Consider the following 123,156-nt stretch of genomic DNA (forward strand, 5'->3'; position numbering starts at 1 on the left):
TCACTGAGGTTAAAAGCCAAGGAATAAAAGTGGGTTTTAAGACGTGATTTAAAACTGGACAGTGAAGGGGCCTCTCTAACGTGCATGGGCAAATTATTCCATAATTTTGGAGCCACAATAGAGAAGGCCCTGTCCCCTCTGAGCTTCCTCCTGGATCTCGGTACCTCCAGGAGCAGCTGGTCAGCTGACCTGAGAGACCGACAGGGTATGTGGGGATGAAGAAGCTCAGAGAGGTAAGGCGGAGCAAGACTGTGAAGGCATTTAAAAACAAACATAAGAATTTTAAAATTAACTCTAAAAGACACAGGCAGCCAGTGCAGGGAGGCTAGCACGGGGGTTATATGCTCTCTTTTTCGAGTTCCTGTTAGGAGTCGTGCAGCTGCATTTTGAACCAGCTGCAGACGTGAGAGCAATGACTGACTGACCCCCACATAAAGTGAGTTACAGTAGTCCAGGCGGGAAGAAATAAAAGCATGGATCACTGTTTCAAGGTGCTGCCTCGAAAGAAAAGATTTTACTCTTGCCAGTCGCCTTAAATGATAAAAACTGGACTTCACCACTGCTCTGATTTGGTTGTCCAATTTAAAATCACTGTCCAACTTAAAACCAAGGTCAGTAACAACAGATTTAAAATAGACTTCCAGGGATCCTAAAACAACAGAGGAGGACTCACAGGGACCACTGGGTCCAAACACCAACACTTCTGTTTTCTTTTCATTAAAATTTAAAAAGTTTACTTTGAAAGGAGAAAGTCCTACATTAGCACTCTTCTCCACTAAGCAATGACCTCAGGATTTATTCTCTAAATGGAAGCCACTGTGTTGTGGAAGATGGGGAGGGGGGGGACATAAAGCCTAGATATCCCCTTGTGCTGTAAATAATCATGTCTGGCCCACAGCCCTGTAGTCTTAGATGCTGTACTGTGGTCTGTAGTCTGCAGTACTCAGTCATCCATATAGAGGGTTAACTCTCTGGAGTGTGAGGCGCACACATTTAACAAACCTTTGATTTATTTCCAGACTTTTATGGCTGAGATGAGCTATTGAAGCTATTCTGAATGATAGTACAAATCTGCATCTTTTTATCATCTCATATTAATTTCTCTGAAGAAGAAAAAAAACACATGCTACTGCAGTGCGGCAGTTACTTGCACATCCTTGTTATTGTTTATCAGATGCTGTGAAAATCAGAGTAAGCGAGAGCTCCTGACTCGCTATCAGCTGCTATCTTTCTTTGCCACTCTGTCAGCCATTAGCTTGTAATTTATGCTTTCACACTCTCGGGGCCGTATGCTCAAAGCGATGGCATTGGCATACGCGAGAAAGTTTTCGCTTTCACTATGTTGACGGCTGTACATTGATAAACAGAAACGCAGCCAAATTGAGTGCTCCTCCACGCCCACCACAGGTGTTCGAACAAAAAAAAGAGGGAATAAAAGGCTCCCATTGGGGTGGAGGTGTGAATTAAACTCCGGCACAGTTTAGCTTGAAACGTGATACATTTTTAAAGGTTGGAGAAAAAGAAAGAATGAAAGCAAGAAAGAGAGAGCCAGACAGGCTCTGAATGTGCTCCCGTGACAGACAGCTCAGACACCTATATCTGACCATGTAAGTGCAAAAACTAAAGCTAGAGAATGAATATAACAGTAATATATGATCAAACACTAAAGCCGGAGCTGCTGCTTTGACACATTTAAAGATTTTAAGCGTAGCAGAAATTCCTCAGCATTGTCAGAGCAGAAGCATGGGCTTCTAAAGTAAGATATGAATGGCTTTTGCAGGCCCGGAGGGTCATAAAACTGGCTCAGCATATAGGAAATTGAATAAGAGAACAAGTAAAAACTCACATGAAGTTGTTCACTATACTGAAACTCCCAGAGAGTGGAGAGACCGGCAACAAATTGAACTCGAGGTCAGCGCAGGGAACTTCATACTTGACTGCCTCTTCACATAATACATCTGAAGTCTATTTAATCCAACTTTGGGTCCAAATAATCCGTGCAAATTCATTTTCATCACAGTCCCTTTTTTCATTTTGAAGTGTTATTGACTGGCGGAGGCGTTAAAAATACAGTGGAAGGTCAAGGTCTGCTTGGGATTGCTTGTTTGCGAGTGTCTTCTCTTTTCATTTAAATTCTTTGAAGGCCACGCTCGCCATCCCAAGAACAACTTCCCTGCACAAAACCCACATTTTTTTTCTTTTCCAAGAGTCTCTTGATGTGGCCTGAGGCCGTGCTACTTCTCCTTTTCATCAGCGTGCTGTTTTTAACACACTTGCCGTACGAGAGTCTGACTCCAAATTAGTGTCCTAAATCCAAACTCATTAACTCTCAAGCCAAACAAATGTGTGCCAGATCGTCTGCAACCTGATGTGTGTTTGAGATTACGAGCACTATAATTCAGCCCTGTTTATTTGGTAATCTGTCTGCGCAAGGATTTGGGCAAAACGGTGCAGGACGTGGAACCATCTGTAGAAGTTGCAGAGGGGTTAGCATCGGGCAGGGCCGAGAGGTTTACAGGTTTTACAGTAAGGCAAATATATTCCTGCAGTAATGGAAAGATGGTTTTCTAGCAGCCTAGTCTTTGTTTACTTATTTATGCTGGGGTCAAAAGGACCCATGGTGTCTTGAACAGGTAGGAAAAACACAGAGATAAAAAATAATATGCAATAATTTCTGTGCTAATCCTCAGAGATTATCGTTCTAATATTTGCCTTTTAATCTCCTTTTAAGTCTTTTTTTAGACTATTGTCCAGTCTTGTGTGTTTGTTCATGCTGCTCAGGATCATTTTCCTAATATCAGATATTTTATATCTTAAAAAGCGTGGCTGAAATTAGCAGCCTACGTGTATTTGTACCAGAACATCTGGATTTAGGCATAAAGGGGAACCTGCAGGACACAGGTCTCATTGGCTGTGATTCTGCACGGTTACTGGTGTTTGCATGCTCTGCATCACAACTGTTTCTCTGATCTAAGTGCTGCTTGTTTTATGCATTCAGTTCAGTCTGCAATAATGTGATTTTCTATCAACAAATTTGCAATAGGCGGCAAGAGATTGGCATTTTCCACTGATTTACCGCAGTTAATGGCTGTATTATTACCAACAATTTCCACAAAAGTGACAGTTTGACCTCACTCAGTTGCAGACCGATTGCAGACTCACTTTCTTATCTTCACCTTGATGCATCATAGGTGCTTGGAACTTGCAACTTCAAAGCAGTCTTTTCAGAGGCAACGAGATCGCAAGTTCACAATTGGAGTAGGTAAGTTATTTCATAGTAATTATATTAATCAACATGCTAAAATTCATCAGTCTGCTTAAAAAATACAATGAATGCAACAGAAGGGTAAAGCCTTTATCCGAAAACAGTGATTATTAAAAAAAAAAAAAAAAAAAGAACAGACAGGAAGAAAGGAAATGTCAGCATGCTCAACTAGATGAAATATTTGTAGCAGTATTTCCCAATGGCTTTGACTCATTCAGAGTAATTTCTTCTTATCAGTCCACTTGTTAAGTGATGATCAACACTGTTTCTGGGTCCTGAGTTGGCAGAGGCTCTTATTTTTCGATGTGCTGCAGTGCTGTATTTCTTGTTTTTGGATTAGGCTTCAGACCTAAAAGAAGCTTAAAAACTATTCAATTGTCATTCTACTTTTGTACAGCTTTTTATTAATGCTATTCGCATAAACTTAAATTCATAGTACAGTGATTTATGCTTTTAAATTTCGCTAATCTTACCAATACAACAAACCCTAAAAATCTGATTAGAGTAGCAGCCAACACAACAGACCAAAGCCAACCAAGTGCACAACATCACATATTGGATATAGCTCAGAAAAATGTGCAATTCGTCTGTAGTCTCACATTTATGAACAGAAATGTCATGAAAACTTGCACAAAACAGGGTCAAGTAGATGCGACAACAAAAACCAAACCAGCATCCAAAAACACATAACCAAAAAAAAAAAAATGATGGGAAAATATCAAGAAATAGTTTTTCTCCCAATCTGAAGGAAACTCTGCATTTCCCCTGTTGTCAAACAAAATGGCCCCAGCTTCAGCTCCAGTATGATGATAGATAGATAGATGTACATGAGTGCAAGTCCTCTCAGTCCTTTGTCAGTCATCGTACTCCTGAGATATGCATTCAAGCATCAAACAAGGGAAGAGTGCTCAGCACCGGCAGTAGATATGGGCAGATGTCACTAATGACAGCCCCCATGGCTCAAGCTACACATCCTGACACTAGCAGCCCTGCAACTTTTGCAGACTCTCAGCAGAATCTTAACCGCTCAGTGATGGCTGTCATTTCTTTAAAAAGCCTGAAAAACTAAAATAAATCAAAAAGTGTCATCTTTCTACCGTATGATGAGACGTGTCCCAAAAACTCATTGTACTGTCAAATAAAAGAATTCAATTTGTTGAATATGTCACCTGTGCTGCTGTCTTCATATTAGCCTAAAGCTAAAATACCTATCTAGCTAGCTGCAACGTCACATAAAGTACTTCAACTAGCCTAACTTCACGATCCCTCCAAAAACCTACGATTACATAGCTTTTTATCTTTATGTCTGAAATTACAGCCAAAGTGTATTTTTTTGTTTTTTAGAGATACTTCAGCACAGTGGTTAGCACTGTTGCCTCACAGTGCTAACTGTGTGGAGTTTGCATATTCTCCCCGTGTTTGCGTGGGTTCTCTCCAGGTACTCCGGCTTCCTCCTACAGTCCAAAAACATGAATTTAGTGGTTTTAGGTTAATTGGGAACTCTAAATTGCCCAAAGGTGTGAATGTGAGTGTGAATGTTTGTCTGTCTCTGTGTTAGCCTGCGACAGACTGACCTGTCGCCCTAAGATAGCTGGGATAGGATAGGTTCCAGCCCACCCGCAAACCTGACAGGGATAAGCAGAAGAGGATGGATGGATGGATAGAAATGCTTCAGCCAGAATATCACATCATTTTCAGATGTCAGCTAGCTAGCATGCTTACTGCTAACTTCTACCTCTGCCCATTCTCATAAATCCTGTTTCCCATAGCTGATCTTGATTGTAAGACCTGTGAGAACAAAAGCATGATGATTACTTTAGTATTGTTGCAAAAAATCTGGACTATTTTTAAGCCTAAGTGTATGTTTCCGTTTAGAAATTAAAGATTATTTCTGCCCTAAAATCACCAATTACATCAACAGATACTATTTGATAGAACCTCCTTTGTTGACATGGCTTCAGATTTTCATTACAAAAAATGTAGGATTCTGTTTTGGGAGCGCCACTCACACAGCAGAGACTGCTGCTTTGATTAAAGTGATTCAGAGTAGTTTTGTTTTTCAAGAGCTGTACGGTGGAGCGTGCTGGCACTTTTGCCCCACATATAGCACATGCACCTCGTGGTCGGCTTTCTGTGTAGAGTTTTGATTGTTCTCCCGTGGGTTTCTTCTATAACTCTGGCTTTCACCCACACTGAAAGGACATGCTTGTTAAAGGGCATCCACACATGAAGAGATTTGCTCATCATATATTGCTTTCTAGCTGGCTGTCAGAACATTCAAGGTTCTGGTTGCCTAGGTAACCCTCTTCTGTATTTTCTACATTGCCACATGTCAATCAAGAGCATTATTCACTCTTGTTTGTAGTTACTTCAATGGCTCGCTTCAAAGTTGAGAAAAGTTTATCTTGGGACCTGTTTGTTTCACATCGCCAAGTGATTATTTCGCTTTGTTGTTTGAAATTGCTAATTTATTACAGCTACTGCGGACGCCACTTTAGAACACCTGTTGATTGCAAATTGCTCATAGGTATGGATGTGAGAGTGTGTGGTCGCTAGCCTCGCTGTGATAATCAGCACAGTGACACCAGATTTACCAGTACGTCACAGGACAGCAATGGACTTGTGACCTTAGCAGTCCACCAAATGGACTACCAACCTAAACCTAAATTGCCCATAGGTGTGAATGTGAGTGTGAATGGTTGCCTGTCTCTCTGTGTTAGCCCTGCGACAGACTGGCGATCTGTCCAAGGTGTACCCCACATCTCACCCAATGGCACCTGGGATAGGTTCCAGCCCCCAGTGACCCTAAACTGGGTAAGTGAGGGTAAGGCTTTCAAATTAGCTAAACATGAATGACGAAGGACTTTAACTCATATCGGAGGGAATAATGTTGCGTTTACTAGTAAAAGAATCCAAGACTTACCCCACTTAATATCATACTTAATATATCTGTCTTCTTCTGCTGAGACCGAGCATTTATTATAACGGCAGCAGATGAGCAGCATTTTGAGTTTTGAGAGCAATCAATAAGCGCATCATTAAAATGTGCAGAGGAGATGCAGACTACAAAATCTTAGAAAACTAAGATTAATGTTTCTTTATTTTCATGAGACGATTAGAGAATGAATACAAAAAAATAAACATTTGTTACAGACTTCATCCGACAACAAGTTTAGTAACTTTATTAAAGGAAATACTAATTATAATGGCGCATTAACATCTGCTTAAGAGATGTTAAACAGTGCTGTGCGATACTGCAAATTTTGGTTGATTTAGGATTCATCAACAATTTGCAAATTCTGGAAAAAAAAAATTTAATGACCATAGTTTAATAACTATGATTTTTACTTTCCGCAATACTTAGTTAACACAACAAAACAAACCTTTCAGCTTTTCATGTTTTGAAACTGGGATTTTTTTGAGACCTGGAATGTTTCTAAAACACTTTGGGTTGTTTTCATTTGTGCTGCTCACTTTTAATAAAGTAGATGTGACAGTCAACACAAAAAGGTTCAGACCTTTTTCATTGTTTATTATTGAGATGTATTTTTTAATTCCTGGAAAGTAATAATTAACACAACTGAGTAAGCTACATACTGCACAACGTATCCTAGTACCAGTCCGATTCCAAGACCAGTGTTGATAGCACTGCTATCATATTTGGATCCCACCTCTTATGCTAAGCTTGGTGGTCAGTGGCGTAGCACCACCCAAGTCCTGGGTGTCAGATGTATGGGGTCGGGGGTATAAAGGGACTTTGACCTCAGGTTGGGGCGCACTTATTTTAAAAAGAAAGAAAGAAAGAAAGAAAGAAAGAAAGAAAGAAAGAAAGAAAGAAAGAAACGTGCATGTTCTACAGTAAATCTAATGACTGCCGGGGGGGTCCTCTGCTGTTGACCCTTGTTCTGAGGGGCTAATGGGCGGAGACCTGTTTGTGTGCTTCTTTGGGTTTTTTTGTTTTGTTTTTTTTAACTCCTCTCAGGTCCCTGCTGTGATGCGTACTGCAGAAGTAGGCTGGGGGCGCACACACGCCGCAGCGCCACGCACCCCTCACACACACTCCCATATACATCATTTCCATTGGACATTGGCACAGAGACGCAGCGCGACGACCACTCTGACATATCTGCTTGGTACGGACTGCCGAAACTTCTGAGACAGGGAGGCGGGTAGATCCTTTTAGCTGGTCCCAGATAGTGGATTCAATCCACGCTCTCGTTTCTTTCTTTGCTTTTTTCCCCTCTCCTCCTCATTTTCTCCTCCTCCTCCTCCTCCTCGTCTTCGCCTGGTTTCGCCTTACAAAGCCCAGGGAGGGAGTTGCGCGGAGAGCCAGTTCTGTGTGAAAAACTGAATGACAGGATCATATGGCTTGATTTGCCTTATAGTCCAAACATTTTTAGGAGGAAAAAAAGCCATAGGGGACACGAGAGGAACTGCGAGAGAGAGCATCAGAAATTGATGAGGATGTGGAATAATTTATAACTCAAATTCAAAAACAAACGTGAGATAACGGAGAAAGCAGAGAAAGAGAGACAGAGAGGCAGAAACGGATACTGGCTCCAGTCGTCAGAGAAGGACGGAGAGCGGGGAGGAAAAGCGCAGGACTCATTGCCCGTGATCATCAGCACCATCGCCGTAATAATAAGGTAAGTGTGCGCTCGTTATTTCTCGGCAACATTGCTTCCAGCGCTGTGAGGCGGCTGGATTTTAACACACTAACGAAGCAAGCAGAGGCAGAAAACATCCCAAACCCCGGAGCGTCCGAATCTCCAACTGTTGCCAAGAAGCCCACGTTTTTTTAAATTTCTTCCTAAAACAGCACCATCTAAGGTGCAGTGCGTTTTTATAGACAGATGATTTGGGGTGTTTTGGGTTGCCAGTTTTGGGGCTCAATGCGATGCAACTTTATCTCCTTTTCGCGCTGCGCTGTGTAAACACAGCGCACTGCGGTCAGGGGCAGTTGGAAGGGAATCAACTCCGGGCTTTTTTCTACTGTATTTCTGTGCATCTACTGTAATGTGCTGCCGCTGCACCTCCACAATCACAGCCCGGCAATGCTACCGTGCAGCAAAAACGCACAACGTGAAGCTGACCTCTCGGTGTACTGGTGCAGCAGTCTGAGAATGATCTCTTTTGTGTCTGCCTGTATTTCAGGCTCTTAAGTTCTGAGCGAGTCTGGTGCCTGACAAGACAAACTTTTAGGCACCTTCTTTTGCTTGGTAGTGCTTTTTTCCGCCTCTAATAACATCAATACAGATCCCCCTCGTAATCCTCACTCACTGTGGCCGCTGTCGTCTTCCTGCGAAGGGAAACTGCTTTGTAGATTTCAAAGTTTTCTGCACTTGTGCACATGTGTGGATTTTAGATTTGTGAAGAGGTTTTAAGTTTCAGATGCCAAGAAAGAAAGAAAGAACTGAGTCCCTTCAACTGCTGCCTGTATCCCTCAGTTAATACTCAAAAATGAAGCTCTTATGGTGACAATAATCCACTGGTTTGAGATATTACTTTGGAGTGGTTTCCTCCTTGTTCTTCTTTCCCTCTCTTTCTTTTTTCCTTTGCCTTAATGAAGTAAGTATTAGCTTCACTTGAGTGATTATTGTAATTACTGAGGAGGAGGAGGGTTGGAAGGTGGAAGGAGGGGCGTGTGTCCACACTGGACAGTGAGGAAGTGAGGGTTGGTGTAAGGAGGTGATAGTTTAGAAGAAGGAAGGAAGGGTGTTGGGTTGGGGGTCCCTGCAAAGGGCTGTTGCCATGTGGGACAGAGGAGATAGGTTTTTAGTAGTGATATCATACTTGAGGATCTGTTTTCTGACTGTGATATTTGTGTAACTGTCACAGGAGACTCCCTTTCTCTGTACCACAGGTGGGCGGGTGGCTTCTGCAGGTCTCTGTGCGTCCGCTTGTGTCACTGTGTCATTTGCAAAGATTAATGGAAGCAATAAGCGAGTAGAAATCAGAGTTAGCAAGTTGACATTTGCCGTGCAGAGGGATGTAGCAGTGGATAAGCCTGCCAAAATTCAATTCACCCACCTTTTAATTTGGTATAGATCAAGTTCACAGACTTTGAGGGGGAAAAAAGAAAAGTAGACACATAATCCTCACTAAAGGCACGCGCAGTATTGCACAGATTATTCGGCAGTGAAGCGGGTTACAAGGAGAGATCTTTCAAAACCAATTTAGTTGTTGAAGGATTCCTCCTGACATCTGCATTATTCCCAGGCTAAAAAAAACCAAACTTAAAAATCCACTTTTATCCAGGGTGTTCGCAACAATGACACACACTCTGTCGCTCTCTCTCTCTCTCTCTCTCTCTCTCTCTCTCTCTCACACACACACACACACACTGTAGCCCTCTCGCCCCAGATGTTAATGCCTCTATTGAGAGAGCCACAGGACTCCTGCCGACTCAATCTCTTCATTGTTGGACAGACAATGGACTCCACATCCTGACAGCCAGCCTCCTTCCTATATCCCCCTCATGCACTCCTAAAGCTGCTCCTCATACACATGCAGTGAAATGGCACACAGTCATCCAGGCTGATAGCGCACACATGTAAATGGCAATGCCTCTACAGGCACGTGCACAGCTTCATTTGATGTTTTCATAAAAGCTTGACTGATGTGGAAAGTCTCCTACTGTATGTGTGTGTGTTCCCGTCTTGTCTGGGTTTCATGCCATCCATGCTGGTCCCCTCTATTCCAAGGTTTTGCAGCTGATTCGCTTTGACTGATGTGAGTGTTTTGTTTACAGAATGAAAAAAATGCTTGTTAAAGTTTCTTAAGAGGCGCATTGCAGCATTAGCCCCAAAGTTCCTAAATGTCCCATCGGAAAACTGCAACAAAGAACGAATCACAGGCAGTTTCCACACGTGGGGGTCAACACTGCGTCATAGACCATACGTCGTGACAGAGGCAGATGCCTCCTGTCTGCTCTGTGCCCGCCCGTTTGCGTGCGTTTAATCGTCACCCCAGTGTCACATGCATCACGTCAGCGCGACGTGTACTGCAGCCCACAACCAAGCAGCTGAACACAGTAAAATGCAACAATGATGATTGCTGATTATGTAACTCATTTTGCATACGGGAACACACAGAGCCTGTGTTCACGCCGGCTGTGTTGTATCACGAAGGTATGGCTCTGAATCCGCTCATCATAATTTCCTTGGAGGCTCTGTGTCTTTTGCAGAGCAACAGTTGATGTGCCAGCTTCCCACAGTAGGCTTTTTTCTTTTTTTTTTTCAAAACGTCCTTTCATCCCAGGACTGATTTAGTCTATCTGCTTTTCTTTGCTTAAAAAAAAAGGATCTCACAGAAACAGATTTTGTTTTGTTTCTGCTGTTTCACACTGGTCTGTATTTCCTGCTGAGGTGCAAAGAGTTCACATTTCGAGCTATGCCCTCTGTGTTCTAATGCAGCTCAAACATAATCGCACTGATTCTGTGGGGGGTTTTTAGAGCTCCTCGGTGTATGTGTGTGTGTGTTAAACAGAGATATGGTTCATGGGAGGCCAGATGCAAGGTCCGGAGAGCTGAAGCAGATGGGTCGTGTGTGTGTGTGAGGGGAACAACGTGTTGCAAGTATGGACTGGAAAGGCTGATGTTTAGAGAAGGTGTTTAAAGGAACACTGTGGCAAATGTGTCAGGGTTCAGGTTCAAAGTGATATAAACCTTATGCTGTATGGATAAGACCGTGTGTGTGTGTGTGTGTGTGTGCACGCGAGATGTGCCTTCATGTTCCTAAGAGTAACATCACACACATGAAACTCAAACATTAACATAGTGTTACACATTAGCATGTCATTAGCACATTAATCACAAACGCTGAGCGCCTTTAATTAAACACAGTCACATTTTATGCATTTAAACTTTTTTGTTGTTGTTGTCTAATGCATATGTCTAAAATTATTTACTTCTGCTCTTACACCCTGCCTTTCCCCTGTTTTGAGTCTATAAGTACTGCTAGATGAAGTGCACTACAAGTGTCCAGCTGGTGCACTCATTACAACTAAAAAACTGAAAGAACAACGCTATGTTCTTCTTTGGCATCCATTCTGGACATTTGGAGGAAGGGAGGGGACCACTATAAAATGTTAAACCAGTAGGAGGATGTATCTTCAGCGCCTATGGTGATGTCAGTGCTAACTGCCTTGCTAATATTGCTAATTGTTGCCTTGCTAATATTGGAAAATCTCTATGTGTTAATGACACATGCTCTGTTGTATTGTTTGGTATACAAGTGCATTATTGTCGTCTTTGCTGTAGAGGAATTTTGTAGGATAGGTGGTCAGAAGCTCGAGTGGTTTGGATAATGGTTGGTAACATCTTGCAACTGCTGCTGGAGGTTGCTAGCAGTCGCTAGTTGCAAAGTGGTTGCAAGTGCGTCACTGAAAACTCTCTTTTTAATTGCTTTGGTTGCTAGTAGGTTGCCTGAGTCGCTAGTAGTTTGCATGGAAGATGCCAACTCGTCTGCAAACACTTGCAAGCTCCTCCAAGCGCTAGTGAAACTATGAAAAGTCAGGACAAACCGGTAAACAGAAGCTGTTTTCCTCAAGGTTAAAGTTGTGTTTTTTGAAATGTGTTGGTTGCAGCAGTAAAAAACAACTTTTAATCAAAGGCTTTTACAGTTTTCATAGTTTCACTATCGTTTGGCTTGTACAATGGCGAGTAATATTAAAAACAACTCATTTCAAGTGTAATTAGCTTAAGTAAGGTAATGAATTGCCTATATAATAAATTGAATGTGTTGCAAAAACGTGTTTTGTTGTTCCATTTCTAAACTAAATACTAGATTAAATATTCAAATCCCATAAAGCACCTCATTGGTTTTTGCAGTTAAGCATGCCATGTGAAAATGCGACAGATCTTTGGATTTCTTTACTTTGCACATTTGCATTTCTTCCTAATGTGAATGCATTACCGTTGAAAGACACTAAGAAAACACACAAGCATGTTAGTTGTCTCAGCAAATTCTGACGTTTCTTAAAACTGACATGGTTGTCATTTATTGTCCAAGTACTACAGATGGCACTCTTTCTGTAACGCAGAACACAAATTGTGCTCATGCTGAATGGTACACACGCCACTGCACAACCTCCAGCCTCCATCTCTGTTGCTTTGAGGCCTGCTGAGAAGTTTCCGTTAGGCAGCAAGGACGGATCCGGGGGGGTTTTGGCTGCAGCTGTGATTGCAGTTGTTCCGAGAGGAGAAGCTTTTTCTGTTCTGCAACTTACCCTTCCCCTTGAGCTTTTTCTTTTTCTTTTTCTCTCTCACTCTCATCCTCTATCTCTCTTGCCCATTTACGCTCACATACACCCCCTCCACTCGTTTCGGCTCAACTCGAGTAGCATGATAAGGTCATTTTTGCATTGCCAAAGTGTAAACCCTTACCACTTATATAGCTCGACTTTAATTGAACAGACAAGTGCACATTCAGTCTACTGTGAATGAAAACTATGCTAGGCTACTAGGGTAATCCTTTTTTGTGGCTCTAATAGTTGTGCCAGTACCTTGAATGCCCCGGGAGCAGCTGTTATAGATGTTCCTTTCATCTCTCCAAATCAATTCAGGTAAATTAAATGAAGTCTTACTGACATTTTTGTCAAAAAATTAACAATATTGCCAAAAATTCACTACGCTCAGAATGCAGAGTACAAAGGAGTAATAAATACATTTCACCCTCTGTGAATGATGCAGCCAGCCCCCCTCCCCCCATCATCCTTTGGGGCAATCAATAAATAAATAAGCCCTAAGGGACGAAAAGTGTTTCCAGGAAAGTCAGACTGGTGGAAAATCCAATATGGAGCAGAATGTTGGTCCTGGAGGCAAATATGTGCAGCTAGTATAGCTGTCTGCACCAGATTTTCATTATCTTTACAATATAGAAGTTTTGTTTATCAAAGCTTTTCATCCTGACCTGAAATCCCCCCCCCCCGTGGCTTTGATCAATGCAGTTTTAAAGATGTCAGAATGCAGTGCAGTCATCACGCAGATCTAATTACTGTTGTCTGACACACATGAATGAACAGAACCTTTGTGTCGTAGCTCCCCACTGTGACACAAAGGTTTGCCCCTTCTTTTTTTCTTTCACCACAAGTAAACACGCCTTTTCAGGACTTGCTCGGAGAGTTACTCGAGGCTTTTAGAGGAGTTCGGTGGAGTTTCTCTTGGTAGCTCGAGTCCTCTGCATTATTTATGCTGGGCAGAATGGAGGTGGAGGAGAGCCCTGACCTGCTTGTTTGTTACCAGCTGACCACTATTGGCCATCTGGTGCCTGCTAGCTACGCTATTTGTGTTTGTATCTAACGATAACTGGGTCCGAGTTTTTATGTAAAACAGGACACTTGGAGTTAGAAGGTTAAATTGAGTTTTGCTTACTTGAGATACAGAACAAATACATATATATAACATAGTACATTTGGCGGACAGCAACAGAGGAGTGTGCATCTCTCTTTTAAAGATTATTTAAAAGAATAGTGTGAAAGTTGTTAGGCTGAATTCAGCAGATATTTCTGCAAGTTCAATCACTTTCTTGCTGAGATTTGATAGGATGCAGACCTAAAAGATCATATAGTGATGACAAGGTGGTACACATTTGAAAAGAATAAAACAAAATCTACTGTAGCTCAATAGAGTCGCCAAACGTTTCACAAATCCATTTTTACGGTGAAACTTGTCGTAATATATCAGCGCACTTTTCCCCCGCTTCCTTAATGAGGGGCTACAGGAACAACAGCCCGGAGTTCACAGATAAAAACTGAACAGCTGATATTTTTTATGACAGCTTGAAGCTACAGTTGTTGATGCAGTGCCGCAACGTGCCACACAAACACATTTAATCAACAGCCGCAATCCCGAGAACAGCTGTATTTCTCAGATGGTCACAGGAAATAGTCGAGCCATGGCCAAGAGTGGCACCACTGAATGTGGAAACGTCTTACTCCTGTCTTTCGTTGGGAACGTCTTCAAATCAGGTTGTTTTGCTACGTCACATTTGAAGAGGAAGATTATTCAACTAATGGCAAATTCCTCTCCTGTTACTTATCTAATCATATAGCGTGCACACATTCATTTTACCCTCAGCTTTACTGATAAAACAAGAACATTTGGAGATTAAATGTTGAGAATAATCTCAGCCTAATGACTTATATCACAGAAATAAAGACAAATATGTTATTGTGTGTGTTGCACTAGAATATTTAAGGACAGTGAATAAAAAGGTACCATGAGCTCCTGTAGCGGGGTTATCTGTTCCCTGTCTTCATCCATCTCTTCATCCCTTCTTCCCTCTCCGATTTTGTCCTTTCTCTTTTTGATTTATGCTCGTCTTCCTCCCTCACACTTTCTTTTTCTTCTCATTCTCTCAGGCCTCATTTCTAGCCTCTGTGGTTTTGTCCTGCTTGGTCTCTCCTGCCTACTCTCTTTTCCATATCTCTTCAGTCCTCTCCATATCTTCGGCCTGTCAAGACTCAGGATTCGCTTGCTGAAAAAGCTGGAAATATCACAACTGTTGAAATTCCTTTTCATCTTTGGTTTGCAGTGCAGGCCACTCAGTATAAATGTGAAAGCATCTGATTTACAAACATAGCTGGGGCACAGTTTAACTATGATCAGAGAAGAATGAACACTTGCTATTTAGACTTAAACTCATCATGGCTGATATACAATCACAGACACTTTATTAGGTACGCCTTGCTAGTATTGAGTTAGACCCATTTAACTGCTGTAACTGTTCGTAGCATTGATTCAACAAGGCTCTGGAAACATTCCTCAGAGATTGTGATCCGCATTGACGTGATAGCATCACACAGTTGCTGCAGATTTGTTGGCTGCACATCCTTGATGCGAATCATGCATTCCACCACATTCCAAAGTATTTGATACTAAGGGGCCCAAAGTAGGCCAAGAAAATATTCCCCACACCATTACACCATCACCAGTAGCCTGAATCATTGATACAAGGCGGGATGGATCCACACTTTAATGGTGTTTACACCAAATTCTGACCTCTTTTTTTGGACCATTCTCTGTAATCCCTACAGATGGTTTTATGGAAAAAACAGATTAATCAGCAGTTTCTGAAATACTTTGGCACCAACACACATGCTACTTAAAGCACTTAAATCAACCTTTCTTCCCTATTCTGATGCTAAGCTTGAACTCATCAGGTGGCTTGGACCATAGCCACATGACGTGCTGGTTGTGATTGGATAGTAAGATATTTGCATCAGCAAGCAGATGAACGTGTGTACCGAATTTCACTCTACAAGCAACTGTACAATGACAATAAAAGTTCTAAGTTCTAAAAGTTCTAAGTTCTAATGAAGTGGCCTGTGAATGTATATTTATCGGTACATTAGTAAAGTGTGTAGCCTAAATTGCATAAAGAAAAATCTGAAATATACAATTTTCACTAGTCAGTCAATTTCACACAGTTTTATAAAGCCATAGATTGTGAGCAGAATCACTTGCTAAAGTGCTGTGGAGCAGTAAAACTACAGCTGTTGATGTTTGACCTGAGTAAATAACAAAAACCACAGAGTCCACCCCTCTAATCCTGAACTGAACTCTTAGCTTAGATTAGATGAAAATCTAGAAACTAACGCAATTAGCCTGGTCTTGTCCAAAAGTTAAACAACGCTTTGTTTTACCTTTATAGCTTTGTTATAATTTATATATTAGCTTTTTGTTCAGAGCAAAACACAGAAAGCTGATGGGATTTGGAGGCTTCTGACTAAGCTAGGCTAACTGTTTCCTGCTAAGCTAAGTTTACGGACTTCTTGACTCTTTTACTACTTTCTATAAAATATACAGTGAAGATTAAAGTGAGAAACCACAAATCAGCTTGATAGAATAATTTAGCTAATAATTTATCATCATTTTCACAACTATTAAAGTGCCCTATAGCAAGTTTCAAACCGGACACAACAGATACCATCTTGGCAGCCATTTTGTTTGTGTTTGAGTGCCGAACTTCCTTTTCCTGTTCTGTAGCGTATCTAGCAATGTAGACTATATTTTCGAAACAGCAACGCTTGTTGTTTAGGACAAAACTACAGCAAGTCCAGCTGAAGTAAGAAATGTTATGACGCTTTGTTGTTATAGCAGTTGGCAAAGACGATAACCACTGGGTCAAGAACTGTGATTCTGACATGAGAGTGGAGTGGTTGGTTCTGATCTTCTCAGCTAACTCTTGGCATGAAAGCAAACACTTCTTTTGCCACATGTTGATGTATTTCTTTAATTGCTGTTCGCATCTATAATTATAGTAAGCTACATAAATCAATACCAATCCATTTGCACTGCTTCTGGGTTTCCTATTTGTTTTTTTCATCTCCCGAGTCGAAGAGTGGCTCAGGGTAAGAAATCTCCATTATATTTGATACTTATTTAGTAATTTCCTTTTCAGATAGCAGATGGACCCATCTATCCTATCTGATGCTGCTTATTGGGTCTGTCCATGCTTGGCTGAGGCTGAAATTGTAAAGTTGGATTGGGGGAGAGATAGTAATATGCTCAGCCAAAACAAAAACCTTGTCCGTAAGCCAACTGTGTTTTGGGGGCACCGTGTAGATTGTTTAGTATGTTTCCTGAGGCCCCTGACTTGCACGTTAGTCAGCCGTTTGTTATTTTGCTTGTTCCAAGTCAGCAAATGTATTCTGGCTCAGTTGACTGGGCAATGTGTTGTGCAGAGAGGACCACTGGAGTTGTTCCCTTCTTTTGTTATTCAGGTCTCGGTGATACGTCAGTCCTGCTCTGAGCCATTGTGTATATGGAGGTTCCCATTGTTTACTGTCAGTTGCAGCATTGCTATGTGTGTGTGCATGGAGTATGCATATTCAGCTGCTTCTTGCTGTTTTCATTCATTATTTTGTCCTGGATAGTCTATGTAAATGTGTCCAGGCTAGCAGCAGAAGATAACAGTTAAAGTACTGGCTCAAACCCTGCATAACTAAGACTGTGTGTATGGGAATAATGATCCAGATGCAGTGCAGTAGGGGGTGTGTAAAGGAAAGTAGGCCCCTACCCTCCTCTTCCCCCGTGCTAACCAGAGCATGGCAGTTTGTTTTTATGACAGCCTTTTTTTGGCATTGTTCTGGTCGGATAGAGCTTGCCTTTCCTACCGTGGGACCGGCCGTTAGTGCAGGAAGTGCTGGGAGGGCACAACTTGAACGCACACACAGACATGCTGGATTGCAGGCTACAGCACTTGCAACCCCTCCCAAGCTATCGCCCCACACTCACGCATAAAGTTTTGAAAGGACAATAAAAAAAGTTGCCCTGCGGCTCGTCGGCTGGTAAGCTGCAGCTTATCCAGGAAGGAGCTGCAACCAGGCTAATGGCCTCTCTCCAGGGTAGGCTCTACAGAAGGGCCAGTGGAGGCTTATCGGCAGCAGGAGGGCCCCTACATGACTGCTCTCTGAGATCTCCACTGAGCTTGTGTGTGGGAGTAGCTTAGCTTTCGTAGCTAGAAGGAGGGTGAGAGCTATTCTGCTTTATTTCCTCCTGTGATTGTCTTGGGTTAGCTTGGCCTGTAGGAAAATTAGTTACTTATTACCATTCTCAGGTGAAAATACAGGTGTTTACCCAGTGTAGCACTTCTAAATTCAAAGTTAACTATCCAACCTTATTGAAAAGTCAAGGTAGACTTCTACTAACCAAGCATTTCTTTCACATACTACAGGAAACTTTTGGTCAGTGCAAAGAGGATGGAAGGCAGTGTGTGCGCCATACTGTTCAAATGCCTACACATCTGTGGTTTATATCTTTGCCTTAATTGGAGACGTCTCAGTAAGGAGTCAGCGTGATTTGTAGAAAACAATGTAATGTGCGATGAAGAGGAGTGAGATGACTTGCCCCCTGTCTGACTAATCACATTTTGCCTCATGGATCTCAGCGTGACGTATCTACCTTGATCCACGTCCATGAATCACCGATCTCTTTCTTCATCTGTTGTGACTGAAATTAGACAATGGCACAGTCTTCATACCAGCTGCTAATACTGCAACAGAGAGGTATCATGTCACAAGTACCATCTAAAAGATTTATTAAACAAGAGCCTTGAAGAAAGAGGCAATGCAGGGAGTGAATCATTCATGCATATGCTAAACTCACTGTTTAACCAGTAAATGCAATGATATCTAACACTGTTCCACATGCAGTTAGCCTAAAAACCGGGACACATCCTCATAACGTTTGCTGATCATGAAGACGGCTTCAGTCTTCTCCTCTTAAGACTCCTGTTGAGCTTCTTTCATTCACTTTTTCCACACTTAGCTTATCTCAGGCCATGCTATGGTTCTTGTTAGCACCTTAATGGTCTCACCTGAAATCTAGCACTAAATCCTCCTTTGAGTCTGTCTGTATGAGCAGCTGCAGGCACAATAGTCCCTATTCTTGAGGAGCGGGTTTGAAAAAGAGAAAGCAATTCTGGACTGGCCCCTCTCACCTACCCCCTGTCCTGCTGCAGACTCACCTCTGACCCGCAGGCTGGTTGCGCTCTCACCCATCTCCCGCTGCTCTTTTCCAGTCCAATGCTCTCTGCATGAAGCCTGACTCGTTTGAAGAAAGAGATAGAAAGAAAGGAAGATGCTCAGTGGGACGAGGCCTCAATAATACGACAGAAAGAAGATAAGAGGAGAGGGATTTCGACTGGGATGAATACAAGAGGATAGGTTGGCAAGAGGTAAAAAAAATAGAGAAATGTGTTAAGGTTGCCAGGTTTGGTCAACTGTTAGAGAGAGACGGCAATTGGAAAAGCAAGAAGGAAGCCGGCTTGCCCAGACAACGGCCCTGAGAAACCAAGATAAGAGCTGACCAGCAGTCAACAATTACACCATCAATTTCCAGTCTGGCTTTTGCCTTCTCACTCTCTTTTTCAAGCTTACTCATCTTTTTGCTTCTCGGTACTGTCTCCTATTCTCTTCCCGCCCCTGTTGTCTCCACTCTTTGTGTGTTTTTCAACGATCTCTCTATGAGGATCCATTCATTATCATAGAGATAAACTCTTTTATCTTGTGTTTGGAGAAATAAAATAAAAAATCAACTACTGAAGTTATGGATAGTTTTGAGGCATTTATAGCACATATCAAGTAGTTCAGCATGTGAAGCTATATAAGTTTAGCTGAACAATTAGCTACAGTTTAGAAAAACAGTGGTTGGAGACCGTGGCCCGGCCAAAATTATTGCGACTGTGTGAAATCTTACTGCCTCTGAAATAGCTGCTTTGAAAGCGGACGCCAGGTCTGTGATGACTCGCAGTCAATTACCGTCTTCAAACTGACGTTAGTGTGTCAGAGATAACGGTAAAATGGCGATAAGATGGAGTCGGTCTCCAATCAGTCTGTGATTAATTGGGGTCGGGCGGGCAATTACATGCTATCTGTTTATGATAATACGCTAGTTAACTGTGGTAAATTAGCAAAAGTCTCAAATCTGTTGTGTCTGCAGATTTGTCATTGTCTACATACACAGAAATTCACATTAAAGAGACTTTCATATTAACTACTGACAGACAAACAGAAACTCATCCACAGATATCGCGCTGTAGTTGCTGCAGGATTGAAATTCAACTTCCAACTGACATAGGCGCTCAGCAGCCTGACTTTATACAATTAAACAACCAGTTTGCAACCACTTTATTTTATTTCTGCAACTGCTTGCAATCAGTCGCAGAAAAATTCAGTGCAATCACTGGGGAACTACTTATTTTTCCCAGACAAGAGGAGTTTGCTGTCTTATTGTTATTCTAGTGTGACTGACTCTAAAATTTGAGAGGTGCTACTTTACATAAAACATGACTTTTACTTTTGGTAATTAACATAAATTGCGTCTCTTCAAATGTTAAGTTGGAACAATCACAGCTTTGTGACTCTGTAATTTCTTAATAATCCCTGACTGTATAAAACACTATTCAGAGCTAATACAACACTAAATTTTCACCCACCAGAACCTCTTGACTTCTTGACTTCTCGGATCAGCTTCACCTCAAAACAGACCATTTTATTTTTCAGAGGCTCAAAAATGCACCAACATCCCAAATAGGGTCCAAAAGTCCAGTTAAATTAATTAAATTAGCAGAAATAAGCCCTAGTGACAGTAATCAACTACAGCTACCCCTGTCAGCACAGCCATCAATCATGTCTAACTTAAGCTTTAACAAAATCCAAAAGGGTAACTTATAAATAGGTTATACCCTGTTCAGCCTTTATCAAGGCAGAATTAAGCTACAAATATCAAAGTAGTTTTTTTGGACTAGACTGTAACACATGTTCTGACTATGGCCATTTTAACATGGGAGCCCAGAGGGAGTGACAGCCTCCTGTGGCTGTTTGCGGAACTGATTTTTTTGCCACTTATGTTTGATCGACTTTTCAGAGGTTGCTGCCTGATAAAAAATGTTGTTTTTTAATTGTTGTTGTTAAATAAGTGTTTGATGTTGTGGAAAATTAGAAGCAGTACACGAGGCTTCAACAGTAACATTATCAAAATCAAGCAAGCCTCTTCCTAATTTTGTGTTTCCTCCTTGAGGCGCATTGCAGAGACACATCCTGGTAGTCTTGCATACGATGTTTACCAAGATAAACCTTAAAGGAAATCTATTCTGATAGTTATTACTTGCTACTTTTATTTGAGGGAAGAAGGTGAATACTTCCTCCACTACTTATGTTTTCAGCGCTCCTTCAAACAGTCCGTCGAGTACCGAAGGCCAGGTGTTTTCTCTCACTTGCTCACAATCTCACCTTCGGCAGCACATTCACACGTTAACTGCCAAATGTGCACATTTGCTCGCACACTTTTGCATGCTCAGTTTATCTTCCAGTGTTATTTTCTTTTCTTTCCCGTACCTATTAGGCAAAGTCTTTTTTAGGAACGCCAGGGAGGAGAGAACGGCTAACTCTTTATTATGATTTTTTTGCCTGAGGTTAGACCAGCCAGGGTGCACACGCACCCTCTCACGCACACACAAATCATGCAGAGGCGCACACACAGATAAACGCGGCAGCCCTCTGATTCAACACTTCAAAAAATCAGTGATGTCTGTTTCGAAAAAGCCTTAAAGCTAATGCAAAGAGACAGCGAGGGAGTGAAGGGGGGTGCTGATGAACCCCAACAACAGGCACTTACAGCAGGCTTACTCTGCCTCTGTCTTGCTTGCTTTCTCTGCTGATTCTCGATAGATAGATAGATAGATAGATAGATAGATAGATAGATAGATAGATAGATAGATAGATAGATAGATAGATAGATAGATAGATGTGACCATTTTAAATGGGCTTCCCTTCTTAAAATTCATTGACAGTCCATCCCTCTATCCATCCTGTCCTCTCATATCTCTGTGGCCAAACAGCTCTGATTTGTGTACCAGGATTAAAATCCTCAAATTTGTCTTTCACTCCCTGTGGGAGAGGACTGTTCTTTTTAATTAATTGATTTTGAAATGAAGTTAGCTGCTGTGTCTGTCTGTGTGTGCGTGCACTGACGTGTCTGTCTGCGCGGCGGGTCTCTGTGTGGTTTCGGCTGAGTGTGTCAGAGTGTGTCCCCGATGCTTAGCTGGGTAAAGGAGGGGTGGGGTTGTGGGTTTTGCTGAGCGTGTGTCTGTATTTTTCTCGGTGCCTTTGTTGGAGAAGCTGCCGTAATAGATATCTAAATCTCCATCCGAAAGTGCAAAAACTATAATTTGTGTTTCTGTAGGCCTCATGTGTGTGTTTAGTTTAGTTTCTTTACAATTTGTTTTTCAAATTAATTGACAGCATGTGTGAATTGCTGTGGTTTGGCCGTTTGGTAAGGCAGATTCTCCTTGTCTTTCACATGTGTTTATGCTATCCTCAGGTGCTGGCTATAGCCTATGAATTATATATAAGAGCTTCAGTTGTACTCTTGGTTCTCAATCATACATTGAGGACCTTACCATAAAAGCCCAGTGGTTCCCATTGCTTATTGGTCTGACTGCATCCATATGAGCACAAGCTCAAGTACTGAAAAGCGTCTTTCCTGCTGCAGTAGGTGTCATCGGGACCGCACTATGGCATGACACATGACAGACTCACAAGGCTGGTAAACAGCCTCATCGCAGTGACTCAGAAAAGTCTACTTCTGATCAATCTGTTCTGCAGATTCTTCACCAAAACCAGATTCAGAATTAATGCTACACCCATTTTACTCATGGCTGCGGCCCTCTGGTTACTCATGAGCAGGAACTGCTTATGAGCCCCTTTTAACGTGAGCGCCTTTGCATTTGTTCACACTTTTTCATGAACGACAACCTGTGTGAGGGCCGTCACGGTGCTCTGTGTGTTTCTGACTTTTGTCATGCGCAGCTGGGCGGACGCGCTCGAATGCTTTGTCCATGAGCTGCTGCAGCGTTGTACGCCTGCCGTATTATGCGGCGCACACAAAGGTGCGTTCACCGTCGCAGCGTGTTGCCACTGCGCTGGCAGTGCATGGGGATTGTGCCGCTGATCAGTGGGGTTGCTTTGTGCATCACAGTGGCAGTGGTGGATCTGCTGCTTGCTGTCAAACCCACACCGTCTGTCGCAGTGTGTGCGTGTCTGTGTGTATTTCTGGTAATGTTTTTGTCAGCTTGTCTGCGTGTGGGTCTTTGTGTCTGAATATATGTGAGTGTGCATCTTTGTCTCTTTGTGAGCGGATGTGTGGATGTTTGTCTCTGATCCTGTGTATGTGCGTAAAGGCTGTAATTTTAGTGTTACTATTTATTATTATTATTATTATTATTAGTTATACTAGCGCTATTTCCATATCATGTGTCTGTATTTGTGTATGTGTTAGCACAGTTACATGATAGACAGATCTCCTGCTAGACTTTATTAACAACATTTACTACAATCTCTGCTGGGTTTGTCTGAGTGAGATTAAGATGTGGGCACATGCTCACACACGCACACGGGGGGCTGGGGGCATCCATTGTAAAATCTTTGAAAACATGGGTTGCAGCATTCCAACACATTCACACGCACTCATCACACTAATTTCACATATTCTTGTTCTGTCATAATGTGCCACACTTCCCACACTTTAAAAAACCCATCACAAACAGGCAGTTTGTAATTAGTATGAAGGCTTTTTGAAGCATTCTGTGTGCGTCTCTTTTGTGGGCTGTTTCATTCACTATGAAATACCTTTGACTCAGAAACTCAAACACCTGGGAAAGTGCGCCTTAGTGTTGATACCAGACTACAAAGACATCAGGGTGTATCGCTGTCACTGTGAGTGGGTGAGTGTGTTTTCTGCATTTTGCAGTACCAGCAGCTGGAACCAATCGATTCGTCTTGCAGAAGGAATTGTTTGATTCATTATCATTTATTTTATGTGAATAGTCTGCATTCAGTCATGAAACAAGCACTTCACTAGTAAATGATAAAATTAGCTTTTGATAGTTAAAAGATTATTTTTATATACTTAAACTAACAGAAAAATCATGATGCAAAAGGAATCACCACAACAGCTGCCAGCACCAGGTGTCAATAGACCAAATAGGCAATATTAAAGTTCAGTGCAACAGCTCAGAAGCTTAATTAAAAAGACAAACTCAGGTTAAATTACTAGCTTCTGGAATGGCCTCAGGCACACAGGCCTAGACACCAATCAGCAATCACCTGGCAAACTCAGGCAACCAAAGGAAACCCATTCAAAAACCAACCCGCCAACCAAACGCCAATCCAAGTGGTTGGTGAGATGTTGCTGGAGGTTGCTGGCTGCTGCTGGGTGAAACGTGGGTGCTGCACCAAAAACCTAGTTAACAGTGGACACCAGCAGATTGACTTGTCTGCAATAATCAATATTTACTCTCCAAGCTTTAGTGCAACTGGGAAAAAAACTGGAGACAAACTGGAAACAAAGAAATTTCACCTTCAAAGTAAAAGTCGTGGCTTTTGAAATGTGTTGGCTTCTGTGGTAAGATACTACTTTTACTTTGAAGGTAGACATTCTTTGTTTCCAGTTTGTGATGCACTTGTTACAGTTTTAGTATTTATTGGCAAGTAGTTTCCAAATTTTTACAAAGAATCCAGCATCTGCCATACAATCTACTGTAAACTGTGGCAACCTGCTAGGGTCCAAAGCAATAGCAAGATGGTTTTCAGTACAGGACTGTGCAGATCTATGCAACCAGTTACATGCTAGCAACTGTAACCTCCAGAAATCACTCACACTCAGTTGGGGAATACCATTTTCCCCTCATGACTGATCATTATGTCATAGCCATATGTTAGCCTAGTTTTGTTAGTGTCATTTAACTGGGCATTTCTTTAAATTCTTCTTACTCAGAGCACATTTGTGTTGGTGTGAGCAACATGTGTGCAAACATGAGGTGAATAATAGCGGTTAAGAACCTTTATGTGCAGTGTGTATTGATATGCTAAGTATGTACTCGTGTTGCTTAATGCAAGTTAATGCTGAGTTTCTTTGTTGAAAGATGAACATTCAAATAAAGAGTGAACTGAACATAAATCATTTTAATAAAGCTTTTCATTCAATCATTAAATAATGCTATTCATCAGTTCTTTAAAAAATTACAGGAATTAAATCCTTTCCTGTAAGGTCAATATAGAGACATTACTGTGGCTTTAGAAACACACCCTAACTAAATAAATAATCCAACTCAAGTACAAGCATATGCAAAGGTTGCCATTCTTATGATAACTAAGAATGTGTTGGAAGTCAGAGGTGTGATCTTTTCTGAAGCTTGTAAAACTGAAGCGTATTGTTTTTTTAGTAAGATACAAACTAATATATATTACCAGCATATCTTTACTCTAAAATCTTTTTCTCTTGGTGGATAAAAAATGATCAAGAAGTACTTCTCGGTTTGTAAAATAACTGCTAGCTAAAACTAGCTAATTTTTCAGCCATTGTAGATGTTTTTTTTTTATTCAGTATGCTAAGCTAGGCTAAAGGCTACATGCTAAACAAATTTGTACTTTTTAGTTTGGGAAAACAATAAACAAAAATGTTGAACCATTTTTACTTTGACATGGCTCATCATTTTTTCATTACGACTCTTACTCTTCACAAAATAAAAACATCCATCTAAAAGAAATGTCAGGCACGCAACCTGTGGTTTAATTGCACAAACATGAACACTGATAATTACAGATATTTAGAGGTAGGTGGACTGATCAACCAGTATATGTGTTTTGTCTTTTGTTTTTTCACCTTTAAAGCAGAGCCAAGTGTTTCCTTATTTTCTATCTTTATGTTAAGTTTACGTAGCTTGTCGTCTGGCTTTAGCTTCGTATTTAGCATGCAGACATGAGAGCGGTATCAATCTCAAGATTCTGGCAAGAATGCAAATAACTGTGTTTCCCAGAGTGTGGAATTATGACTTCAAAGAAAAGTGGCCCAACAGAGACAGAGATGCAGTGGCAGGCAGCTAAATAGATTGGAAAAGAGGAGGCTGAGAGAAAGTCAGAATATGGGAGAGGGAGGAAAAAAAGACAATGGAGGTTGAAATGAAGAAAGGTTATAGAGGGAGAACAGGAGCCTGAGAAGTGTCTGAGATGATGAAAGACAGTCAGAAAAAGTGTGATAGAGTGATGGAGACAAAAATAGGAAAGCAACGAATATGGCAGATAAAAAATGGAGTGGCAGAATGTGTGATTGTTGTGGCCAGAAAGTCTCTGACTTCTGCTCGGTGACCACAGTCCTCGTCTGCACTTCATTTATTGTTAGTCTTTATTTGATTTTTTTTATACTGCTGTCATTTTCCCCACTCCCTGTTTGCCACCCAGACACCCTGCCGCTTTTGTTTTTCCATTGCAGCAATAAAATGGCCTAGTTCTCATCTCTTGCCTTGACTTGAAGCACCAGTGAATGCTTTTTTTCGGGGGCTTGCTGAACTGTACTTTCTAGTAATTTTGTAATCTGTGTTTATTTTGTAAGAACAGTTGATTGAAGTGCTGTGGTTTGTTGTTTAGATTTTAATGTTGCAACTATTTACCTCAGTGGCTTTCATGTTTTAAATGAGGAGAATGCAGACAGTGCTTTTGAATTTCTCAGCATGGGCCTCAATTATCATAAAAAAAGAATGACAGATTTCTCTTAAATTTGACGCATCCTTTTAAGCAGGCCAGTTTGTATTTACATGCTGCCAGTCTGTCTCAACATGCTGCCCGACACTGGCGTTGGTTGTATGGAGATGTGGCTTCCATTGCAGACTGAGAACATTTTTTCCCCCCATCTTAAATTGACTGCTGAGCCTTTGATTCGAGGGCTGACAGCATGTTTCAGGCTACCAATGAGCTTCACATTTCTCCGCATAAAGGTTTGTTTATGTTGATATTATTCAAAATGGTCTGCAATTTGTGACAGTTGATGGAAAGTTGAAAAAGCTTCCCAGTGACAAAGCCGCATGAGATGACAGTTTGCATGAATAAATTACAGGTTCCAGATCCTGAACTTTATGTCTGGGTTAGAATTAGATGAAGACGATTTTATTGAGCCTCATCTGTTATTGTGATGTAGGTGAAGTAATGATCCATTTTCTCCAGCTTCTAGGCTGTCAGCCTGTTAAACCCAAGCTGCAGCCTCCACTGTTGCCCAAAACTGCAGTTCCTTAAGTGGCCACATGAAGCTGGCTCCAAAGCGAGTCAGTTTCTATAAATTCCCAACTATACAGCAAAAGCAAACAGTCTCTGGGATTGTGTTACACTTTTCAACAGTTTCACTCTTAAATAGAGAGTGTTTGGTAAGTGTTTGCAGAGTGTTTGACTCAGTTTCCAGGGTATTCCGTTAGGTTGTAGTATCTGGTACCAGGTACTTTTTTGGTACCTACTTCAGTGTGTGAATGTTAGTGTGAAAATGTGGATGGATGACTGAATGTAGTGTAAAGCGCTTTTGGGTCCATAGGGACTAAGTAAAGCGCTATACAAATGTGTCGTCAGCAGACTTCATGCTACCAATTGGTTAGTCAGTGGTTGCAAGCTAAAAACTGACCAGGCTTTTAGGCTTTTGTGACCGAGGCCTGAGATTTAAAGTTAAGTGCAAAGCCGCTTTGATTGCTAGGCTAGGTAAGAAGCACTAGCCAGTTGCTATTAGTAGGCCTTACTTGGTGCTAATTCATATCACTGAACCAGCCTGAATGTCTTTACATGTTGGTAGTTGATGAATTAGCACTAATTAACAAATATGTTTGTCTGCACCTTGCACTCAAACTGTAAGGTTTGCTAACCAAATTAGCTAGCTCCACCCTCGCATCCCAAAACAGCCATTCCTGACTCCAGAAAAATGAATGCAGCAACAGCCAGAATATGTTGAGCCTCCAAAACGTGGTGTTGTGCTGTATGCAGTAAAACCCTATAGTCAAACTTCCCATAAGGCATTGCAAACCCACCTTAAAAAATGTGGTTTGTATGATCTTTCCTTATCACACATCTGAAGGCCACGTCTCAAAGTTGATGAGAACAAATTGAATCCTGGTTGTTCTTTTGTAGTCTAACTCAGAAATCCATGAACCACAATTATCTGGCAAAAGTACCGACTAACACAATAAATATCCAAATTTACGAATTCAAATCAAATGTTGTCTTCCTTTCCCTTACCCTACTCAACTGAAGAGATTTAATCTTACAGTGTTACAGGCAATGCATTCAGCATTCAGCATCGAACGGCAAGCATTTAACAGGTTGCATTACATTTTAACACAGTTTCTCGCTCTCCATTACCGCACCATTGATTCCGGTTAGGTTCGCATTCGAAATGGATCAAATGTGAGTGAGTCAAGGGTTTGGGTGGAGAGTTTCATCTCGACTCCCCCTGCTCCTGACAGTTTAAAGCACATCGAGCAATCGGCTCCGGGCTCTGTGATCTCATGACGAGGTCATATAATCCTCGTTGGTCACGGTGTCTGGGCCTGCAGTTGTTTACTGTTTAGCGACTGTGAATGTGAATGTTGTTTAGCATGATACACCTACAAGCCTCCCTCAACAACATCAACTACTTTATCCTGTGAGAACGCACCAGAAAGTGAGCCCTCGTTGTAGAAACGCGGACGTCTCTCTGCTTTTAAAAGGGTTGAGTGATGTAACTCATACCAACAGCTCAGCTTGCTTTGGACCAGCTGGCAGCATTCGTGTTTGTACCCTCCCTGTCTTTGCCATGTCTCCACTCCGTTGCATCCAAAAGAAGCACAAATACCATAAAACAGCTTTGCTGAGGTGGAAAAAGAAATTGCTTTTGAACCGAACGTTAAATGCAGCCTAACCAGCGCGAATGGTGAAATTTGCCAGCTGTTCTGAATTTACAGAGCAAGACGATCTGCTGAGGTTGAAATGTGTCACATGCTCCGTTCCCAAGCTCCCTTGACGATCTAGTGTGACTTATAATTTATCTTGTCACAGAGTGTACATCTTGTAACGTTTTTTTCACTCTTGCAAAATGATACAGCTCACCAGTGAATAAACATATACCCAGTTCATAAAGCTTTCATGCGTTTATTTTTCCTGAGCTTGGCTGTAGTAAACACGCTGTTATGTAAGTCACTCCTTGTGAAAGATGTTCTGGAACGAGCACAGTCATTATGTTAGTGGAGGGGTGGGGGGGCTTTTTACCACAGGCATGATCACTTGTTCATAATTGCATCGTGGACAACAAAAAAAACATTATTTGTTTGTATATACAGTTCACATTTACAGAGTAAAGCTGTCACTAGACTACCAAGCATTACAACCAGTCATTTACCTCACAGAACACATCCACGTCCCTATTAGTTGAAACTGATTACATGGCTAATTAACATGTTATTACAGGTGCACAAACACACACACATATATATACACACAAGCTGTTTACACCAACATAAAATCTGCTTTTATTTTGACAAAAATGGGCAAAACAGACAGTTTTCCCACAAAGCAAACATATCATTAGCATTCCTGCACTTAGCTACAGTGCTGGAACAGATTGCACATAAATTGTACTCGGGTTAAACTAGTAAGGCTGCATTTAGATGCAGCTGACATCTTCATATGCTGTCAGTTTAATGGAACGCAGTGCATGTCTTAAAGGGGCTTTGCTAATGCCGAGAGCTCAATAACATTTCCTAGTGTGTTGTACACGGAGAAGACAGAACCACGACCTGATCTCAGAACCGTCACACCCCAAATTGTGACCACAACTGTGGATAGAAAGCCATCAAACAAGCATCCATGTGCGCTATGTTTAGAGTGGCCTCAGCACTCCATGCCAAACAAGATCCCTGCTGTTGCAGAGTAGGCCTCTACATGACGTATAAATGATGGATGCATCTACCATCACATAGTGTTTTGGTTAATGAAGGCCATTGTGAAGCTCAGACAGACTTTGTCTTAGCAAATCATCATAATCTTTATAATGATGATTCACAAAATAACATGAATTACGTCAAAAAAGTAGAGAATGAAACCATCAACGTATCAGGAAGTGCACAGACATTTACCCAAGATTTCTGTGTAATTAGACATTTTTTAAAGCATCTTTTGTATACAGTCTATAACCCAGGGTCACAGAGCGCTCCAGTAAATTGAGTAAAATCTCAAGGTGAGTGAATAAATGTTTCAGACATCACCTATGCTCACCGGCATTCTGCAAATATAGACAACCGAAAGTTATTGAATATGAATTTCTAAGGGAAGTGAGCTTGATTCTGTTTATATAAAAGTTACAAATTTTGATCTGCAGTTGGATAGTTCAAAAAATTTGGGCCCAACTAATTGAACTACTGCTTGTTTGGATTTAAAGCTTCTAGATGAGCCGGCTCAGGGATGTGATTATGAGCTGCAATGGTTGCCACCCTTCAAGAAGTATCCTGTGCAAGGTGTGGTCCTGCCTGCTGAGACCACAGAGCCGATACCAGGAACTGACATCCCTCGTGGCCTTGTAACAACTAAGAATGGGAAACCTGTCTTGACTGTATTTTGTGCTTTCACGTGTTCCTGCAGCAGCACGCTTGCTCCTGCTTTGAATTCTTGCTAACAAACAAAAGATATACACCTGCTTTGATGCTATTACCCAGGATTTTTATGCTCAGAGTTGCAGCCTTTATTCTCCCATCAAGAGCCCCGCAGAGCACAGGACTCTCACAGAGCAACATTACACACAAAGACGGGGAAAAGCAGATACATACACGTAGAAAACATATTCTTGGCTTTGTTCACCTGCTTCCCTCATTCCCTCCAAGCTACGTGAAATATCGCAGTTTTATCAGAGTCCATGGCTCGTTGGCATCAGGATAGGAGTTTTAGGGAACAAAAGCACTTGGTCAGGGTTAGGAAAAGTTAAGGGTATGGTCTAGAATACACCTTTTCCACAATTTTAACCCTACATGTGGAAGTAGAATGCTAAAAGGGTACCATTGTGGTGTCAAGGAAATTCTCAACAAGCACCCAAATGCAAGACTGGAGTGACACTGGGCTGCTCCTCCTCCCTCAGGCACGTCTTGCAGAGAACCGTCCCTCTCCTGTCAGGGGGAACAAATGAGCCGGGGCATGTTTCTTATGTGTGTGTGTGTGTGTGTGTGTAAGGCTAAACTTCCTGTCTGTTTGGTCTTCCTCTCTGTAGTTGCTTCCTCCCCAAAACATATACACACAAACACACACACACCTGCTCCGCACTGTTACCCCCTGACAGATCACTGACATGCTGCCTCTAGGCCATCCTGCAGTGTGTATGCGTGTGTGTGTGTGTGCATACGTGTGTGTGCATGCGTGTGTGGTTACAGACACCCTCCCACTGAGCCAGTCTGGCAATTGCCATTTCTCAAGGAGCTAAGGAAGGGAGGGAGCATGGAGTAAGGATGGAGGGAGGGTGAAGGCCTTGATGTGAGTGTGTTTGTTGTCAGAGGGTTTATTAATAAAGATGACCTCAGCCTGTGCTGCACAGAGGGTGTGTGTGTGTTTTTTTTTCTTTTCTTTCCGTCTTTCGTTCCTCTTTCTTTGTGACTCTTAAAATAATTATTATTTTGAGGGGGAAAAAAAGGATTCATGTGTTTATGTATGTGTTTCTGCACCTTCTCGTGCCAGCTTTCTCCCTCCTCTTTGTGATCCCGCGGTGGTTGCACTCTGCTTATTTGGACTCATAATGCGTCTTTGCCATCTTTTGCGTGCATGCTAGCTCATCTGTGTACGTCTGTGTGTGGGTGGGCGTAACAGGGATAATCCTTCTTGATATGACTCCTTTGTGTCTCAGCGTCCGTGGATGTGATTACGTGCTTCATTATGTCGGGCTAACAGGTTGAGTTCTCTGCGTGTGCGCGCGCGTGTGCAGACGTCAGTCACCTGCTGTGTGTGCAAGGAAGAACAGATGTCCTCGAAAGAATAGAAGGATGAGTAACTTCCTTCAAAGTGCAGGGCATTCCTGGCTGAAATCACTCTGTAAATCGAGCTCTGTAAGTCAGTTAAGGTTCAGTTCACTCAAATTGCAAAAGCACGTCTCTCCTGGTTGCAACAGACCATTCTGACTAGAGTCATTGTGCCTGTTATTTTGGATATTTCTTAGTCCTAACTACTTTCTAGCAATGAAATAGTCTCTATGTAAAGCCTGTTGGCTTTTGACAGTGTTTCTGTTGCGTTCTGTTGAACACTGTATTTCGGTGGGGGGGGGGTGCAGAGTTTTATCTGTCAGCTAAACCTGTCTCCATTCCTATCTTTAGCTTTCTTGATGTTTTCTGACAGTCCCCTCTAGGTTTAGCTCCAGCATCCACACAGTGATACAGAAGTGTGTACAACTGCTGCCGTCTGACCTAATTGGCTCCAACAAGCACTCAAAAACTTTTAAACAGAGACCACTGCAGAAAGTGCGAAACATCCTCTGCACGTCTTTTAGTTTTATGATATCTTTTTAAGGTAACAGAATGACTCCCACTGAGCATTCCCAGGCATGCGTTCAACACATTTATTTTAGTTTGTCTGCAAGGCCTGCCAAGCTGAGCAAAACTTGGAATTGCAGCATGGAAGAAGGAAGAACTTTGTAAATGTTAGTCTGGATCTCTATCTTTAAAATTGCAAAATTGGGCACTGGCCTTGCAGGGGGATGCACCGTTCTAGTTGATTGTGTCTTCCTGTGTTGATGTGTTGTGGCTGCTTCGTTTGGACAGGATTCAAACCAAGTCTGGCGTGGACTAACATACAGCTGCACTGCAGGAGGAGTTGTAAACGTGGTTCAAAAGAAACTTTTACTCAAGGTAAATGACAAAATTGGTTCCTTTATGATCAGTTTAAGATACCATTAAAGATTAATACAGAACTCTAAGAAATGTATGAAGTCAGGTTAGGTTGAGTTGGTGTTTTCAGTGGTTGAGGGTGATCTAATTTGTTTAGCTGTCGAGCCAGCCCATGTGTCTCTCCCAGAGGGCTGAAGCCGGCGCTTGAGTGGGACAGCCTGGCAAGCAGTGGGTCCTTTGGGGCAATGCGGTTACCAAGGAGGGAAATGGCGGAGCTCATTTTGCCCTCTGTCTGCCCTGCCACAATGAACACTGGGGCCATTAGGGACGGCGTTGTCCTGCAGCCCGGGAGAGCCACCAAATGAGATAATGCTCTGAGCTCACGCTTTTACTACCACCTACACACTACACATGCAGGTATGCACATGTGCACAAATTAGGCAAGCACAAACAAATAAGATCCAGTGGGAAGCACTGCACGTAGGACCATATAGACACACACACACATATGAGTAGATGCATGAATTGATCCTCGCTCACATATATTACTCTTTGACCTCCCTCTCTGTCAATAATCCTCCACCCATGTAGGCAGCCCCGGCTATTTGGTATTTCAGCTGCAGCAGCCAGTTACATTTTGTTGGACAGACGGCGGCAGAAGCAGTGAGAGTAAAGCTAATGAAACAGGATATCCCTACCTCTGGTTATTCCACAGGAGAAGAATAAGGAAAATCACACATGCTTTGACCTTGAATGAGTCTATAAAATCACAGAGTGTGCTGAAGACCACTGCGTGTTTACCCAGTTTACTTATTCAGTGCCAGGCGCCGTTTTTCTGCCCTGTACTCCCCCGTAATAGGTCCCCGTCAGTAATTCAGGCATTGAGACATAACACTAAGTCATCCAGCGAGGTTTCAAGCGCACATAAACTCAGTGAAATTACATAGGGGGGATAAAACTTTGCTTTTAATGGATGCCTCTCTTCTTATCGACACCCATGCATGTCTGATTATAAAGACGCTTTTCTCGAAATGTTGACGTAAAAGGTTGTGAAACTTTGCATAAATGAGCCACAGCTGAGGAGGCAGTGTGTGTGTAGGTATCTAATGATTGCAGAGGACTACAAAGGGAAATGATGGGATCAAAGCGAGAACAAGAAAAAAAGAGTCTCTATATTTTTTCTGTTTTCTCTTTCTAACCCCTATTTTTATTTATTCATTAATTATCCAAACTACTTTGCATTAATCTTGGTAAATTGGGCTCATTCAAACAAACATAGGTTTTCAAACCAGAAATTAACACATTTTAGGACGAGGCACCCTTAGATCCCCTTGGAGAACATGTTTTTCCAAAATGTGGCCGTTTTATTACACAGTGATCCAGTGAATGCAAAAGCCGGAGCATATGATTGAAATCATTTTTATACTCATCAGGCTACTCAGTGACCCCCCTCTCTCACTAAGGAGGCAAGTGGAACAAAACCAAGCCAGCAAAAAGCTCCATAGAGTGGAGGCCATCACTGAACTGATAATTCTCCTCCACATTCCTGAGAGCTGCAACACAAAAGGGGGAATCTGATTACTCTAAACACTAAAATATGTCTAAAACTGAAAGTTAGTTTTGATTTAAAGGTCATGAATATCTTTTAAACTATATATCACCATATATACTGTCAGCAAATGATCACGTTTCTGCACAGCTATAACAACAACAGCTGGTTAGAAGCTCACTTCATGACAGCTAACGTTAGACTCGAGTGCTCTTAAAATCCCAGCTTCCTTGCGCTAAACAGTTTGATGACATTCTTACATGAGATTTTATTTACTAATTGCCCAAGTTTGACAATGTCAAACAATGACATTTTAAAGAAAGTTTCAGTGAAAGCAGCATAAATATCACCTAACTGAGGCTAACAGCAGTTTACAGAGGTTAACAGTAACTAATTGGGGCTAACAACCACTAACAAAGGCTAACAGAGGCAGCAGGAAAAACAGCAGAGTTTGCTGCCAGAAAGTTCAGGATAGCCTCTAAAAGTCACCTCAGTGTGGATGCTTTACACCGGGCATGCTGAGGTAAACAATGGACTCACAGGCTTCACTTGTTAAGTTACATACAGGCATGTAACATGTGGAATTGTCGTGTTTATTAACTTACAGATGGTAAAAATCGCTCTATGTGTGACAATGTTCGCACTATGTTACATAAGCTACAACTATCATAATAAGATTTTCAACTACCTTAAATTGTAGTACATATAAAAATGTTCTCACACAGATTGTTGCAGCAGTTTGTAGGCTGGCCACGATAGGGTACACATACTGTCATGGTCCTGGGTCGTGTGACTCAGTGTTTTGAGTTTCAGTGTATTTGGTTTTTCATTGTTTATGTTCTGGTTCATTTAGTCATTGTGAGCTCCTAGGTTGCTCAGTTATAGCTCCTTGTTCGTGTGTCTACCTGTCATGTTTCATGTCTGTGTGGTTCAGTTATCAAGTTCGTGTCATGTCTGCGTCTTGTCATGTTTATATGTTACATTTTTGGGTTGGTATTATTAGTTAGGATTCAGTTGAGTTTCATTCTAGTTTCGTTTCTACTATAACTTCTAATTTAGAAGTCTCTCTTTGTGCTCCATGTTTCATCTCCAATTCCCTTTTCCCTCTATATGTTCTACAGTGTTCGCGCTCCTCGTGAGTTCACCGTGTTAGTCTGTCATATGTTTCATGTTGTCAAGCCGGTGTTGTCAGGTCTGCGCCTCTCCATATTTCCCGTTTTATTTTGAAAGGCTTGTTTCCGTGTTCCTTGTGCTTAGTATTACTTTTCCCTGTCGTGGCATGATGTTCATTTGTGTCAGCTGTTTCCCCATGTGTTCCCACTTTCCCTAATCTCCTCTGTGTGTATTTAGTTTGTGTGCTTTCTTGCAGTCTTCGTCAGGTCGTCTGTGTTACCTCCCTCCACGTCTTGTCATAGTAGTCATAGTCATCTTAGTCATCATAATCATCATAGTTATCACGGTGTTCATAGCTGATTCATAGTTTTTTGTAGTTCCCACAGTTTTCATAGTTTTTTAATTTTCCCAGTTTAGGTTTTCCAGTTAGCTCTCGCCCCTATCAGCCAGAATAAACGGCTCGCTTTTTGTTTAACCCCAGTTTCATCTCCTTCTATGTCCACACTTGGTTTCTCCGTTTCACGCTCTCACACAGTCAGCTCCCGCTAACCGTGACACATACTGAGTAGTACTTAAATGAAAGTATTAATGTACTCATGGTACCGTAACTATTCAAAACACCTGACTTGTTACTGTCACTGAGTGACTGCCATGACTTCTTATCATTATATAATGTAGTTGTTTCCAAACCTTCAGAAGACATGTAGGAACAACATTGGACTGATGTTGTTCCTACATGATTTAGCAGCTAAAAACCATGGTTTTTAGCTGCTAAATGCTCCACAATGTCCCCCCATTAGTTGCTAAGTGTCTAGATACCTGCTGTGCTGAAAAGGCACATTTGGATTTATTAAAGCTCTTTCATTTTTTCCTAAAATCTTACTAATGTATGAATGAATCAAAACAGTGACATTACAGGCTGTCAAACCAAAGCAAATGGCTGAATGATGCTATAACGTTATAACTCTCTAAAATATGAATTAATGCAGCGTAGCATTTAAGACAAGTTAGGGATATTTAAAAAAAACGTGACTTTTAAGAGGCAGTATTCAGGAAAGATTGGTCTTGGCATCAAGGTAACCTTTTTACTTGCTGTTTTTTCTATTATGGCTCTTTTTTTAGCATTTCCATTCAGATAGAGCATTTAATGAGATGGAAAAGTTGACTTGCGACTTGACACCCGTAAACTGTGCGCAGTGAGGAAAGCAGAGATCTTGGAGTCAGAGTGGTCCAGGGAAAAGCTGTGCATGGAACGTTGCAAGTTTTATCAGAGGGCGCCTTAGCAGGACGGATTTGTTTGGCTTTACTCCTTAGTGAGACAAATATTGGGATGAATCTCCTCTCTGCTCTGGGCCCTGTTGTGAAAAGGCCAGGGCCCAAGCCAGGGCTTTACCATCACATCCTCCCACTTATGTAAACAGATGTCTCATACACACACACACACATGCATGCTCGCACTCAGAAACCTCTCACCCAACACACTCACCCCAGTCATTTTAAAGGGCTTTCCCAGAAATACAGTTATACTAATTCCAGTGAATGAAATCCTTTGCCTAAAAGGATGAGTTCATCCCTTTTATTTGTGTGGGAATACGAAGCGCTGCGTTGTGGAATACATCGACAAATGGGGGCATTTTTCTCTCTCAGTGTGTCTCTTCTTCGGTTTTGCTCGCACACCAGGTGCTGCTCAGTATTTTGTGTCCACTGTGGCTCTTGTGGGTTCTGGCACAGTGAGAATAACAATCACAGCTCCTCGGTTCAAACCGATATCAGTTGCCAAAAGCACCGACGCAGACGCCGCTCTTCACACAGGAAATGAGAGGATGATAGTGGAAGGGTCCCACTTCACTGGAAAAAGAAAATCACAATTACCATCACTTTATCTGTCAACACCAACAAATGTGGGGAGGGGGTGTCACAATGCAGAGACAACAGGAGGTGGAGCCGCTCGTTTGGGCACCGGGCTGATGCGTTCTGGTCGACTGCAGAGCGAAAGCCTTTGATAGCATCTGCGCTGTGGGCTGCAGTTACAAAGTTCAGAGCTGGCAGAGCTTTATTTTTTCCAAAAAGTTAGAGCAGTCATGAAATATAAATAGCAGAAATATGGTTTGGTTTCCACAACAATGGGCACGGTCGTTTTCCATTTCTTATCTCTGAGACTGTAGAGAAATGAGATGCTTTAAATTTCAATTATTGTTGCTTTCTAGTGCTTAGCGATCTGTTGCATGTTTTTTAACCGGTATGTGTGGAATGCTGAACGCTTCTCACCCTGCATCCTGAGCTTGATTCTGCCAGAAGTTTCTTCATGTTAAAAGGGAGTTTTTCCTTCCCACTGTCACCACATGCTTGCTCACAGGAGGTCATTTCATTGTTTTCTTGGTCTGTACCTTAAAATATTTGGCACTGTCATTGTCATTTGCAGCTATATAAATGAACTATAATTGAATTACATGGTAGCCAACTTACAGAAACGGTGTGAAGCAGTGTGTAGGGACTGTACTTTGCTGAGGGGTACCTCAGGGTAGGTGTTCAGTGGATTCAAACCCCCGACCCTCCGATCATGGGGCCACCATTCTACCTACTGAGCTATCCCTGCCCCTAAAATAAGCCTGTGCTCCAGGTGAGGCGCGAACTCACAACCTCAGCATCTCTCTGCAGGTTACTGTCTTATAAGTACCGCGCGCTGGCCGATTGCGCCACTGGAGCTTACATACATACCCACTAATCAGTGCTAAGAGCAGAAATATATTTCAACATCTTGGATATCCGCTGTACCACAAAGCAATTCCCCCAAAAGGCACCAACAACACAGTCAAATACAGTCAAAAAGTCCAGATCAGTAAGTCAAAGTACAGGAAGTGAGGCCTTGGTAGTCCTATCAGTCAAAGCGACCATGACCCTAATTTTTAAACCTCAGCAAATGGGCGAGTTATTATATACTAAAATTACTCACCGAAGAGTTGTTGTGACCATGGAGACAAGGCTTTAAATGTGCCTTTTGTTGCTGTAAAATCGAGCATTTTAATAAGGGAATCTGTGGGGACTGACTCGTTTTTGGCACCAGCCTTAAGTGGAGCTGCAGCTCCACATAGGCTTAATTTTTTAGCCCTCCAGGTCGTCGCTTCATTGAGACACTATGATTACCTGGTATTTTGAAAGCATTAGGAATCCATTAAGTATTCGTCTCTGATGACCTTTACCTAAATGTAAGTGGCATTGTGATCCAGCTAAAGGGATTTTTCACACTTTATGAACCCACAAAATGTTTCTAATAATTGCTTATAACCAATCTCTATAGCCATAAGATACATCTTACAAAACTGATATCAAATTCGAAATGCTACATTAGCCACCTATTCAAAGATGCCATTATTACTCTTTAAAGCCACGTGTCTGTTAAACCTTGTAACGGGAATAGTAAGACAGAGCAGACGCAATATTTCACATAAAGGATGAAGCACAGGGAAGATAAATGCAGTGTCTGCTGTATCAGTCATTTCTATGGTACTCTGAATAATCAATGCTTCAGTTGAGTATGGAGGAATGACTCTCACGAGAGATCTCTGTATGAATTGACCGCCGTGTAGTGACGCTGATAATGGCTTCGGCGAATTGCGTCCATCTTTAATTTTAGCTTGTAAATCACAACCCGCAAGTAATGGGCTGCACTTAGAGAGGTCAGAGTTTATGTGTAAATCATTCTGGAGGACAAAGCTTGCGGTGTGAAGCTTTGCAGCTCTTTTTTCCCCCCGAAGGATATTTTTTTCTGATAGAGGGGGTTGGCAGTAGGCGTTCACAGCTCAGATCTAGCTCTGACCTTGGCCAGATGTCCACCAACACCGATATGTATGTGCGTGCACGTGTTTGTGTGTACGCCCTTCGTCTGCCAGGTTTTCGGAGAGTGCTTGCATCTAATAGGGAATGGCAGGCATTTTGTTGGGCTTTATTGCCACATGCCTCTTCCAATCCTGCCACTGATTAGAGCTGCCATTACTGGCACACCAACGTGAACGCGCGCTCTTACAAGGCAGACGTTGGCACACGCTCAAAGCGCTGGCCTTTGCATGTGATTAGCATCCCATTGCGTTGTCTTGTGAGGCGATCAAACGGAGCACGGAGTTGTGCTCTTGTCGAGGCCGATCGGGGGAAGTGACGGGTACGACGTCGCTCCACTTTTATTCAACTCATCAGGGTGCTGCCAGCTTAGACAATGTCAAATTTGCAGCTAAGCAATTAGAGGCCCAGGCTGTCACAATTGAGCCTGATGGGGAAAACTCATTGTGGTGGCATGCAGGCAAACACGTGAACACAGATACAGGTGCTGGCACACACACAGGCGCGGTACATCCACCCACATGCGCACAAGTACATAGTGTATGTATATTTACAATAAGCATGCAGGCGATTAGCTCAGAAAGTGCAGGTGTAAACTGTTAGTCATTGCTGATTCACAAGCAGCTGGCTGGCTTCCACACAGCCACTCACTGTGCTGCCTGTCAAATACACAGGCAGCCAGCGGCTTGAGGTGTGTGTCCATGTGTATGCGTGTGCAGATGTTCTTGAAATCCTGCTATTTAGCCAGACCTCCTCCTCCACTCCTCTTCCTCCTAGTTTTTGGCCTCACGTGTGCATGTGTGTGTATGTGTGTGTGTGCTTTAGTTAATGTGTAGATGTTTTTGCACATTTATGTCTGTGTGGACTTGCAGGGATTTGGCTGCTGCTTTCTCCTGGATGAAGCCAGTGGAAAGCTGAGGTCTGGATGACTTACTTATTTAGGAAAAATACACCAGAGATGGACAGCGTGCTGCTGTGCTGTCACATAATCACATGTGCATGGGTTTGAATTCATCCTGCTCTGTAGGTAACAGAGCCAGTGACCTTAGTAGCAATGCTATATTTCATTTTGGAGATTTTTCTCCCCCCAATAACAGCTAAAGTGATTCTGCTGCTGTTACGGTTTCAACAGACATGCTGTCGGTTCAGTCCCAGGTGGAGGCGGTCACCAGAGGGTTAAATGCTCTACCAGAAGCAGTCGACACACATATACACACAGAAATGCTCATATGGCGGATTACTCAGTGGCGTGAGGTTTCCGATTAAGTCTAAATTTGCTTTCCAGCACATTCAATCAACCTAACTTGATTTTAAAGGACCTGCCATCAAACAGAGTTTCAGACTTTTACCTAACTTGCTTCTTTACTTCCTTGAAACCAACAGAAGAGTTTCATCCTGTCTTTGGGTGTTCTCCTCCTTTACAAAGTCATGTCAGTAGCAGGTTTCATATCTTCACCGGCCAATAAAAAAACATGAAGGATTCCATTCATCTTTATGGTTTAAGAAGATTCTCCTACTTATTATCCGTATAATAATCAACTGGGTAGCTTTAAAAATGTCTTTGAACGAAGATTACAACATGGTTGATTTTTTGGTCATGAAAGGTTTTAGAGTTCTGCTTTTACATAAGAGAATTCACAGTCTCAAGGTTGTCACAATATTCCCATAAATTTGCCAAAAAGTTTAAATTTTTGGCAACCAGAAGCCTTGGATGAACCGGGATGTTCGTCTCCTCCTGAAGGCCCGCAACACCGCCTTTAGGTCAGGAGATGCACACGCCTACAGCACAGCCAGGGCTAATCTAAAGAAGGGCATCAAAAAAGCCAAACACCATTACAAAAAGAAGGTAGAAGAACACTTCTCCAACTCCAACCCCTGACGCATGTGGCAAGGACTCCAGACCATCACAGACTACAGGACCACCAAACCCTCCCCCGCATCCTCTGATGTCTCCTTCCTCAACGAGCTCAACAACTTTTATGCTCGTTTTGAGCGAGGGAACCCCGAAACCAAAGCAGACGTGACGCCAGACCACCAACCTCTGACTCTCTCCCCCACCGATGTAGGAGCGGTGCTGAGCAGGATCAATGTCCACAAGGCTGCAGGCCCTGATGGCATACCCGGGCGTGTTCTCAGAGCGTGTTCTGGGGAGCTTGCAGGAGTGCTGACAGACATATTCAACCTGTCCTTGGCCCACGCTGTGGTACCGGCCTGCTTCAAATCCACCTCCATCGTCCCGATACCCAAAAACTCCAACCCATCTTGCCTCAATGACTACCGCCCAGTAGCACTCACCCCCATCATCACTAAGTGCTTAGAGCAGCTGGTCCTAGCACACTTCAAATCCTGTCTCCCCCCCACCCTGGACCCCCACCAATTCGCATACCGCCAGAACAGGAGCACAGAGGATGCAGTCTCCATCGCACTGCACTCTGTCTTCTCACACCTGGACAACAACAACACCTACACCAGAATGCTGTTTATAGACTTCAGTTCAGCGTTCAATACAATCCACCCCTCACAACTCATCAGGAAACTGACAGACCTGGGCATCAGTTCCCTCATCTGCAAATGGTTACTGGACTTCCTGACCAACCGCCCCCAACATGTCCGGCTGGATAACCACTGCTCATCTACCATCACAATGAACACCGGTGTACCACAAGGCTGTGTGATGAGCCCTTTCCTCTACTCCCTCTTCACCCACGACTGCAGACCTGCGGATGGTTCCAACACCATCATTAAGTTTGCAGATGACACCACGGTGATTGGCTTCATCAGTGACAACGATGAGGCCGCCTACAGGGAGGAGGTGGATCGTCTGGCTGAGTGGTGCGACACAAACAACCTGCTGCTTAACACCGAGAAGACCAAGGAGCTCATCGTGGACTACAGGAGGAATGCTGACCCACATCCACCCATCCACATTAAGGGGACGGCTGTGGAGCGTGTGAGCAGCTTCAAGTTCCTGGGAGTCCACATCTCCGAGGATCTCACCTGGACGACCAACTGCTCCAAGCTGGTCAAGAAGGCTCACCAGCGCCTCTTCTTCTTGAGGACTCTGAGGAAGAACCACCTGTCCTCAGACATCCTGGTGAACTTCTATCGTTGCACCATCGAGAGCATCCTGACCAACTGTATAACAGTCTGGCACGGGAACTGCTCTGCCTCGGACCGGAAGGCGTTGCAGAGGGTCGTGAAAACTGCCCAGCGCATCGCCGGAGCACCGCTTCCTGCCATAAAAGACATCTACAGGAAGCGGTGTCTGAAAAGGGCTGGGAAAATCATCAGAGACCCCAGTCACCCATCACATGGACTCTTCACCCTCCTGCCCTCTGGGAGGCGCTACAGGAGCCTCCGGACTAAGACCACCAGGTACCGGAACAGCTTCTTCCCCACAGCTGTCAGACTCCTGAACTCTGCCTCCTGACATCTGACCCACGTTAACACATGGACTGAACATACACACACCCACAATGGACAACTGTACCCTCAAACACACAATAATAACATGGACTGAACCACCACTCACAACCACTAGCACTTTATATAGATACTGTAGAAATTATCCACATATCTAATTTATCTTAACTGCACTACTGTATAGCTCTGTAAATAATCATTCTGTACATACGATAATTTTTTAACCCTACAACTGTTTACAACTTGCATAGTTCCCATTTCTGTATAACTGTATATCTCAGATTTCTGTAAAGTTATTTATTTCATATTCTGTATAGTTTTTCATATTTATATCCTGTTCATAGCCTGCACATAGCTTGTACTCACTACAGCCTGTACATACCTATAGTTATAGAATATTCACAACATACTTCATACCGTGTACATTATAACATACCATAATAGACCCATTTCTGTAATATACTTACATATCTATATTATTGCTAATATATATTGTAATATATCTATATCACTAAAGCACTTCTGGATGGATGCAAACAGCATTTCGTTGCCCTGTACCTGTGCATGTGCAATGACAATAAAGTTGAATTCTATTCTATTCTATTCTATTCTAAATTTGAGAAGTTTCTCGAAGATTGACTTTTTCCTTTTTGGGGGAGTTATGCCAAGGTTCTGTGCACAGTTTAATTTTTGTATGTGTGCGTGTGTTTGGTTCAATAAAGTTTGATGAACATCACAACTTTTCCAGTCGATACAGTGGAGCACAGTGTTCATCGAGTGTAGCAGAGTTTTCAGTTTCTAGTTTATTGGCAGTAGGGAATGAAGTATGATGGTGTCAGAGGTTTGGGCCTTGGCTTTGTGTGCTCCCTCTTTGTAACACTAGCCGGCCCATACGCTACTGACAGCATCTGCTTGGCCCTTGGCGCCCTCATTGTGATTAGTGAGCCATTGATGTTGACATGAATCTCAGCTTCTGCTCACACACACACACAAATCCCGGCACGCACTGGCGAAGGCGCTGTAGTCAGTTATGTGATCTGCACTATGAACTATGGGAACCTGTGAATGTGAGCCTCGAGGGATCAGGGGCGTGTGTGTGTGTGTGTGTGTGTGTGTGTGTGTGTGTGTGTGTGTGTGTGTGTGTGTGGCTTTATTTTTCATGTCTAAGATCTTGTGATCAAAACCAGAAAAACCTTGCAGTAAAATTGAGTCAAGCAATTATCTCTGTGCATGGAACTTAGCTCCAAGCCTAATCTTCACACTCACTTCATACTGTTCATATGAAGGAGCATTCAGTGGTACAGTGTAAAGCAGACTGCTCAAATTTATTCTGTTTCTTGCAAAGCTAGCTGTCTTGAGCTCACGTCTGGGCTCAGCTTCTGTTAAGTCATTTATTACTCTGTATCTCTTTCAGCATTTTTTATTTGTGTATGTGAAACCTGTAGGTATGTTTGTGATAATGACTGCTTAGCACACCCCAGGTAAAGTTAGAGATGGTTAGCATTTGCCTCTTTTTGTAGCACATTTGCTTGTTTGGAACATTCATTTGTAAAATCTTTTAATAGAAAACTGCAAGAGACTTTATTTTGTTTGAGTATCCTTTTTGTTTTGGAAAATTTACCTATTTAGGATGTGGCCAGTGGAGCCCAACCAATTTACCAGTCGACTGATATTATCGGCTCATTTTAGTTATTTGCTGATCTGTCAGTATCATCACTTGTAAGTGCCAAATAATTAAACATTTAAAAAGTACAGAAGAGATCAAAGAAACACCCTTCAACTATGTTGTGAGTTTCAACGTTGCCTATTTTGTCCACCAGGGTGCAGTCTGCAACTTCCCTGGTGGCAACATATGCCACACAACAATGAATAAATAAGTAACTATACACATGTCAGAAAAATCTGTTAGTGTTGTGTATGTCTGAAAGAAAAAGAAATATTGGATATTATATCCTAAGATTGAATATTTTGAATATTAATGTTATCACATTATTGTCACTATCAGTCTTAAAAATCCTATATTTGAAGCCTAAATCTGGTGATTAAAACAAAACTCTTACAGGAAGTTACAGAGTAAGTTACGGTTATGAAGGATAGTGTGTAAAATGTACTACATTGTCATGCTGGCTCTCTGTTGTGGTTTACTAGCATGTTTCCGCTTGTGTTAGCTTGTCTTCAAGAGTAGGTAACTAACTAGGCCTAAACTTCAGTTTCCAAAACCACAAATTTCACACACAAAAACCACCAAGTGGCACATATTTGTTTGATCAGGATTTTCATGTTTCATGTACGTGGATGTGCAGGTAGGAAGTATATTTACAGTTTTCAATGTGTGTGTGTGTGGAGACCTCTAATTATGTGCAGTAGCAGGTCTTGTCTGACAGAGACATTAAAATGATTAAAGCTGACCTGTCAGTCTCACATATCCACCCCCAACATCCAGCACTGCCACTCATTACATCTCTCCTCTTCTTCTCCTTTAGCCCAATGTGACCTTCATGTGCGACGTCTGTCTCTAGTCAACATTCACAACGAAGACAAGACAGAGCGAAAAAACATCTGAAGGAGAGATTACGACGAGAGCACACGGACGCGCGAGGGAGGAGAAGAAAAACAAGTAAGAAAGTAAAAACAGAACAAAGGGGGGAGAAGAAAAACACAGCGGCATCTTTTTCTATCTCTCACTGACAGCATGAATCAGAGAATAGAACAGGAGGAGGAATGGGGGGCATGTAAAATGAGCGAGGAATCAAAAGAAATAAGAAAGTGAATATAAGCAGAAAAAGAAAAACCATGCGGGGGGGTGGGGGGGGGGGGTAGCAGTTGTCAAAACAGGACGTGGAAATTACAACCATTTTCAGGAACTCCCAGAAAGAAATTATTCTGCAGCGAGACAAAGAAAATGGAGAAAATGTATGACAGAGGAGAAAAAGAAAGGTGACCAAAAAAGAAAGAAAAAGCTGAATTTAGGCAGGATATTGGATTTCAGATTTCAAAGCATTTCGTTAAGAAAGACACTGAAGGTTATGTCTGTAACAAAGTGTATCTGTGTACGTGTGCGCGTAGCGTTTGCGGCTTGTCCTGACTGTGTATGTGCAAGTGGAAGGAAAGGCGGCCATATTTATCTGAAAGTTGAAAAGTGGAAAACAAAGGGAGAAAAGAAAGAGAAGGAGAAAAGAGAAATGGATGATTGAATCTGACAAGCTGTGCACAGAATTTAAAGGTTAGGTTTACTGACGATAGCTTTTATCGTTATTTCCGTCTTCTGAGGCTGAATGCAACAAAAGTACAAGGTTGGAATTTCTGCCTTAGTAATTTTAGTTTGATTTGCTCTGAAATCTGAGTGTTCCAGCAGATTAAAATCAGATGAGAGAAGTTGATGAAACTTCACAGATCTTTGTTGGGTTTCAATTTTTAAAATGTAAAGTTGTTTTAAAATGCTCACAACAATCGTAGCGGTACAATCGCTTACTAATACGATCGCTTCGGTATCACTTCTCAGGCTACAAACGGGCTGCCATGATCATCTGATTAGTGGAAGTTTTAGGGATCTTTAGGGATCTGTAGGGAAAAGTAAGCAAACAATAACGTAAATATACTGGGAACAGGACAATTGAAGTAATTGGACTCAGATGACCACAATGAGGCCACTCTTTTGGCTCTTAGTTCAGAATAAAGTGATGGATTAATAAAGGAATAGATTAGCTTGTCTTAGCATACAAGACAAAAACAGTAGCGGTTGGTAGCCTAGCAAAAATATTTCCTAATTGTAGCTGTAAAGCATGTTAAATAACTAAGCAGTTCTCTTTGGCTCGTTTGCATATTATGGTGCTGCAGTTGAGTATCATCAGTGTAATCAGGGTATGAACATTAGATGGCTGCTCTTCCACTCATAGAACCCAAGGTTATTTCTGTAACCACCTCACTGTGCTCTGTTTACTTCTGAAAGCAAAACCCGTGCCCTTGTCATAGAACGCTGGATGTCACTATGTGCGTGTGTTTGTGTTTCAGTGGGTGGTCACCTCTTGTCTGATGTGTGTAAGATGAAGGGCTCTCTCATTTACAATCAGTTGTCAGCTTGATCGAGCGAGTGAGAGGCACAGCAGACTCGAGTAAATTGCCTCCGATAAAAAAAGTAATTTGTATCCCAACTTGCTCTTCCCAGAATTTAGACACGCACTGGCCAAAGAGGGAACTTGTTTAAACATGCACATATGCACTTGTATACCTTGATATCAACCAGATCATGTGTACTCATAAACACAGAGCTGTGAGTAATCAGCCCAGGGCAACGTTCCTCCTTTCTCTTTTTTTGTCTTCTGCAGGTTTCTTTCCTGCACTATCGCGTCTCGCTTATCCCTTGTTCTCTCTAATAATTCTGGTGCTCCCTCTCTTTCTACCTATCACTCTCACAGTGTGTGTTTATCTCTGCGAGGATATTGGTTGCCGATCATAAATAGCTTTTTCTCTGACAGCGTGCCATCACAGGAGCTGGGGGGAGTAGAGGGGTAGCAGAGGAGGGGAGAAGAGAGATTGAAAGAGCGATAGAAGGAGGAAGAGGAGAAAAATACATGCACCGTGCAGGCAGAGGTTATGCACATCGTGCCAGCCTGACAGGTGTCGGGTATGCACAGATAAATGTGTTGCGCTTAAATGCAAACACCCGCAACACAAACCTGCTCCCTGAGCCGCGTGTAGGACACCACAATAAATTCAATGAACACTGAACTGATTTTTTTTAATACAACAAAGCCGGCCTTTACCGAAAAACAGGCCTACGTTCGGCTACCTCCTCTTTAATTTGCTGCTCATGCTGTTTGCAATTAACGCAGACTCAGCACTTTTCTGTGTTAAACTGTGACACCGATAAATTCGCTGTAATGACATTTCCTCCCTACGAATTCCATCAGTACGGCAAGAGTCATGTCGTACTCATTTCTCTTTGCTTACAGAAATCCCCTTTTGATTCGCTTGTTTTGTCCAATCCTTTCCAATTTCCAACTCAACACTTCCTGCAGAAATGTTTCACGTTGATAGCCCTCCAGCATTTACTGTAAAGACGTGTAATCCTTTCTTGGTATGCTTTTAATGAGAAGGATCTGCAGGAAATCTTAGGTCCTTAATGGGACTAAAGAAAACAAAATAGAAAGCATTGGAATTCATTAGTGGATAGTTAAAGGAATAGCTTGACATTTTGAGCAATAAGCTAAATAAAGCCACTGTCCAATTAACTTAGCACAGGAGAAATACATAGAAATGGGGAAAGGGTTATTCTGGCTTTGTCCACTGTTAATAAAAATCACATACTAGTGCTTAGCATGACTTAGAATGGCGCCCGTCAGCTGCAAAGCGATGCATCATATTATACAATACACTTTATATAATGAGGAGGTTCGGCCTCATTATATAAAGGCGAATGTGTCTTTTTTCACACACAGCTTAAAGTAAAACGCTAACTACTAATTAATTCCAACTGCTTCTGCTTTTATGTTACTTTCTTTTTTATCTCGACACTTTTCACAACAAAGCTTCACATTAAAAGCTTTTGCACTAGCCTAAAGAGTGTTGGCTTTTGAACAGCTCTGTTGGTTTTTAATATGAGAACAATCTTTGAAGTGGACCCGTTTTGCTTTGTCTCGTTTTCTGTCATATGCATCCTGTTACACTGGCAGATGCTCATGTGGACAAAATTTTAAACAGTGAGGTAAGTTCAGACTGCTCTAAACATTCGATTTCTGACAGTTTTTTTCTGTTTTTGGCTCTGTTTTATGTCAGAGAGAGAAGATAGCCTAGAAGTGCTATTCAAACCTTCTGTTTGCAAGGGACAGCCAGTCAGAGGGGTGCAGGATGTAGGATAACTGAGGGTCTAAAGCAAACACAAATTTGCAAATGTACAAGAATAAAAATACAGAGCCTCTTTAAGAAGTGTTGAGTTTAACTGCAGTGTATATGCAACTGCATTTTTACTGCAACTGCAGAATTTAGTAGGAAATTTCTCATTATTTATCCAAACTTTACTTTTGTCCTTCATTTATGCCAGCCACAACTATGATCTACCCATCTATTTTCGTAACTGCTTGTCCAACCTTTCAAACGCACATCTACACCTGCAGCGATTTTGGAATCAATTAACGGACGCAGGAAGGACATGCAAATGCAGACAGCCGCAGCTGATAAGCAGGATTAAAATTCAAACTTCTTCTTTCTGTGAGGCCATGCTGGTAGCCTCCGCACAATCACGCCAACCCTGCCGTGCTTGTTATTTGAACGTTTATATGACGCGGTCATTGGTTATATTCAGACAGGCGAGAGATGAATCTTGCCCAAATGCCCTGTCACACACACTTTTACACACACTCGCACGCAGGTTCCCCTCCATCAAGTTTGATGAGGTGAACGAGTGTGAACCCGCTGCATCTGGCATGCCTCTGTCCTCTCTCTCCACGCCGCAGCAGTCCGTGTCTCTCTATTGATCCCAGCTTATCTTCCCGTAAACCTGGACCTCGTTTCTCCCCTCCTCCCATCTCCTCGCTTCACCACCTCCTACCCCTCCTTCCTCCTCATTGCTATCGATCAGCCCGTGTGTTCAACAAAGTAGAGAGCAGGCTGTGGTTAATGCAGTGCTGGGCCGGAGGGGCCCTGCACGAGACTCGTGTATCGCCTTTCTCTCCTAATGGTTCCAATCAGGCTCTAATAGACCCTGGGTTAGCCCATCAAGGCCCACTACTCTCTTCTCACTCTTCTCACCTTTCACTCATCCTTCCTTCTCATAAATAAATCTCTGTCTCCGCTACATGTCTGCCAGGTGCATTTTTAGCTGATGACTGTTGATTTCGCTTACCGATCCAATAGCTTTTGCTTCTGCTGAGTGTGCACACGCTTCTTCCAAAATGTCCTGCTTTGCATTTTTTACAGTAATGCTCATTCATTCCTGGGAGCTGCCCGGTAGAACCACAGTTTGCTAAGTTTAGCCATTGGGAACTGCCCAGTACCAAAAGCTGCCTTTCATTATCCCTTCTCTCAGTCGCTGAACATACTGTGTCTCTAGCTGGGTTAAGTGCATTTCTCAAGGGTACCTTCATTGTTGTGGATTCGTGGGAAAGAGTCTCTTAACATTTGTTGTTTTTCAGTCAGCAATTTAAATGGAATGACAAGTAGAACTAAAGTATGACACACTAGATGCTAGCATTACCTTTAAGTAGCAGAGAGTTTGATAGCTTTTGACATTTGTTGTGGCAGGTATGTAACAAAAACAAAGACTTCTAGGAACAGCTTTAAGCTCCTGTTAATTTTGTTTTGTAAAAACTTGGATTATGTCATTAAATTGTCATTTAAATCAGTCCTGACAGTCAGTCAGACCATATATTGGCTGATATTAGCTATTTACTGATATATCAGAATTATCATTTATAAAAACCAAGTACAATATAGAAAAGATGGGAGATACACCCTTCAACCAGTGTTACTGTTACACAGTTTTTACACCATTTGGAGCTGGCTGTGACAGATGACTGCCCCTCCCTGAGCCTGGTTCTGCTGGAGGTTTCTTCCTGTTAAAAGGGAGTTCTTCCTTCCCACTGTCACCAAGTGCTTGCTCATAGGGAATTGTCTGATTGTTGGGGTTTTTTTCTCTATTATTATAGGGTCTTTACCATATAATATAAAGCCCCTTGAGGCAACTGTTGTTGTAATTTGGCCCTAAAAATACAATTGAATTGAATTGATTTGAATTGATTTGAATTGAATTGAACTCAACAAAGGTCATGTGTTTTCATGCCTCCATCAACTAAAAAGAATGTAAACTGTGTATTTTCCTCTCTCTGTGATGTTTATGGACCAGTTTTGGTGCTGAAATCTGTAAAAGGTCTGATGTTTGTCCTGTGTGCTATAAAAAGCCTGTTTGACATTTATAACCATTTTTCTAGAGAAGCAGCTTTGTGGCTTTGGTGAGAAAGAGGCTAAAAGATGACATCTCATGACAAATGGTTTTTTTTCCCCTCTCTCTGCTGTTTAGGACATTCTCCAATCATGTATTTGTTTATTAGGGCAACTCAATAAAGAGTAGACATGCACCCAGTTGTGGTCTTGTGTATGCCTATCTATGCCATGCATTCAGACTTGTGACGTAAATTCTAGAAAAAGTAACTATACAGAAAAATGACCACAGTTAGCGTTTGACATGCAGCTGGCAATTTTAGATGTCAATAACAAAAAAAGAAAAACAAATTTAAATCCCAGAGAAGAGAACTTATCATAAACCTAAACGTTTACACAACAGTCGTGTCTCACCCGTTCAGTCCTAGACAAATATCGTCTGTCATTCCACTTATGTCTCCGTCAGTGTCCACCCTCCCCACCTTCCCACCACCGCAGAGATGTGTGGGCCGCTCATATAGGAGTCCAGCTAGGTGCAACCTTTATGCCCTATGGCACCTCACTGGGATCCAGGGCTCTGGGCTCAGCATGAACTGCTGAGCTCTTCCCGAAAGTACAGACCTGAGGAGAAGGGAGAGGACAGAGAGAGTGGGAGGGAAAGCAAAGGAGTGCTACTGGACAATTAGCCCCCCTAGGAGCATAGTAGGTGGTTCCCCCAAGCTAGAATACACTGAGAGTATTTCAGCAAGTGGCAGCCAGAGAGAAGGGGAGACAGTGCGTGTGTTTCTGTGTGTGTGTGTGTGTGTGTGTGTGTGTTGTGCACGTAGTGTAGTTTGCATTCATATGCCCTGCAGTTGTTGTTCTGAAATGAGACAGAACATCGGGTGCCCACAGGCGTCAATACGACCATTTCTATTATTCAGAGCTGATTACAGCGCGGAATCATACAGCGGTGAATACTTTTTAATGAGCTCTGAAATACAACAGAGAAAGTTTATCAGATTTTTTGTTTGTCTGAATCTGGCTGGCAGGGAACAACGAGCCTATTTGCCTGAGTGATTTGATTAGTGCGCTGGTGTGTGAGGAGCAGGTTGCAACATATGTGAGTGGTAACTCTGAAATAAATGAATGTGCGCAACTGCCGGAGTACTTAACGACACGTGATAAATCATCCCTGTTATTGTTTTGTATGTGCGTACAGCACCTGTGTTTATTGGGCACATGAATTCATGCGTTGGAATACACGTGTGCTTTCCATTTCAAGAAGTACATAGATATATACAAAAAAACAAACGAGCCCAAAATTGTTTCTTTGTGTCCACGTTTGTTTCAGCCTTCCATTCACAAACCGGTCCACCGCCGAGCAAGGCGGATTGACCTGTGACCAAACAGTAATCGTGGACGAGTGTGCGCACACTTTTGTATGACAGGTCAGACTGCACTATCCCAGCATCCCCTGGGCCTGCACACAGGGCAGGCAGGTCACGGCAGGGCAGAGTGCACGTGGATTTTACCGTTTCCTCGCTGCAGTCATGTGTGCTTGTCAGAAACAACACAGCCGGGCTCTCAGCACAAGGTCATCCAGAGAAAAAAAGGAGAGAGAGAGAGTTAGATGGAGAGGCTGGGAGAGAGAAAAACAGACAGTGTGTCTGCCCGTGCATAAATAACCTGGTTATTGTTGACTTGCTGCGGTAATCACATTTCTTAAATGTCATGTAAATTAAAAACCTAGTTTCAGGTTAAAGGATTACAATAAATCTCTTACTGACCTAGATGCACACTGAAAATAGCTAGAGCACGCAGTGCTACTTAAACAGACAGCCAACAGATCAATACACCCACAACCGAGGCAAACGGTAGATAAACTTTAAACTGTCGTTTTAGATTTCAAGTTCATGTTTAGTTGACCATTTTTGATATAATTTTCTTAATCGATGGGTTGACCAGAAAGCTGGAGGAGCAAAGAGCCTTCAGCTTAACAATAGATTATATAAATGTGCTAATATATTCAATTGAATTCAGTTTTATTTATATAGTGCCAAATCAGAACAACAATCACTTCAATGTCCTAAAGACCCTACAATCGAGAGACAAAACCTCAACAGTGATATGACTCCCTTATGAGACAACACTTAGTGACAGCGGGAAGGAAAAACTCCCTTTTAACAGGAAGAAACCTCTGGTAGAACCAGACTCAGTGAGGGGCAGCTAGGTGTTCTGTAAATGGAATAAGTGTTGTCAGTCTTATTTATGCCTGGCATGAGCATTTTGGTGGACCAGCAGATTTAGCTTCATTTAGCCAGCAGGGCCCGCCTCCTCTAGTCCTTGAATAAGTCAGGTGATACTGGAGCTGGATGGGAAAAGGTCCCATTTGCCACACTCTATGACCTCAATAAACACTTAGTGGTTTATTGAATAGAACATGATGTTCGTTTGGTAAATAATGGCCCAGGTGGGAGTCGAGAAAAAGAAGAAAAAACAGTATACGCTTTGTGACACGCCCGGATGGCTACAGCAAAACTGATCTAACCAGGTTTCACACCAGGGCTTCTTCCATTAGTGTAACATTCAACACGTCTTTTATGTACAGTCTATGCGAGGGGTAGGCAACTCCAGGCCTCGAGTGGCGGTGTCCGGCAGGTTTTAGATGTGTCCTTGATTCAACACAGCTGATTCAAATGGCTAAATGACCTCCTCAACATGTCTTGTAGTTCTCCAGAGGCCTGGTAATGAACTAATCATTTGATTCAGGTGTGTTGACCCAGGGTGATATATAAAACCTGCAGGACACCGGCACCTGAGGCCTGGAGTTGCCCATCCCTGTTCTATGCCATCAGTTTTCCTGTAGCACATCTTTGTCAACCCCAGCTGGATTGTTTTTCCTTATCTTTGCATTCACCCGGATTAATATATCACTTTTAAAGTGTAGTCCAGCTGTGCTATACAAGTACATACATTTTTTTTCTTGAATTTTATGATCTTGACAAGGTTTTCTCATTTTATGGATTTTACCACAGAAGCTGACGCAGTGATGCAATTAACTGTTTTAGTGATTGGTCGGGATTAAACTCTGGACCTCAAGGGCACAGGGTGGAGTACCGGTGATTAAAGCCATTTATATGCAGTGAAAACTCCCCACTATAATTTAAACTTGAGATGTTGTCTTAGGTTGGTTGCCATCTCCTTGAGGGAGATAATGATTGCTGCAAAGGGATTTCATAGATTCAGTCAGATACCCCTCAAAATATATTTGATACAGCTACTGTGTTAGCATACAATTGCCTATTTAAACATCCTGCAGACACGGAGGAGCATTAGCATTCATTTGAAGTTGTAGCTGTCACTTCATGAATATCCAATATTCACTTTCCTTCTAGCTGTTGTTTATTTTCTATCTTCTTCAGTGAAATATCTGAAGCCGTAGCTGCTAAATCATTTGCTGCTACCTGCTGTGGATGGCAACAAAGCTGATAAGACGGGTGAGCCTCAATTAAAACATTAAAGCTGCAAGCCCTGAAAGCAAAACAATTAGCTAAAAGATGCTAAAATGCCTCCAAAGCTGAGGGGGGAACTGCAGCTCCCGTGTCAGGTCTCCATGAGTTCATTAGGATGGTAATCCCTTCCAAATGCATGTATCTGTTTGATCCATTGTTGATCTAAAATATTTAGTCTTGCAGCTTTAATTTGTGATCGGGAGCTTGCATGTTAAAATGATTGAGCTCAATTTACCTTCGAATTTTTTTTAAATATTTGCAACCGTTACATCACGTGACTGACTCGAATCAGGGTTCAGGTGTTGTCACGGCTTGCACTGAGAAATCTGTAGGTGTTAAATGGCCACGCTCAATCCCCAAGTCTTTCGTCCACAGTCTGCTTCCATCAACCGTGTATACGCTGTCGCAGACCAAAGGCACAGATGGTCCTGCTGTCGTCAGCGTCTGCACGTCAGCGCATCTGGTTTCATCTCGCCTTGACCTCCTCTTCTATCAGTTCCTCGGGTCTGAGCAGGTGTTTGGCCCGCAGTCAGAGTCCAAATCAGATCCATTTCATCTGTAATCAGCTGGAGCCCCTGGCACTGATGGAAGAGATCAGAGGGGCGATTAAAGAATTATAAGCCGACCACGCCTGACCAGCCGACCATGACACGGACAAGGCGGCAAAACAGAACGGGGGGGGGAACAAGTTTGTGCCAATGAGGGGGAGCTACAGTAGGGATGAAAGGAAAGATAGAGTTTTGAAGGCTGGCAAAATCTCCCAGGGGAGGGACATGAAAGAGCAGGGCTCTGGGGGAAGTGAGCACTGATGGAGGCTAGGATGTTACTCTGTGTTCTCACAGGATTTGTGTGTTTGTGTGTTTTTTTTTATTCCATCAAGTGGAAAGAGGTCATTTAAAGTCAAATGCGTTGCTCAGTTCAGCTTCAAATTGGGGTAATTACAATGGGAAGTAAATTCCAATCACCATGTGAAAAGAAAGTTAATGACATTAACTTGATGTTTTTGAACTGCTTGATGCCCTAACGCTGTTTAGCAAATCATTAATTGTGAGAAAATTGTGGCAAATCATGTTCTCAGGTGCATGAAAACTGATGGGTGGCTCACATACTGATGACAGCTGCTTTAAAGGAGCTCAAATAGCATTTAGGAGCCGTTCACAAGGTATTGGATGTATCAGAAAGACCATCACCATTCAGATACACACACACACATTAAGTCACTATGTGGAGCTGATCAAATCCCCATTTGATTATCTTTCATCTGTGCCAGCTCGACAACAGCAGTCTGCCTAGGCTGTCGGCACACACACACACACACACACACACAACTGAAAACACACAGCTGTTTATTGTGAGCTGGTCAGCATAAAGAGACTCAGCACACTTATTTGTTTACACCTATTCACTGATATGCTAGTTATTCTGTCACTTAAATGAAGGCTTGCTCATGCTTGATATTGCTTTAAAGCGTATATGCAAACCAGAAGGGCTCTCATACACACATACGCACACGCACACACTCTACCTGCTTTAAGTGACCACCTGCGTCTGTGTACTCTCAGATGGAGAGTGCACATGGAGTGGAAATGTGTGTGTGTGTGTGTGTGTGTTTTACTGTCAGTGTCTACTCCATTAGTGCCACACTCTGAGTGAAATCACTGCATCAGATGTGTTAGGTCCAGCTCTCTGGACTGGATCTAGCTTCTCACTGTACTTCCATAGATCAGTGGGTTCTTCCACCCCCTTCCTCCAAAGTCCGGTTGCACACATGGCTCTAGAGGACTGAGATAAAATAGCAAACAAGTCCATGACTTCCTTCCCCACAAGTCATCAATTTTGCAGGTTTACTGAAACATGATATATTTATTTTTTGCTTTGTTTTTATAACCATTTTGCTCAGGACTTAAGCTTCGTACTTTAAAATCTTTCCTTTGATGTATCACCAAAATTTTTTTTAAACATTTAAACTCCAGGCATTTAGCTAAAGCATTACTTTAAGAAATTAATTTAGACCATTAAAAAAACCGACCTGTGTTTTTAAAGGCTGGTGTTTAATCAAAAGGTTTTAGCAGAAAAAAAATAATTTATGACACAGCTTCCTCTAAGGCTCCCTGTTGTATTCACAGAGTTTAAAACACCATTATGAACCCTTTAGAATGTTTTTTAATCATAAAAATGAAATAAGGTGATCTCATGTAAAAAACTAAATCATGTCCAAAAAAAAAAAGTTATTTTGGGGGGGAAAAAAAGATTTTAATTTGATGTCTTTGGGAGCTCGATCTGAACATAGCTGAAGCTGAACTGACCCATAAATGAAATTATTCCTCTTTTAGGAAACATCTGCCAGCTGTTGAATAGAAATTCCTTCTTTGAATAGTCAGAGCCACAACATCAATGAACGTTTAAAGTCTATTACTTGAATCTGTTTGCCATAAAATAAATTTTTTGCCAAGCATTTTCTCACATTCAGCTAAATGATATAGCACCAGTTCAAAGTGGCCCTAAAATGTTAAGAGAGCTCTCCAATGATTGGCTGTTTCCCAGTCAGAAAACGCAGTGAACAGGAAGAACTCTCTTTTAACCTCCAGCAGAACCAGGTAGGCGTAGCCATCAGATCAGTTGGGGGTTTGAAGGGAAAGAGAAGAGAGAGATAGCGAACAACACACAGGACGAACAGAATCTATAAGAGAATAAAGAAGGGAGTGCAGGAAATGTGCAAAGTGCATCAATAAATTGTGTTTTTCTATATTCAGGTGTGGTGCACTGCCTGATACTCCCCTGTTTAAAGACACTGGCAGTCTATGTTATGTTACATAATGACTGGAAGTGATAATTCCCAGTCATTATGGAACATAACATAGATGCCTTTTTCAATAAAATTGTGTTTATGCAAGTAGCACTTAATGTCATTGTCAGCTTGCTATCACGTCAACAGCGGCACTATAAACATGTAGAGCTCTGAAGGTGTTTATTTTGTGTTTTCTGGTTAGCTCTAATCACAAGCAATAGCTGAGACTTATAGAAATGTAATTGTCTTTGCTGGTATTCATTCATACAAGCTGCACATCAAGGAAGCACTTCCTCCCTACTGTGACAGAGCACTTCCTCACAGGGGATCATCTGATCTGTCCCTTATGTTGTAGGTTCTTTACTATGAAGTATCTTGAGATGACTGTTTGTGTGACCTGGCGCTACGTAAAAAAACTAAAATAAAACTGTAAAAAAAAATCTTAAAACCTGATATAAAGCAAATTATGTGTTTGCAGAATAATTTCAGGTATTATTTTGTTATTTCTAGTAATCATTGCTATAGCCAAATTAACTCTAAGGTATTGTTTTATGTTGGTTTCGTTACTGGATTTCATTGTTTCAGTGTTCCCGTGCTCTTGATGTTTTAAAGACCAACCTACTAAGACTGTTTTGGTACCAAGAAACATCCTTTTTGAATGTTGATAAGCCTTTGCAGGCACAAAAAAAAGAAAAAGAAGCCCACACATCTGACCATTAATGCATCAGCACTGCTCCAGCTTCCTGCTATGATGATTTCAAAGTGAAGAGAACGCAGCATAAAAGTCCTTGAGTCGGGCTTAACTCCCTTCGTCCATGAGGTGTGAAATCGTTTGATCCAGCTTGTTTCCATTTTGGTGAAACAGCCTTTATGTAGCTGTGAGAATTTTCATTTGTGTGTGTTTTTTTAAATGCTGTTGGAGCAATAAAAAGTGCAGACAAAGGGGAGGGTACAGGGTTGGAGTTGAGAAGCAGGAAGGAAGGAAGGAAGGGAGCTGACGGTAGCTTCTGTGATCGTTTTGAATGAAGGCAGAATGAAGGATGGGGGCTGTCCTATAGTATATCCTGTCTGTGTGAGTCTGTGTGTACTTGTCTGTGTTTGCGCATGGGTGGGGTAGTGGGGGTTAACCAACATTAAGTGTGTGCTTGTGTCTGGGTGGAGGGCGGTGGGCGATGTTGGCTTTAAGTAGTGTGCAAAAAGGTCAGAGGTTGGGGTTAAAAGTCAAACAATGCCTGGAAGGACTAGCAATCAGTTGGGGCAGGAAAAAGCTGCCAGGAAAGGGTAGGTGGGTAAAATGAAGGGCAGGAAGAGGAAAATGGGAAAAAGAGATAAAGCGGTCTAAGAGGACGGAGGAGGGCTGACGTTCACACACTTCGAAGTATCAGAGCTATGTAGCTTCTCCCTACAGGGGCTCATCTTACCTCTAAGCACACTCGAAAAACACACAGAAACAAAAATACAGACACAAAGATAAAACAGACCCATGCAGGAGCTCTGTAACCTAATCAGAACATGTGGCCTATTTCTCTGTATGTTTTAATGAGCCCTCCATTGTGGAGCGCTGACTGATATTATTAAGCTGCCGTGTCTCAGCTCATTAACTAAACCAGGCTCAACAACAACACCAGCAGCTAAAAGATGATTTGATACCGCCTGCAGAGTTATGCGACACCACAGGACCTTAAAGAGGTCGTGGGGAGAGGCAGAGCAAGTGAGTTAATTCAGTCATTGGGAATGAGTCGGACTAAATCTTGCTTCCTATGACACAAAAAATAAGAACAGCACAGAACAGGCAGAGTTCAACCACCCCTTTTGTAAAGCTTCCCACAAATTAGCCTGGAATATTCAGTGTTTCTTCAGTCGTCATCAATACTGTATAGACAACACTGCTGCAGGTGCATATTTTACAATTTGTTCTCACTTATGAGAATGCTTTGGTTTTCTTTGTCAGCATTGTATGGTTTTTATTAGAGCACTTAAATCATTCAAATACATTGATGTGTGGGATAGATTAGTATGACTTGATGATATGTCACTTAACTATAGTAAACTGGAAGAAAAGACCAAGGTGTCTATTCATTACATAAAACCTGTTACATCCAATGAAACGTCCCAGATATCTTGTTTGATAAGGCGTCTCTAAAGCTTCCCACAGCCTCGAGCAAACACGCACGAAACCCCAAACTAAACATAATGCTAAGCTTTACCATAGAACCAAGTCCCCACAATCAAACAAGTCCCCGCGTGTTGGTGTACACTGAGGTTAAAGCACCCATCTGACACAATAAACATGACCACACACACAGAGACACACTTCTCAAAAGCATGTCTGACCTTTTGCGAGCAGTTTTTAGAGATGTATTATGGGTATTGTAGTATCAGTTAATGCTATATTGTACATTCCACTTTAAAGATGTTTGCACTTGACTGCTCTTGAAACTAGTTCTTCAAAGTGACTATTATAAGTTCACAAAGGGTGATATAAATATATTATATTTTATTTTTTTATATTATTATATGATATATATATATATATATATAACTTTTACAAGTCAATAATAACAAAGTCTGTGTGATGCCGTTTTAAAATTTTAATAAAAATATTAGAATGGATGGTATGTATTTATTAAGTTGATAATGATTATTTTTCACTATAATATAATATAATAACAACAAATTTGGAAAATTCTCCAGCAAGATGTTTTGACCATGAGCATTTGAGAAAATTAATCTGTGATAGTATAAATGCAAAGATTAGGCATTACCATTAAAAAAATTATTGGTAAATTTATGCTCAAATTATATAATTTTTGTAACTGTACAGGGACTCTGCATGTCTGCACTCACCGAAGCTGAGCTGCTTACCCGACACAGGGGCCGAGAGAGTGCAAACACTGCTGGGATACAGTTCAGAGATTCTTTGCTGGGCCAGCTCTGAAAAACAACAATACAAGATGAGACGGTTTATTTTGATATATGAAAATTGAAATCTCTTTACTTCTCTGGTGTTGACTTGACTTAATGCTGTCACGTGTTCCAAAACTAGAAAAGAACACATGTGACGTAAATAATTAGTTACATTTGACCTTTTTAGCTTTATTTAGAATAGAAGAATAGAATAATCCTTTAATTGTCCCACAAGGGGAAATTTGATAGACTTAGTGAAGAATAGACAGGAAATCGGGGGCAGACATGCGCAAAGGGCTGTGGCTCGAGTTCAAACCCGGGCCGGCCGTTCTTGGTCATAGGCCACGTGGTCGCCCGCTCAACTCACTGAGCTAAACCAGCTTCCTGTTAGATTTTCTTTTTGAAGATTCCAAAATATTGAGTTGTTTTTTGTTCGTCTTTTTTAGGGACACTGAACTGTTACGACTCCATGTTGTTAGTTTGTCAGACAATCATGTGATCATATTTGCACTGATTGCCTTGGAAGCTTAACCATGTGACAAGTTCTTCCTTCGAGGATGAATTGCAGTGTGCACTTCTGCTTTCTACTGCAAACACTACACAAGCTAAGAGACGGTTTTACCTCACTGGCAATATTTTCTATGCTAAACAGTTCCGTTGTTGAAATAGCAGAGAAGATTAAAGAGGAGATGATCAAAAAAAGACGTGGCAGACAAAGGGGGAGGGAAAAGAGAGTAAGGTATACAGAAATTTTAAGCTTTTCTGCAGACAGACAAGACAGCTTTGAATCTGTCTTCATCATCTCGCTCTGTTCCTCCTCGTTCCCCCTCTGTAGTATTTACATGCTGCTTCTTCGCTTAATCCAGCCTTCGGGATGCCTACTTCACTTCGTTACCTCTCAGCCTAGAGATGGAACCCTTGGATGATGAGGGAAAAAAATTTTCTTCTTCTTTCTCCATTTCTCTACCGCCATCTCAATCTCTTCTCTGCTCACTCAAGCGTTGGCTACACCAAAGCCTCCAGCATCGATCCAATAAAGCTGGTAGCCCCGCCATGGCAAAGCTCGGAGAGCCCGCACCCCAACCTAGCATTTGAGCACGCTCAATTAAAGGCGTGTTAATTGAGAAGGCTGGTGTGGGGGTATCTCTTTTTTATACTTTTAAAAAGTGTAATCAATAACTGTCACACTGGGCAGACGTGAGCTTACACACTCAAACCGCACACACACACACATACAAACACACACACAGATCTCTAAATCTCAATTACCTCCTCTGCCAATCCCCTAAATAGACCAAATATTTGTTTGCCAGCACTGGAATGTATTATTCACACGTGGGAATAGATGTGGGCAAAGGAGTAAAACTCTGCGTGCTAAGCACACTAAGGTGGTTTCTGCCTTTGTGCTGGGTTAAAGTTTGACATTTTGCACCTGTTTAAAAGTCAATTGGATCCCTTCTCCAATAAGCACGCATCATCAAAAGCACCATTTTGCTCGCTGATGCACAGCAGCAGCAGGTGCAGAGGGGGACGCTTACAGGTGGTTTGCGCGCATTTGTCTGTGTGTGGAAGTACTGTATATTTCAGCTGCTGTCCAGCACATAAAAATGACATTTAGAGTTGTTCCCAAGAGTCTCCCAAATAATCACAAACAGGTAAAGAAATAGTAAACATGAGAAAAAAATGTTAAGAATACTGTGAAGAGAGTATTTTGTATGCTTTTCTTGAGACCTGTGTGTTTCAAAGAGGTTGTGCAACCCAGTTTCCAACTTCATAATTGGTATCTAATGCTTTAGAAAATTTTGTAACCTTTTAAAACACGTTCCCCTTTTGTCAGTTTTCTTTTTCCTGCCAGCTTCTTCTGCTGCTTATTGTGTGTACAACCTTATGAACAAAATCAATGTACTAGTTTTCAACCTCAGCAGAGCCACAGAGATCAGGGTGCAGCCAACCTGAAGCTATTGCAGGTTTTGGCCTAAGACGTGGCAGGAAGACACAATGTGCAGCCTTTTCTGAGAAGAAATGTTTCTATTTCTTATATATACATGCTTTTTTCTTTTCTTAATAATTTCCATTCACTTTGCTTTATTCTGAAAAATACCCACACAAAGATCACACAACTTTAATAAAGTATAAGTGTGACCAGATCGAGTAGTGAGATTTTCTTTCTTCCAAAAGTTTATTAATTGTTTGACCTCTAAGCCAACAAATCAGTCAAAAAGAGCTTGTCTCTTAATCTTTAGCTTCCTGAGTTTGTGTATTATTTAATAATTTGGTGCTAGACCGATTTACGCATTCATTTGGTATTACCGTGGGTTAAACACCCTCCAGGCATACAAAACCAGAGTTTGAAGTGTGTGGTGTTAATGTGAAATAGCTCATCAATCCTACCTGCAGCATCATAACAAGTCAATCACCAGGCACCATTATTGGACTGTAATGCTACGTCCTAGCCGCACACTCGATGTTCATTATGTATAAGCCAATTCATTTACAACACAGTGCTATTGGATTGTCCTTGTCTCGACATTCATTTCCCACCACATTGGCGTTTGATGCGTTGCCAGCACCAGTTAACTTTGATAACTCAGCCCCGGCTTAATATACTGCCGCTGAATTGGCTTGACAAGAGTTTAGTGATAAGCTATTTCTGAGCTTTCTGAGTGGCGATAGCTGGATTATCACTCGGAGCGAGGGAGAGGCAGGAAAAAACTTTGCTGCTAACCTTCCTGGCCAAAAGTCATTAAAATGTTTAGTTTGTTTATGTTGGCAGACAGGCACAAACAGGGGCACGTACAGCGATTAAAACTATGTCCTTGTAGGCTTTAACGATTTGCATAACTCACTCCTCTTTTGCATTATTGTGGATTTTGATGACAGTGTTCAAATATATTCTGCATCTTTTCAAAGTGAGACATTTATCTTTCGGAGCGGTTTGAGTGTGTGAACTCTTTTGTGTGGCTTTTTGAAAAATGCACATGTTGTAAATACTGCTCTGACAAAATTGTTTCTGATAAGCAGCTAAGCCAATAAAACGAAGTGAATTGCTGCCTCCAGCTGATGTGTTTTTTTTTCTTTTGCTCCAGGCACGCTGCCAGGAGCTGGGCCGTTCTCTCGAGTTGCTCTGATCGACTGATTGATCCCTCGATCCATCGCTCAGCGCCAAATGGGAGCTCACATAGGAGGTATGTGGGGGACAAAGGTCCTCCTCCTGGTGTTTCTGGTCGGATGGGAGAAATCGCTGGGCCTCAACTGGAACCCGATCCCGCGCAAGACTGTTCGAAATCAAGGTGAGCGATCAGTGAATTAAGAGCTGATAGTTTGTAATAGGGATGGAGTAAGTTATAATTTTGGGATGACATAGTGACATATTGTCTTCAGGCCAAGGAGGGACCCATGGGTGGGCCCAGTGGGAGAGTACTAAAGCTTATGTGCCTCCAAGTGGAAACAATCACATGTACTGGGATTTTTTATTTACTTATTTTTTTCAGTTTTACAATCAAGCTTTAGCATAGGTTGTTTTTTTCACCTGATATCTTCACACACACAAGTGATAGTGTTGATAAACTATATACTGTGAATACTAAAGCCTCGACCTGGGTGTTTTCACCATTTTCATCTTTGTATTTTGAAACTGTACGTGATGAACAAGGCGTGGATCTGACGCTAAGGACACTAACAGACGTCACAGACATCTAGTCACAGATCACCTCCTGCTTGCTTTTAGAAAGAATTCAGGTTTAAGACAAATCAACCTGACTTTTCAGATTCATCTGCACTTTTATACAAAGTTCCTGACAGTATGCTCTCACAGATACCATAAATATCCCTGCCCTACAGGCACTATAAGTTCCTCCAACTTGAATTCTCTGCATTCCTTCAAAGATCAGCCCTGTTAAGACACGCCACTACTAGGGATGGGTACCGGTATCCGGTGCCATAATGGCACCGGTTCTGACATAAACGGTAGTAACCAGACCGAAAAGCAGCGCACATTTCGGTGCTTTATTTCGGTGCTTTTTTTTCATGAGATGTCATACACTTTGGATTCTAGCCAATCATTTTACGTTTCCAAGGATAGTAGGCGGGCCCAGGTACGTACGTTCTTTTAGAGCAGAGCTACAGATTAAAAATGCCCAAGGCGAAGCGGTCAAAGTCTGGCTGTACTTCACAGCAAAAGATGCAAACTCAGCAGCCTGCAACAAGTGCTTAAAGGTGATACTGTGCAAAGGAGGTAACTCCTCGAATCCGATGAAACACCTGGCGATGTATAGCATTTTGTTAAAAGCCGAGAAATGCGCCGTATTTGATAGCTTGCTGCGAGACCTCACACCGAGCGCATCTACTGCGGGTGGTTTGCCTGTTATCGGACCCGGAGTTAGCAACATCCCCCAAAAACCCGAAGAGGAGAGTCCTGGCCCCTAGCCCTGCCAGTGTAGCAGAAATGATGACGGATGATGATGGCAGCAGCAGCCGTTCTTCTCTGCGTGAGTAGCTTAATGTTGTTCGTGTATAATTTACGTTGAGTAGGCTAACCACGTTATTAAATTAATGCATGTAAGGTGAACTAGCAAACACCGTCGTAGTTACATGCGGCTGTCTTCTTGTTTGATGGCAGATGCTCCCTTCACCCTGGCCAAAAAGGTTAAAATGACCAAAGAAAAAGTGGAAAACAGCTAAACATGAGAAGTTTTTGGACAAAGTTTGTGTTTTTCCCATTGATTAAGAACTGCTTCCAGCCAAGAGTGATACCATATATCCCCTATAGCTGCAGAAAAGGCTAACATTGTTATCTTTTTACAAAAAAAACAGCTGAACATAAGAGGTTTTTGGACCAATTTTGTGTTCTCCATTCTTTAAGCACCGTTTCAAAAGTACCGGTTTGGTACTGGTATCGGATAAAACCTAAACGATACCCATCCCTAGCCACTACTGGCCAGTGTTACAGAAGGTGATACATTTACACATCCCTGATATTATAGCCACTGACTGAATCCTCTAAAAGAAATGTTTCATTTTTATGCGGTCTTCTGACCGAGCCAATAAGGCCGATTTATTAGACTGATAGATCAGTCACTGAAATGACTTATCTGGTCAGGCATCGGATACAAAACCAATAATTGGACAGATGTATTCCATAACAACAATCAGGAGGATTTCTCCGTTATATCAGAGGTGGAGGTTTTCTGAGGTGAGGCCCACATCGACCCTCCGTGAAACAATGCATCAGTATAATCCTAGCACTCAGCTGAATTTGCACCATTTATCTCAGCTCTCCTCTGCAGCCAAACCCAGCTTTCTTCACTGAACAATGCCAATTGTTGCGAGCTAAGAAATAGTCTTTTTTTTTAATCCCTCCAGAGAGAAGAGCTGCCTCACTCTCTTGGGGATTAGGGAAATACTATAAAGAGAAGTGGGGGGAAAAAAAGCTGTGAAAAAGTATATTTTCTCACCTCTCTGTTCCACCTATCCCACCTTTCATCCCATATCTCTCGCTCCCTTTCTCTCTCTTCCTGCTCTTTCTTTTTTGCCTTTTATCCCTCCCCTCCCCTCTTTTGCTTTGTGTGCCGCGGCTCATCGTATGAACCTGAAATGCTCTTATGGCGTTTTCACAAACAGCTTCGATTTCAGCCGCTCTCGAGGAGAATGGTGCGCACGGCGGTAGCGGCAGCGGCGAAGGAGCGTGGGGATATTTCAAAAGCTTCTTTCACAGCCGCTATCACTCCCATTCTCCTTTTCTTTTTTTTTTCTCTATCCTTACAACACCTCATCACTGGCGTTTTTGGTGTAATGTAAGGACAGAGAAGATGGGGGGAAAAAACAATCAGCAGGGTGTTGATAGTTTGTGGTGAAATGCTCCGTTGTGACAAAGTGAAGCCAGCGCTGGCACAGAGCAGCACATATCTCTGCTGCTGCACTCTAGCCGGCACACACTTTGGCCGGCATACACTTGTGGCAAAGACACACCAGACAGGGGAAACGGGGACATCTGCTACCAAGAAATAAATAACCCTTTTTTTGCATTTTTCCTTTTTAGAAAAAAAGTGTGTCGAAAGACAACTCCCATGGTTTCTCGTGCAGCTTCGCTTTCATATCGGGAGTGCCTCTGTCATAAAAGTCATCATAAAAATCTCATCATGAAACACAGGAGAAAGGCAGATCGCGTCACGTCATCTCTGATTTGAGTGTGGCTCTCACGTGCAGTGAGATTCTTGACGCAAAATGAGTTGCATTGGAAACAAGCAGGATTATCATACCTGTTGACAGATTTCTTCGCTTGGTGACAGAGGGGAAGGAAAAAATGAGATTTTCAGGCCCTGCTACTGGGTTAAATGACTTATATGGATGGATTCTTGCTACAGTGCTGAGAAGGAGATAGGAGAGAAATGGGGGGGGGGAGGTACAGCTGCAGAAAGAGGGAACGATGGATTGGAGTGGAGAGACAAAATGAAAAGAGAGGGAGAGAGAGGGGAGGTATAATGGAAAGAAAGCAGGAAAGTCAGCGAGAGACTGGGGAGAGAGGCCAGTCAGTAACTGCCTTAAAAGGGCAGAAAGTAGCTTCAGAGGATAGACAGAGAGAGAGGAAAACACAGACGCAAACTGCCGGCCGTTCACCCAGCAATTCACATTGCACCTAACCATCTCTGCAAAGCATCCATGTGAGCGCGTCTGCATGTTAGACAGACACAAGAAGACGGGCGATGAAAAAAGAAGACGGAGAGAAAATATAGAGCGACGGAGGGCCGTTCTGTTTATACGTATTTGTTTGGAGGGAGATGTGTGTGTGTGTGTGTGTGTGTGTGTGTGTGTGTGTGTGTGTGTGTGTGTGTAGTTGTGAATCTGCCTATCTAATCTCCCCTTGTTTATACGTGTGTGTGTATACTGCTTGGTTGGCAGTCTGAGGGATTTGGAGCTTTTAGGTGGTATAGGAGGGGAGTGTGTGTGTGTGTGTGTGTGTGTGTGTGTGTGTGTGTGTGTGTGTGTGTGTGTGCTGCTGAGTGAGTTGGGTTATGGTAGGGGAGAGATGGTTGAAGAGATAATATTTACCCCCACCCGCCATCACGGCACCCCCACCCCCCTCACACACCCTGCAATTAAACGAGACTTACACGGGGTTGCAGGAGAAGAAAAGCAAGCATCCTCTCTCTGTGTCTCGCTATCTCCCCTCTTCTTCTTCTATTTCTTCTTCCCCTCTTATATATTTTTTTAAAGTCACATGTTGACATTTGAAATTTTAGGCCTGTTGTTATTCCTCACCAGCCACTCGCCACATTAGTGGAGGGGGGAAAAGAAATCACTGTTGGCTTCTAATGAGAGATTTTATGTACACACATTATGTATGGCCCTCGTGGAGCTGCTAATGAGTGCTGTAAATTTACATACTTTACATTTTTCGCTCATATTTTCTCATTCTGCACCCTGATGTGGTGCATGTGTCTTGATTTCTTTTTCCCTTTTATACGGATAATATTTCACATTTATGTTCATATTGTACAAGTTGCTCATTCATCCTTTTTTGCAAAAGGTTTTCTTACCCATGAATACTGAGATGCTGTCTGCTTTTTCTACTTTTTGACTTACCCATTAGGCACTCAGAAACCCGCTGGTTCCCGGAGGACCTAATTCGTTAACAATGGGTCAAACTAATTCTCTAGTAGTAGTTTGTAGCAAACTAGGGGTAAAATAAAATAGGGTTAGATTGTGCATTTTTGGGATGGAGGGGGTCATCTAATTGTTGGGGGGTGGGGGGTCTAATATAATAGGGTCTTTTCCTTTAAAATATAAGTGTGTCTCAGGGTGTATGCTCTTGTGATTTGGTGCTATTAAAATTGAAATTGACCCTGCTGTTGCCAGAGGTGTTTAACAAATTTAAATGAAAGACTCCTATAAACAGCTGGAAGGAACAAACACATTTTTAGCTCATGATATATTGTCAGTTTTAATAAAGAGCTTAATGGAATACAGTTCAACAATAGCACTGGAGTCTGTGAACAGTGCAGCTTAATTTAGCTGCACTGGTGCACTGCACTAGCCTATATGAATAATGAAAAGTCTTTCCAAGTGCAACAACTTTTGCACAGGTGTCTCACTGTAGGTGGCATTTGTACAAATAACGGTAAAGAGCGAAATGATGTGCGGTGGTAGTCCAAATGGCAGAAAAGCCAGAAACCAAATATAGGGTTTATTTTAAATTAACCTTCCCATAGCGTCTATAAGGTAGTGGAAGTGTATTGAAATTAATGTGCTGTTCTCTTAATTCAAAACAAGCAACTGTTTTTTGATTTTGTCAAGTTGACATTAACCCAGGTCTACACATCTGTTAGGGTCATGTCACCATTCGAGCGTTTTTTGTGGGATTTCTTGGCAACATTCTGCCCGCCTCGCTACTTAATCTTACAAGTGGAACAGATTTCAGATATCTGTTGTCTGTGCGCCTCAAATCTGACCTTGTCCTTCTTTTTGCACCCGCTTTTTTGGATTGGATTGGATTGGATTGTAGTATCCATTATGTTGCTTTAAGCTACTACTTTCACACACTTAACCTGACCAATTTCCACTGACCACAGAAAATGCTTTAGCTGAAAACACCACCGTCTGTCCCAGTCCTTACTGACTTTCTCTGCTGAACACCATATTTTACTCCATGGCTTTAGCTTTCACATACGCTCATACACAACCACACATAAACTTCTCAGCCCCAGCCCAATGACAGAGGCCGGTAAGCCAGAAATCTAACAAAACACAGCTGTACGGAAAGAAAGAAGGAAAGAAAGAAAGAAGTTGTAGAATCTAAGCCCTTACAAATTTGATATTATGCTTGAAAACCTAGCGAGCTTTGATGCTGAAAATGAGCCCTGCATCTTTAAAGAAAGGCCAAAGCAAATGTACGCCTCTTGATTTAAAAAAAGAAAGATTGAGAAAAAAACACACATACACTCTGTAGAAGCAGATTGGAAAAGGGCTGGGCCTCTGACCTCCAGAAACCTCTCTCTTCTCTCTCTCAACCTTCTTCTTTCTTTTTTACCCTCCTTCTTTCTGTTTCTCTGCCTTATCTCCTCAAACCCTCCAATTACAGTAATGAGTGGTTGAGAGCGAGGGAGAGGAGGAGGCAGAGAGAGGCTGTGCGTGACTGGGAGGATAGATGGTGGGGGGACAAAAGTGGGAGGGAATGGAAGGAGGAGATTCATCATAGCTTTTTATCTGCTTTGAGTGCCAGTCATCCGCTGACCCTGTGCTGATTGGTCGGTGAAGATTAACAGCCGGGACCAAATGTCGAGACCTGCGCTGCTCTCTGTTGTCGTTCTGACTTCGTGAGGGCTGATGTGGGGGCAAGTGGGCATGTGCATTAAAATGAAAATGCCAGTCTGAGGGTATTCTTATCCAAAGGACCTTTTTTTTGCAGCAGTGAGGGACGCAAACTATATGCAACGCTTTTAGATTATGAAGAATGATGCACAACACCTCACGGGTTGTTTAAGCAGTCGATTTGATTGCTTTCTTCTTTCATGGCCTGCCACCTGATGGGGTTAAAGTGGCACATGCTCATATTAAATATTCCTATTGTGTTTCACACAATGAGGTCAGTGTATGTACAGATAATGCGTTTGAGCCAAAACTTCAGGGTTGAAACTGCATCAAACACTCAGTACAGACAGTTTTTACCCCTCAGCCAAGGTCTAGGTCAGAGGTCAAGTTTTCTGAAAATCTTGTGGATGTAATGACTCAAGAAGAAACATGAAGTAGGAGGCTGAGGGAGGACAACGACTAGTATTTTTTTTCTATTTTTGCATCTATATGATGCCACTGAGAACAGATATCACTAATATGGTCATCTCTGGCACCCCTAGCTCCCCCGTTCTTATCCTCAGATCTTTATTTTGCGATTATCACTTAGTAAGAAAGTTGTAGGGAAGGGGAGAGCAGCTAAAATGCTTCTCTCAGACTGTGGATGAACTGATGGGAGGGTTCACTGAAACCCAACGTAAGACACATAAGGAATATTTTGAACTGTAAAATCAAGCGAGGCTGTTCAAGCACAGTCCATTAATAAAAATATGGAGCATAGAAGGTCCACTTCAACACAGCTGCACTGTGATTAAATGAGTAGAAAAATGCTTGAACTAAGTACTACATAATGATACTCATCAGAAATGTCAGAACTGGAATGTGCTGTCACTGAGGTGGCTGAATGTTAATACTACAGTCAGCAAGACTCTGAGCAGCAAATTCCTGAATAGAATTTGCCGCTGAATTGAAAATGAATAGACACAAGTGGACAAACGCATACACTCAGACCACTGGTGTCTGTCTAAACCAGATTTAACTGCGTACAGCAGCGGGCCCCAACCCCCGGGCCTGGGACCGGTACCGGTCCGTGAGTCGTTTGGTACCGGGCCGCGAGAGTTGAGGCTCAGGTGTGAAATGTATGGTTTTCAGGGTTTTTATCGGTTTTCAGCGTTATTTTGTTATTGTTTTTATCGTTAACTCGGTTTTCCTGGGTCTTTTCACGTGTGTTATGAATAAATCTTCTTTTTTCGGTTCTGCGACACCTTAAAGGCCGGTACGTGAAAATATTGTCGGGCATAAACCGGTCTGTGGCACAAAGAAGGTTGGGGACCGCTGGCGTACAGCATGTGGACACATTTTCACTGTAGTTCTCCATAGTCTTTGTGTCTTTTGTTGTGAAATCACTGCAGGTTGTGGCCTTTAAAATCCCGAACTCCATTCCACTCCACAGGCTCCCTTGTATCTCTCTGTGTGTGTCATCAACACAGCATTGTGCACAAAGCGGCCCGGCTCACCACAGCTGGTGCCCGTCGCTGTAATGCTCATACATGCTGAACCATGACGCCGGCATGGAAAAACTGTACTCTTGACTTCAACCGGTTCTTGATTTGTTCTGCTTGTTGTGGATTGCACTGGCGACACCCCACCGAGCCAGGCTGTTCACCACCACCGCCATCTCCCCCACCTCTTCCTTTCATCTTGCCTCGTCATCCCCCCTGAAAACCAACCCCCGCCCCCAATGGGCTCACTTCTTCTTCTTGTGTTAATCCACTTTTACCACTTCCTCCCCTCCCACTCCATCACGCTCTCTTCCAATTCTCCTGAATTGAGCGCTCTATTGGCGTGACTGTTTATCAAAAGCGGCAACAATAAAGCTTTTACAGAAAACAGATGCTACAAACAAGGATTTACATGTGGAAACAAGACATGTATCACCTTAAAACCTGTCCCTTTATTTGGTATTATTTTCCTTTGTTCAGCATCGAGTCGGTCCTGACATGAATTCCAATGAAACTCGCTCAGTGTTAATGATCCCTAAATAACAATAGGTAGATTCAGCTAGTAAGGGTATGCATATCTTTCCCTTTAATGTCTCTGTCTTTCTTCATGCTCTCATTCTGTCGTACACCTGCCTTCCTTGTGAACTTCTGTTGAGCAGACGAAGCTTTGCTGTGTGCGTGCGTGCATGTGTGTGTGTCTTTGTCAGAGCAGTGTTGTTTTTATTCTTTCAAAAAGGGTGCCTGCTCTTATGGAAGTCTGTGCACACGCTAGGGTCTATCTGGATGATTGTGTGGGGACGCTGAGCGGCGTCTCTCCCTCCTCTGTCTGTCTTGTCTCTGCCTCTCATTCGCCGTTTTGTCGCTGCTTCAAAGCGCCCCCTAAAATAGGCCTTTAATCACAGTTTAGTGTGCAAGTGGCTAGGCGGTTGGAAGCTATAAGAAGAGGCTGGGTGTATTTATAGCAGACAGTGAGAGGAAGGCTGGAAGGCTGGTGGAAGCTGACCGCAGTGGCGAGTCCCGGACTGAGAGCTTTTCACCCGGCCATGAAGCAACAGGCGCTCCCCGTGTCCCGCCTCTTCAATGGAGCTCTGTTTGGACTGGCTTGGCTTGATTTAGATTAGGGAGGGTGGTGAAGCTTTGACCTGACCGTGACATGTCCTAGTGAGTCGTGCACATTCATACACACATATGATGGGTCTAAATGCAAGCAAGTACACACACAGCTCACATTTGCATACAGTGTACTAGTGATCATTTCCCCCAGAATGAAATGCAGTCACATCTTGATTTCTTTCAGCATTTGTTTTAAGTTCATCGGTGTTACTTGATCAAAGAAGACATTTTTGTCCTTGTTTTTGTATCTAAAGAAACAATAACATACTATGTTTAAGAGATGGCTTTTGATCTGCTAAACTTTTATGACGTGAAAGTAAACAAATGAAAGCGTTTCATCCTTGACAAGGTTTTCCTCTCGTACGCTGCACTGTGCCATCCACTTGATAGTTTTGCAAGACACTCCAGTCGTTTTATGTGGGTTGTGTGAAATGCCTCTGTTTCGGTGCATTCAAGGACACGCTGACACATCTGTGCAACACAGCTCAACGTTGTGGCGTTGTACTGATCCGGGTAGGCTTATTTAAACGCACAAACATTCGTTTCTTGAGTTGTACGTACGTGTAATGCGCTGAATGGTTACATGTAAAGGAGAGCTGCAACGAGATCAGTTTAATGTCTTTTCTTTGTAAACTTGGCTCAGGTCCAAAAGTAAGCAAATCAATATAGATTGACTAATATTTGTTAATATATTAGTGTCAGGATATGTAACGATAAATCAATAAACTGTGGAGGTAAACACAGACGACACGAGAGCTCTCACTTCTCACGCCAACTTTGTTCTTGACCTAACAACAACTGACTACGTCGCGCCACAAAACTCAGCAACACACTTCCTGTACACTGGGTATGAGTGGAGCCCTCCAGTGGTCCACCATGAAACCAATGAATCAATCATCAAGAGAGAAATACACTAGAATTTGTCCACTAGAGGGCACTCTGCAACTTGCTAGTTGTTGTATTTGTGGTTTGTTTGGAAAACCACAAACAAAACAATCAGCTGATCCCAGTAAGGTCAAGTGATCCATGACATAACTTTTAACTGCATTGTTATGTGATATTAGTAAGGTCTCAAAAATAACTGCACATAAATGTTTGAGAACTCTGTTTATGTTTTCTGTGTCTGAAAGACGAAAAATATCCGCTGATATATCGGGTTTTAAATCACCAAATATCGGTCTTAAATTTCTTCGTTCGATCAGGCACTAGTCTAAACACTGCAAAACCTTTGTTTGACATCTAAAGTCATCAAATCACTGTTTTGCAGATTTTGTTTTCAGATGATTTTTCATCAACTGAATTGATTTCAAGGTTCAAGATCTTTCGAAGTTCAGTTTCTAGCAGCACTGTTCAGGCTCTCGAGTTTGTATTCTCCCTTTCATTCTGGCTTTCTGTTTGTTCTTTTGTTTGTATTACTCCCCTGCCTGTTAAACTCATTACACCTCCCCTCATGTTTGCTCCTCATTTCTTATTTGCACTCTTTTATTTTCACTTCTCTTCTGCTCTCTGTGATTGTTTTATCCAGGCATCAAAGGCCTTGTAATTTAACCCAAACCGCCCTCAGACATACACACAATCACCAGGTCCTTAAAATGATGGAAAAATCTGAAAATAGTCTAAGTGTCAGGCTTTAAATAACATTCAGTCTAAAAAACAGTGAGTTCTTTTCAGAGAAGAAAGACGCCTTTCTGTATGCCGTGTGTACAAAATACTTCCTTCAGGATTTTTCTGATCATGTAGTTTTTTTTCCCGTCCCATTGACACACACAGATGAACCATACCACCTGTGGACAAGTCTTGTGTTTGTTGTCAACAAACCCTCTCTCTTACGAGGTTGTGACCTCCAGCCACACACGCACCCCACAGGTAGCCTCAGGGTGCCACAGTGCAGTGTAAGGTGGAAAGCGCACGTGCCCACATCGCCTCTTAATGACAGAGCCGCTGATCACTTCAAACAGGCCACTCGGAGCAAAACTTTCCATCTGTTGGTGGAGGGATGTTGAAGTCACTGAGCAGGTACCCTGGAGAGCTGTTTGGGACTTTGAACGCATGTGTGTGTGTGCAAGTGCAATGTCTTTTACTGTGTTTATTCACTGTGGGTGCATGTGTATGCGCACACTGATTTGTGTAGCCAAGTACCTCTACACAAATGTGTGTGTGTATGTGTACCTCAGTACACATGTCAGCTCTGGAGTTTTTTTGCCCAGCCGTGTGGAACACAGCAGATGTGTTCAGCTCTCCCCCGAGGAAGCCTCCTCCGCTCTCTCCCTCTCTCTCCTCTCACTCTCATCTAGCCCGTTCATCCGCACATACCCCCCAATGTTTATACGCCACTGCTCTTCAGATAATAAGCTGACTTCACTACTTATCCCCCTTCCTTCCTTTGGTTATATCTTCACTCCTCCCTTCCATCTCTCTGTACCCTTCAAAACATGTTACGACTTGGGATTTCTTTAAGCTGAACTTGTCCAAATTAAAGGCTTTCAGTGGCCTAAGATGGTCCAAATGCTGCTTTAAAATTGGTTTGTTAGACCTTGGAGACCTTAGACCTGGTATATTTGCTATTTTTTTGCATCTGTTTTGCCCCTACAGCAAATAAATACATACATAACTTAATTCAAGGGTCTGAAGCTCACACTCAAAGTACTTTAACTATGATCAATGGACAATAATCTATTTTGTCTTTTAGAAATCTGTTGCAGGTGTGTGCACCAGTTATTAGAGTGCATTTTTGCCCCAGAGCCCCTCAATGATCAAATCATACTTTTTTGTGCATTACCAAAATGGGTTTTCAAGCAATGGATTTGCTGTTCAGTAAGCAGGGACATGCAGACAAATCTAAGTCTTCCATGCAAACCACATCAATCAATGCAACCAAAGCAATCACAAGGAAGTTCTTGGTGCAGCTCCTTTGGCAGCCAGGTTCACCTAGTGATAGGCGGTTACCCGGAGATCACTGACTGCCCTCTAGGTCACGTGTGAATGGGGCCTTAGCAATTGATTTTACAGCAACTACCAGCAGCTAATTGCAAGCAGTCAGGGAGTAGTGTCCAGTAGTTACCAGGCCGTCACTTTCTAGTTCATATAATCTGGTGATGGTAATGGTAGAAACTGATGTGCTGGAGTTCATTGAATTAGCTTTAACCAAAAGAAAAACCCCAGACACATGGTTCCTTACATAAATGCTAGTTAGATAGTTAATTAATCTAGAATAGTTGAGGTGTAATGAGACTATTTTCAATCACTGTGCCAGATTTCACAACTTTCCTGTCTAGGATGTAGCTGCAGGATGACTATATCCCAACAACAACAGTGACATGTTGAGCAAAGTGTGCAGTTGTGTGTATGTATTCCTTATTACTGTCACAGCAGCTGTTAAACCATTAATTCAGCTGCTCTCCTGTCTTCAATCATCACTGGGTTTCAGCAGGGATGCATTCACAGGTCAGCACATCTCCTTTTAGAGCAACACGTTTCTTGTGAAACTCACGGAATCAGAGCCAACCAAGATGTGGAACACTGCCTCAATATGTTTGAGATGAAGGAGAAGAGATCAAAGTCTGTGCAAAGCAGGACAATGTGTCACCAGTTGGCTGTAACAATGCATTTTTTGGAAATTGTCTTAGATAACAAAGCAATCTTGGGCCGGGGGCGGGGTTAAACGGTTGTTAGGGATGTTCCCTTGTCCTTGTTCTGCTTATCTGTAGTGCCAGCATTATTGTGTTTTTGGTATCAAGTGGTCATAGAGAATAGAAAAAAGGCTTTGAACCTTAAAAGCAAGGGCATTGTAAGGGTTAAATAGTTTACACTCTCAAGCTTACAAAATGTCTCCTTTTTTTTCTTTTTCTTTTTTAACCTGGCTTTCTCGTCTCGCACACACAAACCCGCTCACACATGGCGTGCTCCTTCAACCAGAACAGGCTTCTCCTTGTATATAAGTCTATTTAGTCCCAAGTAGGCTACAGCATCACATGAGCAGTTAGTCACACCATAAATCACACACCGGTTCCTGATGCTCCCTCCCTGGATTTCAGCTGCTATTTTCAGTCGAAGCGGGGGGGGAAAGGCGAAAATGTGAAAATACTGGTGGCATAGAAAACAAAAAAAAGAAATATCCTTATTCAGTATATGAGATCACATTACGTGCGGCGCTGGCTGTCGTCGCCTCGCATTTTGCACACATTCTATCAGCCTGGATAAAGCGAGAGAGGGGAGGAGCAGGAGAACAAGGTGACACTACAAGCAACACAAGTGTGGATAATGAAAACTAAACACCATCCTTTTTCTCTTTCCTCTCGTCTCTGTCTCAGCTTTCCCTTCTGCTCTGCACCACTAGTTTGTCTGTATGCTTGTCGGGGGATTTGAATGGTGTGCGTGCGCATGTGTGTGTGTATATGTGGGTGCGTGTATGTAGGCATGTGTGTGTGTGCGTCTGAGAGCGAACAGCAAAACAGTAGCTGTGCCTTTTTAAAAATTTTATGGAAAAAAAGTCGGCTGTAGCTATTTCTCCGCAGATGGGAGCTCGGAGAGAACATTTTGTGATTTTTGTCATAATCTTTCTGTGATTGTTTGTGTCAGCCTGTGAGCAGCAAAAAAAGACAAACAACCCCAAATTGCAAGTAATCCACAACAAATTAAACAATCCTGGAATGAATCTCATCAGTTCAGCTATTTCATGTCAAAGGATGATAGCTTGAGTTGACAAGCGCTAAGTAATATTTTGTCATTTTAATCAAATTACAGCAGTAGTTGCAGGAACAGCTGAGAAAGAAAACCAGCCTTGTGTTGTAGAAGGGATTCTAATGGCCAGCAGGGGGTGACTTGTATAGAAGAATAGAAGAAAAAGAGTCTGACTTGAGACGTTATTTCCTGATTAATTATGTTTTCAGTCGCTAGTTTTGTGTCTTCAATACAGATTTAATGCAGAATAAAAGGTGGTAAACCTCTGATGACTTGGACGCACTTAACGGTTAGGATCACGGCGATGACGTAGACCTGAGAGGGTTAATGGCAAGTCCAAGCACTCACCTACGTCTTTTATTTTCAAAGAACCACGAGCAAAATGTTCAATGCGAGGCTTCAAGACAGTAGTCCACAATGATGTGGCTCATTCACTTTTTCCACATACAGTCCATGAACTAAGTATGAAGAACATATAGCACATTAGACCAGCGGTCTCCAACCTTTTTTGCGGGACGGACCAGTTTAATGTTAGACAATATTTTCACGGACAGGCCTTTATGGTGTTGCAGATAAATACAACAAAATAAAATGATACGACCAAGACAAAAACTGTGGTATTTTGTAAATATAATAATAAACACAAATTCACTGTGTGTAACTTTATTAGCAGCGTCCTCGTGAAATGCGCCAACAACATTGAGCGTAACGTCCTCCTTTCTGCCCCTTAATGCTCTCTGGTCACTATGGTAACGCGTAAATATTTCTTTCAAAATAAGACACACAACTACAACACGGTAAAAGACCCAGGGAAACCGAGCCAACGATAAAAACCCTGAAAACCTTAAATTTCACACCCGAGCCTCAACTCTCGCGGCCCGGTACCAAACGACTCAGGGACCGGTACCGGTCTGTGGCCCGGGGGTTGGGGACCACTGCATTAGACAGCTGATTATGACTGATTATATAACCATGTAGTGCTACTTTCAGCTGCTCTTTTATTTACAAGGGGCACCACAGCAGGTGCCTCCACATGTTTGACACAACCCCAAAAGCTTTTACGTCTCCTCCCCAGATCAAACCAGGCAAATGCATAAACCACTACACTATGGAGCCACTTCACAGAGTGTGCTACAAGGACCATAACTAGAATTCCCATATTATGCGTTCGTACAGTTTCCTCTGACTTACAGGTTGTACTCTATTTCTTTGATTATAGGTGCAGCACTCAATTCACAAAAGCCCTTTGTGTTTAGACCAGAACTGAGTTCAGAACAAGGTCAGAGTCCTGCAAAAGCAACTTAGTAACAGTTTACCAAACTTCTTGTGTCAGACCATTTATTTCTCCTATTTCCAAGGTAACGGTAAAAGCAGAGTGCCGTTTGTCAGAAAGATTATTCAAAAATTTCATTAGGCTTTCTGGAGAGATGAGCTGTGCAAAAATTAGATGCATATCCGAATCTCTTTCTTTACAGCAATATTTCATTAGTCTGTTAGATTGCGCTCTCCAAGTCGCCTTTTCACACATGTGGATGGTTGGGGTACACTACCAACACTGCCAGCTCGGCATGGAGTGCACTGTAGCACGAAAGTCGATGTGAAAAGTTTCTAATTGTCCCTCAGCATCATAATGTCGAGATATAGCTCTGTTCAAGCAATGTTATAATAATGTAAGGTTCTGCCATCAAAAATAAATAAGCCACTGCGTCTTCACTTCCTCAAGTTCTAGGAGTGAATGTTCTCTCTAGCAGGTGACAGCAAAACTTTTGTTGTGCTGTGCAAAGTTAGACGTATGGCTCTGGCAAGTATATAAAAAGCAAACTGCTCGTTGGTTGCTTTGAGGAGTTTGCAGACCTTTTACACGTGCAAAAAGCTGTATAAACAAAGCATTATATGGGCTCGTAAAGCCTTGCATTAAAATGTGATCTACGTGTGGGAGTGCAAGATTACAATCGCTCTTTCATTTGCATTTTCCATTTGAAATAATAATGCCAACAGGTCCAACTTTAAATCCCTGTATTGTTGTATACTGCTGCTCTGTATAGCCTGGATTACTCTGCTCCTTTTCAAAGAATGAGGATTTTTTTTCTTCTTTTTTTTGTAATACTGCAATGCTGAGTTTATAAGTGCTTTAACAATCTCTGGCCTAAAAGCTGTGTTAAATTGAGGCTAAACACAATTTAAGTTGTTTTCCAAAACAAGATTAGTCGATTTTCTCAATTTGAAAACTACCTCTCCTAATGGAATTTTTATTGAACAAGTGTATGAATACAAACATCTCGGCTTCTGGCTCATAGCAAACGTACTTTTAAAACTCGCATTAAAGCGCCAGCTGATTGAAGCCGTTGAAGGTTAGTTGCGATTCTGCAGATTGTGCACTCTTTCAGTCTTTATATCAGCCCTAGATCAATCATCTGCATTCATTGATATGCTCCCTCTTTAAAAGCTCTAGATTTTGGAAAACTGTGCTATTAGATTCATAATGTTTGGTTGTAATGGTACACACCCATGCACTCTTCATCAAAACAAGGGCTGGTCTGAGAGAGCATCATTGCCTCTTGTTTATTTGCACAGCTTTTCTAAATAGACGCCGGCCTTATCTCGCTGCTGACATGTAGATCTGGAACTTATCAGCCTTTCCCCGAAGACACGGCTTCTGCTCCAGGTTCTCAAAGTAAATACAGAGCTTGGGAAGCTTTCTGTGCAGTGCTCCATCGTGCAGGAATAATTTACAGGAGATCTTCGAGCTAGATATTGTGGGTAGTCTCAGCAAACTCTTCAAGACCTGACGTGTCTGACCTCCTTCCTAACTTCAGCTGTGTTGTTTTAATTAAAATCTTTGTCAGTTAAACTAAATCTTGGGGGGGAAAAACATTTTTATGATGCCACAAAAACAGAGCCCAGACGAGTCGACGTGCAGTTCATTCTCAGAGCATTTTAATGAATATAAACCGAAAAGTTTGTATCAATTTTTTGTTTAGTGACACCAAAAAACCTCTCATGGCACAGGCAGCACTCTGTTGGGTAGCATTTAATGGCTGTGTGCTGGCACAACACGAAATCTTAGCAAAAGGATGTGGGAGAGATGAATCGTGGTGGATGACGCTAATCTATAGGCGGTGGAGTGGGTGAGGCTTGGAGGTGCGAATGAGCTGAGACGTCAACAAATTTGAGTGTGTGAAATGTTCCTCTCAGGTGTTATTCATCTGTCACCATATCAGCCAAAAGAAATGCAGCTATGCATTATCATGTGATGTAATGCACCGATGTCTCTGTGTCCCCTCATCCAGATGTGTTGGACAGCATGGCCAGGTTTAGCGTGCCGGGAGTGTTCAACTACAGCATGCTGACTCTGTCTGACCACGAGAGGGTCTTGTACGTCGGAGCACGGGAGGCTTTGTTCGCCTTGGACCCCAATGACATTAGCAAACAGCTAAGGCCACAGGTAAAGCGCACATAAGCACATGAACGCACTTTAAAAACTTTTTTTCTGACAGTGAAAGAGATATAAATACATTACAGTTCAATAAGGACAAGGAAGGATTTCAAGAAAAATAATTACCACCCGACTGCCACTGCAAACACCCACGCATTCTCAAACTCTTTTGTAGAAATGCAACAAATTAAATGATAACACATAAGATTTAATATCACACTGCTTCATGATGGACAGTTCAGGAACAAAAAGCATCCTCCGCACGACTTGGTACAGAGTGCCGCAGAGATAAACACACATTTCAAATACTTAATTTAAACAGACCAAATTCAATTATGATATCATGTGTGATAGAATTATTATAGAAAGTCTTTAAAAATTATGAAGGTTCAGCTTGGATGAACAGGGAAGAAAACATTAAACATAATCTCTGCCTGTGCCACACTTTTTTGAAGTCTGTTAACTAACAGAATGACCTTATTCTATTCTTTTTTCCTTTTGGACTCAATGACATTTGAGAGCACATACTCTGGACATACTCTGGCAGGCAATCAAAGGACTTTATAGTACAATAACAAAGTCGACTGAGTAATACTAGAGATGGACCGATCCGATATTACGTATCGGTATCGGTCCGATACTGACGTAAATTACTGGATCGGATATCGGAGAAAAATAAAAAAAATGTAATCCGATCCATTAAATATCAAAAAAGCACCTCACAAAACTTGCTACACGGCGTAACTCGGCTCATAACCGTAGCACATGCAAGAGTACGGGTCACGTGATAGAGCGGCTGTGTGTATTTGTAGCCTCGCTAGCAATCCGGCATTTCATCTCCGAGGAAGTTATCCCAGAGAGAAGTAAAGCAAGTGTGTAAGTTCATCTCTGAATGTTTGTAAAGCATTCCCACGTTAAGCTTAACAACCGATATATGGAGCGACTGCCTCTCTCTCTCTCTCCCCCTCTCCTGCTGCTACTTCAATGTGAAACTGATCAATGATCAGCTGATCGGCTTTTCTGTCGCGAGTCTGTCTCTCTTGTTTGTTTATCGCCCACTTCGCACCAGAAAGAGGAAACCAGCGGCTGAACAACAGCAGCACGTTTAAGCTTGATAAGCTGTTGTTAGAATTTATTTAATATTACTTTCTACACCAGGATCCTTTTCTACGTAGCTGGTAACTGTGCAGGGGCGGATCTAGCAAAGTTTAGCCAGGGGGGCCGATAGGGCATGAACAGGGAAAAGGGGGCACAAAGACATACTTTTCTTTCTTATTCTCATTTAAAATGTCTAGTTTTTAATAAATAATTATCTGAATCTTACACCCAAATTTTTAATCTGATGTAAAATGTATAGAAGTCCATTACTGTATATAGTAACTGTTAAGTCTAATATACCCTAGTAAGCTATACTACTTTTTCCTTTGGGAAGGTACCATCTGTGCAGTCTGCAATTTTGTTGAAGAAAGATGTTGAATCTATTTAATTATTCTTGAAAAATAACTGATTTCTGTGTATTTTTTTTTCACACTGCATCAAATTATAGTTGATTACGTCGATTAAGCATCATGAGGTGGAGGTTGGGGGGTGGTTCCCTATTTTTATTTTTTTTTATTTTTTTTTGCTGGGAGTTTTAGAACCCTATTAGTTAGGTTGCTTAATATTTCTGCTAAGTACTCTTTAAAATACAAGAATAGGAAGGATGGAGCAGGTTTAAGTTTATTAGATTGATCAGTGTTGCTGAACTATGAAATATTTTGGGTGCAGTGTATTTTTTGCATACAGGTATAACAGAATAGCTTTAGTGTTGTTGTTTATTTAAACTTGAGTATGAACTCATACAAAATTCAGCAAGATATTAAAAAAACAGTTTTATTGATTAAAAAACACACTATATCGGATTCATATCGGTATCGGCAGATATCCAAATTTATGATATCGGTATCGGTATCGGACATAAAAAAGTGGTATTGTGCCATCTCTAAGTAATACTAGTTGTTGGGTCTTTTGTCAGTCTGGCCTGTATTTTTTCTTAACACTGCAGGCCACATTGAAGCTTAGATTGTAAAAATTACCAAGCAAATGAATACATTCTCAAAATGTAATAATGTAATAATCCTCGAAGGGCCAAGAATATAATAAAATATATTAAGAGCTGTGTGCTTCCAGTGTGTCAACATTTCAATAAAGAAACTGCGTTGCCTTAGTATTGACCCACATGTATTTTTTAAGCAAACACATTTTTTTTTTTTGAAAGAGCAGGAAAAAGCACACCATTGTATTAGCATCAGTCATTTCCATTTATGGACCAGTTCACCTTGTACTGGCAATTTAGAGCCCACTTCCACACAGTAAACTTATTACACTGCTCTTAATTTGTGAATAACTGATCCCATTGGCTATGTAGAGCCAAAGACCGAATTTATACTAAAACATAAGCATACAAGATAAGTACAAGGAGATTTTTAAAAAGCATGATCCTAATTCAAACAGGAACTTGAACATAATGCTGTACAGATAAAAGTATGATAGATTATAAAGTTGTAAGACTCTTGCTGGCTTTGCTAATGCTAGCTTATCAGGTAGCATAGCTATCCTTACCAAAGTTTATTGATGCTACAGCATTGCACTTCACATTGTACAGAGTAGGTGGTTAACAAAAAGTGTCTTAATGGTAACTTTGTCATAAAAATGGTTTTATGACAAAGTTAGCTTTAATGTTGGCTGAAAGTCTGGTGATATGCGTGTTTAGCTAGCAGTTATTTTAGTTAAGCTAGCTAGCTAGAAAAAAAGAAGAATTTTAGCTCTATAGATCCCTCAGCTGAGTTAAGCCTTAAAAAATACAATAAAATATCTTCAGACTGGTACAGTCATAAATAAGAGCCATCTTGGCAAATTTTAAAAATGGTGTTTATAAAATTAAAGCTCTAAATATTTTGTAATCATGATTTACAGTTGTTTTGCAAGGTTATTCAACTAGTCTTATTTTGAAATTTGCACACAGCAATGCTGTAAGTAAGCTGCCAGATATTAAGATGATAATGTGTGCAGCTATTGCCTCCAATATTTCACTTCTATCAGCACAAACATATCCACTGTGAATTTGTGGGAGTAGACAGGCACTCGCACACATCCTTGCCCAGGCTTTGGTCCTGTTCCTCAGAGTTCATGATGCACTCATTCAGTCTTGTTTTTTTTACCATCCTCGTTTTAATTTGTGGATCTTGTTTTTCTGCAAAGCACTCTGGGGGTAAACCTGTTTCTTTAAAGCGCTCTATAAATACCCTTGACTTGACCTGACACGCAAACACTTGCACACAGAGAGATGCTAAACCCTCAAAGGCTCAATCTGGGTTTGCTTTGTTCCCTCAATAATTGGTCCATATTGCGATCAATACAATTACAGCAATGCAATGAAGGTGTAGTGAGCAGCCTGCAGCGGTTTGGGGATTGCTATCTGATTTACTGCTGTAATGAGCAATTATTGGATGCGCACACATACCCACACAGACTGACAGACCCTGGCTCAGCCGCAGGCTGTTTGAGTGAGGGTTATGAGTCTTACAGTAATGATAAGATCACCTGTTGTCATCCCCCAGTGTGCAATGTAGACGGAAGAAGCCAAGTCAGAAAAATAACTGAACTGGGACGAGGGAATAGTCCAGCCCCTCTGTCACCATCTGCCCATCACTCTCTCACCCCCTCCTTTCTTTGCTTTAACTGCTTCTCTTTTATTTCTCTGCTGCTGTCTGTCTTTCTTCCCTGGATATTTTCTAGGGATGTTTTTCTCAGCATTTAGACTTTCTCAAGACAAGCAGCTCCCATCTGTGTTTGAAGTGCTTTCTTCTGCATTATTTAGTTATTTTCTTTCCCCATGATGACTGTGGATTATTTCATTGAATAATTTTCTTTCGTGAATTTCAGTCAGTTCCATTTATGGACCAGTTCACCTTGTTCTGGCAATTTAGAGCCCACTTCCACACAGTAAACTTATTACACTGCTCTTAATTTGTGAATAACTGATCCCATTGGTACGTTACATGATGTGACATTTGAAGATCCACACGCCTTTGCTCAAAATAGTTTAACCAATATTTTTCTGTTACTTGCGAACCACTTCTGTTTTCGTGGGTTTGCTAATGGCCAAAGCACCGGTAGCGTTATTTCTGCTGACGTAATGGCCGATAACTACCAGAGCATTTCAAAATGCTGAAACTAAGTGGCCCTGTAATAGTGCTATTTCCCAAAATAAATGGGTTTTTTTTTTGTCGTATTATAACCACACTGTAAAAGAAACTCTAGGATCTTTCTAAAGAAACTTTTTTTTAAGTTGATAAACTTGTCTAAGGCTCTGCTCATATGGCGTGTGTCTTGGACTGTAAAACTGAGCAGGTACTCTGTCATTAAATAATCTATGATAAACTGCCAGAAATTGCGGCATACAGGATTTTGACTGAATTGGCACAATTTCAAAGGCTATGTAAAAGGAAACCTCGTTGTTCAATTGAATAGAAAGCAGTCTTTATTTTTGAATTATGTCTTGAGATCATTATGAGGTGCTTCCACATGTCATTTAGCCAGTCTTTTGCACCCATGTGATACAGTCAGAATGGACAAACCTAAGCAGTGCATCCAATATTCAATGAGACCACACCTCTCAGACCACATTCAGGGCATGTGGCCAAATTCTTTCTGCACTGTGTACATCAGCAATCCCCAACCTTTTTTTTGCACCACGGACCGGTTTATGTTCGGCCTTAAAGGTGTCGTGGATAAATACAACAAAATAAAACCAGTACTGGTACAAAAAAATAGAATATTTATTCATAACACACGGGAAAAGACCCAGGGAAACTGAGTTAACGATAAAAATGATGACGCTAAAAACCGATAAAAACCCTGTAAACCATAAATTTGACACCCGAGCCTCAACTTTCACGCCAAAGGACTCACGAACCGGTACGGTTGGGGAAAGCTGGTCTACATGAATGTGTCCTGGCCAATGTTCCCTCTGTGTCTGAGCGAACACACAAACTCCCTGAGTGATCCCTTGGACCACTGTGAGCGACATCAGACGTGTGCACTGTGGTCACGCCACCATCTAATCCATCCAAGTTACATGGTTTATTAAAATAATCAAATTATAGCATTTACATTTATGTTAGACTACTTTTAACTAACTGCTTTAGCCCACTTACAATGAAAATGTAAAAAAATCTAGTCATTGACCTGTGCAGTATGTTAACACTATCCATCCATCCATCTTCATCCGCTTTATCCGAGGCCGGGTCGCGGGGGCAGCAGCCTAAGCAAAGAGGCCCAGACCTCCCTCTCCCCAGCCACCTCCTCCAGCTCATCCGGGGGAACACCAAGGCGTTCCCAGGCCAGCCGAGAGATATAATCTCTCCAGCGTGTCCTGGGTCTGCCCCGGGGCCTCCTCCCAGTGGGACATGCCTGGAACACCTCACCCAGGAGGCGCCCAGGGGGCATCCTTGTCAGATGCCCGAACCACCTCAGCTGGCTCCTTTCGATGTGGAGCAGCAGCGGCTCTACTCTGAGCCCCTCCCAGATGGCCGAACTTCTCACCCTATCTCTAAGGGAGAGGCCAGCCACCCTTCGGAGGAAGCTCATTTCTGCCGCTTGTATCCGCGATCTCGTTCTTTCGGTCACTACCCACAGCTCGTGGCCATAGGTGAGGGTAGGGACGTAGATCGACCGGTAAACTGAGAGCTTCGCTTTTACACTCAGCTCCCTCTTCACCACGACGGACCGGTGCAGCGTCCGCATTACTGCAGCTGCAGCCCCAATCCGTCTGTCGATCTCCGGCTCCCTTCTCCCATCACTCGCGAACAAGACCCCGAGATACTTGAACTCCTCCACTTGGGGCAGGAACTCATCCCCGACCCGGAGTGGGCACTCCACCCTTTTCCGGCTGAGAACCATGGCCTCAGATTTGGAGGTGCTGATCCTCATTCCCGCTGCTTCACACCCGGCTGCGAACCGTTCCAGTGCGAGCTGGAGGCCCTCACCCGATGAAGCCAACAGAACCACATCATCCGCAAAAATCAGAGATGAGATTCTGAGGCCACCAAAGCGAAAGCCCTCCGCCACTTGGCTGCGCCTAGAAATCCTGTCCATAAAAATTATGAACAGAACCGGAAACAAAGGGCAGCCCTGGCGGAGCCCATCACCCACCGGGAACGAGTCCGACTTATTGCCGGCAATGCGAACCAAGCTCTTGCAACGGTTGTATAGGGATCGAATGGCCCGTAGCAATGGGCCAGACACCCCATACTCCCGCAACACCTCCCACAGGACACCCCGAGGGACACGGTCGAACGCCTTCTCCAAGTCCACAAAACACATGTAGACTGGTTGGGCAAACTCCCATGCACCCTCAAGTATCCTCGAGAGGATAAAGAGCTGGTCCAGTGTTCCGCGACCAGGACGAAAACCGCATTGTTCCTCCTGTATCCGAGGTTCGACTAGCGGAGGAACTCTCCTTTCCAGCACCCTGGCATAGACTTTCCCAGGGAGGCTGAGGAGTGTGATCCCCCTGTAGTTGGAACACACCCTCCGGTCCCCCTTCTTAAAGATGGGGACCACCACCCTGGTCTGCCAATCCACGGGTACTGCCCCTGATCTCCATGCAACATTGCAGAGGCGTGTCAACCAGGACAGCCCTACAACGTTCAGAGCCTTCAGGAACTCGGGGCAGACCTCATCAACACCAGGGGCTCTGCCACCAAGGAGTTGTTTAACTGCCTCAGTGACCTCGCCCCCGGAAATTGGCGGGTCATTCCCCTCATCCCCAGACTCTGCTTCCTCCTCGGAAGACGTGTCAGTAGGATTAAGGAGGTCCTCGAAGTATTCCTTCCACCGCCTGACAATTTTCTCAGTCGACGTCAGCAGCGCTCCGCCAGCACTATACACAGTGCAGGTAGAGCACCGCTTTCCCCTCCTGAGACGCCTGACGGTTTGCCAGAATCTCTTCGAGGCAGTCCGAAAGTCTTTTTCCATGGCCTCTCCTAACTCCTCCCACACCCGAGTTTTTGCTTCAGCCACTGCCCGAGCCCCATTCCGCTTGGCCTGTCGATACCTGTCGGCTGCCTCCGGAGTCCCACAGGCTAACCAAGCCCGATAGGACTCCTTCTTCAGCCTGGTGGCTCCCTTCACCTCTGGTGTCCACCATTTGGTTCGGGGATTACCACCACGGCAGGCACCAACCACCTTGCGGCCGCAGCTCAATGCAGCAGCTTCGGCAATGGAGACGTTGAACATGGTCCATTCGGACTCAATGTCCCCAGTCTCCCTCGGAATGCTGTTGAAGCTCTGCCGGAGGTGTGCGTTGAAGATCTCGCGGACTGGGGCCTCTGCTAGACGTTCCCAGCACACCCTCACTACGCGTTTAGGTGCACCAGGTCTGTCCAGCGTCCTCCCCCGCCACCTGATCCAACTCACCACCAGATGGTGATCAGTTGACAGCTCAGCCCCTCTCTTCACCCGAGTGTCCAGAACATATGGTCGCAGGTCTGGTGATACGATTACAAAATCGATCATCGACCTACGGCCTAGAGCGTCCTGGTGCCACGTGCACTTATGAACACTCTTATGTTCGAACAGGGTGTTCGTTATGGCCAAACTGTGATTAGCACAGAAGTTCAATAACAAAGCACCACTCGGGTTCAGATCAAGCAAGATCGGCAGCAAGCCGAGGGGATATTAGAATACCCACCCCAGCCCGCCGCCTCTCACCAGGGGCAACTCCAGACTGAGACAGAGTCCAGCCCCTCTCCAGGAGACTGGTTCCAGAGCCCAAGCCATGCGTAGAGGTGAGCCCGACTATATCTAGCCGGTACCTCTCAACCTCACGCACTAAGTCAGGCTCATTCCCCACCAGAGAGGTGACATTCCATGTCCCTATTGCCAGTCTTGGCAGCCGGGGGTCAGTCCGCCAGGGCCTCCGCTCCTGGCCGCCACCCGGCACACAATGCACCCGACCCCTATGGCGCCTCCTGCGGGTGGTGGGCTTGCGGGAGGATGGGCCCATGTCTCCTCTTCGGGCTGTGCCCGGCCGGGCCCCATGAACTAAGGCCCGGCCACCAGACACTCGCCCTCGGGCACCCTCCCCGGGCCTGGCTCCAGGGCGGGGCCCCGGTAACCCTATCCCGGGCAGGGTAAACTGTTCCCTCGATGTTCTTTTCATAAGGGTCTTCTGAATTGCTCTTTGTCTGGTCCCTCACCCAGGACCAATTTGCCATGGCAGACCCTACCAGGGGGCAAAAGCCCCCAGACAACATAGCCCCTGGGATCCCTGGGACACACAAACCCCTCCACCACGATAAGGTAGCGATTCAAGGAGGAGATGTTAACACTATTGGAAGTAAAAATAACTTGAACTTTTGAGCTATATATATATATACATATATATATATATATATATATATATATATATATATATATATATATATATATATATATATATATATATATATATATATATATATATATATATATATATATATATATATAAGCTCTGACTTGTATTATGAGTATGAGGTCTGGTAGCTGCAAAATTTTTTTTTTTTTAAATGCAGCCAATGCGCTTTTAAACAAACATTTCAAACTATTTACAGAACAATCAGGTGTTCTGCGTTAAATTTGATGCCACACAAATTATTTGTGCCACTCCAAAAAATAATTTCTGTCCACTATGAGATAAAGGAGAACAACAGCCTGATACCTGCAGTCCTGACAACAGGAGATGTATCACTGCTGTAACACCTGTAACATTCAGCAGTCGCCTCATTGTTCTGACACACACAACAAAACTATTGACTACACTACACACTCACTTCACAAGATTTGCGCTAAACGTCTCAAATCTCTCACATCTCAAAACGCCGCCGTCACTCCTAAAACTTCCCCCTGTTTCTTAACAACTAGATGCCACGTTGCCATATCATTTTTTGATTGGTCGACATGGACGAATGTGAAAGGGTGGGGTTTTTTGGTTTTGTTTTTGCTCACAGGCGGAGAGTGCTTTCGAGCGTTTTCCTTATAAAACGATATAAACAACGATAGTATTCAGGAAGAAAACCAAACATTGCATATATTTTTATCATAACTTTACATGGCCTATCAACACAAAATCAAAACTGGTATAAAGTCCACACTTTTTCCATCAATTGTTCATCTGTCCTGCTCACATCTCCAATGGTTGTACACGTTGTCATTAACTTTGCTTCACTCCTCATCAGCCACGCCGCTTTGCTAGCTAAAACACCGGTGTAGGCACATAAGGACGCTGTCATAGCCTGTCAACAACGTTGATTAGCTGCATATATACGAATGTGAATCGCACATGGCTGGACTATGGGATAAGGTGGCATCGTTCTAATCCCATACGGGAGCAGCCAGTCACTTACTGACTAACACTGCAAAACAGAATTGTTAAAGTTTTAATTTTAATTTCAATTCAGGTTAGATTTTTTTTTGTGCGCAACGCAGATTTTCTGTGCACAGAGACCGTGCCAGCAGTGCGCAATTGCGCACGTGCGCAGCTTAGAGGGAACATTGGTCCTGGCCAAACTGAAGGTTGGTCCTACACAACTCAAACTGTTGACATTGAATCAAAAGCAGGGGCCACAGGATAGGAACAAAAGCTGTTTTGTTTTCTGCAGAAATAATGCCTGTACCACAGCATTAACATCTAGATGACTTTACTGATAACAGATCATTAAAAGCACCCAAATCAACTGCCAGATTTTTTTTTTTTATTATTTTCAATTATGAAACATCACATCCTTCCACCGCTCAGTTCACAGCTGGTCATGTTTTTGCTGGACATCACCGATTTACATGTTTTTGTTATAGTCAGTAAGGCTGTTATAGTTAATGACAGTTATTAAGTGACCTTAAATCCAAATATCGCCGTTTGTATGCAGCTATTCAACCAAATCTTTAGTTGTCCAATTTTTTTAAATGACTCTCTTGAAGCTGTATCATAGTTTTAAATAAACCAATTCATATTTTAGGATATTATTAGACATTCATTTTGCATAAGGCTGCCGGCCAGCTGTGCAAGGCAAAATAAAACGCTTTGAAGGGAATGATTGTGTAGCCCGCGTGCATATTCACCGACACAGGTTGTAGGACTTATAATAGCACGTCAGTGTGGGCCCGCATCTTAAATGGAGGTAACAGGTCAGTTCCAGTAATGTGCTATGCAGTTGCGGGGGAGGACAGGTTTGGAAAATTTGACCCATGCAGGACACGAGTATTTGGTCTTTGCAGACTGAAATGATGTAAGTTCTACATTTATTTGCATATAGAGTGGGGAAATGAAATCCAATCAAAAGTGGCCACTCAAGACACATGTGGAGATGCATTCTAATGCCAGGTGTGAACTGGTGTGCTTAGAGCTGTCCGCTTTGATCAGATCTCCCAAGATGCATGTTAATGCCAATTCTGAACAGGGTTTTAAAAGCTGCTGCACATCATTAAGGCAGTGCATTAATGTGATTTAGATAGGGTTTATCTTTATAAGCCATTAGGTATTGGTGCTGAGGGTAGTTGGACTACCATCTGAATGTATAGTTATTCTAATATTTAATGTGTTTGGGGGAATTGCAAAAAATTCCTGGGATGACTGGTGACTAATGAGGACTGGATAGGAAGCAACACTAAGCTGCTGGAGTTGTTTCATTTTAGTTGGTCTTTCTTTAGTTAAAGCTGCAGATCCTACAGGTGATATTTCATAGTCACTGATCTTGATGATTATTCACTTATTAAACCTTGACCACTGGAGCTCTATCATGTGCCTAGTGAACACAGAATATTCAATAAGGGCTACCAACACCAAAGTACATTTTTGAAACCAATAAAGAAACATACTTTTTTACCATTAAAAGCCACTATTGCTTTAACTTGTATCTCATTTTTAAACAGCAGTCTATCTATGCGTGTGTTATATGGCAAAAACCCAGTTTGACTGCTGTTGGTTCAAATCCAGTCGAGTAAATCAGTTTAATTTTGAATATGCTGCTGCTCTCTGCCTGTAATGACTGGTATAATTATTTTTAATGGTGTGGAAACCTCTTAGTAAACAGAGTTCATACTCTGGATTTGTGTCCACAAAGCAAAGTTCAGCCACGTGTTACAGTTTCAAAAAAGTAGCTACTGTAAATAATTACCGACATTTATTTGTTAAACAGTAAATATGGACGTATAAAGTGTGAAAGAATGTGGATGTTTCCTTTTTTTATTTGCTTCCCCCTACATTTTTACCAAAAAATTTACCTTTTGGAGGATAAAAGCCCACAGCTAGACAGGTACTTTGTACAAGTGCATTAAATTTGAACTGTTTTCAGTCTGTCTTTGATCCTTTAAACAATGCTACAATCATCAGTGAATTGTTTCGCAGTAAGGACCTCACGGCTTCCTACCTAACACAAATCGCGTGTTTGATCGGGCAGAAACACGACTGCCAGGGAAAGAACCCCGTGGCTTTTCTCTGCACCGCCTGGGCAGCTCAGTTGGTGGATTGTTTTAATTAACTTTACTGTATCTTTAGCTCAGAACTAGTGTAATACATCTTTCTGAACTAGGCCTTTCTTAGCATCCATGTCCATCTACTCTCATTAGTTCTTGGTAGAGATCATCTTTGAGATTTTTACATTTTGAACTATACTGTATTTGTCAAATATACTGCTTTTGTGAGATAGTGGTTGTTGCTATAGTTACTGCAGCTAGTGGTTAAGAATACAGAGCCCAGTGGCTGAGTTAGACAAAATGGCAAAAAAGGAAAGGACTGTTTTTTGCGGTACTATGTCTCGGTGTGCACCTTATTAGAGACAAATGAGGCAATTTCTTTCCCTATTTACAGCATGCAGTATGTACACAGTATATTACATACAGATAGACAGCACACTTACAGCTATATTACTTGTGGGCAAAAGGCAAATAACATCATTCCATCTGTTTCTTTCCTTTCTCCAGATTGACTGGCCAGCTCCGCAGGACAAGAAGAGGGAATGTGTTGCCAAGGGCAAAAACAACCAGGTAATGTAGAACTCAGTTGACATGGCTGTTGGGGTTACCTGCCTTGCTCAAGGGCAGCACAGCAGTAGTTTCTAAGACAATCATTTCTAAGAGCATGAAAATATTACTCACTCCTCTACTCACTCAATTACAGTTTATCAAACCGGTCTGGGATTTCAGACTGGAAAGCTTCCAGTCATTACATTAGCACACAGTGAAAGTGCATCTTCCAGACAAGGTCAGCAACTTTTAAAGTGGTTCAGTGTGTGTGTTTTACGTTAAGCAACAAAAGAGATACTGAAGTCTTTCTCCAACAATGATGGAATGTTATGAAAAATTGGTTGCACTGCAAGGCAACCTGCTTTTATATAACCCATTTTACAATTATGTTATAACAAACACAAGTAAATAAAACACATTTTGTTTTTTGTCAAGGGTTGAATAAAAAGATTAACAGTAATCCTGTATCTGTGTGGGAAAGTTACAGTACATGTAAACAGCAGCTGTTTAGCTTGGCCTAGCACTAACAGAGGAAGTGGAGGGAAACAGCTGACATGATGCTATCTACTATTGTGTAACTGTGATTTTACATGGGTTATTTCTTATGTTACTAAACAACCCAGTATATAACATGTCTGTGGTTTATTTCATATGAATTAAGTAGGCAACAAACAGCTAGCGTGTTGGCTAGCTAGCTGTAGAGGAGCTAACAGGTTGTTTCCAGGCTATAAATATGACAAGCTAAGCTCACCTCTGGCTGGCCATACCTTTATATTGATGAAGACAGACAGACTGCAAACCACTGTAAAGCAATTTTTGTTGTTCTTGTTGTTGTTGTTTTCAAGAGGGTGGAGTGCTAGCAAGGTAAATTCATCAACTCTATAATTGGACTGCGCAGATCCCAGCTAGTGCCTAATAGCCTAGCACACAAAAAATACTAGATTTTCCATTCACCACAACTGGAGCACAGGCAGATCATTTTAATTAAAAATGTAGGAAGGTCATGCTGAAGGGTGCAGCCACCTTTGTCAGCATCCACCTGTTTGTAAAACTGTCCAGACACCTTAAAATGTAAACATTTAAGGCTTTTATACAACTTAAAAAGGTGTATTAAAAAACAATACTATGTACAGTTGTTATGCAGAAGGAATTACTTAAAAAGTGCATCAATTTTTGTACCAAACTGACAGATTGTAAGTATTTTTCCATCTGTTATAAAACTGGGCAACCTTGGAGCTATGGAGAAACTTCCAAGTGGCCACTAAAGGAACTGCAGTTTGGGGTTTTTACTTTTTTTTTTTATTTACTTCTTCAGTCCCCAAGGTTTTCCATGATAGCGTTGTCTTCTTACCTATTTCTTAACAAAAAGCTATTTTTAATACATGCATTTTTTCTTGATATGACATATAAAAGATGTAATGCAGTAATCCCAAACAAACCTCAATAGGTCTTTTGGTTTTTAAAATTTTGTTACAATTATATTCAGCACTGTAATAATACTAAAATTCAGCATCCTCCAGTTCTCACCACCAGTTATGGTACATTTGTAAACTGTGTAAATTGGTCCCTGCTAGCTCTGCACTTTAGTCTCAGCAAAAACCTCTCACTGCTTAGGAAGCATGATCTGCAAGAAGTCATGTTAAATATTTTATAGAAGCACACAGCGCTTTTTGAAATAAAGCTAAAGCTTCTCTTGATCAGTCGTAACTTTTGATGGGATTTAAAGGAGTAAGGGCGTAATAGTTCACTGGAGTGCAATAGCAGCAGCAGTAGCACTTCTTTAACTAAAACGGCCTCCAACTGAAGTAAAAAAAAAAGAAAGATATTTTTATATGCTTAGAAATTAGTGCAACTGGAGATTTAAAAAGACTCAAGCGATTTTAAATATTCATTAGAACCTAATGCATACTCAAACTTTACCTTCTGAAGATTGAAAACTCCTCTTTCTATAGTATGCTGGGCTGTGATGGGGAGAGTTGTAAACATTCATTTTGTTCTTCATCTTTTATTCTGCTGATCTACTTTAGGAGCAAAAAATATCTCAGTGCTTTCATGTGTTAATTTACTTACTACGTAGGAATCACCATATGGCATTTAAAAATGCCCGTTGTTACATTTAATTGGTTTTCTTTTTATGTAGCATTGTAGTTTGATGGAGGACTATCTGCCAGACACATCTCATGCTACATCAGCGACCGCATTGAGCTGAAAACCTAAATTTAAAAACATCACATTGCTCATATTACTGCCTCGAGACAGAGATATTGTTTTGAAGCTCGTTTGAGGGCAAGATAAACTTGGTGTACTGATTTATTTACTACAGTAGAATGACTCATGTGTGAGCGTCTGTTTCCATTTCCATTCAAAGAGCTTTATTCTTCGTCACAGTGCAGACAATAACGGGCACTTCCCATGAATGATTCTGATATTTAGACACATCTTTTTTAAATGTATCGGCATCTTTCTCATTTACTTTAATGATTCTGTTGTTTCACCACCTTGAGTGTATCCTAAATTGGGCACTGGACTGTCACGTTTATATTGACTGATATCAAAGTAAATCATCAAAGTAAATGTAGGCCGATTTTGCACCTTCTTAATACATGAATCTTATCTGGAAGCATTTTCAAGTTTGGTGAGGATCCAGAAGAATTCACAGCAAAGCTTTGGAGTAAAGCTAAATCTCAGAGGATGTGTTAAGTATTCTGAAAGTCTTTGTGGTGGAATAGGTTTCTCCCCTTAGCCGAGGATAAAACTGCTCTGATTGCCTTTCAAATAACTCCTCGTCACTCTCTCACAGACCGAGTGTTTCAACTACATCCGTTTCCTCCAGAGCTACAACCACACGCTCCTCTACACCTGCGGCACCTACGCCTTCCAGCCCAAATGCACTTACGTGGTAAGTACACGTGTAGCTCCCTAGATAGCAAGTCACAGCGAGCCTGTGCTGACAGGTGTCTACTTGAGATTTCTGCCACCTGACCTGAGGCAAAGACCACTGTGTGACAAAATAAAAATAAATGCAATGGAAAATAAGCATCTCAGGCAAAGGTTAGCCCAACGTGTGAAGGCCCGTGCGCGTACACGTGCACGCATATCGTGTGACATTGATGCAACAAGACAACATGGTGAGCTGTGAAGATCTGGTCCTTGCAACGGACAGACAGTCCTTGCAGCTGTGCAATGTAGGTCAATACGTACTGATGATCCTCATTATGTGCGTGTGAATCTTTGCACGTTTGCAGAATGCAGATTCTTTTACCCTCAACGCTGCAGCCCTGGAAGATGGGAAGGGAAAATGCCCGTATGATCCCGCCAAGGGGCACACTGGCCTTATAGTGGGTAAGTATAGCCATGTATATATTCATGTATGAGTAATAGTAGTAAAAGTCTTTGGATCTTCCTGAACAGATTTAGGATTGTTAAAGAATCACTTTATCCCAAAAAGCAAGACAAATCCCTAGGTGGAAATTCATTGACTTCTATTATCAACAAAAACACACAGTCAGCTTCTGTTGTTCCATCTCAGCAGTTTGTATACTGAAGGGAACAGCCCCGTAGTTTTTACAGCTCTAAAAGAAGCATTAAATGTCCATCAAATCTCGACAAACTGCTCATGCAGAATTTCCCATCTGTTTTCTCGCCATACTGTTGCTCTGAGAGTCCAAAAGTCCAGTTTAACTTGCACGCTGCATTCCCTTCACTGCGGACAGCTTCAGTGAACCTACAGGCGCCCATTCACCGTCCTGCATTTGTGTTTCCCAGCTGAACCACTGACCCTCTCCCATTGTAAGCCGGTACAATAGTCACTAAAAAAGAATGAAACTAAAGCTTGCATTTTGTTGGTACAGATAAGGAGCTGTACTCGGCAACACTCAACAACTTCCTGGGTACAGAGCCAGTCATTCTGAGAAACCTGGGCCAACAGCATTACAGCATGAAGAGCGAATACTTGCCTGCTTGGCTCAATGGTAAGATTTTCTTTTTTTTAATCAACACATAAGGCAAAGAAGAAAGAAATTATGAGCCCACAGCTGAAGAGGAAAGACAGGGTGGGACGAAAAAGAGAATAGCAGGAGCAAAAGTCTTTTGTCCTGGGAGATTCTCACATGGATCCGGCTGCTGAACGATGCTTCAGATATTTAGCAAATTCTAAATAAATTCTAATATACCAGAAAATATTAAATTTTCTGTTAAAAGTCAAACCATAATCTGTAAATTAAGGCTGTAAATAAAAATGTGGAACAAATGAGGCCAAATATAAAACACAATAAAGATGAACTACACAACAGGTTTCTGCACACTGTTAGTCTGTTAGTCTTGTAGGTAGTTATTTATATATGTGTAAGAAACCCGCTTTTCACCCTGTGTGAATCAATCCCAGCTGCTGTGTTCAGAAGAAAGATGAAGAAAAATGTCAAGTCATGCATACTTTTGTTTGAATTAAACTATAATATTCAGTCTTTTTCCCCCAAGTTACAACATTACTGACAAATTAAACTTGTATTCCATTTTTTAAAAATCACAATAGAGGGAGATAACATTCACTTCCTTTTAACAGAGTTTCATTAAAAAAAAAAAAAAAAGAGCAGGAAACATGCAAAAGAACAAGAGAAAGAGAACTGAGTTGCAGGAAATGAAGACCGCGCCTGGGCTGCAGCGAAGGACGTTATCTCTTGAGGGGGGGCTGAGTGAGGGGAGTGGAGCCAGGCACTTGGACAGAATTGAAGAAGAGAGGAGAGGATGAAATCACAGCAGGAAAAAATATGTGATGGAAAGACAGATATGAGGATTGCTGATGAAAAGATTGAGGGACTGATGAGGGGAACGGAGGAGGGAGAGAGGGAAGAGGAACATACAGCTGAGGCAGGGCTTTGGACTGATATGTCCATTCATTATTCATGCTAATACAGAGCTTTTATTAAAAAGCAGACCTGCAAGGAAGCAAGCCTCATCTTAATTTAAGCAATTCTGACCAGCCTAAAAGCATTTAATTGGCCTGGGTTTCAGCTGAGAGTTGTAGTGTACTGTGATGATTTAAAAGGTGGCTTCAGAGGCTTTAATACTGAAAACACCAGTCCATCTGGGGAACCACAGTGTCCTTGCAATTTAAAAAAAATACACGTTTGCATAAAAATTGTAGAATTTAAAGCCTCCAGCAGCTCGAGTCCAAAACTGTCTGTATCTGCCGTTGCACATTCAGAACCTAATGAGGAGTACAATCTGAGAAACAGACGGTGTTTAAAGAAAGTAAAAACGCACAGGCACGCATGCACGCAAACACACACACAGCCGCGCACAGAAAATGGACCATTAACAAAAAGGTAGAGACACAGAGAGTAAAAATGGCTGAGAAGAAGAAGAGCAATGACAGAAAATAGACAAAGAGGTGAGAAAGGGTGTCAGGGAATGAAATAGAGGTGTCAAGCTTTTGTGCTTACACCTGTTTTTGTTGTGATTCAGTCCTGCAGGGCGAGGCTGTCTCCGTGTTTCCATGTAAATATCTGATTCTGATTGTGTGTGTTGCATGTGCAGAGCCTGACTTTGTGGGCTCAGCCCTGGTGAGGGAGAGCAGCGGCAGTAAAGAGGGCGACGACGACAAGATCTACTTCTTCTTTACCGAGCGAGCCATGGAGCTGGATTGCGACACCGAGCCCAACGTGGCCAGGGTGGCTCGCGTCTGCAAGGTAATGCCTGACGCAGCGGATAATCAAAACTGATCCCAGAACAGATTCAATTAAGAGTCTCCTAGTAGCGCCTTAACCTGGCACCTGTGGGCGTTTATTAATTGGGAAAAACACAAACTCATTCAAACAGTAATCAATCTGTAAGTGCACAGGGACGGATTTGACTGCAGAATTGTAGTTTCATGCACACTTGACTGGAAATCAGCTGTTTTCCATTTTCTCCAGCTGTTTTGGCAGCTGTTTCTGAGCACTTAATAATGTGAGGCAGCACTTGCTAACAGTTACAGGCTTCAGCTGGAGGCGCCCATATAAGGAAGCAACCAACAGAATTGATTGAAATGATAAACAGCATATAGAGTAAATATATCGACTATGCAGAGTTTTCATTATAGGTACAAATTGGAAAGTGGTTGTTCACTCAGATGCATTAGCAACTCGCCACTCCTCCTAGCAAAGCAGTGATGAAAAATTTATACCTCCACAATACCCTTAACCCAACCTTGTCAAATAAAGAGTAGTGGTCAAATCTCATCAATGACTCCACAGCAGCTCATGTTGTCATTGGTGCAGCATTTAAACTGATAATTAATTATGATTAAATTTATGTAATAAGACCTGTTCACATTGATTTTGTCATTAGTTCCCTTTACCAAGGACTATACTCACAAACTACAATGAGCCTGAAGGTAACAGCGCATGGATCAGTGTTAGATATATTGCTAACATTAGCTAATTAGCGCTTGTCTTTGCTTTGATAATGAAGAATTTCTTGTCACAGTGTCACAGAATTAGTGACTCAGATAGACCACTTTCTCGGGTATATATGTGCAACTGCTCATTAATGACAATTATCTAGTCAGCTAGTCACATTGGAGCAATTCAGCGCATTCAGGCATGTTGGCATGGCCGAGACGACCTGCTGAAGTTCAATTTGAGCATCAGAATGGAGAAGAAGGATGATTTAGGTAACTCTAAGCATGGCGTGGTTGCTGCAGCGAGACCGGGTGGTCTGAGCGTGTCCATCCCTTTATGACCACAGTGTCTCAAAATTCAAATGGCCTCAAATGGCCTCCAACAGAGCACCTTTGGGATGTGGTGGAGATTCTCATCATGGATGTGCAGCCGAAAACTTTGCAGCAACTGTGTGATGCTGTCGTGTCAACAAAGAATGTTTCCAGTATCTTGTCGTTGAAGAGTTAGGGCAGTTCTGAGTGCAGAAGGGGCTCCAACCAAGTACTACCAAGGTATAACTAATAGAGTATCTGGAGAATAAGTATTTGGCTGCCTGTTTTTTTATATGCTTTCATCCCGATGGCGCTGTGTCTGCATCACAAGACCTAAACATTATAAAAGAAGAAGTGAGTCAGAGCTTTGCCTTTGTAGTGACTAAAAACCAGAGTGGATGCTGTATGAAGATCACAAGTGCCCAGATTTTGCAGTTTGTTCACATATCTGTTTATCTTCTAGAACTGCTTTCACAACACAAAACTGAGCGCACACAAATGGGTAGAGCGATAACGTGGGAACCACATCTGTTTACTTAAATGAACTTTTTCTTTAGAGGCTTAAAAGCTCAGTAGCAATCATAAAACCTCCAGCTCAAGCATCAAGAGCACATTTAGTCAATGCCAAACCTCCCAAGCAACCGGCATACAAGTTTGAATTAAACAGCATTGCTCTGTTTATGTGCATTTGAAGTTTTCATGATCATATAAACATGTTCTGCTATAAAAATACTGAAAAAACCCACAACGTCTGCACAAAGCCAGCTGTTGCGTGTTTTTGTAACAAGAGCAACAGAACTTCAGCTCACTGCCAGTTTACTAACAATGTGCTACACAGAGACAGTTGCACTGACATAGATGTATTTGGTAATTAATGCATTCATTTGCTTAATGAATGGCCTCATTAGGACAACTGATTAGGTTTGATACACCACAGTGATTATGGCCAGACACAGACAGAGGTGATTTCTGCTATGAGGCGAGTCGGCGAGAGTTGAGACGTTCAGTTATCGTTACAGAAGTAGAGTGTCACGTTACACTTACTTATGCTGCCACGTAATCTTAGCATCTTTTAAACCGGGCAAACTATAAAAGCTGGAGACAGATTGCTTATAGTCGATGGAGATGTATGTAATTTAGTGTTGAATATATGCTCTTGTTTATGGGAAGCGCCCTTTAATGTCTGCGAGGATGAACAATAAAGCTCTCTGAATGAAATTAGAAACAGATGCTGTTACATGATGTGTACTACAGCAATGAATAATTCAGCACATTCTGCTTATACCCCTATTACAGCAGGAGCACAATATCTATGTCTCATTGCTATAAAATGAGCATTTTTGTGTTTTCTTTTTTCTTTTTTTCACATCTGCAATCACTGAGGACAATAAAAATGAGAGGAATGAGGCAAATGCGTCTCTTTTGCGCCCACAGAGCAATACAGAAATAGACCGCTTGTCAATATAGATTCCATTTTTATTGTAAAAGTTAATATTGTTAGTGCCTTTATCTTCAATTTTCTCGGGTAGACCTGAACATCTCAGGCTATAAAAGCTCTTTCAGATCCTTTTTTCAACATGACAGAAGCTCAGTCAGCCAACTGATGCGAAAAAAATTTCGTATGTATATTCAGAGTAATTACAGTGTATTTACTCGGATGATATTTGGCTTTTGTGGGGTGAAGGCGAGGCCAATGAAATGCAGAATTCGTGGCAGCCTAACAGGAAGGAGAGAGAGAGGCCAGCCACACAATACTTTGTCACGGTAGATCCTTGAGTTTTGGTGTGTCTAAGAACTAAAACGTATTCAGTGTTGTGTGTGTAACAGTGGGCACCATTTGGTAACCATGGCGATACTTCTACATTCAGCATGTGACTGTGGGGCTTTTACCCGGATAAGAAAGCAGAGGGCTGCTGTGTTGGTATCCTCTGTTAAGATCGTTAAATAGACACAGTAATCATCCCACAGTATTTCCACAGTACATCCTGCTTCTGCAGACTTGTTATTAACTATCATGTACAATCGCTTAATAACAATCAATAGGAGTCATTTCTTGATAAGCTGCTGGAGCCATCAGAGAACGTGCGTACATACAGAGAGTACTATACTAAAGTAAAGAAGTAAAGTTTAGTATTTAAAACTAAAATTCAAGAATATATTTTTTTTTTATTTCAAACAGTTAAAAAAAAAACTCTTTGGTTTTAATCAGCTACTTGATTAAATATCAAGTGGAAACTGAAAAATCCTCTCTGAACATGTTTTAAAACGATTAAAAATAAAGTACTCTCTTTCATCGGATCAGGTCAGATCGGGTCTTTTAATTTGATCATTTTCAGAGAATCTTTGAATTTCTATTAAGAAAAGAAATGCCATTGTCGGTGTATGTGCACTGAAGTTTTCACATCACATCAGCTGGATCTGAACTAGGCAAAGCAAGCATGCTGTCACAAAGTAACTGCAGTGCTTAGTCATCTCAAAACGAGATTAAATGTTCCTTGCTTCAGAAAACGAATATGAAATCCGTCCACTGGTCCCAAACCTTGCTGTTATTCGTATTAAGTCATATTTATGTTTATATTAAAGTGTTACTGAATGCAAACAGTGGGTTAAAAAAATAAGCATTAAAAAAATCCTAAAATAATAATCGTTAGTCATAAATAAGATTTGATTTGTGCTCTCTCTCAGGGCGATCTGGGTGGAACCAGGACCCTGCAGAAGAAGTGGACCACCTTCCAGAAAGCCCGGCTGGAGTGCTCCCTCCCAGAGCGTCACGTCTATTTCAACAACCTGAGAGCCGTCTTCACCCTGCCGGGGCAGGACTGGCGGGGGACCACCTTCTACGGCATCTTCCACGCTCAGTGGTAAGTCGGAACGACAGCGGTGCAAAAGAGACCGCAGACATCACTTTGTTTCAGACTAAAACCCAAATAGATGTAAGTTAATTGCCACATATGCTATCAGCTGTCATCTGCCAACCTGTCAGCCTCTTACTCAAACCAATGGTCACTCTGACAGGATGGCTCTAATTATGTACTTTGCGTGATTAGGTATTTCCTGCGTAATGAGGCCTTTAGCTGACATTAATGTGAGTTATTTTGAGAGAATACCAGTTGAGTGTCCCTGAAAATGTTTTACTGCTTTTATTAGAGATTAAACGTCTCGTGGTTTTAATTTAGCTTTGAACGATGGTGGGTGCATTCTCCAAACATATTACATCAGCTTGTCGAGCATTCATTTTCACGGCAAGACAAAGGTCTTTAAAATCATGCATGACTCCAAAGTGATCGGTCCAATCAAAGTATTTATATATCTTGTTTTAGCAACTGCTTTATTTTATAGGAGCAGAAATCCACCCTGAGTAAATCAGAACACACACCGTGCTGTTGTCCACTCGCTGCTGTTCATTTCAAACACAGTGGGATGAAAATAAAGTCATTTTGAGCGCAATAATTAAACTACAAACTGTTAATTAAAAGGGTGTTGACAGTCATGATTCAGTTGTGAGAAGTTACTCCAGCATTATTAGCGGAGTAAAGACGGCTGTTTGTTGGGCATCACGGCAGCGTGTTAATGAGCTACTAATCAACAAAGAAACTGGAGCGAGGGCGGAAGGTTGTCCTCAGAAAGGAAAGTTGGAAATGTTCTCTGTCTCCAGGCAGCGCCCTTTGATGTGAGTCTTTTGTGCTCTTCAGTAAGATATCATATCGCAAACTGAACCGGCTTTGAACTTCCAGCTTTGTTTCTTGCTCGGAGTTCCTTCTGCTGCTTGAAAAGAAAAAAAAGAGCCTAATCCCCTCGGTCTTTCTGTGTGTGACTTGCTGGGGTTTCCTTAAAGCCCCCTGGCTTTGATAGAGATAACATTAAGATAATTGGACATTATGTAAATGATGACTCGGGAGCTCAAGCCATAATGTGACTGAATAGGGCTGCGTTTTAACTCGCTAAGACATCGGCGCTGTCCTTTGGTTGTGACGTTGACCTTATAAACCCGCAGCTCTGTCACACATTAACAGGAGGAGCACTGTTCTGAAATGGAAGAGGACATCACATCATATGACTTCATGAACTCGGCCTTTCAGAAAACAAAACACACATTACAAAGAAAAAAAGGAGAGAGCGTTTAAAGCTAAATAGCAATAGTTGTAAAGTCGGACTTTGCTACTTTTCTGACTTGCTCAAACTTGCTCTGCATCTAAAGGTCAAAGGTCACTCTTTCGAGGATGCTGATGTTCACATTTTGGACAGAGACGACAGATGGTTTGAAAGAGGAGTGAAAGAAGCCATCTATGTCCACTGTGAACGACCATCTTTGAACAGAGGGCGGGGCTTACAACACCAACTGTCTGCCATCTATAATCCAGTTTTGAGATCCCTTCTCTGGCGCCTTAACGCCCACTTGCACCCTGGGTCATTTGACCTCAGTAAATCACATCATAGGGTGGGGCCAGGTTTCACAGCGGGTTCACCCAAAACCTTTGATTGTGGCCATGTCCACACTAATACGTTTTCGTTTGGAAACATGTTTTTCTCTCCGTTTTGGCCTTCCGTCCACACTGAGACGGCGTTTTTGGTCAAAGAAAACGCAGCGTTTTGAAAAACCTCTCCACAGCGGATACATTTGAAAACGCCGTTTTCGCGTCGCAGTGTGGACCTCGACACCCGGAGCCTTTTTGAAAACGATGATGTATTCTAGTCATATGATGCAGTCATGTGACCACTTAAACAAAGACAGCGGAGGGCATTATACAGCAGTTGTTTTGTTTGCTCTCAATTTTGACAGCCCTATTAAAGATTAATATCAGTTTGTACATGCTCCAGATAGCACTTTTGCAACTTTGTACTTTTGTGTTACTCGCAGCAACAACTCCTCATTGTCTGGCCGATCCAAAGAGCCGGAAAGTAAATAAACAGCAGACAGAAATGACACAGGTTGAATTGTCTTACATTTCACTCATGCGTAATACAGGAACGTAGCGTTTTCGATGGTTTCAGTGTGGATGAACAACTGGTCGGAAACGCTTGAAAACAATAGTGTGGAGCGTTTTTAAACGAAAACGCTGTTTTCAAATTTATCCGGATTAGTGTAGCCGTTTTCACACCTTGGATCATGTGATTAGGTAGAGGATCAATAGGGGGTGCAGGACCCTTTTGGGGACACTCCCACAGGGCTTAAATTTGTTTAGAACTGAAGAAGCTTCTCGGATGAGAGGTGAAACGTCTTCAAGGAAACTTAAAGAAGTCCAGACGCTTTTCTTTCCAAGCTCCTTAGATTGCTCACAGTTATATGCCTGTCTGTCAGTGCCTCAGTTTGAGAGTGGAATTAAAAAACGGGTGGAGGGGGTAGTTTCATTCCGGTGAATGAGCATGGAAATTAAAGATATTCGTGAGATATCAAGTAAAAGTTAATGTGTCTGTGTCAGACGTCAATACCCAATTTGAGTCCCACTTGGATGTCTGAAAATGTGTTGGGGAAAAAAAAATTTTTTGAAGAGCTCCCGAACCCCCGACCTCACCATTAAATGAAATGCATTTCCTGAGTCACGGCACTAATTGATGGATTTCACTGGCGTATGAAGGAACCCTCGTACATGTGCATCAATTTGTGCCTCACCATGGAAACAGTGGAGATGTGTCAACAAATCAGTTTTAGACCATACATTTAATATCTATTTACTACATTGTGATTACCGGGAGGGTCGTTTAAAAGCAGCACGCTTCACTGCCTGTTATTTTTGGATTCTGCTATTTTTAAACGTACATGTTCACATCCTGTTGAGTGTGTCTCGCTGACTTGTACGACAGGTAATTTGTCTCGATTATTACTGCCACACATCACCGATTCCCCCATGTTGCTGCCATGTTCCAGGGGTGACGTGGACGTGTCAGCTGTGTGTCAGTACCAGATAAGTAACGTGAAGGAGGTGTTCAAAGGGTCCTACAAGGAGTACAGAGAGGCGTCCCAGAGGTGGGGACGCTACACGGGTTCTGTCCCCACACCGCGGCCGGGATCGGTAAGAAACTGCCCATGTCAATGTTTAAATTTTTGATCAAGTTGTAGACAGCTTCACAGAGCAGGAAAATAGTCCCTATGGGATAGTTAAGGAGGGAGGGAAAACAAGAAGAGAAAATGGGTGATGTGGCGTAGCTTGGAGGCCAAGGACATAATGATCCAGCTCCACAGGAAAGGAAGGAGAGGAAGGGGTGTTAGCAGGCGGAGGTGAGAGCCAGTGCAAAGCAAAACTGAAGAAGAGGAAGGGGTGGAGGGAGGGCACTGGTTTGTAAGCCAGCTAACCGTGCCAACCTGTGTCAGCTGCAGCTAAGAAGTTTCCTCCTCTTCCTCTTTCTCCTTCCTGGCCCTCTTACTTTCTCCTCATATCCTTCTCCCTTCCTTTCCCCGCTTCATTTCTCTCCCCTGTCCCTCCTTCTTTTCTCTCTTTACTGCAGTGTATAACCAACTCAGACAGGGAGAACAGCTACAACAGCTCCCTGCAGCTGCCTGACGCCACGCTCAACTTTGCCAAGAAGCACCCTCTGATGGAGGACAAAGCTCTGGGCCGCCTCCTGCTGCTCACCAAGGGCGTCAACTTCACGAGGCTGGCGGTGGATCGTGTCAGCGCCCTGGACCAGAGGCCGTACAACATGCTCTTCATCGGCACAGGTAATGAATCGTGATGCTGGCATGGGTGTTTGGCTAAAACACTGATGTTTTTATTGGGGGGGGGGGAAACGCATCACCAATCGTGTACACTCTCTCCTCAGAGCCTATTCCCACTGCTCAACTGTTTACACTGCACACACTTCTCCCATCCCTGGCACTTCAACAAGAAAACTCTGATTGCTTCCATTGCTACACTTAAACTGAAGCAATAATTCAAGTCTTTTAATGCCCCCTACCCCTCCAGTGACTTCTCAGCTGCTTTCAGCGCTTCTACTTCAACTGTCACTTGAGCTAATTTTTGCTCTTTAACTAACGGCCCGAATGCTGTGACATTTCAACTGCAGTCGCTGCTTCCATTCCCACTGACACGACTATTCACAGCTCGCCGCCCATCTCCGCTCACTGCGGCGCTAGAGGCCAAGAGAGCATCTTGCTCTGGAGCTTCAAAAAGAAAAAAGGCGATAAAGTTGAATCATCGTCTTTAAGCAGACTGCACAGTGTTCATGATTTATGATGTTTCTGTTATTTTTGTGACCCCCATCTGTAGAGCCCGGGTGTTCTCAGCGTGCCGGTGAAAATATATGACATGCATAGAGTGTTTGTCATAGAGATAAGAGCTCACGGGCCGTGGCAGCACAGAGGAACAGGTACTGGCATAAGGTACGGTGGCACGAAAACAACATGCCATCTGGCCAGACTTAAGCTGAGTTTCAATTAGGGGCTAGATTTGCATGCTGAGATCCGTCTTCATGCATCAAAGGAAACGTCTACGTACCCGCGACTTAATTAATATCTCCAGTCAGTAGCCATTGGGCCCATACGCAGGTGTCCTGTTTTGGATCAGAAATCAGCCCGCCCTCCCGGAGCCTTAATCCTGGATAATACACATCTAATAGCGGATTCCAGGGAATGTGAATTTGAATGCAGCCCATCTCATGAATGGAAAGACTCACCTACTTATCATTCAGATCACTGCAGAGACAGAGTGACTGGGACAACACTGACAGTGTGACAACAGCGGACTCGGGGCTTCTCTGCTGGCAGGCGGTGAGGCCAGCCCGAACACACACATGGCCTCTGCTGCTGCGACACAAACACACACACACGCGGGCGCTAGCACCTTACTAATGGACACACACAGATATGCACACTCACACTCTCTGAGCCAAGTGCAGTCATCCCCGCTTGTCGTGCTTCACGGCACAAACTCAACGGGGCCCTTGGCAGACGTGCGCTCGCAGTGCCAATTGGGCTGCGGGCTTGATTAGCTATTAGCGACGGCATAGCGACAGCTGATGTGAAAAAAAGAGACAGAGAGAGAGAGAGAGAGAGGAGGAGAAGTGCTTGACAACACTGTTTTTAAACGGGGGAGAAAAACAGGCTGTGGGATTGAGGGATTAGCCGACACTGGTCTGTGACGGCGTGAGAGGCGAGTGCGGTGATATGCCTTCTGCTTGCTATGCCTGTATGTGTATTTCCATCTCTCAAGCCCCCCTCTGGCTGCTGGGTTAGCTTTTTGCATTATCTGTGACAGTCTCGTAATCAAGAGGACCACAGAAGAAAGCGCATGTCAGCACGTAACACGCGCGCACACACACACACACACACACACACACACACACACACATCAAGGTCACCCCACCAGCTGTGCCTGAAATACCTTTCATCACCAGGGATCTAAACTTGTTCACAATGCCCTACATGAAAGGAGCACAGGATCTCCTCTTCCTCTTCCTCCAGCATCAGCTCCCCACACACCACTTAAAAAAAAAAAAACCTCTTCAAATGCTGTTACCCGAGGTGTTGAAGGGCCAGGAGCACCTCCAGTCTTTTAAATTCATCTGTAGTTTGTTGCTGAGCTGGAGCTCAGTACGGCAGATGGATGTTCCAGCAAGAAAATTTCCTTTTCGTGACCTTTTCAATCACAAATTGATGTCGATGAAAACGATTGATGACACTCTGGATTTGCGCATTAGTGATGCACGTTTTTCTGTTGGAGGGGACTTTCTACTCGTCTTCGGTTGCTTTTTTTTCCAGCCAATATTTTTAAATTTCAAATTTAAAGCCTGCATATATCTTAAGGTTTTCAAAAAAATGTTCTGCACAGCCTTTGCACCAAACACCAAACCAAACAGATTTGCACGACAGCTTTGCACCTGCAGGTTCACATGCTAGCCAACACCAAATTGGACCAAACTGAAAGCTGATGCTGAAGGCAGGCAATCTCGTGAGGGAGAGGTGTGGGACTGAGAACTTCATTACTGAGTGAAAAGAGAGGCCCGTGTATCCATTTGCTGCGAGACAGTATCAGTTCGCAAAGAACATATTTGTGTCAGGTTTTTTCTTACACAGTCTACACAATAGCAGACAGGAAACAGGCAGAAAGTTACTCAACTGGAAAGAAGCGTACCTCAGAATCTAAGCGTTTAAACCAGAACTACAGGAGGCTGTAAAAGCAGCCGAAACAATTATGATACTTCCAACATCTCCATGCAGCGGGTTACGTGAAACCTTTGCAGGGAAAGAAATAAAAAGGGGATGTTGCAATATAACAGCCTTATGATCGCGTACTTTGTAGTTAAAACTGTAGTTAAAGTGCACAATTTTGTTGACTGGTCAACAAAACCTTTACATGCGCAAAGTTACACTTGAAGATAATGCAGGCCTTGCATTTTGTATTCAGTTAAAGCATGTCGGTATTGTATACATGTCTGACCCTTGGCGTGATGCTGATGTGTGGCCTGTAGCGAAGCTGGCCTTGTTTTGAGTCACACCAGGAAAAGCCCAGGTGCAATTAATAACACCACTTAGAGCTGCACTGAGGTCAGCTGCTCCATTTACGGCCTCTCTCTATTTGTATACCGGCTCTTCAGCACATCAGAGGGGCAAGCACATATAATCAGTGGTGTTAGTTTAGTTTTACCTGTTTTGGGTGGGGGGGGTTTTCTTGCCACAGCAAGAAAAAAAATGCCATAAAACCTTAACTGTTGCCTTGCTAGCTTTTCGGACACTCAGCATGAACCAGGAGCAGTTGAGCAACACACTCAATCAATAGTTCATGAAAAAAGTGTTTGCTGCATAGGTTATATTTTTGCAGCTTGTGCTTTAATATTTAAATTGTTGGCACCAAAGGAGTGCCTGTACATTATCATATTTCATCATTAATATTTAAATGAGTTCCTTTGCATGTGTGTGTGTGTGTGTGTGTGTGTGTGAATATATTAGGATGTCAAATGTTGTGCAGTCACAGGTGATTGTGTGCTGATCATTAATATTTAAACTGATGGCTATGCAGTGACAGGTGCATGGGGTAATTTACTGTAACATATCGCTATGGAACAAATGAACTGGAGCGCTGGCGCAGGTTTATTTTTGTAAATATTTGCCAAAATTGTATGATTTATATTTAAATTCCCTGCTTTGCTGTCAAAGGTGTGCTGGGTGTTCTGTGTTGCACCAAAAGTGCACCAAAGTAAACTCGATTGAAAACTGCCATGTGAATAGGACAGAAGTAAAGTGAGCTCCAAATCTTCTTCGTCTTCTTCCTCTCTGTGCTGCAGCGGAGGGCTGGCTGCAGAGGGTGGTGATCCTGGGTTCAGAGGCCCACGTGATAGAGGAGATCCAGCTGTTTGAAACGGCCCAGCCAGTCGACAGCCTGACCATCTCCCACGCCAAGGTAGGAAAACAACAACAGGATGTGTTTTAGTTGTTGCTGTTTTTACACGTGAACGTCCATTCACACAGCCCAGCATGTGAACACAGTTGTATGGCATCATCTGCGATTTTGGAGAAGTCTCGCGAGAGACCTCTGACATGTGAAATGAAGAAAAGGGATGATCCCATGCCAAATCACAACAACAGTTTCCTCAATGTGCTTTATATTGTAAGATAAAGACCCTACAATCACACAGAGAAAACAGAGAAAATCCCAACGATCATGGCAACTGTTTGTGGGTGAGATATATTAACAAGGGAACACTTTTGTCTTCTAAGTTAACGTGTTAGAAGCAGGAAAAAAGGTGCAAGTTTAAAGATTTGAGTTTGACAAGGGTCAGACTGTGATGGCTACCCAACTGGGATGAAACATCTCCAGAACTGCAGCTTTTGTGAGGTATCTATCCAAATGGCTCACTGATAGACACGGGGAGCAAAGGCCAGCGCCTGTGGTCCAATCCAACAGACGAGCTACTGCAACTCAAGTTGCAGAAAACTGATGGAAAGACATCAGTATGCACAATGCATCACACTTTGTTGTGTATGGGGCTGCATGGCCAAAGAGCAGTCAGGGTGCCCATGAAACCCAAACTAGGAATAAAACAGCACATCTTGACCATCTCTGGCTTAGCTGTGTCCAGTCCTACTTAAACCCTTAAAAATAAAAGAGTTACTAAATGCTGTGCAGTCTTATTTATGTTAAAATGCAGCGATAGCCGCTCACACTGTGAAACTGTGTTTCCTGCAAGGCATTCACAGTACTACACTCGTGTTGCACTCATGAAACATGCTGGTAGTTTGAGTGTTGCTCGAAGCATCTGACACCTTCCTCAGCCCCAAGCCGATAACTCATCGGTATGTGAAGTGGGCGTTAATATTAATGCAGGATACAGCCCCTTAATTGGAAAGGTGTGGAGGGAAGGTGTTTTTAGGTGTTGCCACATGCCGAGCGCTCGCTGGAACACGCTGACACCTCGAATCGCTCCGGTGCCCCTTTAAAACACTCGGCTTTCATTTAGTTCAGACTCAGATTTAGATTAAAAACATGCCTTCAAGGACCAGTGTGTTGGATGCAGTAGCACAAATGAAAGACAGTATTCACAGTTAGTATTCAGTCCACCTGTAACTTCCTTTTCTGTCTCTTTAGAATGTCTTCATATCGTATCAATTAGCATCTCTGAATTAAAATGGAAAAAGCAAAAAAAAAAATACTAAATTTTGCCGATACAGCAGCAACCAAAATGAGGACACGACCTATGCAAACTACTCTTTGATCATTATCCTTGTTTATGGAGTTGTTCTCTAAGCCTGCCTTATGATGTCCTTCAACAAGGCAACAACTTCATAACAAGCATTTGAATAAAGTCGTATAATGGCCCTATTTTTTAAATAGCTTATTGGTAAGCTGTTGTATAAAGTAGAAAACACTCCAGCAATTTACACAATATATGTTGTCACTTTGATTTGTGGGACAGCGTTCCCAAAGGAGGGGAAAAAAAGGATGCACAGAAGCATCTTTCCATAGCATTGATAGATTTCAACCTGCTCTAACTGTGGCTCCCATGCACATATTTCTGTGTTTCACCACAACCAGGGAGTGTGTCCTCTGCTTCAGAGCAGACTGCTATGTCTTCACAGTATCCCAGAATGGACCAAGCAGAAAGACTCTAGCAGCGCCTTTAGCGAAGTGACGTCTACATTTGGTTCTGTTGCACACTTGGAAAGCAGGTGTCTCGATACATAAAGAAAGTCAGAACAGACCACATTTAATTCACCTCATCTTTTACTCTACTATTTGAATTTGAACTTTCAGCTGTTTCCATGGCACCACACACTCCTGGGTGTATTGTTTTCTGTCTTTGCGAGAGATGAGAAATCTTAATGGTCTCTTGGGGATGGGGGCTACAAAGTTCCTTTTTGTTTTGGGAATCTCCTGTCTGGTTGCTCTCTCTTCGTGTGATCACATTCCTTCAGCGTGCTTTTTGAATCTGCTTTCCCTCTTTGTTGTCTCATCATTTGCTCATTGGTATCCAGTGGAGGCAGTGCTGCTTTGTCTTGTGATGATTTGTTGCCTGATGAATCTGAAAGTCTCTTCCCAAATAACAGTCATTACAATCCTTCACCACAGCGGGGAATTGAACCCTTGGCCCTTCTGTTTTCTCGGCTTCTCTGAGCTGTCATCTGAGCCTGTGTGCTGACGGCTGCTGTGTCCCCGCGGCTCTACAGCAGCGCGTCCGTCGATCGATGGCCTTCCGACAGGGCGTTCCCTAAAGCTTCGTGCTTATCTCATTAATGCTGGCTTAGCTGCGATCAGACATTTTATAACAGCATTTTGCGAAAAGAGTGCAAACCAGATTGGATTTGGAGGAGGGTTGGGGGGGTGAATGTTATTGTAATTGAGAGTGATTATCCCATTATCTCCTCTAACCCCTAACTGAGTCACTCTCTCCCTCTCTCTCTGTTTATCTTTCTTCTGGATCTGGACTTTGTCTTCTTCTTCTTCTTCTTCTCTTTCTGCCTCTCTGTAGAAGTACTTGTACATCGGATCTCGTTCTGAGGTTCTCCAGCTGCCCTTGGCCAACTGCAGCCGCTATCAGTCTCAGCCAGACTGTCTGCTCGCCCGGGATCCCTACTGCGCCTGGGACAGCGAGGGTAGGGCCTGCGTCCGCATCGACCTCCACCGAGGGTGAGACTAGTACCTATGTACACCCATCCATCCATACTATACTGAAAAAATAATTTGCTTTAAAGGAATCTGCTGATGTACAAATATTAGTCAAACATCTGAATCACCCCTGAAACAAAATGTACCCCTTTAACTGTTTCACTAATCGGAATATTCCAGTGCCTGATCGGAGCAGGCTGATTTCATTTATCCAATCATCATTATCTAATGATGATTGGATCTATCTTCCACTTCACTGCTCTAAATTATAATTAATAAGGAAAACTATCATATCTTTTTTCCACTGATTCATCTCAACATCACCACCAGTCCGGTCAACTAGTGACATGGCTCTAATTTAAGAAATTTAAGAAAAGTTCAAGCTGGTTATATCGCTTTGTGACGAGTCGGTACGGCATCTGACACCAGCCAGTTACACTTCCTCTCACCTCAGCTCGCCTCGGGTACTCGTGTCGTGTTAAGTCTGTGTTTGTCCCAGATTTGCAAGTGTGTCTCTGCGCACCTTGCAAATCATCTCTTCTCATCAGGAATCTGTCAAGGAACCGGCAGCTAAAAAGTCTCCAGAGACTCAAAAACTGCTTAGTAATCATACATCACAGTAACTGTGAGTCGGCAAAAGAACTCAGTGTATATGAACTCAACAGAACTATAAAGAACTTTGTTTTTTTGATGTGGTTGAGTTTTCTTGCACTGATTTCTTTTATTTAATCATCACGTCTTTAGTTAAAGGAACTTGGAAATAACGATACAGGGCTCTAATGACTGCTGCCTTTTTACATCCTTTAGTGTTTTTGACACTGATCGATCTAGAAATAAAAAAGTAAAAATAAAAACTACTACGAATCCTATTACTACAGAGATTCCTTCATTTGCCAGTGAAATGCATAAATCCTATAAAATAAAATTTTTAGACTTTCAGCCTGAAGCTGTGAGGTAACCTTGGCTTTCTGTACTGTTACAGTTTTTATTTTATTTCTACTGAAATATCTGTCTGATTAAATACATTTTGTTGTTAAAGTGTTGGAAAAACTATTTTTCTGTGCATTTTTTATTGATTCCCCTTATTCTGTGCATGTTTCTTCCACTACTAAAATGTTCTTGGTTCCTTATTGTAACATTATTAATCTTCCTCTCTGCTTTCTGCCCTCTTCTCTCCAGGTCCACCTCCTCCCTCTCACAGGACCTCATGCTGGAGAGGTTCAACCGGGGAAAAGCCAAGTTTGATAAGCCGGTTTCCATCCCCAGCCCTGGTGAGTGTGGCGCTGACACCTCTCTAGTGGCCCCTTGTGGGAATTGATTGTCAGTGCAGGAGCAAATCAGCAGCAAGTAAAGGGAATGGACTCAGCGAGTACATTTGAACTGAGCTGAATAAATTGAATTAAGCACAGGAGAGCTGGCTAGTGCAGAATATGAAATGGATTTATTATGGATGACACTTAACCCCCACTCTTGTCTTCTCTTCCCTGCACCCTCCGCCCCTCCTCCACCTCTCCTGCGCAGAGCACTCCCGTCTCAGGAACGTCACCGTTGTGGTGGGGTCTGACATGGTGCTGCCCTGCCAGCTGGTCTCCAACTTGGCTCAGCCTTGTTGGGTTCTCAACGACCGTGAGCTTCAGCTGGGTGATCCGGAGGCAGGAGGGCCGCGCTTTGACCGGACCCTCAAAGCTCTCATCATCCCTGAAGCGGGCCAGTTGCAAGCGGGCCGCTACATCTGCTACTCTGAAGAGCAGGGAGTCAAGTTTCAGACAGAACGCTACCAGGTGGCAGTGGTAGCCAGCGCTCCAGTCTTCATGGAAGCACGGGCTCCGGACAGCAGCATGGGCCTCTTCTGGGTGCTGGTCATCACGCTCGGAGCAGCGTGCCTGCTGCTTCTCGTCGTAGCTCTGTACCTGCGCAGGAGGCTGAAGCTGGCCCTGGGAAAGGGAGCAGACATGAAGCCTCTCGAGAGCACCCTCGTATACCCCATCACCCTGCCTAAGGAGCCGCCCACCTTTGTGCCTAGCAAGATGCCCACGGATGAAGACCGCTTCTGGGAGACAGGTGCCAACTACTATTATTCAGACGGCTCCCTGAAGATCGTTCCCGGTCATGCCCTGGGGCCCAGCAGTGTCAGCAGCACGGCGTCGCCCAGCGCCATACCCGGCCAGCCCATCCACTCCCCCAGCCGTCTCAGCCTCACAAACATCAGAGGCTCCGGTAGCAACGGCTACATCCGCCTCAACCTGAGCACAGCAGGGGAGGAAAGGGCTAGCGGGACTGGTGCTGGGGGAGGTGGGCTGGGAGGCCTCAGCATGGGTGGGAACGACTACTCCAGCCCCTTCAAGGAAGAGCTGAGACGCACCCTGCAGCAGAGAAGCGTGCTACCCGACGCAAACCCGGAGGAGTCGTCGGTGTAGGCCCGTCCTCCTCCGTCTCCATTCCCCGAGTTTGAAAAAAAACAACAAAACAACCAACCTACCTCTGTCCTTTCGAGGATGCCTGCTCTCTCTCTCTCTCTCTTGCAACAACATGCTGTCAATTCCCCCGCGCTCTCTCTCACTCCCTCTTCTTCGCTCCACCAATGGCTGTTTGGCTCACTGTAGACATTTATAGCACACAGCATGTTAAATATACACACTCATACACTGTGTTTGAGCGACATGAACTCTTCTAATTATTGTGTTTTGGACAACATGCAGTCATGGTTGTGGCTTTTTCTGCTTCCACTGTGCAACCGCCACTTGTGTACATTGTGTATTTAAGACAAAAAAAAAAGGACGAACGCAGGGGAGAACACCTCGAGCACGGAAATCAAACAAATGGCGTTACCTGTTCTCAGAAGGGCACATTTCTTCTACAAAGAGCGGACCAAGCGAAGCGTTTTGCCCCAGTTCTCAAACCACTTGACAAACGACAAGGACAACTAACTGGAAATATTGAACTGATTCTCGGTCTTTCTGCTCCTTTGAGACTTTTACAGCTTACTGCACTTAAAAACTGGAAGCGTGTCTTCCCTTTTTTTGTATTCGTGAGCCGAGAGTGTGAGAGCAGTAGAAAAAAAGCCTAATCTCTAAGCAAGACGACAATCATGTCCCCGAGCTTTGTACGGGATGGAAAGGAGAGAGAGAGAAAGACAAAGAGAAGAAATTCAATGGAAAAAGACTACGTTTTTTAAATATTTTTTGTTGAATGAAGGACAGTCTCTCGAGACAGTTTGTATTTTCGCCCCTTCCACACCTTGTATTTACCACCCGAGAAAGACTTCGATCTCTTCCTTTTTGATTTGATGTGATGACCGTTGCTTTGAATTAAGACATTTCTGGTTATTCTTTTGCTCTGGAAATACGGCAGTGTTCAAATAGTCATCGGCGACTAACGGCTCCCCACTTTTGAATGACAATGCGAGGAAAAGCTCCTGGCGTTACATTACTCCTCGCACGGCCCTGCATGGCGACCTTCAAACACACCTTCAAGTCCACTATACTTCAAGTGCACTCCGTATGACATTTATTAAGAGTCACAGAGTGTGACAGATAGGTGTTTTGGTTGCACTTTTTTTTTTCTGTGGAAGCTTGTGCAAAGGCTATTTGCATTCAGCTCATAGCAGCTGAGCAGTAATTGCACACTTGATTTCAAATCGAAGTTGACGTGAAGACATTTGGCACGGAGAATGTAGCTGAGCCCTCGCTGTTGCGACCGCTGTGGATGTCTCAATAAGTGCTTTATATTCGATGTATTTGGTGAGGGTGGTAACTTGCACTGCCAAGAAAGAAACTACCCCTCCCACACACACTTTTACACACTCACAGACACACACACTCACAGTCCTCTGAATCCCAACCATCCTGGACTACAGTGTGTTTGTGATGGATCCTTAACCCCCCTTGAAACCCCCCTCCCTGTTACCGACGCCCAGAGACGGACCCGGAGCTACTGTGGACTTATACAGACGGAGAATAATGTAAAACATGACGACATGAAGAGAACACACACACACTCATACATACATACAGTGTTGATGGACAGACAGACTGAATGAACCTGTACCGACAAACGGTTGGCTCCAGACAGAAAGTGGCCAGAAACCAGTGAAAGGTATTGTTCCACTTAATTAAATCCATGAAAGCAGATTTAAGAAATGTCATAGCCATAAACGATTTCCAGTTCAGAGTTTTTAGCTCTTGCTGCTGCTCAGTGTAGTGTTGCAAATTATTTAGTTTATTTATTTGGCTTCTCTGACACTTCGGTTGCCCAGACTGTCTCTTAAAGGAGTAATTCAACATTTTGGGAAATTCACTTAAGGTGCTTTCAAACATGCTCTCCTTACTAGAAGCCCTATTATACTGTTTTCCCAAAGCAGTGCTTATATTCATGAATTCTACTGAAGAAGCTTTGGATGATTCACAGTTCAAAGTCCTTATTTATCTCAAACTGCTTTATACTCCTTCACATTTTCCCAAACAGTCATGTAGGCTGGTTTGGAGATGGGCCAGTTCTGGCCCCCGGGCTTTACGTTTGACACCCGTGTCTTTTATATACACTGACCAAGTGTGGACGTGTTTAACATGAGCACCCACCATAGTAACGGTATTCCTGTGACCAAAAACACTGAAAAGTACAGTAATCTTCACTGTTTGTTGCCTGTTGAATATCAGGTTACTTATGGTGAAAGTCTAAACACACAAGATCACCTCACAACCGTGTACCAATCTAAGAGATTGATGAACCCAATATGGTCACTGTCTGAAAAGGGTTTTATTAAATAACTGAGATACCGCTTTCACATCTGTCTGTAAATTATGATGCTGAAAGCAGGCCAACTGGAAATACACAAATGCCAAGTGCAGCCCAAAAATATGAAACTGGAACATCTTGAGCTTGAATCTGTTTTACACTTTCTTTGACAGAAAGTTAATAATGCATTAAAGGCCAAACCAGTTATTTCTTTACTGAACTGATGGATCTAGCTACCATGATGGTTCTCACCGGTTTGCAAACACATTTTGCTAACATTTTTAAGAAATGTGATTAGCTGTTAAATTTTTGGAAAGTGCTAACAATGCTAATGCTGACTAATGCTAACCAAGCTACATTTGTAGATTTTATATCTAAGCACAGGCACACAGACTCCTGTACCACACAGTAGACCAATACGTGGCATCAACACCACAAACTCATTTAAGAGGTTTGGTGACTCAAATTAGCAGAAGTGAGGCCTAGAAAACAGCAGCTAGCTACAGGCCTTAACAAAATCCCAATAGATGAGTTATGAATAGCTTTAGACCCTCTACAGTTGTTGTCATGGGAGAGTCTATACTCAGAGGTCAAAAACTTTTTTATACCCTTAGAGGAAATGCACTTTAGCACTGGCTTTGTTTTTCCAGTGCAAAGTTTGCCACTTAGCCTTTGAGATAAACAAAACTGACCAAAAAGTTGGGAAATTCTTGTAACCATGAGCGCAGTCAGTCTGCTTTGTGATAAATAAAGCACAACTTCTGTTATGGGTTTCATATTTGCTTCAAAGCAAACAACTGAACTTCCACTGCTAAAGTTGTAAACAGTAATAGTCCATTAGCAAAGACCATTTTAACAGACGTCACAGGTGTTACTGGCCACATTAATTAACAACCCGTACCCGAATAGAACAGATCCTTTAATTAGTTTAATTAGTAACAGCTGTACTTAGTTTCTATTTCATGCCAAATATTTCAAGACCAATGTCATAGTATGACTACAGTATAAGAATAGTTACCGACCTGGTTTATCCCAATAAGCAGCTATTTATCATTTATCATGAGATTTGGTTCTCATGTAATGACTTTTCTTTAACTTTACTGGACACCACTAGCGCCATCATCATGTAAAAATTTGCATATGTCCAATGTCAAAAAGGTCTATCCATCCCATTTTACCAGCTTGTGTTTTTTTCCCATCAAAGCTGTCCTTGTGTGCTCTTTTATGCAAGTCTTGAAGTGCAGGTGCACCTGAAAAGCTATCTCCCTGGCAAACGCTAAGAAAGGGGGCCACACACAGCCTGAAGCTTGTGGCAAGAGCATTTTATTAAAGAGAAAATCCTCCAGTGTGACAGCCATCAAAATAAGCTGACCCAAGGAAGGCCTTCCTGCCTAAAATCTCTGTTTCAAAACCTCTGCTGTACTTGCAAGTTTGAGGGTCTTTTCATTTCAGCCTCCTGCTCAGAATAGACAACTAACTACATAACTACATATTATTAATCGTTGGAAGTTTTCATATCCCATAAGTTTTAGCACGAAGCCAAAGCTCATATTATCATATTATTGAATTTTCCAAAAGGTCACGTTGCCCAAAATACGATGTGTTCCACGCTGATGTAATGATGTCCAAAAAAAATATTCTGACATACTTTCTGTTCCACTTCCAAGCAAACTTTGAAACATAGCCAACAATAGATCAGATCGTGGCAAAGTCATATTGTGCATAACTTTTTTAGCTGTTTGCTGTTACTCACTCTACATGTTTTTGTCCTCCTTTTGTGCTCTGTCCATCAGGGGGTGGCTTTTATTTTTGGGACATGTCTGTCGGGACCAGCGGAGCACAGCAAGAAAGAAGGGGACGGACAAAAAAATGTGTTTTTGCCCCTCTGTGTACAGAGCCTTGAGAGAGATGTAGAATATTAAAATGATCCCAAGGTTGAAGAGGTAGTCGACCATCAGCACTCCATCCTAGTGTTGCATGATTCTCTGCAAGTGGACTGTACATCTTTGATATGATCATCCTTGTACATCATTTTGTTTGATCATTTTTGGACTTTTACAGACACTAATATTGTGCAACACTAATGCTCTCTTTGAAAAAAGAAAAGAAAAAATATTTCTGGTTTTATGGCTCAAGAGTTGTACAGGATTTCATTGCTGCATTTCAACATGTTTACCTTTTCTAAGCCTCTTCACCTTTTGGAAAAGCCAAAGTAGACTGCAATTGCTTTTATTCTTGTTGAAATATTGATTTAATTCAATTGCAGATTGATATTTAAGTCTCAGCAGTCCGTCCACTTTGCTGAATTGAGCTGATATCTGCGACCTTTCATATTTTATCTACAGCTAAATTTCCCCCGGAGCAAAATGAAAAAAGAAGACTTGAGACTGATGAACTTCCTGTTTACATGTCAGTCATTTATCTGCTGAATTTCTTATCTCCTAACTTAATGAAAGACTGAATGATGTACCAAAACTATTATTTAATTTTAGCTCCTGAAAGCCAAATAAATAGTGGTGGATCAGGAGCAGATCTGTCATTAAAAACAATATGTCAACGTTATAGTATTAAATTCCCAAAAGCCAAAAGCTAAGAACACATTATCTCTTTACACTGGTACTTGGTTATGTCTTAATATTTCTCCTTTTTTTTAACAATTAGAATTTTATTTAATATAACATGTTGCAAAAACTAAAAAGATAACAGGTCTCAGGCTTGGAAAAAAAATGCATGTGTAGTGTATTTTATGTACATTTCTTCACTTCCAGTGCATTTGTCTGCTTGTAATATTTTCTCTCACATGAGGCTTTAAGTTCTGCTGTTTTCATGCTTTATCATTTGGATTATTCTGTTACCACCCAAGGTTTAGTTTGTCCCATTTTTGCTTTTCTGTTATTGGTTTATTATGTTTGTTTTTAAAGTATGTTAAGTAACTTATTTCATTTGTAAAAACATGTTGATATTTATTACCATTGTACATATGTCCTTATTTTTTATATGTGTATAGACATACACAAATAAAGATAGAGATCTACTGGAGGTGTGTGAGCTGGTTTGTTGGGTGGGGAGGGTCAATTACAAAAACCTTTATTAAATAGCATGTAATGTACATTTTCTGTTTTCTTACGCTTTCTTTATGAACATATCCTACATCAGCCATTCCCAGACTTGAGAGTGCATTGGCCCATTTAAAAACCAGGAAATCCCATGTGGCCCACCCAATCTTTAATCTTCACTCTTATCAACATAAAACAGAGAGAGAGAGTGATTCCACGAACATTTTGATTAAAAAAACATATCACAAGCTGTTGACTATAAATTGTTAATGATACCCAGTCATATGCAAAGTGTGAAGGCCAATGTGTGGCCCACCTGCCACTGGGACACTTGCATACATAAACAGTTGCATAAATAAATGCATAACTGTACATACTTGTGAGTAATTTCAATCTGAATTTCTGTTATTACTGCAGCCTACCTGTAATACTTTCAACCCACACTTTGGGGATCACTGCACTGGATAATCCTCGTTTCTAAGAGAGACTGACCAGTTTTTCCAACCTGAACAGCATGATCCAGAATAAATAACTGGACCAATAAAGCCCTCAAGGAAGTGTTTAAAGAGGTTGTTTTGTCTGCAGATGCATGACAGGAAGTCTTTTGTGAGTACAGATATCCCCTGCCAGTGACCATTAGAAAAATGCAGGTTTAAGGGTCTTCCATGTTAATTTTACTTGTCAGACCCAGGGGCTATGCTCATACAGTCTATAGTTGGATTTAAAAAGTAACTGTAGTTGGAAGAAGGTGCAACAAACCCCATCAAGAGGAATATTAGACCATGTTTACAATTCAATTCAATTTTATTTATATAGCGCCAAATCACAACAACATTAGCCTCGTAAGGTAGACCCTACAATAATACATACAGAGAAATATAACCAACAATCATATGACCCCCTATGAGGAAGCACTATGGCGACAGTGGGAAGGAAAAACTCCCTTTTATCAGGAAGAAACCTCCAGCAGAACCAGGCTCAGGGAGGGGCGGGGCGGGGCCATCTGCTGCGACTGGTTGGGGTGAGAGAAGGAAAACAGGATAAAAGACATGCTGTGGAAGAGAGACAGATTAATAACAAGTGTGATTCAGCAGAGAGGTCTACTGACACATGTTGAGTGAGAAAGGTGACTGAAAGGAAATGACAAGCTGCAACATACAGCACAAGTACTAAGTATCACAGTAAGCGTATATAGCAACACATCCTACCAGAAATGTATGGTTTAGTTATTATTTAACTACTGAGTAACTATTGTATTACTGCAATCTAAAGTATGACTACAAAACTGAGTGGAAAATCTGAACATTTCAACAAGATGGGGTAATTGTTTATGCACCACATAAGGAATCGGACTACTTCTTTAATACACCATCTGTACACTGAGTCTGTCATCCCAGCACCATGCTGTGAAATTATATGAATGAAGAAGAAAAAGATGGAGGGCCAAGAACATGTTTGCATAGACAAGTTCCTGTCTTAGGTTTGTTATTTTGGACAAGGAGTAACAGTAGACTGTCAGAGACATAAAATAAAAAGGAATGGGGACAAGAAGGTTTAAGGCAGCAAGCAGTTAGTTTATGAGCTTACTTCACTTAATTTACTTACAAATTTGGATGCGATCCTGTGAGTAGCAAAGTACACCCCAAAATTGTAGAACTTTAGCAGCAGAGTTGGCAAAAGTACACATCAGTAATTAAGTAGAAGTACAATAAAATTATATTAGTACATGGGAATACAAACTTTATTTTAGTCTACATTTTATTTCTAATACATGTACTCAGCTTGAATCACTTAATAAGAACTTGAGCAGAGAAAAAGAAGAATTTTTAAAAGGAGCTCTATTTTCTGTGGATACACTGTAGAGAGTCATTTGGCTCCACACCTAAACCAAGAATTGGGTACAGTCAGGAGTTAAAGTGGGATTCAATAGTTAGGGAAACCCTAAAGTCGCTTACAGCATGGAGAAAAGAGTCACATCTCACAATGATTTTTATTGAGGGTCCTAGAAGATTTTCTTAATGTACAGGTCATGATCAGCTGACCTGTGCAGACACAGTGTGCAACAAACTGCACACAAACAGTTTGTGTGTTTGCTGATATTTGTTGAGTTAAAAAAATGTGCATTTGAAATTACCTTCCACGTTACTCCTTTTATGCATGCTCCTATTCTGTAGGGCCAGCTAGATGCAGAAGTACCATAACTTATGGATATCTGCAATTGTTCTGGTGTTGGGCCAAGAAAAAAAAGGGGCCCTTTTTAACCCCTGAGTATGGCGCTATAAATGATGCATAAATTATATGAGTTTGTGTCTTAGTCGGGTTGAAGTCTGGACTTCAACTTTTTTCAGCCATTCTATTGTAGATTTGCTGCTGTGCTTGATATCATCGTCCTGTTGCATGACCTAATTTGGGCTTTAGCTGTTGAACAGATGACCTCACATTAGACTCACATTAGGAGTTCACGGTCAACTCAATGACTGCAAGTTGCACATATCGTGTGGTTACAAAACAAGCCCAACTCTTTGCCCCTCCACCATCATGCTTGACAGTTGGTATGAGGTGCTTTATTTTGATATGCACTGTTTGGTTTTCTTCAGATGTGGGGGTATGCACTGTGGCTAATCATCTTGAGTTTGGTCTTGTCCCCTCAAAGGACATTGCTTCAGAAATCTAGTGGTTTGTTCAACTTTTTTATGTCAGAAAAATTGTGTATGTTTCTGTTCCGTGTCCTGTTTGTTTGTATATGTGTCTTTTTGGCTGCTGTTACAACCAAATTTCCCCTTGTGGGACAATTAAAGGATTATTCTATTCTATTCTATTCTATTCTAACTTTCAAACCTATGCTGTGCTGCCATGTCCTTTCTCTTGCTAAGCATTCCAAACAAGCCATAGTTTAGTCTTTTTGTAATTGCACTGGCGTCCACTCCTGGGAAGATGGTGGCATTGTGTTAATAAACACCTGAAACCTCCAGATCTGCAAACTGCTCAAATTTCTGCATTTGTAGAGATGCTCACACTTGCTGAAGATCAGTTAATCAAATGCATTTGTACCTAGATGCTATTTAACCTCTTAAGCAATAAGAATGTACTTAGTTTTCCACAGAGCTGTGAAAACATTCTTCTTGACATGACATTTATTATACTAAAAAACACAAAATGCATATATTGTTGCTGAATTTGCATAAAAGATCAATTTAGATTCCTTGACAGCCAAAATTCTGTGTTGTGTCGTTGCTGCTCTTATTTGGGTTTTTTGTGCATATCCTGATTTTTCAGTTGACACCGAAACTCTTCTAGGAAGGCTTTCCACAATGTTTAGGAGTGTGTTTATGGGAATTTCTGACCATTCTTGCAGAAGCAAATTTGTGAGGTGAGAAACTGGACAAGAAGGCCTGGGTCCACTCTAATTCATTGCATAGTTCTCGCAGTTTTGACCTCAGTCAAGTTTTTAAAGACCTTGCTTTGTACACAGGTGTGATGTTGGAACCGGAAGGAGCCGTTCCCCAAACTGTTCCCACAATCAGGAAAATGAAATTGTCAAAAAATGTCTTGGTATGCTGAAGCATTAAGGGTTCCTTTCACTGCCACTAAGCCCATCTCCCGATAAACAACCGCACATCATAAAACCCCGTCCACCAAATTTTACACCAAACCCAGACTCTTTCATCGTAGTGCAAAATAAAGACATAATTTGTCGCTCCAGAGAACACGTTTCCACTGCCTTAGAGTCCATTGGCGTCGTGCTTTACACCACGGCATCCAACGTTTTGCATTGCACTTGGTGATGTAAGGTTTGGGTGCAGCTGCTTGGTCATGGATACCCATTCCATGAAGCTTTCCACACACTGTTCTTGAGCTTATCTGAGGGCCACATTTACTTTGGAGGCCAGTAGTGACTGACTCTGCAGAAAGGCGGTGACCTGTGCACAATATGTGCTTTAGCATCCGCTAAAGTGTTTGGAACACCTGAATTCAGTTTGGATGGATGAGTGAATGCTTTTGGAAATATAGTGTGGTTCTTGCCCTATCCTGTGCTGAACAAAAACAACAGTGAAGCTTCCCTCTGACTTGTACAGCCTTTCCTGGTGTCAGCAGAAGAAGGCACATGCTTCATGTGGTCGGCAGTCCCAGCTGTAGAAAGAGGCTCACAGTTGCATCTGATCTCAGTGTACTCAGCTGCACCA

At 42.3% G+C, this 123,156-nt stretch overlaps 1 protein-coding gene across 1 annotated transcript; it reads left to right on the forward strand.

Moving 5' to 3' along the window:
* The first annotated feature begins 7,290 nt into the window (after nucleotides 1-7,290).
* sema4c (sema domain, immunoglobulin domain (Ig), transmembrane domain (TM) and short cytoplasmic domain, (semaphorin) 4C) lies at nucleotides 7,291-118,955 on the forward strand. Its single transcript, XM_084947562.1, has 17 exons — nucleotides 7,291-7,911; nucleotides 44,816-44,949; nucleotides 62,483-62,686; nucleotides 79,267-79,421; nucleotides 91,413-91,475; nucleotides 94,255-94,353; nucleotides 94,700-94,796; nucleotides 95,306-95,425; nucleotides 96,990-97,141; nucleotides 100,831-101,006; nucleotides 104,012-104,156; nucleotides 104,590-104,803; nucleotides 108,364-108,479; nucleotides 111,046-111,203; nucleotides 112,362-112,453; nucleotides 112,704-115,277; nucleotides 117,710-118,955. Exons 3-16 carry the CDS (start codon nucleotides 62,563-62,565, stop codon nucleotides 113,597-113,599), a joined length of 2,607 nt encoding a protein of 868 aa, XP_084803688.1. The 5' UTR covers nucleotides 7,291-7,911; nucleotides 44,816-44,949; nucleotides 62,483-62,562; the 3' UTR covers nucleotides 113,600-115,277; nucleotides 117,710-118,955.
* Nucleotides 118,956-123,156: the final 4,201 nt, after the last annotated feature.

Source organism: Perissodus microlepis, chromosome 12 (genome assembly GCF_051167445.1).
Source record: "Perissodus microlepis isolate ML-2025 ecotype Zambia chromosome 12, ASM5116744v1, whole genome shotgun sequence".
Lineage (NCBI taxonomy): Eukaryota > Metazoa > Chordata > Actinopteri > Cichliformes > Cichlidae > Perissodus > Perissodus microlepis.

Bases quoted from the DNA above. Each gene is read 5' to 3' on its own strand.
- sema4c (XM_084947562.1), top strand. From the start codon at position 62,563: ATGGGAGCTCACATAGGAGGTATGTGGGGGACAAAGGTCCTCCTCCTG. The intron at 95,426-96,989 runs GTAAGATTTTCT...TTGCATGTGCAG, and splicing joins CTTGCCTGCTTGGCTCAATG to AGCCTGACTTTGTGGGCTCA. The intron at 112,454-112,703 runs GTGAGTGTGGCG...TCTCCTGCGCAG, and splicing joins GGTTTCCATCCCCAGCCCTG to AGCACTCCCGTCTCAGGAAC.